General features: G+C 36.7%; 2 long non-coding RNA genes across 2 annotated transcripts; one reads left to right on the top strand and one right to left on the bottom strand.

Annotated features, from left to right (window-relative positions):
- Positions 1-5,312: 5,312 nt before the first annotated feature.
- LOC129058147 (uncharacterized) lies at positions 5,313-94,292 on the bottom strand. The gene is made up of 5 exons (XR_008523038.2): positions 94,192-94,292; positions 65,039-65,090; positions 61,375-61,495; positions 8,479-8,578; positions 5,313-5,690 (listed from the first exon to the last, which is right to left on the bottom strand). It is a non-coding gene; the product is annotated as an uncharacterized LOC129058147 (long non-coding RNA).
- LOC129058146 (uncharacterized) lies at positions 58,745-70,062 on the top strand. Its single transcript, XR_008523037.1, has 4 exons — positions 58,745-58,885; positions 62,890-62,971; positions 63,369-63,472; positions 69,816-70,062. It is a non-coding gene; the product is annotated as an uncharacterized LOC129058146 (long non-coding RNA).
- Positions 94,293-144,179: the final 49,887 nt, after the last annotated feature.

A 144,179-nucleotide genomic window follows, 5' to 3' on the forward strand; every position in this document is an offset into this window, starting at 1 on the left:
AGCTAAAATGGGATGTTCTTTAAGCATTGTTAGTGTCCTAATTCCCCACTCTTGTAACTCCTCTGGCCACCATCATCCTCTTTTCCCTTCTCATTCCCTTTCTTCACAGCAGTCCTTCATCAGTTCCTTCTCCCTAGTGCTTCTGTTTCTCTGCCTTTCCCCAAGTCCAAAGTAAACAAATCAAGTGCTCCTTGTTTGCATTACGAAAAATTCTTTCTAGTACAAGAAAATTTAACATGGTTCTCTTAAAGCTTGTTCACTGCTGATTGTGATTTAATTCATAGACATAGTATCTGTGCTTTAAGTTTTAGATAAGGCCAAGTCTACTTTACGGAATAACCTGAAAAGCAACAGTAAGAAAATAGCATATAGCTGGCAGGAAATTATTCAAGCTGTTCATGCCTTCCTCTTCAAACCAGTTTCAAGAGAATAGTGAAATAGAGTTCCCTGATAGGAAATGCATTTTACTGAAGGACAATAAAATCATGCTAAACTTAATGAGAATGTTTTAAAATTGTTCCTATTTTCTCTTTCAGGTGATGCTTGAAACACATTTATTCTATTCCCCTGATACTATGACAGGAAAGAAATTGTATTATTACTTCTACTACCTAGGGAAAAATAGCTGATTAGCTAGTTTTGACTTTAAGACTATTCTCAAATCATTCTCCTAGAACATTTCTTTGCCTTGTTTTCAATGACAAAGAAATAAGGCCATTGCATGCTTTCCATTATTGTTAATGACTCTTCTAATGATTTGATGCCTGGTGCCTTTAATTTTTATTTTAGAAAACACATCTACTACTAAGACTAAGTCTCTTTGTCATTCACTGTAAATTTCCCTTGAGGCATGTGTTTTTGTTTAAAGAGGCATAAATAAATAATCAATAAATAAAAGTTCATTGTACAGTTAAAGTGGACCGAAGTCAAATTGACTTTTATGCATCCAGCAGAGGAATACAATAAGTGAATATAGAGAGTATTTACTGTATAATGCAATATCAATAATTAAAAACCTATTTAAGAATAAAAATATAAAATGGCTGAGTGAATATCAAAGTTTATATGAAAAGGTAATTGAGAGAGCTAATACTGTATGCAACTGATTTTTGCATTTATGAGTATTTTATAAGCATGACAATTGGCATTTTGATTTCTAGTATACCTATTACTTTAATGTTAGGATACAGAAAGCTGATAATTTAAAAGCATAGTAAATGTACGAGATCATTTTGTTTTTAATAACCTTTTGACAGTAGGACATGGACTTTGAAGGTTTTTCTAGTGGTTTTATGGTTATGAGTCAAACCAATCACTATTTCATGCTGAGTTTATCTACTTTGTGATTAAATTAGCAGATTTGTGAGATAACTAGCCACGGCCATGAGTATAGTCCATAATTATGCAATAAAATTAAACAAGCTGGTGAAGGAAACAATCAACTCCATAGCCCTAATGTTATGGATGCAGTTTACACAGACTATTGGGGGAGGTTGGGATCTTTCTCAGAGGGAGAATTTTAGGCTATGTTTTATGACACTTGTTACGTCTTCATTGGATTTTGGGTTCTCATGAGTTTCTGCTCATGTTTCTGGTGAGCTTGCTAAGGCATAGTAAAAAGGTCACTACAAGAATATCCTACTAAGACATTTCCTCATCCAGTTTTTTTCAAAACTGCAATTAAATCATGTCATTTCATTGCTAGATAAAATGACTTCCTAATTCGCTTTATGAAAAAATCTAAACTCCTTGCTGAATGAGAAGGATGGTCTGCAAATAAGATTGTTAAACTTTTCTCTCATGAAATGGTGGCATTTGTTTTCCTTATGCAGTCATGTTGTGTAAGGAAATGACAGGAATATGTTCTGAGAAATCCATTGCTGGGTGATTTTATTTTTGTGTGAACATGATAGACGGGACTTACACAAACCTAGATGGTATAGCCTACTACATACCTAGACTATTATAATCTATTGCTCCTAGGCTACAAAGCTGTACAGCATGTTACTATACCGAATATTGAGGCAATTGTAACACAATGCTAAGTATTTGTATACCTAAACATACCTTAACGTAGAAAAGGTGCAGTAAAAATACAATATAAACAATAAAAAATGGAATATTTGTATAGAATACATAGAATTAATGGAGCTTGCAGGACTGTAAGTTGCTCTGGATGAGTTAGTAAGCGAGGAGTGAATGAATGTGAAGGCCTAGGACATTACTATACCTATTATAATCTTATGGGACCACTGTCATATATGTGGTCCATTGTTGAACGAAATGTTTTTATGAATTACATGACTATACTTGAATCTGGACTACCCCTGTGGCTTGTTTTTATCTATGAAATGTGACAGAAATGTCATTGTGCCTGTTCCAGGCTCAGGCCTTAAGGGGGCCTTGTGTCATGTAAAGCCAGTCACTAAACAAGTCCAATAACCTTACTGCCAAAAAAGCCCATGTGGAGAGAGAGAGAGGCCTTGGTGGCTGAGGGGCTCTAGAGGGAGAGGGGGAAGAGCCCAGCCGGCCCCTGTGCTCCTGCATCCATCACCTCGCCTCAGGCACCAGACATGCGGGTGAAGCCATTTGGACTTTCCAGGCCCAGTTGAAACACCTGTCAACAGTTCCCCAGGGCAACAGTGGAGCAGACTGGAGCCATCCCCACTAAACTCTGCCAACATTTCAGTATTGTGAGCAAATAAATGATTGTTGTTGATTTAAGGCAGGGGGAGATTATGGACTTCAGAAATCTAGAAAGTGGATCTACCTACAGTAAGGGAGGAAATCATTAATGAATGAATAAGAAGAATGGGGATATTTATTATAAGAAGGTATGTCATTCTGTTGAGTGCCAAGGTAGAAAACCTCAAGGAAGTCATTGCAAGACCATAATTAAATATAATTAAAGAAAGACTTATGTATGGAGCACTATATCTCTGGAGGAGCTTCATCCAATAGAGATACAATATTAGCCACACATATAATTAAAAAATTTCTAGTAGTCATATTGATTAAAAAGCAAAAAGTAACAGATGGAATTATTTTTGTAATATATTTAACTTAACCAAATATATCCAAAAGGTTATCATTTCAATATTATATTAATATGAAAATTATTGAGATATTTTTACATTATTTTTTGTGCAAAGTTTTCGAAACTCAGTGTATATTTTATATTTTACACATATAGCACATCTCAAGTCAAACTAGTCATATTGCAAGTTGCTGTGAGATAGAGAAAAAAACTGAGGATGAGGAGAACTGAGAATTTGGAATCCTAGCACTTTGGGAGGCTGAGGCAGGGGGATTGATTGAGGCTAAGAGTTTAAGACCAGTCTGGGCAACATAGCGTAGCAAGTCTCTCTCTCTCTCTCTTTCTCTCTCTCACTCTCTCTCTCTCTCTATATATATAAATATATAATATATATTATATATTGTATATGTATATAATATATATTATATATTGTATATGTATATAATATATATTATATATTGTATATGTATATAATATATATTATATATTGTATATGTATATAATATAATATTTATATGAAAACACATATAAAAACTAAAAAACATAAAAACATGTATATATAACATTAAATGAGAATTGAGAACACGTAGCAGAGACCGTTAGCACTTATCATACATCCTATCTATACATGCATTTGTCCATTCCTCCATCTCAGACTCGCTTGAAGTTAGAGATCGTGTGATTAATTTGTAGATGATATATGTGGAAGGAAGTTATGTAAACATCTTCCATGCCTAGTCCTTAAAGACATCCCATGCAGTTTTCCAGCTCTCTCTTTTCCTGCCATGGTAATTTGGAAGCTGTGTGGTCCAGATGGCATTGCTAAGATGGACACTGGCCACTTACCCAAACCCTGGCTGTGATGTGAGCAGTCAGGGATCTTTTGTCTTGGTAATTCACTGGGATTCCAGGGCTTGTGTCTTGTAGCAGCTAGCATTGTCTATCCAATATGTGAAGAGAGAACTACTTCGGCATTGGAAAAGGCACACTAAGAACATTAGTAGTGATATTAACTGAATTACCAAAAAAAAAAAAAAAAAGAGTCTTGTTTTGCTGTAAAAGTAGAAACTGAGGGAAAAGAAAGAAAAAGAAATAAGATGACACTCTTATCCAGTAAAAGCTCACCCTTACGAATGGAAGAGAAATGGGATCTAATTGAAGAAGCAGGTTGAACTTTATAAAGCTCAGCTAAGATCTGCTTGAAAGGAGATGGAAATATAAGAAGAGGAAACAGAAATGGTGATCTGGAGGATATACAGACATATCCATCTTCTGCAGAAAAAATACAGTAGAAAGGAGTGTTTCCGCTACTGTTCAATAAGTCTTAATTTATACAAGTCCTGGAAAAAGCCAAATTCTGAGTATAGGTGAAATTTTGGAGGAGTAGCATGTGACCGAGGACATATTGGCTGTGAACTTTGGAGAGTTTCCTGTTATGAACTCAAGATACCCATGTTAAGATGCCATACACTCTAGGTCAAAAGAGAAATGAAATTTAAACACAGGATTGACACCAAGGAAAAGGAAGGAAAGTCCAAGAAAACTTGAGAACTTTAGGTGCAATGACTGCAAATTATTGCAGTTTGCAAGAAAACAAGATTGTTTTAGAGACAGAGGCAAGTAGATTTTTCTTCCTGAATGTGAGAAACAGCATCATAATTTACCTCCTGGCACCACACATACATACAGCTGTGAAAGTGCTAGAATTAGGATGCTATCCTTAATCCCTCTGTTTTTAATGGTAGCAAGGAAACAAAAACAAAAACAAAACAAAACTAGTTTGAGAGTTGGCCACAGAACTCCACTCAAGGAAAAGTGAGGCTTGTTTGTAAAACCACCTTCACTGGCATATTTAGTTTTGAAATTGAAGCTCTCTATTGATAACCTGGATATATTTAGGTGGACAAAGAGAAAGCAAATAGGGCTTTTGGGGAGGATAAGATAATATGGATGGTTGGGAAAAAGATGAGTAAGAGACAATACGTAGAAGACAGGAGATATGGGGAGAAATACTTGACAATGAAAAATTCCTGGTATCTTCAGGACATTTAAAGGAGAGATTATTCCATTTTGAAATGGGTAGCTTTGTTGCATTTTTAAAATAATGCATAGATCTGTTATATACCCTCTTCACATCCCGCTTAGCCTCCAACAGTTAGTTGTACAGATGCCAAGTGGGTTGGTGTTTTGGAGAAAGCAAGAAAATGGGGCTCTGTTTCCTTGAAGGTAAGGGCAAAGTTAAGGACTAAGAAAAACTATAGGAGTTGACATATGAGGGAGAGGAGTTCAGAGTTAAGGGGGAATAGAACATGAGAGGCAGTTCTGACAGCTTCGGGCTCCTAGGATTTGCAGACATCTTGGGAGGAGCACTGGACTTCTACAGGTTGGCATAAAGATGATGTCAATTTTATGTAAATGTCAGGGGAAAAGTGATTCTTACTGATGTCTAGATTGCCTGATCAATTCTCATTGATTTTGTAGTCTAAAATTTTCTGGATGTTATCACTTCTTTCCATTTAATCTGATAGTGCCTTCATCCAAGCTTCCATTGTTTCTTGCTGAGACTTCTGCCATAACTTCCTAAATGGCCTTTCAGATTCCTGTACAGTTAGCCCTTTGTATCTGTGGGTTCCATATCTGTGGCTTCAACCAACTGTGAATAGAAATTATGAAAAAAATAATAAATAACAATATGACAATAAAAATAATATACATTTTTAAAATAGAGTATAACAACTATTTACATTGTATTAGGTATTATAAATAATCTAGAGATGATTTAAAGTACTATATATGGGAAGATGTGCATAGGTTAAATGCAAATACTATGTCGTTTTATGTAAGGACCTTGAGCATTTGAGGACTTTGGTATCCTTGTAGGGTCCTGGAACCAATCCCCCATGGATATGGAGGGATGACTGTATTTCTCACTTCAAATTCCTCTAAGAACAGCAGCCAGAAGATTACTTGTTGGGGAAGTGGTGAGGACATCTATATTAAAAATGGTTTACTGTCTTCTAACCACTCTTATCATAAGGACCAAAATCTGGAACATACTCTGTTAATACCTAAAGACTTATTTAGGGAGGTGGACAGACACAGACACAGTGAGTCTCTGTGATATAATTGGGGTGCTAGAACTTTGCTTTTGTGTGGGGAAATATTGCATGAGGGAATTGAGTGGACTAAAAGCCAACATCATGGCTGCTTTGGGTTCTTGGCATTTGTTTCTATTTTCTAACGTTGTATGTTTGTGTGTGTCTTGGCTGTGTGTGACAATCTTCAAAGATTAGCTTTTTGGAACTTTAAAGACATGAAAGCCATGAGAGCTTTCCCACTGGGTGATGCTCCATCTTTGGAGATGCTGCAGAAGCTAAAGCCCTCCCAGTAAAGGGCAATTGGTGTATGAGGCTTGAAGAAGTAATTGACACAAACACCCTTGAGTGAGGTTCCTCTGGGTGGAATTAGGACAGGGAGCTAGTTTTGACCTCTCTTCTTGCTTAGAAGGGTGGCCACTTCTTATTTTTGCCTGTCCAGTCATGTTCCAATTCAGAAGCTTTCTCTATCTAGTTCTAGTGGGTCTGAGAGCCTCAATACATATCCTGAGCCTGACCAAGCATAGAACTCCATGCGTTATAAGCTGAGATTGGCCCAGAAGGGAGCACAGGAAGCAAGCCAGACTGATCAAGTTGCTGGCTTGCTATAAAGACACTGAAAAAGTGAAAGAGACTGAGAGAGAGATTGACTTTTGTATTGTTAAAGGCCTTGCACCAGGCTTCACTGAAGTTAGATTCACTATTGGATTTCTTCTATCTCTCTCTCTCTCTCTCTATCCAGCCGTCTATCTATTCTTTTATCTATCTATCTAGAATTGTTCATGGTAGAGTGTTTGGTGCTGCTGGCCTCACATCATTTTAGTTATACTGCTAAGCAGTCTGGAGTGTATAAGTGATCTCGTAATCGAGTTTATACAACATATCGGGGCTCAGTGATAAACTAGAAGAGAGTAGTAATTATGTGATGTTCTGATCCATCACAAGTCATAAGCTTTAGTCACTGCCTTCTGACAGGACTCAGTGGATACATAGGTGCAGAGATCTGGAGAAGTGATGATATGAGGGTGAAACAGAATTTGCTGCTATTTCACTAATCCTGCTTATGTCAGTAGAGGAGAGGGGCTGTGATTTGCCTAATGACACTTGTGTGGTGAGGCAATGCTTAATAAGAGAAAAAAAATTATAATATTTTCACCATAGAATGACATTTGAGGCACCTTCAATTTTTTTAAATTCCAGTGGAGACACTGATAAGCATTTTTCATCAAGTCATGTTTATTAGTGAGTACAGTCATTGTGCTATAGAAAAGAATAGATAATCTAGAAATAGATTAAAAAAATAAGCTCAGCTGATTTTTGACAAAGATGAAAAACCAATTTAATGAAAGAAAGATAGCCTTTTCAACAATTATTACTAGAGTAGTTAGACATCCATAGACCAAAATATTAATCTTTACCTAAACCTCACACCTTCTGCAAAAAACAAAATGGACCACAGACTTAAATGTAAAACATTAAACTATAAAACTTTTAGAAAAAAATCGGATAAAATCTTGGAATCTAGGAATAGACAAAGGTCTTTGGATCTTAGGCTTGCTACCAAAAGCATGATTTATAAATAAGAAAAGTGATAATTTGTGCTTCACTAAAATTGAAAACTTTTGTCTTGTGAAAAGCTCTGTTTAAAACAAGAAAAGACCGTCTAAAGACTGAAAGAAAATGTTTGCAAACCACATATCTGAAAAAAGACTAATAAGGATGAAAAGACAAGCTAAAAACTGGAAGAAAATGTTTGCAAGCCACATATCTGAAAAAAACTAATAACTAGATTACACAAAAAAACTCTTACAACTCAACAGTAAAGAGAAATCATCCAATTAGAAAACGGGCAAAAGACATTAACAGACATCACACTAAAGATGATGTACAGATAGAAAATAAGCACATAAAAGGATTTTTCGCAGCCTTAGCCATTTGGAAAATGCAAATTAAAACTATAGTGGAATATCACCATACACCCATCAGAATGGCTAAAATAAAAAATAGTGGCAACATCAAACAGGAGTGAGGATGTTGTGAAACTGGACCACTTATACATTGCTGGTGGAAGTGTAAAATTCTAGAACAACTCTAAAAAGTAGTTTTGGAGTTTCTTAAAAGCTAAACATGCAGCTCTCTGACCCTTTAGGTTTTGGAGTCTTCTGCCACTACCTCTAAATTCACATGGAGATAATAATAAAAAGGCATCATTTGAAAGGTTTTACATATTGGACATAAATGATGTATATGAACTTGACAGCTATTCTGTGCAGAAATCATTTTGTGTGTTTCTTGGAAATAATATAATTTTACACAATCACCACCATCATTACGAGCTATATGTACCTGATTCTCTTGAGGCTGCCAATGTGATTCTTTGGTGAGAACAGTAGAAGGGGGCAGAAACCACTTTTTACAACATGAGTCTGCTGCCTGCTCCTTGGCACTTGGAAGAGAAGGAATTGAGAGAATTAAACAATGTTACTTCTCTCTCCATTGGTCATTCATTGCCACTAACTTAGCCGTAAGAGGTGTTTTTTTTTGTCCTCTGGAACCGGGCCAGCAGCTTTCTGCTTTCTAGCAGCCTTTGCTTGCCTAGCCACCAGGGCATTTTTGCCAGTTCACATTCTTACCATGAAAACCAACTTCCTATTTCTAGGGAGGAAATTGGCAAGGCAAAAGATAAGTTTCAGTTAATCCAGTCTCACAGATTCAGTGGCTCCAAAGCAATGATCTACAAGGTCAAGTTTACTTATGGCCCATGTTTTCACTTGAAAGTACCATTGTAGCCTGCTATCTTGAGAAAAGGGTTGCAATTGGTAAGACTATTGCCAGGGTTATGAGAAGATCATGGCTGGTGGTTGTTGCTCTAACTTCCTGGATCTGATCAACAAAAAAAGAAAGAATAACAAGGAACGACTGCAATGTACACAACCTCCCTTTGATTAGGAAATACCACAGTGAAAGGTATCTAGCACTGGTATCCACAGAGTGGTATCCAGACCTCAGGACATGTCAGTCAAGCCCTGGGATACAATATATTTACATTTCTACTTCCCAGATTTATATTTTCCTAAATTTACCTTTTCCCTTTGCAAATCCTATATTTATCCCCCAAATCAATGATTTGCAGCCCTGGCTGTATGTTAGAATCTCTTATGGTGACATTTAAACACTATCTGTGCTTGGAGCCCGAGGACCTAGATTTAATTGGAAAGAGACCCAGACTTCCACATTTTATAAAAGCTTTCTGGGTAATACTGATGTGCAGATGAAGGTGAAAACCCTGCTCAGCCTCATGAACCCCCCCTCTACTCTGGAAAGCTAGACATTCAGGTACTAACATTTCAAAGGCTAATCAGGGAGCTGGTAATGTACCAAGTTTTGGGGAAGCTGCCGTGGAGCATCCATATTTTTCCTAGAGTCCTATATTTGTAGTAAATACCACATCCTCAAAATGGCCCATTTTCTAGTGGAATGACACTCTCCCATATCCTCTAATTTAATTTTTATTGTAATTTGTGTTTTCAAGATCCTTTGATCCCTCTGTTTTGCTTCCTTATCACATGACCAAACAGTGACATACACCATTGAAGAGCTTATTTCTGAGTAAGGAAGACCATAAGATTTGCCCTAGTTTTTGGAAAAATACCAGTGGTAAAGGTACTCTTTAGGAAATTATTTTACAGAAAACTTAAAGTTTGATTCCCTAAGGGTTGCTAGTGAGGATAGTCCTCTGTCCTTTTGATAAATAAACTGGTTATATTTATTGACGCCATGTGAAGTATTTTTTTCTCTCAATTCACAGAGCTTGAGAAGTGGCATCCCTCAACTCTGCCCAAGGTTTTCAGAGGAACAAAATCTCACAAGGTGGTTCTGTATGCTCATGGGCTGTTGATAATGACATACTTCTCTTTTCCTTTTTGGCCAGAAGAATTGTTAATTGCCTGATTTTTAGATTGTTATTGGGATCTATTAATATGCTGATCAGCAAAGACATTTTCAAAACAGAATTCATAAAGCAAGGTGTGTGCCCTTCTTTTAGAAGGAAGTCCTACAGCTTTTCTGGATCAAATGTCCTTGTCAACAGAATAAAAGAACATCTTTTCTGTCCACTTGAACAAATTGAATTGAATTAGATCTACCCACTTTTGATCTTGGCATTTTCAAAGTTGTGAATAAAGCATTTTGCTGGGGCAGAATGAGATTTTTCCTTTCCAAACATGACTTGTGAAAGGTTAGAAGACAACATGCCAGGATTAACATCATATTTAAGAAGTCTACTTATTATTGTTTGCATTTCCTGTGGTCATGGATTTAGCAGTTGGGTGAAAGGAAGTAAAACTGAATTTATAGAATTTAAGAAAACTTTCTTAGTGGTAGTTTAGCATAGTCAAAACTCAAAACTTCTTAAAAGATATTTTATTTGCTGAACATCAGTATATTTTAAACAGAAATATAGGTATTAAAATACAAACTTCATGTAAAAACCAAGTACAATAACTAGTATTACTATTTGAATTTATAAAATTACCTTACTTCAAGTATAAGAAATTTAACCAAATTATTGGGTTTCTTTCTGATTACAACCTTAGGGGGCAATTTGTTATTTCATGGAGGTACATAATACTTAGGAGGTTTGTTTTAGTTATAAATATAGTACAGGGTTATTACTGGAAGTAATAACCCTATAGGATGGAACAAAGTTATCTTGCTATGAGTCTTGAAATGATTTTTAATTTACAGTTTGAAAGACACATTTTTCCTCTGTAATGGTTCCAAATGTTAGTTGTGCAATGAAAAGCCTTGTCTTTACAAGTAGAGTTATAAAGAAGGAGGAATTATTTTGCTTACTCATAAAAATATGCTAAATATCATCAAATTTAAATTTGATTAAATTTGGATCCAATGGCTAAAGCGTTGTTAATGAAAAGATGAAATGAGAGAAGAAATATCTGAAAGAAGTCAGTGACCCAGAATCACAGAGCAAGACTGTGGAAGTAGCACAGGCTTCTCTCGTTCATCTCTAATTCCCAGTTCACAGTTTTAGGGTCTCCCTCTTTCCAAGGCTGCCAGGAGCAACTCTCTGTCTTTTGCAGTATTTCTTCAAGTAAATCACTGTCGCCTGTAAGAGTTCCCACATAGTTAAGAATGCTTAACTGGAATCAAGCTGGCATAATTCATGATTACAGAGTGATAAAAACCAAGCTTTTGTTTGGGGGATAATTATATAATTCAATAAAAAGTTCACATTATCTTATTAGTGTCTTATCATAAACAGAGGTTTCTTTCCCCCCATTCTGTATAACTCCCCTCTCTCTGCATTCTTTTTTTCGGTGGGAAGGGTACTTAGGAATTAGGGGTTGTTGAGTGTGATTGATCTATGGAGTCTTTGGACAAATCCAAGTGGTCCAAGATTAGAGAACATTTAAGAACACCTATGCCAGAATGTAGTAAGTTAATCTACCCATAAAAAGTACTTATGCAATTACTCGTCATTGTGAAAATGCAGAATTTTATGATGGTTAAATACTAGTTTTCCAGAAGGTTTTAGTTTTACTTCTACTTGCATAATTGCATGCCAGAAATTTGACATGAAGGTGCAAATCTGTATTACAGCTTTCCCATTTTGGGATAGTTGGAGCAATGTAGTTAGTTGAACTCTCCACTTTGCTCTGCAGCCTGATTCCACCATGTTGATATATAAGATTTCACTTTTCATATAGGAAAGGGCATCATTGAATTTCTTGGAATAAAACAATGGCAGAAAAGAAAAGTCAGACATTGCATACTTGCTGTAAAACAAACAATTTAATGTGTTTAATGAATTTGCACAAAGGAAGTAGTATTCAGATATTTTTAGGGTAAAAACATTTTTTCTATTTCATATATAAAAGGAAACATCCAATATTTTATCCGAAAAATTACTTTGAATTATAAAATATTTCTATGAAAAGAAACTAACCTATATTTAGTGTATACTTAACCTCAGACTATTTTAAACTCAAAAGTAGATCCATTAAATCAGTAAATAACAATTATCTGTTATTGTCACAGGATTATGTGTAAATGTATGCTTATACCCCTTATTTTATTCTTTAATAAGTAAAACAGACATTTTGCACTATTTCATGCTAAACATACCCAGTAAATAATTTTCTGAAATGAATAGATACATAATGGTAAATGCAAATTTAGTGTCTTCTTGCCTGAAGTATGGTGACCTCCAGTTTACTCAGCTCCAATTCCCTGGTTTTATTGTATTTGTATTTTTTAAATATAGGGCTATATTGAAAGGAAAAATAAAAGATATCTATTAAAAGTGAATATATTTACACATTCTATATATTTGGGTTTTAAATTGTGTATTAAATAAAATAAATGTCTTTTTAAATTATAAAATCATATAAAATATATAAAATCATATAATACATTAAAAACTCAATCTGGTAGCTCTGTGAATTTTTAGGCTGCCAGTAGAAAAAGTGGGATGAAAGCAACTGAAGATTTGCTGCTTCCAGATCCAGAATTGTAACCTTGGACAAAACACCAAGGGAATCAGCTTAAATTACTCTAACAGAACAGGACAAAAGAAAAAAGTCTTTTGGTTTTTGTGGATAACATTTTGCATATGCAGTTTTGTTAGGAAATGAGACATTCTACATAAATATCCTAGATAACTAAGCCTAAAATAAGTATCTAACCACAGTCTATTAAAAATAACTTTAAGAAATATTATATTTGTTCCCCTATCTTTTTTCAATAGTGAAAATATTCTAACCTGATTACCTTTGATTTGAGAGCTCACTGGTGTTAACTTGATGATCTCTGAGGACTTCCAGTGCTGTCTCCAGTAAGCCACACCACCTGGTCTTGGCATATTCCAAAATTACATTAATTCTTCTCATAGTATGATTTCCCCTTTAATCAATATCAGATTTCTTTGAAACAAAGTGTTGAGGAGTAAACTTTTAAAACTCTAAAATCATGATACTTATACAAATATAAAATGAACCCTTGTTAATTATTTTACAGTCTATTAATTAATGAGGGAACCAGTAAGACATTTCAACCTGCTGGAAAAAGAACAAGAATAGACATATACAGAGATGTTCAGGAATGCTGAAATAAATTTATGCATATTTGTAAAATTAGTTAATATCCACAGGGCAATAGTCAGTTTTCCACCTTACAAGAATACTTGCATTATGATTAGTTTTCATTAATTTACGAAGTTGTAAAATGGTTTAAAGATGAACAATGGTTGAGTGAACCCAAAGGAGTGGACTGGCCAGGACTCACTAATCTTTTCACCCATTTCAAAGTCTTTCACAATTTTTTTTTTGACAAATGAAATAAAAATATTTATTATTAACTATTCCTTGCACTGTTCTGAAAACTTTACATATATTAATTCATTTTGTGTTTCCAAAACTATTGTATTAATAATCATTAGTACTAATAAGAGGAAGCACTGTTGCAATCCCCCCTTTACTGATGTGTTCTCTCAGGTAGCAGGTGGTGGGATTGGACCCTGGGTCATTTGGTTGCATCTCTGGTCTTTATGCTATACTGTAACTACTCTTGTACTTTAACTTTTCACAGGCACATTTCATTGTAGCTGATTATAAAGACAGCTAATAAAATCCTTCATTTTGCTATTTGCAACACACAAAATGAAATGATTTCCACATTACCATGGAAAATCACCTGTATAAAATTCTTAAGCCAATAGTCTTAGTTACAAATGATTCACTCCGCTGGCTTTGGAACCATGCTTCATTGGACAGCTCCAAGCATTCTTCTGAATTAGCAGGCATGAATTTGTGTTAACTGCTGTTTTTAATCACCATTTCATCACTGCCTTCAAGTAGGAGGAAATCTAACTTTTGGATAGATGGTACCGATACTAAATGTGGATTTCACAAAATGTTACTACATTGTAGTAAGTACTGTAGGTTACTATAAAGTTTGTTTCATGGAGTTCAAATTTGATGGTATATCTTAAAATTTTAGATATATTTTTAATGGAGAATAACAATAATTGAGATGAAATAATGTACCAATCTTTACATAAATTCAGTATTTCCAGATCATCTTTATAAAAATAATATTACATAAAATTATCTCTAAACCAATGGTTTTCAAAGTGTAGTCTTTGAAACTCTGTAAGGAGATGCGTAAAGCCAAACTATTGTTTTCGTAATAACAGTAAGATATTATTTGCCTTTTTCATTGGGTTTACATTTGTAATTGGTGCAAAATCAGTGGTGGGTAAAACTCTGGAAACTTAGTAAAAGCAATGTAGTACTAGTAAGATAGGAGAAAAATGCAGTTTCATTTAAGAATGTCCTTAATGAAGTAAAGTAAGTATAAATTTTATTAACTCTTGACTCTTAATTATACATCTTTTTAATGATCTCTGTGATGAAATGAAGAGTAGGCATGAAGCATTTCTGCTGCATACCAAAATTATGATGAAACACCATTTTTACTTAAACAATGACTAACAAATTATTCATATTCACAGTTGAGTGTTCAGCAGATATTTTCTCTGAAATGAAAAAAAAGGAGCTATCTTTTTAAGAAAAACAATTGAGTACATTTTGCTAGTGGTGTAATTCAGGCTTTCATATCAATTAGAATTTTGCATTTTCTTGATGAGTCTTTTAATGATATTATCAAATGTGTTTCTAAAAATAATATTTTATAATGGATGTGCCAAAATTTAGAAGTTCTGCTTAGCTCAGTGGGCCAATATTTTCCAAGTAACTGATGTTTGATTTTACAAAATTCGTGGGTAAAATTTCCATTTATATGCAATATAGACTAGTGGATGTTCATGTGGATATTAGTGTGTGGAATATGAAAATTTATTTATATGGATTTAGATTCTACATTAGTGCCAATCTTTAAAAACCTAGTAGTTGTTGAGTGTTGTTAGAATAGTGAAGAAAAATCACAAATATTTTTAAAGGCTATGGAAAGCACTCTTTTCTTTCCGGTAACATATACCAATTAATTGAGTGCAGAATCAGATATGGCAATCCAGCTGTCCTGTATTAAGCCAGAAATTAAAGAGATTTGCAAAAATGTAAGATGATGCCACTCTTCTCACTGAATTTTTGTCTTAGAAAATATAGGGATTTTTAGAGTAAAATTATTATCTTTATATGATATAAATTTATTACAAGTATTTTTAGGTACATTAATAACTTTTTACATTTTTAATTTCTATTATAGAAATATTAGTACATCTAACTCACATAAGAAAGACCCTGGGGTACTCAATAATTTTTGATACTATAAGGAGATCTAGAAACCAAATACTTTGAAACACACTGCCCTTTACTTTGAGTCATTATTTATTGTTTTTCTCTTCATTAATTAAATAAAAGAGATGATGTTCTTCACTCATGGAACTTCTGTTTTAAGGGAAGAGACCCAGGGAGAGGGGTAGGCTTAGTAGGGTTAGGGGAAATGAAATATGTTTGGGGATACATTAAATTTGAGATGCCTATTAAATATCTGATGGGAGGTATGATTTGATATATAGGTTTGAAATTTAAAGCACTATTATTTTTACTTCCGATTTGGTTTTTATTGTAAACAAAAGAACTAAATTCTTAAATTAGGCATTTGTGCTTAAAATTCTTAATGCTTAAAGTAAATGTTTATCCTTTTCTTTTTTAGTTTTATTATCTTTATTATTATTATTATTATTATTATACTTTAGGTTTTATGGTACATGTGCGCAATGTGCAGGTAAGTTACATATGTATACATGTGCCATGCTGGTGCGCTGCACCCACTAACTCGTCATCTAGCATTAGGTATATCTTCCAATGCTATCCCTCCTCCCTCCCCCCTCCCCCCACCCCACAACAGTCCCCGAAGTGTGATGTTCCCCTTCCTGTGTCCATGTGTTCTCATTGTTCAATTCCCACCTATGAGTGAGAATATGTGCTGTTTGGTTTTTTGTTCTTGCGATAGTTTACTGAGAATGATGATTTCCAATTTCATCCATGTCCCTACAAAGGACATGAACTCATCATTTTTTATGGCTGCATAGTATTCCATGGTGTATATGTGCCACATTTTCTTAATCCAGTCTATCATTGTTGGACATTTGGGTTGGTTCCAAGTCTTTGCTATTGTGAATAATGCTGCAATAAACATACGTGTGCATGTGTCTTTATAGCAGCATGATTTATAGTCCTTTGGGTATATACCCAGTAATGGGATGGCTGGGTCGAATGGAATTTCTAGTTCTAGATCCCTGAGGAATCGCCACACTGACTTCCACAAGGGTTGAACTAGTTTACAGTCCCACGAACAGTGTAAAAGTGTTCCTATTTCTCCACATCCTCTCCAGCACCTGTTATTTCCTGACTTTTTAATGATTGCCATTCTAACTGGTGTGAGATGGTATCTCATTGTGGTTTTGATTTGCATTTCTCTGATGGCCAGTGATGGTGAGCATTTTTTCATGTGTTTTTTGGCTGCATAAATGTCTTCTTTTGAGAAGTGTCTGTTCATGTCATTTGCCCACTTTTTGATGGGGTTGTTTGTTTCTTGTAAATTTGTTGGAGTTCATTGTAGATTCTGGATATTAGCCCTTTGTCAGATGAGTAGGTTGCAAAAATTTTCTCCCATTTTGTAGGTTGCCTATTCACTCTGATGGTAGTTTCTTTTGCTGTGCAGAAGCTCTTTAGTTTAATTAGATCCCATTTGTCAATTTTGGCTTTTGTTGCCATTGCTTTTGGTGTTTTAAACATGAAGTCCTTGCCCATGCCTATGTCCTGAATGGTAATGCCTAGGTTTTCTTCTAGGGTTTTTATGGTTTTAGGTCTAACGTTTAAGTCTTTAATCCATCTTGAATTAATTTTTGTATAAGGTGTAAGGAAGGGATCCAGTTTCAGCTTTCTACATATGGCTAGACAGTTTTCCCAGCACCATTTATTAAATAGGGAATCCTTTCCCCATTGCTTGTTTTTCTCAGGTTTGTCAAAGATCAGATAGTTGTAGATATGCAGCGTTATTTCTGAGGGCTCTGTTCTGTTCCATTGATCTACATCTCTGTTTTGGTACCAGTACCATGCTGTTTTGGTTACTGTATCCTTGTAGTATAGTTTGAAGTCAGGTAGTGTGATACCTCCAGCTTTGTTCTTTGGCTTAGGATTGACTTGGCGATGCGGGCTCTTTTTTGTTTCCATATGAACTTTAAAGTAGTTTTTTCCAATTCTGTGAAGAAAGTCAATGGTAGATTGATGGGGATGGCATTGAATCTATAAATTACCTTGGGCAGTATGGCCATTTTCATGATATTGATTCCTCCTACCCATGAGCATGGAATGTTCTTCCATTTGTTTGTATCCTCTTTTATTTCATTGAGCAATGGTTTGTAGTTCTCCTTGAAGAGGTTCTTCACGTCCCTTGTAAGTTGGATTCCTAGGTATTTTATTCTCTTTGAAGCAATTGTGAATGGGAGTTCACTCATGATTTGGCTCTCTGTTTGTCTGTTATTGGTGTATAAGAATGCTTGTGACTTTTGTACATTGATTTTGTATCCTGAGACTTTGCTGAAGTTGCTTATCAGCTTAAGGAGATTTTGGGCTGAGACAATGGGGTTTTCTAGATATACAGTCATCTGCAAACAGGGACAATTTGACTTCCTCTTTTCCTAATTGAATACTCTTTATTTCCTTCTCCTGCCTCATTGCCCTGGCCAGAACTTCCAACACTATGTTGAATAGGAGTGGTGAGAGAGGGTAACCCTGCCTTGTGCCAGTTTTCAAAGGGAATGCTTCCAGTTTTTGCCCATTCAGTATGATATTGGCTGTGGGTTTGTCATAGATAGCTCTTATTATTTTGAAATATGTCCCATCAATACCTAATTTATTGAGAGTTTTTAGCATGAGGGGTTGTTGAATTTTGTCAAAGGCCTTTTCTGCATCTATTGAGATAATCATGTGATTTTTGTCTTTGGTTCTGTTTATATGCTGGATTACATTTATTGATTTGCGTATATTGAACCAGCCTTGCATCCCAGGGATGAAGCCCACTTGATCATGGTGGATAAGCTTTTTGATGTGCTGCTGGATTCGGTTTGCCAGTATTTTATTGAGGATTTTGCATCAATGTTCATCAAGGATATTGGCCTAAAATTCTCTGTTTTGGTTGTGTCTCTGCCAGGCTTTGGTATCAGGATGATGCTGGCCTCATAAAATGAGTTAGGGAGGATTCCCTCTTTTTCTATTGATTGGAATATTTTCAGAAGAATGGTACCAGTTCCTCCTTGTACCTCTGGTAGAATTTAGCTATGAATCCATCTGGTCCTGGACTCTTTTTCGTTGGTAAGCTATTGATTATTGCCACAATTTCAGCTCCTGTTATTGGTCTATTCAGAGATTCAACTTCTTCCTGGTTTAGTCTTGGGAGGGTGTACATGTCGAGGAATTTATCCATTTCTTCTAGATTTTCTAGTTTATTTGCGTAGAGGTGTTTGTAGTATTCTCTGATGGTAGTTTGTATTTCTGTGGGATCGGTGGTGATATCCCCTTTATCATTTTTTATTGCATCTATTTGATTCTTCTGTCTTTTCTTCTTTATTAGTCTTGCTAGCAGTCTATCAATTTTGTTGATCCTTTCAAAAAACCAGCTCCTGGATTCATTAATTTTTTGAAGGGTTTTTTGTTTCTCTGTTTCCTTCAGTTCTGCTCTGATTTTAGTTATTTCTTGCCTTCTGCTAGCTTTTGAATGTGTTTGCTCTTGCTTTTCTAGTTCTTTTAATTGTGATGTTAGGGTGTCAATTTTGGATCTTTCCTCCTTTCTCTTGTGGGCATTTAGTGCTATAAATTTCCCTCTACACACTGCTTTGAATGCGTCCCAGAGATTTTGGTATGTTGTGTCTTTGTTCTCGTTGGTTTCAAAGAACATCTTTATTTCTGCCTTCGTTTCGTTATGTACCCAGTAGTCATTCAGGAGCAGGTTGTTCAGTTTCCATGTAGTTGAGCAGTTTTGAGTGAGTTTCTTAATCCTGAGTTCTAGTTTGATTGCACTGTGGTCTGAGAGACAGTTTGTTATAATTTCTATTCTTCTACATTTGCTGAGGAGAACTTTACTTCCAACTATGTGATCAATTTTGGAATAGGTGTGGTGTGGTGCTGAAAAAAATGTATATTCTGTTGATTTGGGGTGGAGAGTTCTGTAGATGTCTATTAGTTCCACTTGGTGCAGAGCTGAGTTCAATTCCTGGGTATCCTTGTTAACTTTCTGTCTCGTTGATCTGTCTAATGTTGACAGTGAAGTGTTAAAGTCTCCCATTATTATTGTGTGGGAGTCTAAGTCTCTTTGTAGGTCACTGAGGACTTGCTTTATGAATCTGGGTGCTCCTGTATTAGGTGCATATATATTTAGGATAGTTAGCTCTTCCTGTTGAATTGATGCCTTTACCATTATGTAATGGCCTTCTTTGTCTCTTTTGATCTTTGTTGGTTTATAGTCTGTTTTATCAGAGACTAGGATTGCAACCCCTCCCTTTTTTTGTTTTCCATTTGCCGGTAGATCTTCCTCCATCCTTTTATTTTGAGCCTATGTGTGTCTCTGCACGTGAGATGGGTTTCCTGAATACAGCACACTGATGGGTCTTGACTCTTTACCCAATTTGCCAGTCTGTGTCTTTTCATTGGAGCATTTAGTCCGTTTACATTTAAAGTTAATATTGTTATATGTGAATTTGATCCTGTCATTATGATGTTAGCTGGTTATTTTGCTCATTAGTTGATGCATTGTCTTCCTAGCCTCGATGGTCTTTACAATTTGGCATGATTTTGCAGTGGCTAGTACCAGTTGTTCCTTTCCATGTTTAGTGCTTCCTTCAGGAGCTCTTTTAGGGCAGGCCTGGTGGTGACAAAATCTCTCAGCATTTGCTTGTCTGTAAAGTATTTTATTTCTCCTTCACTTATGAAGCTTAGTTTGTCTGGATATGAAATTCTGGGTTGAAAATTCTTTTCTTTAAGAATGTTGAATATTGGCCCCCACTCTCTTCCGGCTTGTAGAGTTTCTGCTGAGAGATCCGCTCTTAGTCTGATGGGCTTCCCTTTGTGGGTAACCCATCCTTTCTCTTTGGCTTACCTTAACATTTTTTCCTTCATTTCAACTTTGGTGAATCTGACAATTATGTGTCTTGGAGTTGCTCTTCTCGAGGAGTATCTTTGTGGCATTCTCTGTATTTCTTGAATCTGAATGTTTGCCTGCCTTGCTAGATTGGGGAAGTTCTCCTGGATAATACCCTGAAGAGTATTTTCCAACTTGGTTCCATTCTCCCCGTCACTTTCAGGTACACCAATCAGATGTAGATTTGGTCTTTTCACATAGTCCCATATTTCTTGGAGGCTTTGTTCGTTTCTTTTTATTCTTTTTTCTCTAAACTTCCCTTCTCACTTCATTTCATTCATTTGATCTTCCATCACTGATACCCTTTCTTCCATTTGATCGCATCGGCTCCTGAGGCTTCTGCATTCTTCACGTAGTTCTTGAGCCTTGGCTTTCAGCTCCATCAGCTCCTTTAAGCACTTCTCTGTATTGGTTATTCTAGTTATACATTCATCTAAATTTTTTTCAAAGTTTTTAACTTCTTTTCCTTTGGTTTGAATTTCCTCCTGCAGCTTGGAATAGTTTGATCGTCTGAAGCCTTCTTCTCTCAACTCGTCAAAGTCATTCTCCATCCAGCTTTGTTCCGTTGCTGGTGAGGAACTGCGTTCCTTTGGAGGAGGGGAGGCGCTCTGCTTTTTAGAGTTTCCAGTTTTTCTGCTCTGTTTTTTCCCCATCTTTGTGGTTTTATCTACTTTTGGTCTTTGTTGATGGTGATGTACAGATGGGTTTTTGGTGTGGATGTCCTTTCTGTTTGTTAGTTCTCCTTCTAACAGACAGGACCCTCAGCTGCAGGTCTGTTGGAGTTTGCTAGAGGTCCACTCCTGACCCTGTTTGCCTGGGTATCAGCAGCGGTGGCTGCAGAACAGCGGATTTTCGTGAACCACGAATGCTGCTGTCTGATTGTTCCTTTGGAAGTTTTGTCTCAGAGGACTACCCGGCCATGTGAGGTGTCAGTCTGCCCCTATTGGGGGGTGCCTCCCAGTTAGGCTGCTCAGGGTTCAGTGGTCAGGGACCCACCTGAGGAGGCAGTCTGCCCGTTCTCAGATCTCCAGCTGCATGCGGGAGAACCACTGCTCTCTTCAAAGCTGTCAAACAGGGACATTTAAGTCTGCAGAGGTTACTGCTGTCTTTTTGTTTGTCTGTGCCCTGCCCCCAGAGGTGGAGCCTACGGAGGCAGGCAGGGCTCCTTGAGCTGTCGTGGGCTCCACCCAGTTCGAGCTTCCCAGATGCTTTGTTTACCTAAGCAAGCCTGGGCAATGGTGGGCGCCCCTCCCCCAGCCTCGCTGCCGCCTTGCAGTTTGATCTCAGACTGCTGTGCTAGCAATCAGCGAGACTCCATGGGTGTAGGACCCTCCCAGCCAGGTGCAGGATATAATCTCCTGGTGCGCCATTTTTTAAGCTCGTCGGAAAAGCGCAGTATTAGAGTGGGAGTGACCCGATTTTCCAGGTGCTCTCTGTCACCCCTTTCTTTGACTAGGAAAGGGAACTCCCTGACCCCTTGTGCTTCCTGAGTGAGGCAATGCCTCGCCCTGCTTTGCCTTGCTCATGGTGCGCTGCACCCACTGTCCTGCGCCCACTGTCTGGCACTCCCTAGTGAGATGAACCTGGTACCTCAGATGGAAATGCAGAAATCACCCATCTTCTGCATCGCTCATGCTGGGAGCTGTAGACCGGAGCTCTTCCTATTCGGCCATCTTGGCTCTGATTCGGTGTTACTCAAATTCTTGTTTTTGACCTTCCATTAGTAAATTCCTTTATAAATTTTTACTTGTGGTTTACACTTCCCTACTGTCTCCATTACCAACTTTACTTTCCTGTACAGCTGTTGTTATAAATTCCCATCAACCATTGCACGCCAAACACTTCTCCCAATCCACCTCCCAAGTGTTCTACGGTTGTTACCATCAGTTAACAATTCAGTGACTAACAAGCATCATCTCATATTTTAACATTTGAACAAATAGTGGTCCACTGTCATATCATTGCTCTAATAATCTAATGAAGTAGGCATACCACTATAATTGTCCAGTTTTAGTGAAGAAATAGAATGAAAGAGAGCAAACAACTTTCATAAGACAGAAATTTTAGTAAATGCCAAGAATAGGAATTACTTCAGTTTTCCTGATTTGGTATCTATGGGGTTTTAAAATTCATTCTGCTGCCAAACTCTGACAATCTTATTTCCATATGACTTACAATCACAGCAACACAAAGGCATTCTGATACAGTTGTGGTGAATGAAGTGTGTGATAACATTAACAATATTTATGTTGCTTACAAAGCATGATCGTTAAAATTGGGTAACTAACCAATTTTGAAGCAATTATAAAAGAGAATTTCAAAATATATTTTGTGCACGGGGAGCATCCTTGCAATAAATTCCCCCCTAAAGTGATCATGTGCAAGCACAGCAATGCACTTGGAATGGTAGATTCTCTTAATGCTCATGACCAAACAGCTCCCCATAAGCATGTAGATTTAGAACATAGACACGTGAGAAAGATATTTAAACTAAAACTTGATTCGGAGGAAATTAGGAAAGTATTTATATACTTACACTTAAGCAGGGCTTTCATATTTTTGATACATAACCTCTTCAGTTTCACACAATCACATCAATAAGTAGCCACTCTGTTATCAAGGAGAAAATGGTGACTTACAAAGGTTAAAGGATGAGTTTAACTTCAAGCAACTTGTTGCAGGAGAACCAGGCTGGCCTCAGAGTTTCCTGATTAGTAGTAGTTCAGAAAGTGATAACTACTGTACTCTCTAATGTCATGTAGAGAAATTTCAGCAAGGCATTCAATTAGCCGGGATGAGACCTTCATCCCAGTACAATAATCAAACACACTTACCTTTTAAGCTGTGGTTTTCATGTACGCATTTTAGAAATCAGAGCTAGTAGTAATGTTTCCATCACATCCCTACAGAGTAGTAACTCCTGACCTAAGGAGTTTTAATTTTCAAAGAGTATTCCCCTATTGGTAAATCCCCACCAATGTTATTTGTGAATAGTTACAAAAGGCTCAAATACATTGGAAAGAGAGCAGGAACTCCTTTTTATTCATGCGATGATTCTTGTCCTGATTTATGGCCATTGGAACTCATTTCTAGTGTTCTTAGCATAGCAGGTCAAGAATCACATGCACTTTTCATTTTTAGAATTGAGAGTATCTTTCCATTTTGGATGTGTACCAAGTCCTTCACGTAGAAGTATATGATGCAGAATCCCCCCTACTATACCTTGCCAAAGTGATTTTTAAATCATGAATATAGTGCAGCATTTACATTAACAACATTTACACTAACAACATTTCTTGTGCAAAAATTTTTGTTGGGCTAGGAAAAAAAGAGTATTTGTTTTGGCTTTTTTGTTGTTGTTGAAGACATGCTGCTGTGTAACAACTTAAGTATTTCCTGTATTAGTTTTCTTATCTACCTACTACCTACAGTTCTAAGACTCAAGCTATAACATCCCCAAATGTCTATTTTGCTAACATTCTAATAGGACTTCATTAGAAACTTGCACAAATAAATGCCATTTTAATTCTTTAAAAACCTCTAGAAAATGAAATTATATACTTTCATAACAGCACTATATTATAGTCTACTGTCTTCTCACTCAGGGGAAATATATACGTGTGTGTGTATGTGTATGTATGTGTGTGTGTTTACATATGTATATACATATAATGAAAAACTATAATGTGGAATAATTTAAAATATAAATCAAGAATGTGAAGAGTGTAACTTTATTATGGCCTCACAAATAATGGTGAGAAAATTTAGGTGCTTTGGATGAGATGGAAGTGTGTTAGTTCTACTTTTAATCAATATTTATATTATAGATGAAAGTTGAACACATTGAATTAAGTTCCACTTCAAGGGAAGTGAATTAGGTCTCAGAGAAAATTGTACATGGAGTTAAAATTCAGCTTGTTGAGATTCTGCTTTGTTTATGCAATGTAATGCTAGTTTGTGATAATGTATATAAGTTGCATGACAGTTCATCCATTTTTCTGGATTTCACGATAGTTCAGTCTACCTTTTATTTCATGCAATTTTGTCATATCTGTACATATAGTTATGGGGCCAGAAGAATATTATATTTTAATTCAAAAATTTAGGAATTCTGTGAATATAATGCATATAAGTTTAAAGAAATTACACATAGAAAATACTAACTAGTGCTGATCTGTATTTTATCTTCTCTGAAGGTGCTAGATTAGGACCAAGGGTAAGTCTTTTATTAACCCTGGCATCTTGTAAAAGCATTTTTCTTCCCATTTAGCTTCTGCTTATATTTTAGCCATTTTCCCAGTTACTCCCAATAAATGGAGGTGCATTGGATGAAATCACTTGAATACTGTCAAACTCACTGTATTCCTGTATTATATTGGTAATTACAAATAATTATGGCTAACAATACCATGAATAAAATGTTTCAGGATATTGAAGTTAATAATTAAATTTTATTAAACTCATTCTAATTATTGTTTTATTAAGTATTTTCATTTTTCACTATGTTATCATGTACTTTTTTATTATGGTGTTGTGTTTTTCAAATAATATAAACTCCTAGTTAAGTCTAAAATGTGTTATGGTTGAGATTACCAAAGAGAAGAGCACATAAGGATTATGTACTAGCCATGATGGTGGGAAGTCTAATCTCAGTCAAAACTGTGTATATTATTTTAGGGAAGAACACTCTATTTATTTGTCTTGCTTGCTCTGTGCACAAACTAGACACAGTTATTAACCCCCAATGCCATGGGCAGTCTTGAAAGCTATATGTTTGGGTTGCTGGATAATCTATGTCAACAAAAATACAAAATATATCAGACATTATTAGAAATCGAACTATATTCCTTAGTGCCTGAGGATGGGTACCGATAGTTTTCTACTCTCTCTAAGGGAAGTTAGTCCATCTTGCTAATCTACCATATCTGAAACAAAACCACTATATCAGGAAGCATGATGGCAGTAGTCATTAAGGGGAATGTCACAAGTGAGCTTTAATTGTTCCTGCTGACAATTATCAAACTCTTTTCCAAATGATTTTCTCTACCCTCTTCCTATTCAATAAGTTAGAAACAGCTAACAATCATGTTTACAAAATTTCCATTAATTCACTGTGAGTGCTGAAAATTGACTCCTTGAACTTGTAATTGCTTCCACAATGAAATTTCACCTCCTGCCGCCAACCTCCAATCATCATAACTGTACAGACCATTGGCTTTCTACTAGTTTAGAGTTCTTTGATTTCTTTTCCAAAATGTAATATGCTTATTTGTAAATGTTAAACAGTTCAGAGATCTGCCATGTGGATCTAGTAGTATTTTACATTTTTACTAGAGGATCAGGCAAATAGAAATAGGGAATGATAATGACCATAGAATAACATATCCCTTACTTTCCAATCCCAGACTTGGCACACACATATGCATGTGCACACATATACAGATACAAATACACAAACCAATAATCTTGAGGAAAAGAAATGAAGAGCCTAGGAAGCTAAGGCTGATAGGTGGCGAAGATGACAGACTTCACTACCACAGGGACAAAGCAAAGGTAGATATGTTAAATACCCTTAAAACTATCTTCAAGAAAATAGTTTGTTTAGTTAAAGAAGGGTTGCAACTCTGTGAGGACCCCATAGGTCTATGCCAACTCCCAACCTGTGCCCTACAGAAATAAATGCCAGGGATACAACAGGAGAAGTACATCTTTGCATATGTGTGAAGAGAGGAGGGAGAGTGGGGAGAAAACAAGGAAAAAGACATGATGGAGAGCTGGGGAATATCCTGTCATATAACTGGTTGTTCTGTGTCCCCTTCTTTCTTGCTTGATCAGTGAGGAATAAATACTAGTGTATGTGTTAATACAACATATTCTGTGCACCCACCAAGTCAAGAATTGGCTACTTTTCCTGTGAGAAGACATACTTCACGAAGTTTTTTAATAATGCCAACTATAATTTCAAATTTAGATCAAGACTAATACTTAGTAATAAGAGATAATTTTCAAACTATGTTGATGTTTACCAGTAGTATTTGATATTGTACATTTAATGTGCTCAAAAACCCCATGTCAACTCTTTTAAAACTCTAAATAAATTATTTTATCTTACAATAAGAGGAATGGAGGGAGTTTCTAGGGTTGGGTAATTCAGCAATTTAATGATTTTACCTGAAATTGAGTTATGTTTGTGTTTCTGCTCTGCCATCCCTAGCACAGAGATGCAACCCTCAGGCCTATGATTATAGCAGCCCAATTTTATATTCCCATGATAGTATGTGGAGACCAAAAAGGGGCTGTTATTCATGTTGCTTAATTGTTTATTGTTCATATTTCATCTATGGAGAAGAATTTTTTGGAAGTTCTCCAAATTTTCTCATGTTTATTACCTAGAATTGAGCTATATACCTATCCCTAAATTAAACATTAACAGGGGTAATGGGATTCTTGAGAAAATGAACATGTCACATGACCCCCAAAATTTTCTCATGCCCCTTTACTACTCCTTCCTCCTTCCCTGACCATCTACAGACATCATTGATCTGATTTCTGTCACAATAGTTTGTAGTTTCTAAAGTTTTTATAAATGTAATCACATGGTTTGTGTGCTTTTCTACTTGGCTTTTTTTCCAAATGTTTTTGGAGATTCATCCATGTTGTTATGTATAACAAGAATTCATTCCTTTTTATTCCTGAGTAGTTTCCTATTGTGATGATATGCCATATTTGTTTATCTTTTCACAAGTTGACATTTGAGTTGTTTCCAAATTTTTGTTAATACAAAGAAAGCTGACATAAATATTTGTGTACAAAGTTTTGTGTGGACATATGCTTTCATTTCTCTTAGATAAATATGCTGGAGTGGAATGAATGGATCATATCCTCAACATTTTTATCAAATTACCAAAGCGTTTGTATTGTTTTCTGTTTTCATCACCAGCATCTGAGAATTCCACTTACGTTACATCTTTACCAATAGTGGCAGGATCTTTTTTTTTTTTTTTAACTTTTAGCCATTTTCCTGGGTGTTTAGTAATACGCTATGGTGTTAATTTGCACTTTCCTAATGACTAGTGATGTTGATCATGTTTTATGTTTATTTATCATCTGTATCCTATCTTGTGTGATGTGTGTTCAAATTTATTTCCCCATTTTTAAAAACCGGGTTGTTTGACTTTTTATTATTGAGTTGTATGTATTCCACTTATGGTCTTCATATAAATCCTTAGTTAAATGTATGTTTTATAGGTATTTTTCCCTGTCTGTGACCATTCTGTTGTCAAAAAAGTATGTGTTTTGAAAAACGGAAATTCTCCATTTTGTTGAAGTCCAATGTATTAAAATTATTAGCTTCCAGAATTATGAGAAAATAAACTTCTGCTGTTTAAGCTACTTAGTGTCTGGTACTTCGTTATGACATGCCTAGCAAACTAATACAATATCCAATTGTTCCAGCACTTTTTGTTGAAAGGACTACCTTTGCCCCACTGAGTTGCCTTTGCTCCTTTGGGCAAAGTCAGTTGACCTTATATCCATGGGCCTATGTCTCATCCTGTTCTATTGATGTCCTATCCTGTTCTATTGATGTATTTTGATTCTAGTTTTCATGCAGGGCAGGCGAGCCACAAAGTGAGACTGCGAGGGTTCTTGGCTTTTCCCAGGAAAGAATTCATAGGCAATTCTAATTTAAGAGCATAGTTTATCTCTTCTTTATGTAGGTCTTTAATTTCTCTCGACAATATTTTGCCTTTTTCATTAAAGAAGTCTTGCACATCTTTTGTGAGAATTTTCCCAAATAGTATTATATTTAATTGCAATTTCTGTTATAGTAATAAGATTGTTTCTTCTATATAGATCTTATATACAACTTTGATAAATTCATAAATTAGCTTTAGGGCTTTTAATAGATTTTATGGTATCAACTACCTAGACAATCACCTCATCTTTAAATAAAGATAGTTTTACTACTTTCAAATCTGTAGGCCTTTTATTTCTTTCACCTGTCATAATGCAGTAGCTGAGACCTCCTGGTTGTTGAACAGATAGTGACAGAACATCTTAGAGGGAAAGCATTTAGCTTTTCAGTATTAGACGTGATGCTTGCTATAGTTTTTATTTTTGTGTTTTTTTTTTGTAGCTACACTTTATCAAATTGAGAAGATCTTAGTTTGTTATATGTCTTGAGAGAAGTTCAAATTTGTAAAAATTGTTTACTGCACATATTTAAATAGCCATATATTTTTATTCTTTTTTATTCTATTAATATGATGAATTGTACTCAAAAGTTAAGCAAATCTTGCATATCTGGGAGAAAACCTGCTAGGTCAAAAAGTGTATAATCCTTTTAAAATATATTTTTGGATTTAATTCACTAAATCTTTGTTAGAGATTTTTGCATTAGTGTGCATGACAGATTTTTGTCTGTAGTTTGCTTTTCTTTCCAAGTCTTCCTTATTTTGTTTTGTTTAGGTATCATTATAATGCTGGCCTCATCGAGTACATTGAGAAGTATTTCCTCCTCTTTGATTTTCTGCACGATTTTGTGTAAATTCAGTGTTGTTCCCATTTAAATGTTTGGTATAATTCAGTAAAAACATAGAGGCCTAAAGGTTTCTTTGTGGGAAGCATTTTAAATATAATACAATTACAATTTCTTTAGTAGATACAGGGCTACTCAGGGTATCTAATTCTTCTTAGGTGAGGTTTGCGAGTTTGTGTCTTGCAGTGAATCTGGTCATTTCATTCAAATGGACATATTATTCTTTTAATATGTGCAGAAGCTATAATGATAACACCTCTCTCACTCCTGAGATTGTTAACTTGTATGTTATCTTTTTTTGCTGTTTAGTTTGGCTAGAAATTTATTAATTTTATTGATCTCAAGAAAATGCTTTTCTTTCAGTGATTTTTCTCTATTTTCTGTTTTCTAATTTATTGGTGTCCATTTCAATCTTTACTATTTCAGATATTCTCTTTACTCTGAGTTTAATTTGTTCTTCTTTACAAAATTTTGTTAAGTGAAAACTAAGTTCATCATTTGAGATCTTTCTTTTCTTATATAGATATTTGGGGTTGTAAACTTCCTTCTAAATCTACTATAATAGCATCCCATAAACTTTGATATGTTGTTTTATTTTTAGTTAATTCAAAACAATTTGTGATTTCGAGTTTGATTTCTTTTTGACCCTTTAGTTTTTAAGAAGTATGTTACTTAATTCCTACACATTTGGGATTATCTATATATATTTATAATATTGATTTGGATGTTACATCTGTTGTGGTCATAAAAAATACTTTGCATGATTTGAATGCTATTAAACTTTTGAGATTTGCTTTACGGATCAAGATATGACCTATATTGGCAGCTGTATCAGGTGCTCTTAAAAATAATCTGTATCTGGATATGGTTTTATGGAGAGTTCCATAAATGTCAATTAGGTCAAATTATTTATAGTGTTACTCAATTCTTCTACATCCTTATGTCTACTTGTTCTGTTACTTGATAGAGGAATATTGTGATCTCTGAACAAAATTTTGAACGTGACTATTTCTCTTTGAATTTCTATCAGACTTTTCTTTATGAATTTTTTAAGAGTTTTATTAACATTATTATGTTCATATGTATATTATTATAGTCACGTAGATATTCATATACATAACATTTATTTTTAAGTGTATAATTCAGTCATGTTAATATCCATTTAATATTTATATATATTAAATATATATTAAATACTTCACTCAGTACGAAAAGAAAACCTATACCAATTAGCAATCACTACTAATTCCTCCTTTCCTGCAGGTCCTAATTTACTGTCTCTCTGGGATTTGCCCATTCTGGACATGTGATCCGAAGATAATCAAACAATATGTCGTTATTTCAAAGGTGGAAGGGTAAATTCAGCACTGTCAGTCTATCTCGGCTAGAAATGAAAGTATAGAAGTTGGATTGGCAATTTAATATATTTAATAAAACCAGAAGCTTCTAGATTTATAAAACCCATGCTATAATCTGTCTAAGCACACACAACACAATCACACAACATGTTTGGTTGCAAAAATTACAACTTTAAAAATATTTTCAAACTTCCTATAAATTTGACCACAGAACTTCATATTTACCATGAACAATGAATGAAATTCTTTATGTATTGGGCAACAAAACTATTGAATTAAAAAGTAAAAAATTGGTTTATGAAAACTCAACCTTAAACAAACTACAATAGTACATTGAAAGCACACAGTTCCATTGTCCATTTGTTTTCAAATATACTTAAAAGAACACATTAAGCTTGCTTTTAGTTTTTGTTTATCAGCCAGATGTTTTGGCATCATGTAGCCAAAGCTCTAGGCTGACTAAAATTATGGGGGAAGGTTTACTGTTCCATACTGGTGAACATAAGGACTCTTTTGCTTTAAAATCATCTGTCAGAGGAAATTGTGGAAAAGAAAGAATTGGCAAAAATATTTGCCAAAATTACATCAGAAAAAATGTTGGAACTTTGTGGAAGAGAATATATAAATAGGTACATCAATGAGAAAACATTTAACTTCATTATTGAAAATGCAAATTAAGACTACCAATAAAATATTTTTATATTTTTGTTACTTTATATTTAATCTATTATCCATATCTTTCATTTTGTTTTTATTTTGTTTCTCTATTGTAAAAGTTTACACAACTTTTATTTAGTTATTTTAAGTAATAAGAACCAATACTTTTTCCCTGTAAAAATTATGTACAGAATTTAAAACTAAGTTCAGAATTTGTCATTTTAAAATACAGATATGAAGTCTAATTTGACATTCACTATATGTAATAAAAAAGAAAATAAGAATAAAAAACATCAAGAACAAGAACATCCTCTTAAAATCTGGATTAAAAGTATTCTATAGGTGTCTTAGTTGTGTTTATAGATAATTATGCAATACATTAATAAAAAAGCTGTCTTTTTTCTAAATCATTTTCTAGTCAATGTTTCATTTCAAATGCACAAAAATAATGTACAGATCTAAATTCTCCCACAAACATTTTAATTACTTTATCCTTTAAGCAAAATATTTTAAAAATAATTTACAATGGTATCTTTCTGTGGTTCTAACCTGAATTTCCCTAATGACTATGATATTAAACATGTTTTCTTATGCTTATTTGCAATCCATGTATCTTCTTTGTTGAAGTGTCTGTGCACATCTTTTGCTCATATTTATTACTAATTTGTTTGTCTCGAGTTGTAAGAATTCTTTATGTATTTTGTATACAATTTCTTATCAGCTATGCATTTGGTAAATATGTTCTTTCACTCTATCACTGTCTTTTCATTTTCTTAATGATCTCTTTTGAAGGGCAGAAGTTTTTAATTGTTGATGAATTCCAAGCTATCTTTGTTTTTCTTATATATTTCAGTTTTTGTGTCCTATCTAAAATGCCTTTGCTTAATCTGATGGCATAAAGTTTTCTCCTAGAAGTTTTTCAATTTTAGCTTTTATATTTAGAGCTACAATCCATATTAAGTCAATTAATATATGATGTGAGATAAGAATTTTTTAATTTAAGCTTTTATTTTTGATGCAGAGGGTACATGTGCAGGTTTGTTACCTGGGTTTATTGTACCCAATAGGGAGTTTTTCAACCCATGCCACCCTCCTTCCTTCTCCCTTTAATCGTGCATAGTGTCTATTGTTCCCGTGTTTATGTCCCTGTGGGCTCAATGTTTAGCTCCCACTTATAAGTGATAAAATGTGGTATTTGGTTTTCTGTTCCTGTTTTAATTTGCTTAGCGCCAGCCAATGGTGGGTTGGATAAAGAAAATGTGGTACATATATACCATGGAATACTACACAGCAATAAAAAAGGATTTTAAAAAATATTGTTCTAGTACCATATGATGACAAGACTATCTCTTCCTCATTGAATTCCCTTGGTATCTTTGTCAAAGATCAATTGAACATACTTTTGTAGGTCTGTTTCTCAACTTTCTGTTCTGTTCCATTGATCTATATGTTTGTCCTGATGCCCAAACCATACAATAATGATTTCTGTAATCTCAAAATCGGAAATATGAGTCCTCCAACTTTTTCTTCTTTTTCAAAATTGTTTTGGCAATCTTTCTTTCTTTCTTTCTTTCTTTCTCTTTCTTTCTTTCTTTCTTTCTTTCTTTCTTTCTTTCTTTCTTTCTTTCTTTCTTTCTTTCTTTTTTCTTTCCCTCCCTCCCTCCCTCCCTCCCTCCTTCCTTCCTTCCTTCCTTCTCTCTGTCTTTCTTTTCTTTCTTTCCTTCCTTCTTTCTTTCCTTTGACAGAGTCTCGGTCTGTCGCCCAGGCTGGAGTGCAGTGGCGCTATCTTGGCTCACTGCAGCCTCCACTTCCCTGGTTCAAGCAATTCCCCTGCCTCAGCCTCCTGAGTAGCTGGGATTACAGGCACACACCACCATGTCTGGCTAAATATTTTGTATTTTTAGTACAGATGGGATTTCACCATGTTGGCCAGACTGGTCTCGAACTCCTGACCTCAGGCAATCCACCTGCCTCAGCCTCCCAAAGTGCTGGGATTACAGGCGTAAGCCACTGCGCTCAGCCAACTTTCCAAATTCTATTAAACTTTTCAACTTCTATTTTAAAAAGCCTGAAATTTTGATTGAAATTGCACATCTACTAGAATGGCTAAAATTTTAAAATAATGAGAATACCAAGTCCTGATGAGGATGTGAGAATAACCGGAATGCTCATGAATTGCAGATGAGAACCCAAAATGATACAGCCACATTGTAAAACAATTCAGCAGTTTCTCATAATATTATATGTACACTTACCAAATGATGCAGCAATCTTACTCCTAGGTAATTGATATGGTTTGGCTGTGTCCTCATCTAAATCTCATCCTGAATTCCCACATGTTGTGGGAGACGTATTTGAATCAGTGGGAGGTAATTGAATCATGGGGGCAGGTCTTTTCCCCTGCTGTTCTCGTGATAGTGAATAAGTCTCATGAGATCTGATGGTCTTAAAAAGAGAAGTTCCCCTGCACAAATTCTCTCTTTTTGCCTACCAGCATCCATGCAAGATATGACTTTATCCTCCTTGCCTTTCATTATGATTGTGAGGCTTCCCCAGCCACGTGGAACTGTGAGTCCTGTTAAACCTCTTTCAATTGTAAATTGCCCAGTCTTGGGTATGTCTTTATCAGCAGCATGAAAATGGGCTAATACAGTAATTATAATTAAAGACTTGTATGCAAATGTTTATGGAAATTAATCACCCAAAACTAGAAAGAATTCAAATGTCCCTCAGCTGGTGAATAGATAAATAATTGGTGTACCCAATTTGGGGAATAGTACTTACCAATACAAAGGAAGCAACTATGATGCATGCAACAGCATCAATGAATCTCAAAAGCCTATGCTAATAGAAAGAAGCTAGACACAGAGGATTACATATTGAAGGGCTTCATTTATACGACAGCCTAGAAAAGGCAAAACTATAGAGAACACAAATACAAAGCCAAACGGCTGGCATGGGGAGAGAGATTTGATTGCAAAGGGGCAGAAGGGAACTTTCTCAGTTGATGAAAATGATTTATATACTGATTGTTGTAGTGGTTACACAATTATATATATTTGCCAAAGCTTTCCAAATTACATACTTCAAAAGGGTGAATTTTATTGCATAAGAGTTATACCTCCATAAGCCTGACAAAATAAAACAAAATACAACTATTTTTTAGAAAGACAAATCAGTTAGCATTATCTGCACAGTCACTCTAGATTTTGTTAGGCTGATAGTGACATAAATTGTCTAAGTTGCAGCTTCCTCTTCAATATACGAGTGAAGAAGGGGCTGGTATGGGAAGCATAATGAGAAAACACCAACTCTTCTTCTTTCCTTTTTTCTACCAGTAGATACATATTCTTATATTTAAATACTTCTACATGTTTTATGTTATGTATAACATAAAACTATTATCTAGTATTAACTAGTATCTTGTTTCTATATTAGGAATTTTAATAAATCATTAAGCATATATTTACTATATATTTTCTATGAACCCCAGTTAATTTGTTTTAAAGAATATTCTATACAAGTTTTGAGATGGACTTTCAAAGTTCTCTTAAAGTATTCACTGTAGATTTTTTTGGCTTACATTTAATTTTAAAGTTGTTATATAATTTATTCTCAATGAAAAATGTTTTATATTTAGTTAGTAAGCCTTTTGAACATATTCACAAGTATATAAAAAATATGACCTTTGCAAAACAAACGATTGTCCTCAAAAGCTTTTGCCCAAATGGTATACTGCAGCCATAACAGCTGCCATTTAAACATCTTACGGAAAAAGGTCAAGCACTTACTGTAATTCATGTAGATGATGAGGGAAAGGAAACATAAAGTGCTTTTCTCTTCCTGAGTTGCCAACTTTTCCTTTTATAAAAGACTGCACAGAAATGATTTTTGTTCCATTTGTGTTTACGTTACAATTTACTATTATCTTTTTCTTTCTTTTTTTTAAGTCGTAGTCTATAATCATTCACCAAGTAGTTCTCTGGATGCAAAATCCAGATGGCCTGGCAGATGGAGCCTTGGAAGATTGGTTGAAATGTCCCAGACACATCCATCACTTAAACACTCCATAGGAAATTTGAATAAAACTAAAGATCTGAAATTCTATGGGCTGTAGAGGGTAGTCAGCTGTAAAGTTCATGTGCAAACACATGGTTGATTATGACTTCTTAAAGAACTCTTATTATATTGTGCTATTTCTGCATTACTTAATCATTTGACATTTAAAAAAATTCACCAAATCGTGATTGAAAGAAAACTTAAGCCAGATTTCTGACTTATTTCATGCTTTTGTATCTTGTATGTAGAAACTGGATTTAGAAATGAGGAAAATTCTTGCAAATCAACGTAAGGAGTCAGAGGTGCTCTTTTCTTGGACAGAAATGATGAGCTACTTTCTTTTCCACGTGGCCATGGTTAATCAGTACATCAGTTTATAGATTTTTTTTTGTATTGTGTGTGAGGGCAGTTTTTCTCAAACATTCTTAAAAACGATGACCTAATCAGTCTCACCATTTACTAACTAGCGATTATGTACTCACATTAAAAGACAAGCTATTGATACTGTATTTTTACATAATAGATGCTTTAGAGCTATTTGCTCATTCTCTTGCACTTATTATTTACATATGTGTTAAGATCCAGGATGATAGTAGTGAATGTCTAAGGATTGCAGTGGTCCTATGAGATGTACCCAAATAAATTTAGATTTAAATTTGAAACAAATGAACAAAAAAGAAGTTTTTTTTTTAAAAAAAAAAAAAACATTGATGACATTTTAGTGATTTTTCAAAAATACCCAACACTCAAATACCTATATTTTCAAATCCATGTAGTATTTCCTAGAAAAAAATGAATGGTTAAAAAATGTATAATATGAATGGAAAAGGGATTGCTTGAGAATATTTATACACAAACATCTGATGGCTTTATCTTTAAAAGATTTTGAAGGTCATGGACAATTTGGCCCATACTTCACTTTTGAGATTTCTGGTTTTTATTCATGTACCAAACAATCCAGCTCAGTGCTTCTGAAATGTGGACTTGGTGGTGGTAAGAAGATATGTTTAGGCAGCTCACCGAATTGCAGAGGGATTTCAGGAGGGAATGCTTAGTTTTAAGCAGGCAGACTAGCAAGAAACAGTGTTTGACCTGGAATGCAATTTCAAATGCAGTCCTTTAGCTTGCAGAAAACAAAGAAGTGAATTAGAAGAATTAGAGAAGGGCATAACCTTGAGCATCACCGGAGCCCAGGATGAGGAAGCCTTCTTGGAATCATTCCATTCCATCAAGATGAAGGGTCAAAATTTTATTGCATTTATTTATTAAGTGATTTTCTATTCATGTTGAGAGATAACTCAATTCATTTTAGTGACACAATGTCTCCTTTTAAATATTTTTAAAATTAAGTAGCAATATAGAATATATTTCATAAATGTGAGCACAGGTAGTAACAGGTAAGGCAGAAATGTGGAAGTGGCATGATGAAAGTTTTGAGGTCACTGCTCTGATGAGATAAGGCTCCTCTCCCATCTCTGGACTCACACTTTTCCATCTCTGTGTGCCACCTCTTCCTAGTTCCTGTGGACGAAACGGTTGGGCTTCTCTACTTAGTGAACTTCTGGTCCATTTTGAAATGTCCCTAGAGTCCTTTCTAAAGACTTCAATTCAAATATCTCAGGAGTCCTTTCTGAGGTTCCTCCAAGATCCATATAGACTGGCTCAGTAACTTCTCTACTGGCATATACATCATTTTTCCCTTTCTTATCATTTAAGAGAAAGCTGAGCAATAAGAGTATAAAATAAATAAACCCCTCCCTCACAATATTACTAACTTGGTAAAACTATTTTAATTTTTATATCCCTTTCTCCTTGTATCTGAATCTGAATCCGAAAAGGATTATATTCAGTTAGAGACCTGTTTTAAGTCAGTCCTACAATATTGTGGCTTCGCATGGGCCATCGTTTGTTTATCTCTCTTCAGTGTCTACCATGGTACTTAATGCAGAACCACCTAACAAATTAATATTGCCCTGATCTAATTAGTAATGTATAAAACTAAAACTATCTCCATTTTAGAGACTGTTCTCATTTTTCTTGCTATTTCTGTGACTTGCTCTTTTAAGCCTTTCCCTTTTGAAAAGAAAAAACCACCTACACGTACTTTTGGTCTCTGATATCTGGGGTCCGATTGAAGGTTGAGATATTATTAGCCTGAGTGGTTAAAAAAAAGAACTTGAATTTTATGTCACACTTTTTTCCCCCAAGAAATTTAAATAATGCTTGATTGTACTGATGCTTCATTGTTGAGAATTGCCATAAAACCAACTAGCATGATTGTAAGAAGAGAATGCACAGACATTAAAAAAATGACTGAGAAATTACATGATGATTCCATGGAAGAAGCCAGAGGCCAGTTACTCTTGCTTTAAGGCTAACAGTGGTTTGAGAAAATGGAAGTCCTTCTCACTTATTTATCATGTACTTTATTCTGTATTAGAACTTACTCCTACATTTGGAAGTATTTTGTGATAACACAAGTTATGCTTTGTGGCAGATCAATGTAAAATAATTTTTAATCTTGCAATAGTAATAATATAAACATGATTTGGGCAATCATGAATATCTATGAGCTTTTATGAGCTTCTTCATTTGTAAAGAAAAGAAATAGCAGAATTTCATAGCTATTATAATAAGCATAAAGTCTCTAATGTAGATGACTCTATAAATGACAAATTAAATGGCTAAGAATGTTATTTACAAATAGGCATATGAATTGTGTATCTCTGTCATTAAAAATGACACACTAACGTTTTACTATTCTCAGGATGATTTGCTGCATGCAGTAACTTCAATTTTCTATGTCAAGACTTATTGTGGTCATGAAATAGCTGTGATATGAAAATATGTGTTTGAGACGTAAATAATTAGTATGTGTATCTACTAGGTGAAAATGAATATGAAGCCTGAACTCTCTAAATCAGTTTCCTTATTGATATGGCTTGGCTCTATGTCCCCTCCCAAATCTCATCTTGAATTGTAATCCCCATAATCCTCCCCATGTTGAGGGAGGAACCAGGTGGGAAATGATTGGATCATGAGGATATTTTCCCCCATGCTGATCTCCTGATTGTGAGTGGGTTCTCACGAGATCTGATGGTTTTATAAGGCAGTTTTCCTTACTCTTGCTCGCTCGCTGTCACCTGCTGCCATGTAAGACGTGCCTCTTCCCCTTCTGCCATGATTGTGAGTTTCCTGAGGCCTCCCTAGGCATGCAGAACTGTGAGTCAGTTAAACCTCTTTTCTTTATAGATTACCCAGCCTTGGGTATGTATTTATAGTAGTGTGAAAACGGACTAATACACTTATCTTTAAATTTAGACAATAACAATTATCTCCTGAGCTGGTTTACACTTGTCACTCTAAAAGTGTCATCTCACACTTTTAGCCCCTGGGCCACAATATCATAGCACCTGATCCACAACATGATGACCCACAACATCATAGCACCTGGGCACTCGACATCGAAAGTTTGCAAGCCCCATCAAGACCTACTAAATCAGACACTCTGGGTGTGAGACCTTGCAAGCAGTCTGTGTTTAAAGAAACAAAACCCTTCAGGTACCTTTGATGCACATTAAAGTTTGAGGACCACTTGTGGTAACTGGTTTGACACACCATTATATATTGCATTTCTACCTTATAGCTACAATAGATAAAAATAACCTCAAGAGACTGTATAGTATATATAGTATACATATACTAGTAATATAGTATATAGTGTAATGTACTATATACTCTATTATATATAGTATATTACTACATATATATATATACACATACACACACATGCAGGAAATCATCCTGAAAATAGTAAAATAGTGTGTCATTTATATATAGTATATATATACTATAAGCTATATAAATTATAGCTTATAGTATAGTATATATGTAGTACATATATAGTATATATAATATAGTACATATATATGTAGATGTAGTGTATACATATACATCTATGTAGTACATATATAGTATATACTGTATATTTATATATAGTATATATATACTAGTAATATTATATATAGTATTGTACTAGTAATATAGTATATAGTCTCATGCACTATATAGTGTATGTAGTATATAGTATTACTATATACTATATAGATATATGTATAGAATATACTAAATATAGTATGTAGTAGTATATAGTACGGTATATAGGATAATATACCAGTATATAGTATATAGTATAACACACATATAATAGGTATGTGTACATCTCTATTATATGCATATGCATATATACATAAGCATATACTAGGTATGCATATCTGTATATAATATGAATATACATATGTACATACATATTATATACATATATACATATGTATATACATGTATATAATATTGGAGTGTACACCATATACTATAGGTACTACATATACTATATACTATATGTATAAACACATGTATACAGTATTATACATGTAATATGCGTATAGATGTATATATACATGTATATAAAATTGGGTATATACATGTATATAAAATTATAATATACACTATATAGTAATATAGTAATACAGTAAAATATACCATACACACTACATAGTAATATAGTATAATAGTTTATAGTGTACACTATATAGTGTGTATATATTACTGTATAGTGTAATATAGTATAACAGTTTATAGTATACACTACATAGTGTTTATACTATATTACTATATAGTGTATACTCAAATAGAGTCCTTCAGTGTTTATTTTTCCTTGTGAAGTTTTGAAGCATATATAAGAAAGGTCAAATCAAAGTAAATCACTATATCTGATTATCCAGAGATTTTATTCTAAATATCTGGAAGGAGCTAGCATAGACTACATGGAAGTTTTTATTTTCCCACTCCTAAGAAAGCTCACATAGCCTCAAACCAAGCACTGTCCTTTCCATGCCATGAGAATAATCAAACTGTCGACGTCATGGGGTTGCTATGAGAATTAAATAAAAAGATGTAAGTAAAGCATTTAGCCCGGAGCCCTAATGCCTGTCACATAGTGATTGCTCCACAGTGTTAGGCATTTACAGAGGAAGAGCCTGCTTACTCCAGCTTCCACACCACGGGTGGCCTAGGTCACCCAGACCTTCCCAGACTAGTGGCTGCAAGCTTCACAGCCACATGGTAGAGAAGAGGCCCTTCAAAAGAGGCCAGAAGACAAAAAGCTTAGATTACATGAAAGAATTCTAATCCTCTTACCTCTCATGCACGATGGTGAAAAAAGAGCTATTAATAGAAGAAGAAATTAAGAAGATGGGGTAAAAGAGAGAAAGAGACGGAGATGGGGAAGAGAGAGAGGGAGACTCTGAAGGAGCAAACCAGCCTTGCTACATCATCAGTCCCATAGATGGAGGAACACTGTGAGCCACAACACACTAAGCTAATATTTTAGTTTAAAAAAAGTGTTTCACATACAGAAAGTAGACTGAGATCTTCTCTTCAAATCAGGCCCTTCCGGTTCTTCCTCCTTTTCCTAGCTTTGATGTAAGAGGGGCTGGAGTGAGGGGAGGCCAACAGGAGGGGAAGTAAGGAGCACAAAGAAGCCTCTGGCTGCCTGGAAGGCCACAGCACTGATGGTAATGCTCTCTTGAAGAGCTTAATAGGAGAGGCAGTCATTAACATAAGAAGCACAACCCAGTGACTGGGTTATCGTTATGGCAGAACATTAGAACTGCCAGCTTTCCGGGCCGGGTGTGATGGAGTGGTATTAGGAAAATCAGGGCTGGGTGCAGTGGCTCACACCTGTAATCCCAGCACTTTGGGAGGCCAAGGCGGGCAGATCACTTGAGGTCAGGGGTTCCAGACCAACCTGACCAACATAGTGAAACCCTGTCTCTACTAAAAATCCAAAAATTAGCTGGGCGTGGTGGCACGTGCCTGTAATCCCAGCTACTTGGGAGGCTGAGGCAGGAGAATTGCTTGAACCCGAGATCGCGCCATTGCACTCCAGTCTGGGCAACAAGAGTGAAACTCCTTCTCAAAACAACAACAACAACAACAACAAAAAACCAAAAAACAAACAAAAAAACAGAAAATCAGAGTGCCAGAGCTCCCTTGCATGTTAAACAATATTCCAACTCTCTCTGAGACCTGGCTGTGGCTGCTGAGTTGCTTCCTGATCTTTCTCATCTTTCTCCTGTCATCCCCGTCTTTACATTAACCTCTCATTTACTGAGGCATAAGCCAAAGCTGCTGTTCAAAGGTATAATTTGTTCTTATTTGGGGAAGTTTCAGTTTTTCTCCTAAGGCCTTTCAACTGATTAAAGCAGTCCCACCTGTATTATATAGGATAATCTTCCTTACACAAAGTAACAGATTATAGACTTTACTGACAACTGTAAAATGCCTTCATGGCAACACCTGGATTAATGTTTGACTGAATGATCAAAGACTATAGACTAGCAAAGTTGACACATAAAACTGACCATCACACCACCCAATACTTTTAATGTTTCCTAGTTGCCCTGAAAATATACTGGCCAAAGCCTTATTATAGTGTCATGGAAATGATCTTCCCACCACAGCCAGTGCTTCCCTCTTGAGCATTTATCACAACCAAAATTGAACTTCAACTCATGCATCTTGTTTGTGCTTCCTTTTCTTTATAGGAACTCCTTTTTCTTTTCCACTTGGAGTGTCTTTACCCTTCCCTATTCCTATTGTTTATCTCCTAGTGTCCTTTTAGATTTAAATGTCACTTCTCAGGATGCCTTTGGGTGTACTGTGCCTCCAGGACTCCTACAAAACTTTGTGCTAGTCCCTATAATAGTGTTCATCCAATTGTATTTATTTATTTTGAGATGGAGTCTTGCTCTGTAGCCCAGGCTGGAGTGCGGTGATGCCACCTCAGCTCACTGCAATCTCCACCCCTGGGTTCAAGTGATTCTCTTGCCTCAGCCTCCCAAGTAGCTGGGACTCATCCTATTGTATTTTAATACCTTGTTTCCTTACTTGTCTCACAATTCAACAGTAAAACTATATGATTACAGACTACATCTTATCTCTAGATGTATTTGTAGTGCCTAGAGTCTCATATATAGTTAATATTTATTATATATTTATTCTATGATGGAGTAAATAAATCATACAAGTTAATGTCCAGAATTAAAAGCATACAAGTTATATCAAATGATTATATTTCCCAGTTTGAGCTGATATTTTGTACTTGTGTCAGGGTAACTTCCAGTTATAACAAGCCTTGATCATACTCACAGTAGGAGATACAATGTTGATCAGTTAATAAAGAAAATTATAAAAATCATTTTTATAGATCTGAAGAACTAGATCAATCTAGTGCTCCCTTAGAAGGCAATGAATAGTAGATACATAAATGTTAGCATTATTGCAATTCGGATGTATGTCTTAGTTTGTGTTGCTGTGACCAAATACCTGAGATTTGGTAATTTATAAATAACAGAAATTTATCTCTCACAGTTCTATAGGCTGGAAGTCCAAGATCAAAGTGCTGGCAAGTTCCATGTCTGGCAAGGTCTCTGCTTTCAGGATGATGCCTTGTTGCTGCATCCTCCAGAGGGAATGAATACTGTGTCCTCATGGCGAAAGGTTCAGAAGGCTCAGAAGGGCACAAAGGGCCCAGCTAGTTCCCTCCAGCCCTTTAATAAGGCGCTAATCTCATTCGTAAGAGCGGAGCCCTCACGGCCTACTCACCTTCTAAAGGCCCCACTTCTTAACACTGCTGCACTAGGGATTTAAGTTTCAACATGAATTTTGGAAAGGACACAAACATTCAAAGGACAGCAATGATGTTTGCAAATCACTCCAAACATTTACTCGTGTTATTTTTTTTTTTTTTTTTTTGAGACGGAGTCTCGCTGTCGCTCAGGATAGAGTGCAGTGGCGAGATCTCGGCTCACTGCGGGCTCCGCCTCCCGGGATCACGCCATTCTCCTGCCTCAGCCTCCCGAGCAGCTGGGACTACAGACGCCCGCCACCACGCCCGGCTAATTTTTTGTATTTTTAATAGAGACGGGGTTTCACCATGTTAGCCAGGATGGTCTCGATCTCCTGACCTCGTGATCCGCCCGCCTCGGCCTCCCAAAGTGCTGGGATGACAGGCGTGAGCCACCGCGCCCGGCCTACTCGTGCTATTGTTATCTGGCAAAATGAATTGACAATTTTATATATCAGAACTGTATATAAAGCAGACAGAATATATGTTGTCATGTTACTAAGCGGTAATACCAGTATTAGAACAGAAATATCGTATTTCTATTTTAATTATTTGGGGGAAATTTAATTTAAAGACCCCAAAGCAAATTGAAAAAAAAAATCTTACTTTGAAACAATTCAACAAATATTTATTGAACACAACTCATGTACAAAGCACTGTTAGGGGCTTGGACCTAAAAAGACATATAAATTGTGTTTTCTCATAATTACACTATTTTCTTTCTTATTTTTCTCTTGAATTTTGAAAAAATGAGTTAAAATACCCTCATCTGGTTTTTCCTAGAAACCATTATATAAAAAATGTCATGCTTAAGAATTTTGTTTTTTAACTGAAGAAGCAAAGCCTTACTGTTTCCTTGAAAACAGCTGATGTGATAAAGTGCGATTTCACTTTATTTTGTAAAATGATGCCCTTTCTAAACATAAAATATAAAATCTTATCACATGTTTAAAAAGAGCTTATGAAGCTGAAATAAAGTCACCAAATTGTATGTCCAACCCTGTAAATTGATTCTGAAGAAAAAAATCCACATTTAATTAGAACCATCTCTAATTATATCTCAGCCTCCATGTCTCCAAGAAAGGGATGTCAGCTAAGCTAGTGAGGTAAAAAAGGAGAGCTCTGGTGGGATTTATGAGATCTGCCCTTAAGCACTAGGCTGTTTTAGAGCCTGACACTTCCTGATCCTCTCTCTGCCAGGCCTATACCAGGGGAAATTGACTGAGTAATTGATCATATTTTCTGGTTCCTGAAAGATAACTGTAAAAGAATCAGGGGTTAATATAGTAAGGTTTGATATATAATTCTCCTGGGTCAAATATCTGTATATGCTATCTGTTGTCACCTGAGGCATTTAAATTATTTTACCTGTCTCAGTTTTTATTCTATAAAATGATTTATTAATCGTATAAATTATCTGGTTTGTTATTGTGCAAATGAATGTAAAGAATGGTATGTATAGTAGACATTCATTACATCGTAAATATTTTATTTATTAGTATTTAAATAAGAACTCAGCAAACAGTTGTTAAGAGAAGAGAGAAAGGGAAAAGAATACTCTTTGGTTAGCTAAATAGCCAATGCAGGCAATGCATTGTATGGTTTATACATGTTTCATTTAATCTTCATAGAAACAGCATAATAGGTACATTATTATTCTAAATACATGGATGAAGAAATGAAATACAAATTAAGTGACTTTCTCAAGGTCATAGGTAGTAAATGGTGGAGTCAAGATTCAAATTCAAATGTTTCACTGTGAATCCTGTTACTTCTTTTATACCTTTACAAGTCTTTCTGACTTTTTTTCTATTTGTCTTCATTAATTACCTTTTCAGCCTGTCTAATCAACCTGTAATTTTTAATTTTTTAAAAAAATTTTCACAACTTTTAAAATATTTCAAAGATTCATCCTTGTTTCATTCCTAAATCTAGTTGTTTCTGTATCATGATCTTATTTTGTGTTTGGCTTAAGTTTATCTCTCTGAACAATTTACATATACTTCTAAAGGTTCTGTCTGATTTCTCTTTTGAGTTTCTCAGTTCAATTATCTTCTATTTGGGTCTCTAATCAATCTTTCTTGGTGTTAGACTTGCTCCAATTTTTATGGCATTTGTTTATGACCTGGGTTTCTATGAAAAATATCCTGTGAAAATGACAAGTTCTTCACACTGTGGAGATCTCTGGTTGGGGGCAGTTTTAGAGGGTTGTTTCTTGGGGTTTCTATCCAACCTGGGTTTTGTAAATGTGGTTCAAATACATGTATTCTAAAAAATGCTGTGTTCAGATTTCTATTCAGTCATTCAGTTTCCACAGATGGCCTTCATGCCAAAGATCTGTACCAGCTGGTAAAAAATTTCCCATGACTATTTGTGGGCAAGTTAACATTTTTCCAGGTTTTATTTTAATGAAAGGATCCCCATCCTGGCTTTCTGATACCAAATTTTATCCCATTGCTGGCATCAAAACTCCAGTTCTTGGATTTATATGTGGTTCAAAGACCTTGGCAGCTAGCCACAGGGTTTCAAATATTACCTTTAAGGCTGTGGGTTTTCTTTTTCTCCTTTTGGCACTTAGATATTTTGCTTTCTTGCCTTTGAGCTCAGAAAGGATTTTAGTTCTTTAGATTCATTTTACTGAGCATTTGTTTTGCATACAGAGTGAAGAGTGGTTATATTTCCAAATGTATTGTTTTGTCTAACTTCCTCCCCAAATACTTGTAAGGGTCATTTATATGCAGGATGAGCATATCATTTCTCATCCAAATTTTTGAGGGAAGCTGGGCACTATTAATAATTATACTGGGACAATAGAACTGTTGGTCAGGGTAAATGGTCATTCTCATTCTATGGAAATGAATATATTAAAACATTCAAAGAGAATAGGTTTGAGAGGAAGTCTTAATTGGTCTACTCATTGGAATTGCAGGAAAAACGGGGAAACTGGGAAATTTGAAGGAAAGGTTACTGTGTGGGCATTTAGGGATTGAGGCTTCCTGGTAATTCTAACAGTTCATATGCAGTCTGTGTACTCCCTGAAAACTAATGCTATAATATAGTAGCTTCTGTTCATTAAATTCCTTAATACAAATCTGTACTAAGGAAATTGGGAAAAAATGGTCTACAGGGTAAGATGAGTACTATTTGCTTCAATGTAGTTACTATTCCCCAGTTTCCCATTTAGCAAATAAAGTGTGAACTTCATAAAAAAATTTAATGGGTCCTTTATCACAACTGCAGGCTGCTTGGAAGACACCAATTCACACAAAAATTGAAAGGATATTAAAACAGCATGATTTTAGAATTTTTATACTGGTACTCTACATCGATTGCTCTGAATAACAATTTCCCTTGTCTTTCAATGAGATGCAAATTATATAGAATATTTTTTAAAACCCCGTCTGCTGATAGGCTTATCTATCTATTCATTTATTTATATGTAACAAACCTCATTTCTTCAAAGAATTTGCAGTAGAAGTAATTATACTGGCCAGGTATCCAGCAGAATTATAGTGAGGGAAACCATTAAATGTTGTTTTTGCCACATGGAATTTTAGAATTGGTGAGACCTTACAGATTATATTATTTTTTGTGACCTTAATTAGGCAATCTGACTATTCATCATTATTTGAGGCCCTGAGAAAATTTTGCCTTCTATAATCAGCAGGACTTTTATGTTTTCCACTTACCACAGCTGGTCTTATAGGTCATTTTCAGTAGCTTGGCCTACTAATAAGTTTCAGTAATTACAATGTTAGCGTCTCTACAAGATGAGGAAGTTCTCAGCATTTGTAATATGATTTTATACACCTGAACAGCATGGAACAACTTGAGACACTGGAGGAGGGTTCATTATGAGACCTTAAATCAAAGAGTGAGCTGTACATCAGCCCAGTCAAGCTTGTTTGGCAGCTACAGACCTGAATCTTCATGAATTGGGGATGTTTGTTCCTCTGCCTGGGAAGTGTGTATTCTTCTTCACATCCCTGCACCCAAATCCACTGACAAGTCTATGTATCCTGCAAAAGCCAGTTTCTCTGTAGCTCAGTGTATTAGTCCATTTTCATGCTGCTATGAAGAAATACCCAAGACTGGGTAACTTATAAAGAAAAGGAGATTTAATGGACTCACAGTTCCACATGGCTGGGGAAGCCTTAAATCATGGCTGAAGGCAAAGAAGGAGCAAAGGCATGTCTCACATGACTGCAGACAAGAGAGTGTTCAGGGGAACTGCCCTTTATCAAACCATCAGGTCTTGTGAGACTTATTCACTATCATGGAACAGCATGGGAAAAGCCCACCCCAGTGATTCAATTAACTCCCACTGGGTCCCTCCCACGATATGTGAGATTATGGGAGCTACAATTCAAGATGAGATTTGAGTGGGGACACAGCCAAACCATATCACTCAGCAATTCTATATTTCTTAACATATTTTTGAGAAATAATCCCAAATGTGAAAAAAAATTCTGAACAAAGATGTTCCTCTCTGAATTATTTAAAATAGCCAAATATTAAAAATCAACAAATTATGGGAGGATGTTTATGTAAATTATGTCCCAACATGCCAAATTAAATGTAGAAACAAAAACAAGGAAAAACATGTCATGGGAACACTGGAAAGACTTCAGATGATTTAAATTTTTCTAATATGCTTTTAGAATTTTCTGTGACATGTATGGATTGCTCTTTGATTAAAAAGAAGTTTCTGAAAAAAATGATGCTTACAATACTATATGATAAGATAAACACTTATGGCATAGTGTTATTTTGAAACATTTTATATACACCTTGAATTTTGCTGCATAAAATATAAGCCCCCTTTGCACTAAAAACATGGAACAAAAATGTTAATAAAGATTGTATTTTCTTATTTCTTCTTACATTGATGTATTTTCCAACTTTGTAATGAGTTTTGATTATTTTTGTGATTTGAAAAACTCACAAAATTTACATTTTTTTAAGTTTTAAATTTTTATTTTAAGTAATGGGATACCTGTGCAGAATGTGCAGGTTTGTTACGTAGATAAACATGTGGCATGGTGGTTTGCTGCACCTATCAACCCATCACCTAGGTAATAAACCCAGCATGCATTAGCTATTTTTCCTAATGCTCTCCCTCCCTCCACCCCACTCCCCGACAGACCCCAGTGTGTGTTGTTCCCCTCTCTGTGACCATGTGTTCTGATTGTTCAGCTCCCACTTTTAAGTCAGAACATGCTGTGTTTGGTTTTCTGTTCCTGCATTAGTTTGCTGAGGATAATTGTTTCCAGCTGCATCCATGTCCCTGCAAAGGACATGATCTTGTTCCTTTTTATAACTGTATAGTATTCCATGGTGCATATGTACCACATTTTCTTTATCCAGTTTATCATTAATGGGCATATGAGTTGATGCTATGTCTTTGCTATAGTGAATAGTGTTGTAATGAACATAGGTGTGCATATATCTTTGTAATGGAATGATTTATATTCCTTTTGGTATATACCCAGTAATGGGATTGCTGGGTTTACAGAGTGGGAGAAAATTTTTACAAAATTTATTTAAAAAAAAAAAGATTCAGCCCAAGTGCTTCTTCCTCTGTGAAACCTTTCCCTAGAATTATGTATGGCTCCATCCACTCTGATCTATCTCACGCCTGTTTAAACATCATTCATCACATTGTATTTTGATGCTTTTAAGCCCCCAGATTTGATATCAGGATGGGCTTTCTGTCTTGTTCACTATTGAATCTTCAGCATCTAGATATGGCTTGGTATGGTAGATGCTTCCGTATAAAATGGATGAACACTGAATAACATTGAAACAAAAAGCCCTGTTATTCAGCCCTTCCATTTTTCAATGGTTGGCCTTGTGGACAAGTCTTACACAAATAACTTCTTTTTGTTTCGTGGTTGTATCTTATTTATTCACAGAGTTATGGGTTATGGTTGACAATGAAAAACTGAGAATTGAAAGCTCAAAAGGCACAGTTATCCTGGCTCCTGACATTAATCCTTAGTCAAAAGTGATAATATTTAAAATATGTTAAAATATTTAAAACAAATATAAGTATGTATTTATTTTTATGTGAAAATCACTAGCAGCTTAAAAACTATCATTTTAATGGCTTAGAAAATAATCAATAACTATAAAATAGCTTTTTAGACATTTTTCTGTAAAAAGATTTAAAATTAGACATTAATTTTTTGATACTGCCTTACTGCCCTTTTAAGATACCCTACAATGCTTTTAAAATAGCTCACATTTATCTTTGTCTTTATGAATAATAAATTTGAATTCCTACTTTGAAATAAAGACAATTTATAGGTATATAGAACTTATTGTTAAGGCCTATAGTGGTCCTAATTTGTGTTTGAGACGGAGTCTCACTCTGTCTCCCAGGCTGGAGTTCAGTGGCATGATCTCAGCTCGCTGCAACCTCCACCTCCCAGGTTCAAGCAATTCTTGTGCCTCAGCCTCTCAAGTAGCTGGGATTAGCGACGTGTGCCACCACACCAGGCTAATTTTTGTATTTTTAGTAGAGATGGGGTTTCGCCATGCTGGCCAGGCTGGTCTTAAACTCCTGACCTCAGGTAATCTGCCCACCTCAGCTTTCCAAAGTGCTGGGATTACAGGTGTGAGCCACCATGCCTAATGGTTCTAATTTTTAATTTGAAAATAATTTATTATTTTTGTGAACATAATTTACATGAAGACACTAATTCATGGACTTATCTATGTTTTTATTGCTTTTTTATGCTTGAAAACATGTTCCCTACTTGAAATCAGGGACATGTAGTCCTTCATCTCCTTTGCCTATCCACTCATCGTGGATGCCGAATATTGGACACCAGATAGACTATAACAAAACAAACAGTACTTCCATCTTCTACGCAGAAACCAGTGTGATTTAAGCCTCTCCTTTGGAGGAAAGTATATATTACTTAGATGTATAGGGGGTTCTTCCGTGAAAAAGTGTCTTGAGAAAGAGGTCCATAAGATGAAAGAGAAAGAAGAGAAATCTAGGTATCATAATTCAAAGTCTTAAAAACATTTAAAAATGTAACTAGGACTGTTCCTGGATCAATGTCTAGGTTTCTACTAAGGAGGGTCCTTGACATCCAATAAATCATTTGTATATGGTTGTGAAGAGAGGCTATCCAAGAACTTTAGTAAAAGAACCTTATATTTTTCAGTTAGCTAGCACTAGGAACTGCTTATTCAATAGGACTTAATTACCAGCTAACTGTTATCTTTTAGTAAATAATTGCCACTAGGAATCATGCTAACCATCTTAGATCAATGAATGAGTGTCTGAAATGGAATAAAACCATAAGTAGTAATTTTGTGAAAAATTTAAAACAGCTAAAATACCATAATAACACTGCAGTTTCCTGAAGATTTATAGAAATGGAGAAACCAATATGAAATATACCTCTAAAATATTTGACTGCATTTGAATAACAGGCAATATTCATACTGATGTAAATCACCTCAAACCACCAAGCAATATCAATAAACAAACAGGTGTTTTCTAAACAGGATAATTTGGTTTCTCTGTATAAATCTTCTTTGTAATTTTAAACCAAGTGATCCAAATAGGTCTATAAAGTATGTAGATTAATTTGATCATGGAATGACAGAGAATGAATCAGATCAATTTCAGACATTATCACAGGCAAATATGAGGGAGTAAGACCCAAAGTCACCCGACAGCCAGACTGAGTCTCGTTACTGTGAATATGGAGACATTTTCTTGTTGTTATAATATTTATTACATTTCTCTTTAGGAGATCGATGAAATTTACTCTTATTGTGAGAGTGCGATTAGCCTAAATGAAGAGATCATCACATAAGAAAGTTGATATAATAATATCAAAGTCTTGATAAAAATAGCCTATTTAAACCATCTTTGAGATGGAAATATTAAATTTCTTCATCTTTTATAATTGTTCATTTTAAAATGACATTTCTTATAAGACAAACTTATTTGGACATTTATAATGAAAATATGCCAGAGACATATCTTACCTTTCTGAATAATTTAAAACAAAAAGATAAGCTATTTCAAAGCAAATATAATGTTTCATTTGGTGAAGCAAGAATAATTAAATTGATTTTATAGCCAAAACACTTTAAAAAATGTTAGTGTACTGTGTACAGATTTTAGTGTAATTGACAATTTCACCTTTTTAATTATAGTGTCAATCATTATTTGCAAAATGTACTTTTAATCTTTTTCTGAGTTTTGATTAGGCTTTGAAAGTCTTTGCTTAGACTATAGCTTGGAAGTTTTACCTATATTCATCTAATTGATTCAATGTTTTATGAAATATAAGGAATCCAGAAATGAATCATTTTATCTTGATATTTCATTATACATCTTAGAATATGGGACACAAGGCAGTTAAGTGGTAAGATTTTCACATAGGGATAATTTTGTTTGTCTTTCTATTAAACATTATTTATCATTCTTACTCAAGCTTTTATTTGTTCACTCAGTAAATACCTATAAACTATTTTTAGCATAGCAATGTGATAAAGATCACTGAAGGAACACTAAAAAATGAGAAAAGGTGCTTTATGAGAAGGGTCTTTGCCTCCTACAAGCAAGGAAAGGAAAATCAGATGTACTGAATACCCGTTATATGATGGCTATAATGCCCAGCATCTTACATAGACTATCAATTCTCAGCCCTTATTTCTGTAGAAGAGATCTAAATGGGGATGGAGCTGAGACTCAGATAGATCTAGTTTGTGGAGACACTTGCTAAATTCCTGCTTGTATCTGTTAATTTACATGGATGGATGCGAGACTGAAGGTAAAACAATACAAAATAAAAACTAAAAAACTGTGTCCTTAATCTGAGTTGAGGCACCCCAGCTACGTCTGAAAAAGATTTGTGGTTGTAGTGGTAGATATAGGAGAGCACACATAGAATCCTGCCATTTTCTGGCTTGAGGCCTTGCTTTAAATTAATAAGGAATTGTTTCATGGCCAGTAGCTTCAGCAATAAGGACTCATGGCTGTAAGGAAATAGTGGTTGTGGTCATAGGGAAGCCAGTGATATCTCAATTCATCTCATCATCCTATTCACGATGACATGAATATATGTAGGGAAAACCCAATAGCTCAGCACTGAGACCCTCACAGATGTATGTTCATATAGGGTCAGACATATTCAACTTATTACTTGAATGGCTTAGTCAGAAAACAGCCAAGCTATGACAGCACCATTAGAATCCATTAGAATTAATATCAAACTCTGGGGTAGCAGAGAACCATGGCAATGGACAAACACAGAGCTGAAGAGTCTAAATGGACTGCATGGCAGATCTTGGAATCGCAGAGGCCACATTGATCCATGAGTGCAGGTAAGACTGCCTTGAAGAATTCATGGAGCTGTTGGAGACAGCCAGGAAATCCTGAGAAATGGAGAATGAGGAGGTGGAAATAGGCCTACACTTCATGAAATTTGCTTTTAATTCTGCATATTAAATGTTATACCCAGAAGCTTGTGAGGTAGAGGAAAATTCAGGCTACATATGTATGCATGTAGATGTATATTTTAAAATTCTCTATCTTGTTTCAAAATGGTGGAACATTTTGTATGTTTGAAATTACCAGTGACAGAGTTTATTATTACCAATGATAGAGTTACAATGATAAATTACCAATGATAGAGTTTATTAATATTTTAAGTAATAAAGATAAGGAAAGAGAAAATAAGTTTAGGCAGAAAATAAGATTCAAAAAGATAAAGCACATGACTAAAAAACAAAAGCACAAAGTAAAGGCAGAGCTGGGATTTAAATTCATGATGTCTACCTCCCAAAGTCGATTCTATAATATCAATGGAGACTACAGACATAATTTGTTTGAAGTTATTTCTGGATGAGAGATTATGAGGTGGGGTGGAAGAAATGAAGGACCTTCTGTGTGAATTCCTAAGGTGCACTGATGTAAAAGTGCAAAGGTTTTCTGCCTTTTTTTTTCTGAATGTAAAATAATTTTTTCTGAATTTTTGTTCTTTATAAAAATCATGTTTAATTTTATGATTCAATGTTAATTTTATACAAACTGTCTATAAAACAACTTCTGGATTTCATAAGTATCTATGAGTTTTCTTTATATGATTTAAACATAGTACTTCACAATCCAAATCAACATGTTATGTTATTGAAATGCTGGAACATTAGACCATTTTGGTATATGCATGCAATATCCTAATACGTTTCATTCTTATGCTTATATAATTAAAATAGATGCAAAACAAATAAGTAAAGATTTTGTGCCAGTTTTCCCAAAAAGTAGATCTATTAATAATAGCAAGAATATTTTAAAACGGAAACATAAAAATTTGGACCATCTAGTATAGTGAAACAAGATAGTATAGAACAGAATAAAAATGTTTTTATAACCAGCCAGGTTTTACAATAGATACAGTAGAAGAAAAGCCATTTCTATGTGATTATCACAGATGGAAGATATACTGTTTGGCTTTACACATGAAAGTTTATATATAGTAGCATTAAAAAAGTTACTTTAGATTATATTTTAAGCCAAAGTTAAGGTTGAAGCAATAGTGTAATTGAAAATGCATAGACTTTGAATGTAGACATCTCCAACTAAGAGTTGTACATCACTTATTTACCAACTGTGATACCAGATAAGTTACTGAAATCTTCTGACCCTCAATTTTATTATCTGTAAATGGATGTCATAATACTGTCGTTGTTGGATTGTACTAAGGATGGAATGGGATGATGTATGGAAAGCAGCAAGTCCATGGTGTGACACCTGGATAGGAACTCAATAAACCATGGGAATTATGTGTTAAATGAAATAAATTTACCAAATTAATCTTTCTGCAACAGATATGATTTTCTCCTATCTCTAGCTGTTCACATATATGAATCTCATTATACTAAGTGAAAGAGCCCAGATATGAAGGTTACATATCATATGCTTCCATTGATATACTATCCTGGAAAAGGCAAAACTACAGAGATGGAGAAAGGTAAATGTTTATTAGAAGCTGATGGTGGGGGTAGGAGCTAACAACAGAGATCCACAGGGAAATTTTGGGAGGTGATGAAACTATTCTACACCTTGATTGTGCTGGTGTTTACATGACTTGATTTGTGTGCCAGAATGACAGAGTATACTTTAAATAGCTTGATTCATTGCATGTAAGGTATACCTTAATAAAAATAATTTTTAAAATTGAAAAGAAGAAAGCACCCAATTGCTATTAATTAGATAGTTGATGAAATCATGTTCCAGAAGAGAATCAAAGGCATATTCAGAAAAAGCAAATAATTGGTGGAATTTTCATTTGCAAATTTGGTGCTTGGACCTAGTGTTTGTTGCTTAGAAGCTCAGAGGGAACACAAAGCATATTCGTAAAACTTCTCAATGAGATCAAGTTGAAAAGCAAGTAATAAAAGTAACAATCAACAAAATACAAGATGAGAAATTGAAGTAGCACTGGAAAAGGATAAAAGGAAAATACATTTAAAGATGTAGGAGGCATGTATCCACAGGAGGCAAATGCTGGTTGTGTTCAAGACTTTCAGAAATAAGATAAATCTACAACAAGAATATATAAGCAATATGAGTATAATACATATTGAGAGGTCTTCATGAACATATAGCTACCGGAAAGCAGCGATTATGAAAATGCTGGATCACAAATTCTGTACAAACCTATTAAGGGAATTTGTGCTGTTCATCAAAGTACACTTTTTAAGCATTTGAAGGGTTAGACTGATCTACTCTTTCTCTTTTTATCACAATGAAAACCACACACAAATAGCTCTAAATCATAGCCTAAATTATGACTTCTGGATATTTTTAAGGGGCAATCAGGGTGGTATGGCATAGAGGGAGGTGGAATAGTCTTGTAGGAGGCAGAGAGTGGAGGTTAAGAGCAAAAGCTTTTGAGTCAAAGAGATGGAATATTCGACAGTTTTGTAAAAATTCAACACATCTCAGAGTATTAGACATAGTGGCACAAAATTAGGACATAAGTAACTGTGGCTTTGGTGGACATGGGAAAGTGCCTTTCAGATCACTGAAGAAAGTGAAACTGATTTAGGGTATAAGCTGGTGATTCTGAAATTTATTGCCGTGTAAGTGCTAATGACTGTGGCAAAGACACTGAGACAGACAGTTCCTGGGAGATCAGGTGATGGGTAGATTCTGACAGGTGACTTTGGGTCAAGGACTCCTCAGCACTCAGGCTGAATTTCCTTTAAAACTGCTCTGCAGTCTAAGATGTTTATACCCAAGCTTCCTTTCTCCCTTCTCTCCTTCACTTGAGATCAGAAATGCATGGAGATCTGATGGCACTCCCAGCCTCTTTCAATATTGTTCCCCTTTTCAGTCACAGGTGTTTTCCTTAAGATTTTCTTTCACATTGGATTCAGTCTTGACCTCTGTTTCTCAGAGAACGTTGACAAATACAGAAGCTACTTGTCACTGTTGTTGATATTAATTTGCTATTTCTGAGGGCAATAATTGTTAAACTTAGGGATATATTCAGTGGGACTTCTTTTGAGATATTTAATGGGAGATAGATTTTTATTTTTATGACAATGAGTGGATTAAACCAGGATGTCCTTGAGTAAAGGGAAAGGGTTACAATGGAAGTAATAGTCTAGACCCATGCATTCTGACCCCAAAAGCGAAAATCATTTCTAACAAATCATTTTCTATTCTGTTCTTAATTATTTATGAACATCTGTCCACCACTTATAAGACACTCTATTTCACTATTGTGTCATTTTGATGATAGAGGAGTTATTCTTAAAATCTCTTGAAAAGATCCCCTTTTAAATATCGCTTTTAAAATCTCTACAGATGCAGAGAACAACCCCATTAAATCCTTCAAGATTGTAATCAGGTCACCATTTCGTATATTTTTTTTTTGTTCTAGTATAAAGAGCCAATTTCATTCATTAGTTTGTATATTCATTTTTAGCAAGTAATTTGGGTGCCTTATTATACTATTTTTTGCCAATTTCATTATTTCTGTTTGTATTTCTTGAACTCTCTCCAATCATTCTAGAATTTTTCAAAGGCTGATGATCAATATTAGGCATTATTATAATAAGGATCTGACTTGCTGAAAGGATTACTCTTTCGCTTTAATGTTATATTATTATATCACTTCTGTTCTTCAAATCCTATTGCCAACATCACTTCTGTGCCAACCACTAGAAAGGTATGTACTAATATTTCACTTGTGATCAAACACTGCTTCAGATATTTTTTTCTTAATTTCATTAGTAATCTTCTTTAGTGGTGTGTTGCATATCTATTCTGTTTTGCAATTTTAGTACCAGCATCTGGTTAATTCATTTACAGTGTTTTTTTCTTTAAGTTCTTCTTTTTGTTTCATTGAACAACTTGATATAAAATGAAGGTAGAAATTCAGTCTCACTCATTTATGAGTTGTGTGCCTAGGACAAATTACTTAACTCCTTCATTTCCTAATGTAAAAATGAGGATAATTATACCCAGATGATAAGTAAAATGTGGAAAAGAAATGACATAGTAACATAAAGTAAGCACTTACATAAAGTAAGTCCTCAAATGCTAGTGTTCTTCGCATAGATGTGGCCATTTACTTTATGTACACTAAATTGTAATAAAAGAAAGCTTAATTTGAGAAACAATGTATCTGAAGAAAATCTTCAAAAAAGCTCAGAAAGGGAATATAGTCTCAGTGCCTTTAGAAACAGCACATTTGACTGACTTAAAAGAGTGAAACCAGGTATCATATTCTTTTCATTTATTTTTGCTTTAATTTACAGCAGAGACGTGAAGAAAATGCTCCCCTCCCCAACTAAGACACTGAGAAAATATTGCAATACCAAAGAAACATGCATTTATTTTCTCAAAAAGGGAGAGAGATGTTTTTCATTAGACCAAAGGAGAAAAGACCAATGGAGAAAAGCTAGGAATAAAAAATAAAGAAACCTTAGACATGTAGCTACCTACAAATATTGGAAACATTGTCATATAGAAAAGGGATTAAGTTTTGTTCTGAGTGGGCCAAGAACTGTGGTTAGTGCAATGACAAATGAAAGAGAACTAAGAGAAAAACTTTCTAAACCTGAAAGGCACTCAAAAGTGGAATGGACCAACTCAGGATGCATTAGTTTCAAACGACAGAGGCTAGAGAATCACTTTGTTACATAAAGAACATGTTGGCTGCATTAGACCTGTATGTATCAAGCTAACCTGTGGTACAGTGCAGGAAACTCCCTGAATGACCCTATGGGGACCATTGGAGTAAGGGGCCAGGGAGAAATGGAGGGAGAGAGAAGTCCCCTTGCAACTACTGAGCTATTATAGAGGTGGAGGTAGAAAGGAACTGGAGGGAGACCACATGTATTTGCCTAGCCCGTCATTGCACGAATGGTTGGCAAACAGGCATCTAAGCGTATCCATTCTTTCAGGTGGCCCTACTCTGCTAAGGCAGTGGGGTGGAAATAGGGCAGTGGACAAGGTATTTGTATTTCCTGACTTTTGAAGCATCAAGGTAAACTCAAATGACTGTTACTGACAAATAAGGAAACAGGTGATGAAACTGAATAACATCAGTTTTGAAAGTGCTATGAAGGAAATAGGTGAAAGATTGATAGAGAAAACTGGGAATAAGAGTGGATAAAGCAGAGAAGACTTCTCTAAGGAGCTGTCCTTTATTAATTTGGGTGCTTTATAAAATAAAGAAAAGAAAAGACGAGATAGATAGATAGATAGATAGATAGACAGACAGACAGACAGACAGATAGATAGAAAGCCAAATATGCGAATAGGGAAAGGAAAGCATCAGCAAGTAGTGAAAGCTCATGGCGTTGTCTTGGAAATGAAAGAAACCCATGAAATCATTAGATTTGATCTGTGTGAGGCTGTGGTGATGGTTGGGACATTTTAGGAGTTTAATTTTACTATAACAGAAATGGGAAACTATTGAAGAGATTTAAGACAAGCAATCAGAAAAAATATATATTTAAGAATTGGTTTTGAAATGTTCCACTATTTTGAAACAAAACTAATAGAAAATTTGCAAAAATAGTATAATGAATTTCTTTACACTCTAAATTTGTGACTTATCATGTATCCTCTCTTTATATAGAAAAGAATTATTATTATTATTATTGTTATTACTACTGAGCCATTCGAATGTGGGTTATAGACATCATGGTCCTTTACCCAAAAGTATTGCAGTGTCTCCAAAGAAAAAGGACTTCCTCTTATGCAACTCCAATGCAATCACCAAATTTATTAATTATAAAATTATTGTACTATCTAATATATAAAGAATATTTAGGCTGGACATGGTGGCTCACACCTGTAATCCCAGCACTTTGGGAAGCTGAGGCGGGTGGATCACCTGAGGTCTGGCATTTGAGATCAGCTTGGCTAACATGGTGAAACCCTGTGTCTACTAAAAATACAAAAATTAGCCAGGCATGGTGGCTGGCACCCATACTCCCAGCTAAGCAGGAGAATCACTCAAACCTGGCAGGTGGAGGTTGCAGTGAGCCGAGATTGCACCACTGCACTCCAGCCTGGGTGACAAAGTGAGACGCTGTCTTAAAAAAAAAAAAAATTAAATTTTCCAACGGTCTCTGTAAGTTCTTTACAAGCAATTAGCTCCATTGTCTGGGTCCAGGATTCATTCCAGGATCCTACACTGCATTTGGTTGCCATGATTTCTTTGTCTTCTTGGTCTGGAAGAGGTCTCAGCCTTTGTCTTTCCTGACATTGACATTTTTAAGAGTATAGGCCAATTGAGGTACAAACTCACAGCCCTTTAATTGAAGTTGAAGCCCTTTAATTTGAATTGTACAATAGGAAAACCAGATCCTATTTATTCACAAACTAGCATTTTCTTTCATCTGATTTCAAACTTTTAATCACTATTCCTCTGCGGAAGAAGCCCTGAGAATATTCCCTCTGTTAGTTCCCTGTTTCTAAAGGCAGGAATGAGGCACCCGATACTATTTGGAACCAGCTGAGTCACCTCCAAGTACCTTCAGGCAGTTGATTCCAGAGGCTTCTATTCATGAAAACCACTGAGGCCACCATGCAACTGTAGCCTGGGAGGTTGCCATGGCAACATGTGAACATGACCCCACAAATGCAGATGCAAGTGTGGTCACAACCAGTACAGTCGACAAAAAGACACCACACAACACCCAGCTGCACCCGGGGTATAAAATCATCAATATGTGAGCTTGGACAAGACATCGAAGTAGAGCAATGATTACATTCGGGTGATGCATTTTTGGCAGGAATACCCCTGAAGCAATGTCCTTTTACAGGAATAATACAGAAATTATGACTCTCTTATTTCATTACATTAGAAAATAAACTATTCACTTTGTCCCATTAATTAGTGGTATTAACTTTGACTAATTGTTTAGGGTGGAAAAATCTGCTAGGTTTCTACACTAGAAAGTTTATTATTTTTCCCTTTCTCGGGGGATACTTTGAGAATCTGTAAACATGCAGTTTTTTATTAAACTTTACTTAGTGGTATTTAGCACTACTGGTAACTCTTACCTGAATCAATTATTATTATGATGGTTGAATTTTATAACTGTTCCATTCTTTTTACATTGGTTGTCATTCTTATTTACTTATTTCTTACTTAAAATTGTTTACTTGCTTAGGTATTTACTCATTTGTTCTCAGTATGAACTCATAGATTCTGGTTTTATCTATGGTTTAAAATCTATCCCTGCATTATTCATCTTGCAGCACAAATTATCTTTACTTGGCCAGTGGCTGCTCATTTAACCTGGGTCATTTGTTCTTTCAACGTATTCCCATCAGTTTTGGGGTACTTCCTTATTTGTTTGTCATAATGATTCCAGGTACATCTTGTTTCCCCCTTCCAAACCTGGCTCCATTACTGGAGTGTGGTGTTTAGAAAGTAATATCTAGGTGAAGTTCATCCTTGGAGTGGCGTGAGGAGCATGGAATATTGCAGGAGAGAAGATAATTCACCAGAGACTGTTGCAGTCATTTGAGTGAAAGATTGCGATGATCTAGTCCAAGGTGATGGTAATGGAGAGATGGAGATAAGAGGACACATTTTCCATATGAAAATTGATAATAAAGATTGGATATTGAAGGCGAGAAAGAAAAGGGGGATTCAAATGTAATCCCAAGCTACCGGAACCAAAACTCAAGCGGGTGTATATATAATATTGCTCTACTTCGATGTCTTGTCCAAGCTCACATATTGATGATTTTATACCCCGGGTGCAGCCGGGTGTTGTGTGGTGTCTTTTTGTCGACTGTGCTGGATGTGACCACACTTGCATCTGCATTTGTGGGGTCATGTTCACATGTTGCCATGGCAACCTCCCAGGCTACAGTTGCATGGTGGCCTCAGTGGTTTTCATGAATAGAAGCCTCTGGAATCAACTGCCTGAAGGTACTTGGAGGTGACTCAGCTGGTTCCAAATAGTATCGGGTGCCTCATTCCTGCCTTTAGAAACAGGGAACTAACAGAGGGAATATTCTCAGGGCTTCTTCCGCAGAGGAATAGTGATTAAAAGTTTGAAATCAGATGAAAGAAAATGCTAGTTTGTGAATAAATAGGATCTGGTTTTCCTATTGTACAATTTGAAATGGGAATATAGGGATGAAGGAAAGCAGCAAGGAGGGATTTATATGATTTATATTTTGCTATATGTGATAATAAGCTGATATCCCATCACTTAATATCCAAAAACACAATTTGATTGTCATTTATTAAGACAATTTCAAACTATAAACCTTCATTTTGTCTCCTATTTTATTTAATTTTCAGATAAATAAATAACAAAATTTTAAATCTATAATTAAAATATTGTAATATGCCAAAACTTCTCCGGAAGTTTTGGTATTTTATTTAGAAATGCACTATATAGTCTTTTGATTTTTATAAGACAATAAAGTATTCAAATTCGATAATGTATAAATTCAAAAAGAATTTTCTTGAGGAGAGAGATCAGTTCATGTGTTTGGGAAAGTGAAATATGATTTATTGCAAATGGTCTGGTGGCTTTATTAATGCTTACTGGATCTATAAAGCTTCTTTGTTTTGGGGATACTGAGTCCTTGTGTTGTTCTCCCCAACATCTAGTTTCTAGATTTTGTAGCTCAAAGCAAAGCAGTTTTCTGCCCCATCCTCAAGCTCTGCAAAGCCCTGGAGTGCCAGATATGAGTTCTAAGGTCTTAACTGAGAAGCCCTCACTCTGGATTACTGACCCCTCACTTAGTATGGGGCCTTGGGTGTCCTAAAGAGTTCACTAATGAGTGCTCAGGGGCAGACAGTGTATCCTATTAAAGTTTATTAAATGCTTTATATAATGTTAGATGTTTAAGAGGCTGTTCTGGTGCTAGACTGTGTGGGTTTGAGCTCTAGCTACATCCTCTACTTACTAACTCTGGAACTTTGTAGCAGTCACTAGAGTTGTGCTTTCTCAACTGTGAAGTGAAGACAATGGCAGTATTTAACTCATCAATTGTCCCCAGACTTCAAGGAAATAATCTGCAGAAGGACTTGTTATAGGGTCTGGTGCTTAGTAGAATCAGAGTAAATGACGGTATTATTTTAATAATAATGTAGCTATCATTTTGCAATTGTTTATTATGTGCAAAGTCTAGGTCAAGTACTTTACTTACCTTGTCTTTTTTGATATTCAAAGCCATCCTATGAAGTAGATGCCATTAGTAATCCAATTTTAGATATGAGGATGCTAATACTTACAAAAAGTTAAGAGAAGAGTCCAAGGCAGTTCTAGTGGAGTTGAGATTCATATCAACTCTGCCTGATTCTAGGTCCTGTGATTTCATTTTGAATGTCATGCATCTTCTGCCCATACTGATGCCTGATGTGGTACAAAAATGAGAACAGATACTTTATGTCTGTTAATATGATAGCTGATACTCATGGAAATCTTGCTTTGCTAAATATTACCGATAACTAGTGTTCAGAATGTTTGCAACCCATTAAGCTACGTTGTTTATCTGAATTGTTTCCTTTAATTCCCTTAACCAATATATGAATTAAGAATATACTATTCCTGTTTCCCAGATAAGCGGACTGGGGGCCCCAGAGTTCAAGTGCACTGCTCAATGCTCCAGAAGGAGTAAGTGGAGGCAGCCCTTGGAGGCAGATCTATCTGATCCATGCCCAGAATCTCTCACCAAAACTGTGAGAGAATAAATTTATTTTGTTTTAAGCCACCAAATCTGTAGTAATTTGTCACAGCAGCCCTAAAGAAACCCTGAATACACACACTGTCCGCCATTCTGATCTTTTCCTGTCGCTTTGGAAGTCTTGAAAGAAGAAAAGAGGAGGACTGTCTATGTATACTTTGAAATCTAATTTTAGGGAAGTGGCGGATAACCTTTGTATTTTGTTATGCTGAAAGAGGCCTAGAGTTCTAGACTACAAAGCATTATTTTACTAGCTTAGCTTTGATATATAATAAGCTCAATCATTTCCCGGCTCCTGGGGAAAGGACAGTCTGATCATATATGATTTCAAGGAAAAATATGCTTGCAATGGGGATTGAAAGAGACTAAAGACAGGGAAGATATTGCAATTCTAGGCTAGTGATAATGAATCCCTAAACTCTGAAACATAAGCTGGAGGAGGACAGACAGTGAATGTAGACAGTAATAAACCCTAAAGATTTCGTAGTAAAATTTATAGAAAATGGTGCCTGATTAATTTTAGGAAATGCTGAGAGAAAGCAAATTGAAAAATAACTCAGCAGTTTCTAGTCTGTTCAAAGTGAAAACTAGGTATAGATCAGAGTGTGTTAGTTTACCAAGGATGCTGAACCACATTACTAAAAACTGAGTAGCTTAGAACAGCAGAAATTTATTCTCTGGCAATCCAGAGGCCACAAGCTTGAAATCAAGGTGTTGGCAGGGCCATTCTCATTCTGAAGACCCAGGAGAGAATCCTTCTTTCCTTCTTCCAGTTTCACTTAGCTTGTGGAAACATAACTCACTTCCTCTGTCTTCAATGGCCTTCTTTTTCAATCTTTCCTTGTCCTCTTCTCTTCTTATAGAGATACCAGTAATTGAGTTGAAAACCCATCCTAAACCCAGAATGGTTTCATATGGAGATCATTAACTGCAAATACCCTATTTACAAATAAGGACACATTCTGAGGTTCTGAGTGGACATGATCTTTCTAAGGCCACTATGTGACCCACTACAGGAGGGATATCAGCGGCTTATAACCCACATTTCTCCCTTCATCACCAGGCCATCACCACCCAATTTTGCAAATGGAAGATCTCCTAGAAATGTTCAAGGTAGAAATTGTGGAGACAAAAGGAGGAAGCAGGTGAGATCTTCTGCCCATAGAAATTTCTGACCATCCCTACATGCCCAGAGGAGATGCCCATGGTGGACTAAACTTCAAGGAGAGCTGGGGACTTGAGTTACACAGCCCTGGTGATATTGCTTTCCTTAAGAGATAGAGTGTCTTTTCAGTGAATAAGAATTGCTCTTATATATTTCTAAAAATCTGTGATGCATATAACAAAAAAATTTCTCACTTATGACACCCTCCCAAGTACATGTTCAACCATTTACCAAACATTTGATACTTCATGGAAAATGAAAGGAAACAGGAAGTAACAGTTGATCCAATGCAGAAAATGCTTCAAGTGGCTAAGCATGTAATGGTGGATGATAATCTTCTCCACATTCTTTTTCTTGTTTTCCGGATAAATTTACAGGGCTCAGAGAACTCATCGGGGGTTAGAACCACAACATAGAGGAAGGCTGGATCCCCAAATCACTGTATGGAATGCTTTTTAATACACACGCTATTAGGCTTTATGTGAGTAAGAAATAAACTTCCCTGGGTTAAGTCATTAAAATACTAGTGTTATTTATTACAGAAGCAAGCTTTTACTAACTAATACAATGAAAGTAGGTTAAGTCACTCTCTTAGTCTTGTTATAAGTTTTTGTTCTTAAAATGAAACACAGGCGTATTTATCTCTCAGAAATTTTTTAATAATTCAGTCAGATAATACATGATACTGCTTGTCATGATGCCAGAAACATTGCAAAGGCTCCATAAACACCAACTATTGCTATCACAGGATACTGCTCTCATACTGATAGGTATATTAGTAGGACATACAAGGTCCTTCTTAATTAGACACCACCTTTCTCTTCCAACCTAATTTCCAGCCTTACTCTCTATGTCACCTAATATTTCTCTTATTTCTCCATCATACCCTAGTCTCCATGGACTCTTCCACATGCATATCTTGTCTTTCACACCTTGGAACTTTGCTTATGCTATTTTTCTTACTTGAAATGTTTTCCCTTCCACCCCTATTTATCTCTCTAGTGAAATAATACTAATCCTTCAAGGTGTGTCAAAAATTTTGTGAAAATTTCCCTAACCCACTTAGGGAAAACTGATTGTTCTCGTCTCTGTGGTAAAAAAAGCACATTTAACAAAATTTATGATACCAATTAATAATCTCTCAGTTTCTGCAACATTCACTCCTATCTTAATCATAACTCCTTCTCAGTTTCTTGCTATCTCATAATCTTCTACCCAAGTTCCAATTCTTAGAGCTCCTAATAGCTTGGTTGTAGGACTTCTTTCTAACCATATATTTTTTTTTTTGTTTAGTGATCTCATCGATTCCATTGACTTTAATTCCATGTAGATGCTCATAAGAGCCAAATTTATATCTCTTTCTAAGACACTGAATCTAAGTCCAAATTCTTTCATCTCTAAGAGTGGTCAAATTTAATATGTCTGAAATAGAACTCTTACCTCCCCGCCTTGCAAAACTGTTCCTCTACCAGCCTTAGGAATTTCAGTAAGTGACAATGCATTTTACCTAGCTGTTCATACCAAGATTTAAGTCAATAAAGGGATTGTAACATAAAATTGAGTAAATTCTCAGAAAGTGAAAGGAACTAAGGCAGTTGGTTGAAAAATATGGGTTAAAGTAGAGAATTAGTGCAGAAAATCAATGATCCCACTAACAGGAGTTGCAGAAGGAAAAAAAATAGAAAAAAAAGGAAAACAGGAAACTAGCAAAGAAGTAATACAAGAAAAATTTCTAGAATGGAAGAGAGTCAAACCATGAAAGTGCATCTAAAACTTCCGCTTGGACCTTGTATAATGTCTGCTTATATCCCATTGGCCAAAAGGATCCCAAAGTCACTGGAGTGAAGAAATATACTTTTCCTGCATCAAGTATGGTGAGAATGGGGAGAGAAAAAGTAGCTGTTAACTATAAAAGCTACCACAGTATAGCTGGGGATTCAGAAAATAGAGACTGAAAATAAAAATATGTGTCATATCTAATATAGGAAAGCAAAAAGTTGGTTTCTAAGCCAGTAGTGAAAAGACATTCCAAGGCTAATAATTTTACCTTTGATGTGGAGGCGAATATTATTCAGATTGGAGCTGGAGGATGAAGAACTCTGGGAAGAAGGAAAACAGGAAAAGAAAAGTTGTCAATTGATAATCATAGATTTGTGTAGAAAATTGAACTGGAAACTCTTGAAATAACATTTTTTAAATAAAATCATGTCATTCCCCTCTTTAAAACTATTCAAAGCCTTCCCACTTCTTTTAGAATAAAATTAAAATTCCAGCAGGTCTTGCACATTCCAGCTTCTACATGTGCCCCAGACTTATCTAATACCACGTTCCCACTTGGTCATTGAGCTGCAGTTACCAGAATGCTTTTGAATTCTCAGCCATGCCAATCCATTTTTACCTGAAAGTTTTTGTGCCATTCTCAGTTGTCAGCTCTTAGTCCAGCTTTTCAAATGTCTGGCTGGACCTCATCCTTCACATCTCTTAGTTCAAATTTGTTCTTGAGAAGTACTCAATTTATAACCTGACTAGCCTCCAGATAACATCATTTGTGTAATTTTTCATCCACTTGTATTCTATCATATATTCCATGCCATTGCCCTGTTCATTTCCCTTTTAATAACGATTATAATTTTAATAATATTACTCATTAATTATTTTTATTCTTTATTCAGTGTCTTTTTCCACTTAGAATGTAAGTTTTCTGGGGATAATAATCTTCTTTGTTCTGCTGTATTGTATTTTCTGTGTTTAGGACAGTGCTTGGCATGGAGAAGACATTTAAGTAAATATTGAATAAGAGGATGTGTAAACAAATGAATGAAGCTCATGATGAATAAGGAAGTAGAGGTTGCATAGGAACATTCAAGGGCAGTGACAACCCAGGTCACAATGGTGAGGGTTTAGTCTGAGAAATAAATAAACCCCTTAGTCAGAAAACATTGTACTAGTCACATGTTGTTCATGCCTGAACCAAAGGTTTAAGGATAAGGAGTTCATCAACAGCAATGGAGGGAAGAATATGGAGAGAGATGAGGTAGCTTGTGCAAAGGCTCAAAGCTTTGAGGTAACATGGTGTATTCAATGAAATCTAGGGAACTAATATAACTTTGCTGATGATAAATCATAAGGGCATGTTAAAGGCGTCATAGAGACCAAAGAGCACTGTGAATAATGCTTTTAAATATTGGTTATAATCAAGGTCTATACATAGATACTTACTATTTATGGTGAGGGAAGGATATTTGCAACATGTGACTAGTACAACGTTTTCTGACTAAGGGGTTTATTAAGTGAAACATCTTCAGTTAGGAATTTCTAACATCTTGAGTTAGAGAATTTTTTGGTTAGAAGTCAACACAAGATTAGCTTGAGGAAAAACTTGGGGAGTTGTGAAACAGTTGTATCTCAATATTTAATATTTGTGCCATTATAATCTGTGTTTATCAAAACATACTCTGGGTATTTTGTTGTTGTATTTTTTTGTTAAGAAGTTACATTCTTAATATGTCAATAAATGTAGTCCTTTAGTTTCCTGCCCAGTAATCATGACTAGAATCCTAACAATTGGCATTATGTCTTGATTTGTGAGCATGAGCAAATCTGGTGACTTCCTAGAGTAATCTTCATCTTATCTGGAAATGGGATAATATGATAATACCCACCCCACACAGTTAATGTGTGGGTCAAATGAATTAATATAGGCAGAAGTGTATCGTTAATTCTAAATTCATAAACAGAGCATGCCATATTATTACAAATTTAGAGAGCACTGCAAAATAAAAATTTCTAATCTGTCTACCTAGACTATGTACTACCAGCTCCAGTAGAAAATTTCATGTGAAAAATGTATTGTGCTCCATCTGTTCAGGTTCAGAGAATTGAGCCTGTGTACCTAAAGCTAATCTACTAAAGTGGGAGTTGAAGTGATGTTGTAAAAGAGAAGTTTTCTAAGTAAGCTGTCACTCACTGGCTTTCAACACAATTGCTCCAGCCATAGATCATATTTCATATAGAGTGTCCTAATTCTTGAAAGAGTGTTGGACAGTATAATAGCACACATACAAATCATATGACGTGCAATATCTGTGAAGAATAATGTCTTGACAAGAAGTTACATCTAGTGTCATGGAATTCATTTAGTATTGGATAGATTACCAGGCTAGTCTAGTTTGTTCACATTCTCAGAGCCACCTCCTTTCCCTGGAAAGCAACCCGGTACCTACTTCTTCTTCTTCTTCTTCTTCTTCTTCTTTTTTTTTTTTTTTTGACAGTGTCTTTCTCTGTCGCCCAGACTGGAGTACAGTGGCATGATCACAGCTCACTGCAACCTCCACTTCCCAGGTTCAAAAGATTCTCCCGCCTCAGCCTCCTGAGTAGCTGGGACTACAGGCACGTGCCACCATGCCTGGTTAATATTTTTTTTTTTTTTTTTAGTAGAGATGGGGTTTTGCCATGTTGGCCAGGCTGGTCTTGAACTCCTGACCTCCAGCAATCCACCTGCCTTGGCCTCCCAAAGTACTGGGATTACAGGCGTGAACAGCCGCGCCCGGCCAACTCTGTACCTACTTCTTATTGATAGTTTTGTTGTTAAATCCTTGAATCTGAATTTCCCAAACAGATTACAGGGTTCATGGAAACGGAAGCTGGTTGTCCATCTCTTTGAATTCCCTACAGAGTCTGAAACAGTGCCTTGCAGGATGATATGGATTGAGAAAATTAATCTTTATATCTAGTCCAACAGTTTATATATGTTTGTTAAATTCAGGTTCATTTGGTTTCTTGGGTGCTCCAACATGTTTGGCAGAGATGATACCTTGGTTATGAACTCATCTTGGCTTGGCATGTACTTCAGAGGTGAACTGAAGATGCTATCAGCTATGCTTTTTCATTTTGGTTTATTACAGTTATTCTTGGAATATTTGTAGTTGCTGAGATATTAATCTTGCAAGCAGGAAATAATAGATCTTTCTTTATCTTTGCATTACTTGAGGGGAAATGAGTTGTAACAAAGAGCATGTATTTATTTTCAAAATTAATTTCAGAAGGAAAACGTTTACTTTGGAAATACATATAATTTCATTTTGCAATATACCTGATAATGTAAAAATACCATTTCACATATTATTTTTCAAGCACTTAGGGGAATAGTTGACTTGAAAAACTTGTTATAACACTTCTTGTATTTAGAATATTCTTTAAAAGCAACTTTATTTAATTCCAGATCAAGAAATAAAGAAAATTATTGCCAACTTCAGTTTCTTCTCTTACAAGTTTTCATTTTTAATTAGTAAAAGAGTTCATGTTAATTTTATAAAATTGACATACATACATATTTGTACTTTACATATATTCAATAAAATTTACATATAAGATTTACTTTATTTACAAATTTAGAACACACAAAAAAATCTCCAGTTCTACATCTGCATGGCTTTTTGTTAAAAGGATATAGTAAATAATAGTAAATAAATTATGCCATCAGGGAAATGCAAATCAAAACCACAATGAGATACCATCTCACACCAGTTAGAATGGCAATCATTAAAAAGTCAGGAAACAACAGGTGCTGGAGGGGATGTGGAGAAATAGGAACACTTTTACACTGTTGGTGGGACTGTAAACTAGTTCAACCCTTGTGGAAGTCAGTGTGGCGATTCCTCAGGGATCTAGAACTAGAAATTCCATTCGACCCAGCCATCCCATTACTGGGTATATACCCAAAGGACTATAAATCATGCTGCTATAAAGACACATGCACAAGTATGTTTATTGCGGCATTATTCACAATAGCAAAGACTTGGAACCAATCCAAATGTCCAACAATGATAGACTGGATTAAGAAAATGTGGCACATATACACCATGGAATACTATGCAGCCATAAAAAATGATGAGTTCATGTCCTTTGTAGGGACATGGATGAAATTGGAAATCATCATTCTCAGTAAACTATCGCAAGAACAAAAAACCAAACACCACATATTCTCACTCGTAGGTGGGAATTGAACAATGAGAACACATGCACACAGGAAGAGGAACATCACACTCTGGGGACTGTTGTGGGGTGGGGGGAAGGGGGGAGGGATAGCATTGGGAGATATACCTAATGCTAGATGACGAGTTAGTGGGTGCAGCGCACCAGCATGGCACATGTATACATATGTAACTAACCTGCACATTGTGCACATGTACTCTAAAACCTAAGTATAATACTAATAAATAAATAAATAAATTATGTTCATATTTTGAACAAGATTCTAACACCTGTTCACTTTATACGATATCATCACAACATTTAAACCCTAACTTGATGCCTAACTATATGCTGGACACTGTTCCAAAACTTCTCTTATATTTGTTTATGTAATCATTATAACAGCCCTAGGAGTTAGTTTGACACTGTAATTATTCCTACTTCACAGATGAGCAAACTGAGGCACAGACAGGATCACACAGAACTCAGTTCTCTCATTAGCAAAATGCAGTTAATCTTAGTATCTCCTTCTTTGGTATTTGCATGGTTTTGAGAGGCAAGAAGAGAATATGGCGAAGTACTTGACAATTATGAGTTAAACATATGACATTGCATTATTATTGTGGTGATGGTGGTGGATGTTTATTCATAAATTTATCTCTGGTGTTTCATACAATTCCTTGTGTATACTAGTTGCTAGAAAATATCTATTACATGAATGATCTATAGTGAGTGATTTCAAGCTCCTGAAAATACAAATCGATGATTAGAAGTTGTTTAATAAGCCAGCACAGTTACATATCACTTCATTTGTTTAAATGGAATGTTTCTTGTTCTCCTGTGTTTCACAGATTCCATCTTACTAACCTCCAAGCTTATAGAAACTAACAGGTGAGATGTTTCCCAGGTCACCCCTACTCCATCCTGTGATTGTTGCAGGGGAGACTTAAGTCTTGAACAACAGATGAAGATGCCTTCAGTGTATCCCATTGTTTACTTTTCTTTGATTTTTGGCTTCATCTCTTCAATCACATTCTGGTAACAGGCTCAAGTTTATTTCAAGCAATTGATTAGATACTATTAAAGCATTGTCCTTTGAGAATGGGCCACTGCTTTGTATATCAGGTAATGGCTTCTTAATATTTCAGTTGATTTCTTTACAAGTAAAAATTGTGTCATATTGAGAGGTGACCAATAAGAGAGTGAGTTAAGGTACATGACTATAATATAAATTCCTAGGTGTGTGAGCAGAAGAGTGGCAGCAATCCTCATTAATAAGTGCATTTATAAAGACTTGAAAATGTATTTGCATTTGCCTGCCAAAGTAATCATGCATAATAGAAAGACTCTACAGCAAAATAGGCAGAATAAAGCCATCAAGAGATATCATTCAGAGAAACTAAATTTGATCATCAAGTAGAAAATATGCTGCTAAGCTTATTGCTTGTATAAATACCAACTTTAGCCAATAGGCTGCTTCATAATGAAGTATTAGTGGCTGAATAGGATCTTAAAATGGAAATGCTGAATCCCAGAAAAGAAGAACATGAATGATGATGATGATGCCTTGACATAAATATAACAGAAGCACCATGTTGTAATCAAGAAGTACATATTTCTTTCAATTGATAGTTATTCCCACTGCTTATTAGCTTGATCAATTGGACAAGTGCACAGAAAAACAAAGTTTCCCATAAATACCATGATTTTTTTTGCCCAATGTAAAAATCTTTAGTGTTAGGTCAGATATTCCCACTGAGTGTCCTTGAATAAAATGATTTGTTGCCCAGATGTAAGTGGAAGGTATAAAGAACAGCATAATACTCTTCAGTCATACAATTATGTATTTTTAATTTTACTACATTATTTATTATATGTTTTGCTGCCTCCACTATTTCTAGTAACTTAAGCTTTAATCCAATTCTCTGTATAGCCATTTTGTAAATAAAAGTTGGATTCAATTTGAATAAGACTAGCAAATTGACATAAATATCAGAAATCATTTTGAAAACATGAACCAAGTTAATTACCCAGTTTGCAAATGAGTTATTATAACTTGATGGCTTTGCTTTGGAAAGCATATACGGGATTTCAAAATAAAAGAAAGTAGACGAACTACAACCCATAAAGGAAAATAAATTATTTTAATTAAGGGAAAATGGAGTTAAAATGGGAAATGAGAGAAATTATGTTTCTGATGTATGAAATATTTTTAATTAGGATGAAGGGACCAGAACTAATATTTACTAAGGACACATTAAGTGTCAAGCAATGTATTATATATTTACACATACTATAAGACTTATAGACTTCATATACAACATCTTATATTTTAAAAACGTTTCTTTTCTATTATTTATTATATGGAAAGCATATTTAGTGATACTTGTCTTATCCTCAAAAATACGAAATCAAGTAAACCATTAAAAAACATAATGTGGGCCGGGTGCAGTGGCTCACGCCTGTAATCCCAGCACTTTGACAGGCAGAGGCAGGCGGATCACGAGGTCAAGAGATTGAGACCGTCCTGGCTAACATGGTGAAACCCCATCTCTACTAAAAATACAAAAATTAGCTGGGCGTGGTGGCTTGTGCCTGTAGTCCCAGCCACTCAGGAGGCTGAAGCAGGAGAATCACTTGAACCCGGGAGGTGGAGGTTGCAGCGAGATGAGATCGCATCACTGCACTCCAGCCTGGCGATAGAGCAAGATTCCGTCTCAAAAACAAATAAACAAACAAAAAAAAACATAATGTGACCTTATATATTACTCAGTTTAACCAGTTTATTAAGTGCCTGTACTATGCTAGTTGTCCTACTAAGCACTCAGGTGCATTGGTAGTAATTTACAGTGTGCAATTGTACATCATATTTCACATATAAAATTATGATCTCAAACTTTTGAGGTGACCTATACCTGAAGGAATAATCCAAAATAAGCAAATGAAAAACAAAATAATTCAGATTTTCCTGGCCAAGTGATTGATCTCGAAAACTGCTCTACTTTTAACTTACCAACAGCCTTTAAAGATAATTGTCAAAATGTAGCTTTCCTTTTATTGAAAGAGCAGGCCAATCTTAGTGAGAAAATTATTACCTTAATTTAATTTAAAAACAATGACAGTACAGACAATGCTATTTAGGTAACACAAAGCTACAGTTGCAGTCTTAAGAAACTGGAATTAATATAAGGTCTCTATTTATTGAGCCTCTAATCTGTGGCAAGCAACAAAGGAATACCAAATAATTATTCACTGAATCTCAGGTCATGTTTAGCTCAGACATCAGGATGCTCAGAGCACGTGTTACAGGAAGATTAAATCTGAAGACCCAGGCCATTTTTCATGGCCAAGAAAAAAGAGATTAAAAAGCAGCCTGCTGAAAAATGCTTTAGTAATCCAGTACTCCCATTATGCAACAATCATTTTGTGAATGTCTGCTCACTGCCCTTAGAATTAACTGTTTAATGCCAGCATTCTCCACAAACCTCTAGGCTCTGAGATGGTGGGGGCCCCTGTATACTTACTCACTATTGTATTCTTCACCACGTAGTACATAATGAACATTCCACTTATTTGTGGCATTAGTGTAAGATATGGTCCCTGGGTTCAAAGAGCTTATAACATATGAAAAGAGATAGATGAGCAGACTTTTTTTTTTTAGTAAAAACGAGTGCAATGATAATGAAGACAACTATACTTTACCCACCACCCAACACATCTACCCTATTCCCTACTCCTATTTTTGGTCCATAACCATATAATACTACCTAACATGCTATGTTTATCATGTATTTTACTCATCTGCTCTGTTTCTCTCTCTCTCTCTGGGTATGTGTGCATGTATACAGTGTGCATATATATGTTTGTGTGTATTCATATGTGTGCATATATGTATACACATGTATATATATATATTTGTATGTATGTGTGTAGAGATGTATCCACACACACACAAACATATATATACGTACACATATATATGGAAGTATCGTCCAGTCCTAGAAGAATGTTTGGCAGATAGCAGGGAATGAGAACTACAGCTTGAATAAATTAAAAGTAACGGTGGGTACTGAGGGACACTAGACTCTTAGAGGAGCTTTCCCAGAGCCACGGTAAGGAGATGAAGCTTTCAAGAGAGTAAAGATTCTGGCAGCACCTGAGAGAAGTGATACTAGAGAGGCGACAACAAATTCAGAAGGAAGCTGGATGAGATCTATCCAAAAGACAATAGCATCAACCTTGACCTATTCAGATCAGTAATTGGGGAGGAATTCATTTTAATGGCGGTCAGTGAAAGGGTATAAATGAAAGGTTTGCTGGAAAGGCATTCACTCAAGGACAGAAAAATCAGGACCCAAAATCACTGCACTTCCTACGTGTTGCCCCTCCGGAGTTAGCGTGGCAGATTCCTTCCAGAAGTTGTGATCATGAAGAAGAATGAGAAGAAGGTGAGGGATCAGCGACTAATGGATCTAGCAGCTGATAAGAGCTCTGGGCACTGTACCAGAATGTGTAATAGAGAAACTGTGTTCGGCAATATGTATTTTATTTTTACTTTTATTTTAGGTTCAAGAGTACAAGTGCAGGTTTGTTATAGAGGTAAATTGTGTGTCACAGGGGTTTGGTATGCAGGCTAGTTTGTCACTTGGTGATAAGCGTAGTACCAGATAGGTAGTTTTTTTATATTCACCCTCCTCCCACCCTTCATCCTGAAGAAGGCCCTGGTATCTATTGTTCCCTTCTTTGTGTCCATGCCTACTCAATGTTTAGTTCCCACCTATCCGTGAGAACATGTGGAATTTGGCTTTCTGTTCCTGCATTAGTTTGTTAAGGATAATGGCCTCCAGCTCCATCCATGTTGCTGCAAAGGACATGATCTTATTCTTTTATGCCATGTAGTATTCCATGGTGGATATGTGCCACAATTTCTTTATCCAATCTACCATTGATGGGCATTTAGGTTAATTCCACATCTTTGCTATTGTGAATATTGCTGCAATAAACATTCACGTGCATGTGTTTTTATGGTGGAACAATTTATATTCCTTTGGGTATATACCCAGTAATAGGATTGTGTTCGGCAATATTTAAATACCAAATGCACTGAGAGAGAGAGAGAAAAAAGAATCTTCATTTATAAAATTTACGTGAATAGTATATCATCATCTATACCATCTTGAATTTCCTTTTTCCAATTATTTTTAAGTGATTTATCCACATGGATCAATATAGAACTTCTTTGTTTATTTCAACAGCAATGTAGTATGCTATTGCATGTTTGCAGTATATTAATTAAGAAATTGGCTGGGCGTAGCGCCTCACACCTATTATCCCAACACTTTGCGAGGCTGAGGTGGGAGGATTTCTTGAGCCCTGGAGTTAAGAGACTGGCCTGGGCAACATAGTGAGACACCATCTCTACAAAAAGATAACAAAATTAGCAGGTGTGGTAGTGTGTACCTATAGCTCTAGCTACTCATGAGGCTGAAACAGGAGGATTGCTTAAGCCAAGGGAGTCAAGGCTGCAGTGAGTCATGTTCACACCTTTGCACTCCAGCCTGGGTGACAGAGTAGAACTTTATATTAAAAAAAAGGAAAGAAGTTGCTGGAGTGGTGTGGTAGGCAGAATTCTAAAATAATCCCTAAGATTCCTGGCCCCTATATGCATGTCATGCATAATCCCAGATAATGAATATAATTAATTTTATGTCTGAAATTAGATTAATTTATATGGCACAGATTAACTTTTAAAAAAGGGTTGGCTTGGCACTGTGGCTCACACCTGTAATCCCAGCACTTTGAGAGGCCTAGGCCAGCAGATCATTTGAGGTCAGGAGTTTGAGACTAGCATGGCCAACATGGTAAAACCCCGTCTCTACTAAAAGTACAAAAATTAGCTGGGCGTGGTGGTGTGCACCTGTAGTCCCAGCTACTCAGGAGGCTGAGGCAGGAGAACAGCTTGAATCTGGGAAGCAGAGGTTGCCGTGAGCTGAGATCGAGCCACTGCACTGGGTGACAGAACAAGACACTGTCTCAAAAAAAAAAAAAAAAAAAAAAAAAGGTGGACCAGACTTAATCACATGAGCCCTTTAAATCTGGGCCTAGAGGTCAGGGATAGAAGAAGTCAGAGATTTAAAGTACAAGAAGGATCTGATATGCCACTGCTGGCTTGAAAATGGAGGGGCCACATGGCAAGGAATGCAGCTGAGAGTAGCCCCTGACTCACAGTCAGAGAGCAAACGGGGACTTCAGTCCTGGTACTGCAAGGATCTGAAAGTTTTTTTTTTTAACAAGAATGAGCGTGGAAGCAGATTGTTTCTACCCATAGCCTCCGGATGAAAATACAGCCCAGCCCTCACCTTTGTGTCGGCCTTGGGCTACTCCAAACAGAAGGCAAGTCGTAGGGTAACAGACTTCCACAGAAATGGTGAGATAATAAATTTCTGTTGTTTTAAGCTGCAAGGCTTGTGGTAGTTTGTTACACAGCAATGGAAAATGAATGGAAGCAGTCATGGCAAAATGTTAAAATTTAATTTACTGAGAAATGGAATCATTCTTTTGCTTTTCATCTTTCTGCTTGCCTTCTTCCTTTCTTTCTTTCCTTTTTTTTTTTTTTTTTTTTTTTTTTCAGAGTTTTGCTCTTGTTGCCCAGGCTGGAGTGCAGTGGCATGATCTCGGCTCACTGCAACCTCTGCCTCCCAGGTTCAAGCAATTCTCCTGCCTCAGCCTCCAGAGTAGCTGGGACTACAGGTGCGCGCCACCACACCAGGCTAATTTTTGTATTTTTAGTAGAGATGGGGTTTCACCATGTTGGCCAAGATGTTCTCCATCTCCTGACCTTGTGATCCGCCCACCTTGGCCTCCCAAAGTGCTGGGATTACAGGCGTGAGCCACTGCACCAGCCAAATCATTCTTTTTCTATACTTTTCTATGTGCTGAAAATATTTTAAGATTTTAAGGAAAAGGAAGTTGTAATATTGAGGGAAAATGTCTGATAACTACTTTAGTAGAGGACTCAAGGGGTCCATGACATTTGGGGTGAAGAGGTGCATATACTATGAAAGGTGAGGGTAGATTCCACTCTCCCGGTCACCCTTCATTCTGCCTCCATTTCCATTAGCACTTTGACCAGGATTGTTTTCCTTGATAATTCCCCCAAGTCTAGGTCACAGTTTAGATTTTCAAGGACACAGCATACATTTTATGTGGAAAAAATGCAAATCTTTCTTTGGAAAAGCTAGAAAAGCAATAGGTAATTCAACTCAGATATTAATATGTGGTAAATGTCTCACTGGGGGGAAGAATCAGGAAGTATGAACATGAACAGTGAGGCTCCAGGAGAAGGAGAATGAACTGGGAGAAACAGCTTCAAAATGGTAATAACAAAGGCTGACTTTGGAAGAAATGGGACGACTGGGAAATAACTTGCCATTCAAAAATAATTTTAGAGGTCTACAAATGAGGAGCTCTGAAAGGATAAGCATGGAATGGTTTAAAATGAACAAAAAACAACTATAAAAGTTAATGATGTGAAAATGGTCATAAACCAATTGTGGGAATAATTTCAACAGAAAAACCAGGTCAACAAGAAGCTATAGTTCTTGAATTTACCCTAAATTTAATTTTAAAAGGGAGTACTATGCACTTTCTCTCTCTCTCTCTCTTTCTCTCTGTCTCTTTCCTTCCTGCATGCACTATAAACTCAATTAAAGTTAATGGGAGTTATGGGCAGCATTTCTAAATCACAACCTCTTTGAGGCTAATTATTTTGAACTAAATTGTTAAACAGCAACATTTTTCCTGGTTTGGCAATAAGCAAGATAACACCCTTGCACACATTATATTAGATTTCAAGAAAACATTTATGGAGATATTTCTTCTGTAACAAAGTTTTTGCAACTAGTCTAAATTGAGAAAAGATGTGCGTTACCCTGGATGCCTATCAAATGTTTTCATTACGACAGAATTGGCAACTTAACCTTCTTAAATTTATAAAATACCTGTTCTGGGGTATCTTGCCTTTAATGGGTAGTTACCACTTGTAAAGCCAGGAGATTTGGGTGAATAATCTCCATGTGCCCAGCTACTTTTCTTGTAGAATTATGTGACTCTAATTGCTTACCCGTTGGGTTCTTGAGAGATCTGTATAGCACAGTCCAGGGTAACATCTACGTGGAACCTAACATCACTTATAGAAAGTCATTCATTCATTATTTATTGGGAGTATTGGTGTCCCTGGCACCTAGGCCAGTGCCGTCTAGAGGAGAACGTCTGTGAGCATTTGCTGAATCAATGAATCAATGGGCATCTATAAAGTGCTGGGCGCTTGACTGGATCTGATGATACAAGGAAGAACATTTGATATAATACTAAACTGATGCACAGATACGGATACATGAACTACCTGTGTATGTGCCCTTGTTCAGGAGTCAAGAAAGAGGTACATGCAGATTATCTTTGCTGGTGGCATTCTGTTCCATGGACATATCAGGAAATGAGGGAGCAGGGAAGGTTGTCTCAGCAGTCAAGAACTTACTCTAGTCTCAGTTTTTCTAGGACTGGACTATGCAAGAAGGCTATTAAGGAACACAAAAGAACCCACCAGCAATTTTTAGTATAAAATCCAAGCTCTAGAGCTCCACCTTTTCTAGGGTCACTTATTTACATTTTCCAAGGGAAAAGTTCTAGCGGGATTGGTTAATCACCATCCAACAGAGAACACAAAGTATTGAGCATATTTTGTGCTAAGAAACTGCATAGAGATTTGGGTTCATTGTGTTCTGCTTTTAAGGTGTCATCTGGTATATTAAGCCACAGCAATACCTATCCAGGCCCCGCATAATCCAACAATCACACATTCAATGACAAACATACACATTTCACTCTGGCAGGATGGTACATGTACCACATCAACTTCTGCAATTGGAGGAGACATTGCCACAGTAGACGGATCCATCTCAGTACCCACACCCTGTGGGTTCTACTATGTTTGAAATAAACAGCACATGTAAACCTACCAATAATTAAACAACAACAACAACAACAACAACACACAGATCATTTTAAGCAACAACTACTGGATCAACTCCTATTGTAATGTGAGAAGAAAAAAATAACAGAAAAAGGCATGAAAATATCTCTCCAAGGAAGTGGTGGTAAATTCAATTTCCTGTAGAGGTCATGGAGGTAATACAAATATGTAAATCTGGACAGTTGTAAGACAGTGTGACAAATACAGCTGGTTTGAATGGGAGAGTGTGTTTCCTAGTGAAGGAGATTCAAATTCAAATTAAAAAGTGACACCAAACACTGTGTGGGCCACCTTCTGCTGGATTCAGCCCACTGGCTGTCATTCTGAATTCATTGTACTGAATGTCCTGAGGAAATCCAGAAAAGAAAGCTAAGATACAAGGAAGTCTAGCTCACCATTCTCCAAGTGATTACATATCCAGAGGACATTTCCTCTGCAGTTTTCTTCCTTTGTTCATTCCCTATTCTTGCCTTGGTCAGGTTTCTAAAACCAGGAATTACCTACACTTTCATTTCCAAGAGGTCTATTCATTGAGTAGGCTGTCCTGCTTGTTTAGGACTATTGTAGTTTTCTTTTATCTTTCATCCCTGCTCTGAAGAGTCCCAAGGGCTCTACTCTAGGATAGCAACCCTATGCCCATGATGAAGGCTCAGTCTTTGAGCCAACGTCACTCTACATTTTTAGTTGATTCCCAGGAGCACTGGGTAGTAGTCTCAACTTTCAGTGTCATGCGAATATTATTATGGCTCCTAGAGAAGTAAGTACCCTTCTATGACTATTAAAGTCTCCAAGTGAGAACATTCAGTGTCATAGGGCAGTTAAAAAATTAAAGCGAATCATAATTAGGTGCTGGAGACACTGCCTCATGGCTGCTTTTATGGAGGTAAGGGACATACCACATCCTGTTGTTCAGGATTTCAGGTTTCTTAGAATAGTATTCACAGATGATAGCACAATTGGTTGTATTTCCACAATTTCTTTAAGAATTTTATCATAATAATTTCAAGTATGTCAGTAGCAAAGTTGAAAAAATGTTTACGGTGCACCTTTATCTACCCAACTACTGGATTCTACATTTTATCTATACTAGTTTTGTCACGTATCTATTCATCTATCAATCCGTCAATCTTATTTTGTATGCCTTTCATAAATTACAGATATCAGTATACTTTTCCCTAAGTACTTCAGTGTGCCTATAGTAACTAGAGTTCAATATTTATTGTTTTAAACAATTTTGATATAAAATTTAGATACAATGAAATACACAAATCTTCAGTGTACATTTGCTGAGTTTTGAAAAATGCATGTGTCTGTGTAACTTATACTCCATCACCACCTTAAAAAGTTCCCTCATGCCTCTTTCCTGACAATCCCCAACTCACCCCCTAGCAAAAACAAAAACAAAGACAAAAACAAAAAAACAAAACCCACTGTTTTGATTATTATTTACTACAGTTTAGTTCTGAACCTTTGCATGAATGGAATCATACAGTATGTATTCTCTTTTTTGTAAGGTTTCTTTCACTCAGCCTGATGTTTTTGAGACTCACCCCTGTTACTGCATGTATCAGTAGCCAGCTTTTAAAATTATTGAGTAGTATTCCATTGCATAAATACTATGTTTTATACATTCTTCTATTGATGACATTTGGGGTGTTTCCAGTTTCAGAATGTCTGTCTCATGATGATTCTACACTTTGGCATCCCTCCCAACAATGTATGAGAGTTCCAGTTGCTTCACATTCTCACCAATATTTAGTGCTATCAGTAGTTTTAAAATTTTAGCCATTTAAATGAGTATGTAGTGTTATTTCATGTTTTCCTTAGTCATATTTTCATGTCCCCGATGACTAATTATATTGAATACCTTTCCTTGTGTTTACTTTCATTTTGTATATCTTCTTTGGCGAAAAATCTGTTGGAAACTTTTGTCCATTTTTTAGATTTGATGTGTATCTTATTATTGAGTTCTAAGGGTTTCTTACTTTTCCTGGAGATTGGTATTTTGTCTGATACCTGTGCTTTTAGCTGGATTGCTTTAATGGGCCTTTCCGTCATATCATCAGCCTAGCTTTATGAATTTTAGGACTGTTGCTAGGATGAGTGAGCTCCTTGTCATTAGTCTATGATCGCCTTTCTTTTCCTTTGTCCTCAGAAGCACACATGAAGAGCCTTGTAAATTCCTTCAATTATAGCATATGATACTTAAGAGAGGGGTTTGTCCTTTCTAAGCTGCTAAATTTTGTTTTACCTGAACCACCAATTTGAAAGAAAAAATTAAATGAAAGTTAAAATAATTTATGAAATAACAATCAACCTCTATGTTTTCTACTTTGATTATGATAATGGCTTCATGACTGTATGCATATGTCCAAACATATGCATCAAATTATATGCATTAAATACATGTGAGGTTTTATAGATCAATTATAGCCAATAATCCTGTTAAAGAAAACTGAAATGAAATCAGAACAAATTAAAAAGTACATGCTAATAAAACCTCATATATTTTATAGTTTGTAAGTTCTTTCAAATGTATTATTTCATTCAATAATCATTGATAGCCCTTTAAGTGAGGCTACTAGCTCCACTCTACAGATACATAAACTGGGACTTAGTAAGGATAAAGCTCTTGCTCAAGACCATCCAGCTGGTATAAGAAAGAGCCAAATTCAGTTCTTCTGACTCTGCCCTTCACCAGTACCTGGCACCATAGTTAAAATGCATCCTGGAGGTCAGTATCAGAATTAAGGCTGAAAGGCGTGAGCATTTTACTATCTTCCTTATAATGGAGACATTGAAGCTGAGCCTTGTTGGTGACTTATTAATCCTGCATTTCCTGATAGTTGCATCTACCCTATGCCCTATTTTTGTAAGTATCAGGCTTGTTTTGGGAAACTATTTGTGAAATTAATGGCAATTTGACCTGTAAAAAAACATAGTGAAAGTAAACCAACTCTGGTCAAATTTACTTTTAAATTGTAGTATTTTGAAGATTTCTACATACTGCAAAAAAAGCAGTTTGGTTTAGTTACTCAAGGGTTTATTTTTAGAAAAAGCTTTGCAGATGATATGCAGAAGACATTTACTAACATAAAATTATCCTCATGACATGAATCAGCTTATTGCTGTTCATCTCCTTTAAAATAATGGGTTCTTTACATTTGTTGGATTTATTTTAACATGTTAAACCATTTTCAAAAGTGAATGTCAATTTGAAAAATTACTCTCTCCATGTGTTCAGTAACGGAAGGGAAGCTCACAAGTGTGCCATCAGCAAATATCCAAAGGTTTCTCTCATTAAGCCTTCCCATTGCCTCTGAGTAGGTGAAAGGATTAGGTGACTTAATTCTTGCTTCTAATTGTGTTTCCATCTGAACTTTAAATATTTACTGCCGCTTAGGAATCTTGCAGTTTGGTAATCTTTGATGAATCAGTTAAGTGTTTTGACTTATCACAAAAATGCCCTACAGAACAATCTTATTTTTTTGCATCTTTTCCTTCCAAGACCAGGCCCACTGAAAGTAGGTTAGTTAAACTAGATCAAATGTACATCTCAGTAATTGAAACTCAGCTCCCTCTGGGAGCAGTAGAAATCCTGTTGTAAAGTCAGCACAATGACTGCAGAGAACATTCTTTTGTAATTTAGTTTTGTTTATGTTTTTTCAAATAAAGTGTTTTTGTTTCCTTTGTCACTTTTCTTGACAAACACCCTGCACATGGTAGATATTCAGGAATAATCTACAAATCGAATTTAAATCTGTTCTTTCTTGGGGAATCAGAACTGCTTTTTCTCTTTGTTTTTCCTTCCCAATTCCTCTAAATATTCAGAATGTTGAATGATGGTTTTTCACTGGAATTCTAAACTGGAGTTAATGGCTAGAATTAAAGGAGTCTGAGAACTTGGGAGGAAAAATGGATCTTTCCCATGAGGAATATTTAATTAGAAGTCAGCATTTCCTTCTATTGTGAATATAAGCAATGCACCCACCCCCACCTCAGCATTGTAATGCTAGCAGTATTTCTGAATTTTTACTGACAACAAAAAATCAGGTATATTTTCAAGTCACATTACATTTTTGCAGATATTTTGAAATATCATTCATGTTTACCACTGTTTCAAAATTACTGGGCTCATGCCTGGATATTTTTATTTTCTGCATTCATAAGCTCATGTATTAGGGTATCACATATTTGATTTTAATTACTTTAATAATCATATTTCAGTATATTCAATTTCCTTAGTAGTCTCATGCATCTTATTTTATGATTTGAACAGAGCTGGAACTAGGGTCTTGCAAGGCACAAACTGGAGGGTGAATGTTTCCTTCAGGATCAGGTGCCAAGGGTGCAACATGAAAGAGAGAACTGGCTCTCAGGTCCCTGGAAATGCAGGATCAGTGAGGGTAGGACTAGCATTTCAACAGATCCAAGAGTGATTTCTTAAGTTTTGCAAATTCAATATCTTCTTTTCCTCACCCTAGTCCACGCTCTGTCTTTCAAAACACTATCCTGAGTGTGATTCCCTTTTCAATTGTAATTCTTGAACATGTCCTTATCCCTCAGGGAAGTCTAGCATTCCCATGAAGTGTGCTTGGGAGGCATGAAGGAAAGGAATCCAGAGAAGGGTGTTTTTTCTCAGATTCCAGTTTCTCTTCTTTCCTTGGAAGACAGAGCAACAGCAGCCCATTGAAAGCACTGTGGCCAAGAGTTCTGGGACATGGCATGAGCGACTGCAAAGGAAAAGGAGATACTAAGTACTGATATAGGTGGGGTGGTCACTGAGATAATGACACAAGCTTGAAAAAAAAAAAACCTCTCATAAGGGATGCAAGATGGACCAAACACTTTCTGAATATCCATTGGAAGTAGCTGTGTCCTACCCTAATGCTCAGAGTCTGACTATGTCCCTGGGAGATTTCTTAGATGGGCTTAATCCTTAAGGAGCTATGAGAATCCTATAAAAAAGGCAACTTTCTCAGGCTAGTAGCATAAAAGGAAGTCAGTGTAATTTAAAGCATAATAGGTTTTTGAAGAACTTTTGTTGGCTTGGAGATGGAGGATAGACACAGAATATGGGTGTCTCTATGTAAGAGAAAACCCCAATTGGTAGCCTTCAAGGAAACACAGCCTCAGCTCTGCAATGGCAAGGAACTAAATTCTCCCACATGGGAATGGGCTTTGAAGTAGATTTTTCCTCACAACATCCAAATGAGGACTCAGCTCTGCAGACACCTTCATTTCAACCTTGTGATACCATAAGCAGAAAACCCAGGCACACCACGTCAGACTTCTGACCTACAGAACTGTGAGCTGATAAAAGGGTGCTGGTTTAAGCTGCTAGATTTGCGGTAACTTGTTACACAGTAATATAAACTAACATAGGAACTGACCACTGGAAAATGGGGTGGGATAAGATACATTTGGTTACTCAATGGTACAATGAAGTAAAACTCTTTGCCAGGCCAAGGTGCTGTGCCCAGACTTTCTTAAAACCTGTGTTCCCATCTCCGTCCTTTTTCAAACTTCTCCTTACATAATTGCTGTTGAATATCTGTGAATTGAGTAGTATGCAAATAGAAAGCTAATTCCAAAACCACCAATCTTTCACTAGTGTGTTAGGCCATTCTTGCATTGCTATAGAGTAAACCCAAGACTGGGTAATTTATAAAGAAATGAAGTTAATTTGGCTCACAGTTCTGCAGACTGTACAGGAAGCATAGCACTGGAATCTGCTTCTGAGGAGGCCTCTGGAAGTGTAGAATCATGGTGGAAGGTGAAGTGAGAGCTTGCACATCACATGACAAAAGCAGGAACAAGATAGAATTGTGGGGTGGAGGGTGTGCCACACACTTTTAAATGATCAGATCTCAGGAGAACTCACTCACTATTGCAAGGACAGCACCAAGGGGGAGGGGGATCGTGCCAAACCATTCATGAGAGATCCACCCCCATGATCCAATCACCTCCCACCAGGCCCCACCTCCAACATTGGGGATTACATTACAACATGAGTTTTGGTGATAACACAAATCTGAACCATATCAACTAAGGAATGATATTTACAGGTCTAAAAAACTAGAAATAGAGTACAGGAGCAAGAAGGTGAAATAGAATGCTCCAGCAATCATCCCTCCTACAAGGACACCAGTTTAACCACTATCTACACATAAAAAAAACACCTTCGTAAGAACCAGAAATCAGGTGAGCCCTCATAATATTGGTTTTATCTTTGTATCCTTGAAAGAGGTACTAAAGAGTTAGAAAAAAAAAGAGAGCTGAAGTGCTGACGCCACCACTCTCCCACCCCACTTACAGAGGCGTATGGTGCATAGAGCTTCTCTAGGTGCTAGGGGAGGGAGACAATGGTGAGGCATTGAACTCAGTGCTGTCCTGTTACAGAAGAAAGGAAAATCGGACCAAACCCAGCTGTTGCCTCCCCATGGAGGAAGCATTTAAAGCAGCCCTAGCCAGAGAGAAATTGCACTTCCCAATGGACAGAACTTGAATTCCAGCAAATCTTACCATCAAGGGCTACAGTGCTGTGTGTCTTCAAGTAAATTTCAAAAGCAGTTTAGGCCACAAGAACTGCAGCTCTTAGGTGAGTCCTAGTGCTGACTGGGCCCAGAGATAGTGGACTTGGGGGTGGGGGTGAGGCACATGGCCTACTGGGACACCAGCCAAGGGCAGCTAAGGGAGCACTGGCATCACCCCTTCCCCAACCCCAGGCTGCACAGCTCATAGCTTCAAAAGAGATTCCTTCCTTCCACCTGAGGAGAGGAGAGGGAAGAGTGGGGAGCACTTTGTCTTGCATCTTGGATACCAGCTCAGCCACAGCAGGAGAGGGCACCAGTCAGAGTTGTGAAGCTCTTGTTTTAGGCCCTACCTCCCAGAAGGACATTTATAGACACACTCTGGGCCAGAAGGGGACCAGCTGCCTTGAGGGGAGGGATCGAATCCTGGCAGCATTCATCACCTGCCAACTGAAGAGCCCTTGGACCCTGAATAACCAGCAGTGATATTCAGGTACTACATTGAGGGCCTTGGTGAGCCTTTGAGATGTGCTGGCTTCAGGTGAGACTCAGCAAATAAATGGCTGTGGTGGCCATAGGGCAAAACTTCTGCTTCAGAAAAGCAGAGGGAAATGTAAAAGAGATTTTGTCTTTCACCTGAGATACCAGCACAGCCACAGGAGGGTAGAACATCAAGTGGGCTCTTGGGGTCCCCGATTCCAGGACTTGACTCTTGGACACATTTCTGGACCTGCCCTGGGCCACTGGCCTGAGACTTACTCTTCAGGTCATTGGGCTCCCCTCTGGCCCAGGTCAGGTCCCGTGGGCTGTAAGGGAACATCACCACTAGTCTGGCAGTACTCTCCATGGCTTATGGTGGTGGTGGCTACATGATGAGGCTCCACTGCCTTTGGAAAGGGGACAGAAGAATGGGAGGGACTTCATCTTGTAGTTTGAGTGCCAGCTTAGCTGTAGTATAATAGAACACCAGGTAGACTTCTAATGTTTTTGACTTTAGTCCCTGAGTCACTTCTGGACCCACTTGGGCCTGGGAGAACTCCCTGAAGGGAAGAAAATATGCCTGGATTGTTGTGCCAGCCATGAAGGGAAGACAGACCTGTCTGGTTTTGCCACCTGCTGACTGTAGAGGCCCAGGGCCTTGAGTGAACATAGGTAGTGGCCAGGGAGTGGTCACAGCAGGCCTTGGGCAAGACCAAGTACTGTGCTGGTTTCAGGTCTGACCCAGTGCAGTCAGAACAGTGGTGGCCACAGGGGTGCTTGTGTCACTCTACCTCCAGCTTTAGGTGGCCCAGAACACACTCAGAGAGAGACTCTGTTTGGGAGAAAGTAAGGGAAGACAACAAAGAGTCTCTGACTGGTAAAACAGAGAATTCTCCTGGATCTTGTTCAAGACCATCAAGGCAGTACCTCTAGAAGTCTGCAAAAACCACATCATTATTGGTTTGGGGTGACCCCTAAAGCAGATACAGCTTAAATCACAACACTCAAGTCCTTTCAAATATCTGCAAAGCCTTCCCAAGACGGACAGGTACAACAGAAAGGGAAGACTACAAAAAATACTTAACTCTTCAATGCATGGACACTGAAGAACATCTGATAGCATCAGCACCACCCAGGAAAACATGACCTCATCAGATGAGCTAAATTAGGCACTAGGGACCAATCCTGGAGAAACAGAGATATGTGACCTTTCAGACAGAGAACTCAAAATAGCTGCTTGAGGAAACTCAAAGAAATTCAGGATGACACAGGGAATGAATTCAGAATTCTATCAGATAAATTTTGGATAAATTCTCTCAGACAAAGAGATTGAAAAAATTAAAAAGAATCAAACAGAAAGCCTGGAGCTGAAAAATGCAATTACCATACTGAAGAATGCATTGAAGTTTTTAAATAGTAGAGTTGATTAAGCAGAAGAAATAATTAGTGAGCTAGAAGACAGCTATTTGAAAATACACAGTCAGAGGAGACAAGAGAAAAGAGAATAAAAAAAATGAAGCATGCCTATAGGATCTAAAAAATAGCCTCAGAAGGTCAAATCTAAGAGTTATTGGCCTTAAAGAGGAGGTAGAGAAAGAGATATGGGGTAGAAAGTTTACTTAAAGGAATAGTAAGAGAGAACTTCCCAAACCTAGAGAAAGATAGCAATACAAAAGGATTATAAAACATCAAGCAGACTTAACCCAAAGAAGACTACCTTAAGGCAATTAATAATCAAACCTCACAAAGGTCAAGGATAAACAAGGATCCTAAACACAGCAAGAGAAAAGAAACAACATACAATGGAGCTCCAGTATGTCTGGCTGCAGACTTTTCAGTGGAAACTTTACAGGCCAGAAAAGAATGGCACAACATATTTAAAGTGCTGAAAGAAAAAATAAAACTTTTACCCTAGGATAGTATATCCAGCAAAAATATCCTTCAAATATGAAGGAGAAAGAAAGATTTTCCCAGATAAGCAAAAGCTGAGGGATTTCATCGCCAGACCTGTTACTACCAGAAATTCTAAAGGGAGTACTTCAATCAGAAAAAAAAGGACATTAATGAGCAATAAATAATCACCTGAAGTTACAAAACTCACTGTCAATAGTAAGTAAACACAGAAAAACATACAATGTTATGACACTGTAATTGTGGTTTATAAACTACTCTTATCCTAAGTAGAAAGACTAACTTATGAACCAATAAAAAACAATGACAGCAACTTTTCAAGATAGACATGGTACAGTAAGACATAAACAGAAACAACCAAAGTTAAACAGTGAGGGGATGAAGTTAAGGCATAGAGTTTTTACTAGTTTTCTTTTTGTTTGTTTATGCAAACAATGTTAAGTTGTTATCAGGTTAAAATAATAGGTGATAAGATACTATTTGCCAGCTTCGTGGTAACCTCAAACCAAAAATCATACAATGGACACACAAAAAATAAAAAGCAAGAAACTAAATAATATCACCAGAGAAAATGTCCCTCACTAAACAAAGACAGGAACGAAAGAAAGATGGGAGAGAAGACTGCAGAACAACCAGAAAACAAATAATAGCGTGGCAAGAGTAAGTCCTTACCTATCAACAATAACACTGAATGTAAATGGATGAAGCTCTCCAATCAAAAGACAGAGAGTGGCGCGCGTGTGTGCGTGCACGCGCACACACACACACACACACACACACACACACACACACACACACACACACAAAGACCCAATGATCTGTTGCCTAAAAGAAACACACTTCACCTAGGAAGACACAAATAAATTGAAAACAAAGGGATGGAAAAAGATATCACCTGCCAATGGAAACCAAAAAAGAGCAGGAGAATCTATGCTTATATCAGACAAAATAGAGTTTAAGACAAAGACTGTAAGAAGAGACAAAGAAGGCCACTATATAGTGATAAATATGTCAATTCCGCAATAGAATATAACAATTCTAAACATATATGCGTTCAACACTGGAGCACCCAGATATATAATGCAAATATTGTTAAAACTAAATAGAGAGAGATGGGCCCTAGTACAATAATAGCTGGAGACTTCAACACCCCAATTTCAGCATTGGACAGATCTTCCAGAAAGAAAATCAACAAAGAAACACTGGACTTCATCTGCGCTATAGATCAAATGAATCTAATAGATATTTACAGACTTTTCATCCAATGGCTTTAGAATACACATTATTTTCCTCAGCACATGGATTATTCTCAAGGATATATCATATGTTAGGTCACAGAACAAGTCTTAAAACATTCAAAAAATCGAAATAATATGAAGTATCTTCTCTGACCACAATGGAATAAAGCTATAAATTAATAACGAGAAGAATTTTGGAAACTAAACAAATACATAAATATTAAACAATATGCTCCTGAATGACCAGTAGGTCAATGAATAAGAAGGAAATTGAAAAATTTCTTAAAACAAATGATAATGGAAACACAACATACCAAAATCTATGGGATACAGCAAAAGCAGTACTAAGAGGGAAGCTTATAGCTATAAGTGCCTACATCAAAAAAGAGGAAAAACTTCAAATAAACAATCTAATGATGCATCTTGAAGAACTAGAAAAGCAAGAGCAAATCAAACCCAAAATTAGGAGAAGAAAAGAAATAATAAATATCAGAGCAGAAATAAATGAAATTTAAAAAATACAAAAGATCAAAGAAACACAGAGTTGGTTTCTTGAAAAGTTAAATAAAATTGATGAACATTTAGCAAGACTAAGAAAAAAAGGAGAGAAGATAAAAATAAATAAAATCAGAAATGAAAAAGGAGACATTACAACTGATTCATACATCACAGTATTTCAAAGGATCATTAGTGGCTAATGTGAGCTACTATATGGCAATAAACTGGAAAATCCAGAAGAAATGGCAAAATTCCTACACACATACAACCTACCAAGATTGAATCAGGAAGAAATCCAAAATCTGAACAAACCAATAACAAGTAATGAGATGGAAGCCATAATAAAAAAATTCCCAGCAAAAAAAAGCCCAGGATCTGATGATTTCATTGTTAAATTCTACCGAACATTTAAAGAACTAATACCAATCCTACTCAAACTATTCTGAAAAATAGAGGAGTAGGGGATATCTCTAAACTCATTTTATGAGGCCAATATTACCCTGATATCAAAACCAGGCAAAGACGCATCATAAAAAGAAAACTACAGACCAATATCTCTGGTGGATATTGATGCAAAAATCATCAACAAAATATTAGCAAACTGAATTCAGTAATACGTTAGAAGGATCATTCATCATGACCAAGTAGAATTTATCCCTGGGATGCAAGGATGGTTCATTATGTGCCAATCAATCAATGTGATACATCATATCAACAAAATGAAGAAGAAAAAACATATGATCATTTCAGTTAATGCTGAAAAGGCATTCGATAAAATTTCACATCCCTTGATGATAAAAACTCTAAAAAAACTGGGTATAGAAGGAACATAGTTCAACATAAGAAAAGCCATATATGACAGACCCATAGCTAGTATCATACTGAATGGGGAAAAACTGAAAACCTTTCCTCTAAGATCTGAGACACAATAAGGATGCCCACTTCCACCACTGTTATTCAACATAGTGTCAGAAATCCTCACTAGAACAATCAGACAAGAGAAATAAATAAGGGTCATCCAAATTGGAATGGAAGAAGTCAAATTGTCCTTGTTTACAGATGATATAATCTTATATTTGGAAAAGCCTAAAGACTCTCCAAAAAAACAACCTACTCGAACTGATAAATTCAGTAAAGTTGCAAGATACAAAATCAACACACAAAAATTAGTAACATTTCTATATGCCAAAAGTGAAAATTCTGAAAAGGAAATTAAAAGGTAATTCCATTTATAATAGCCACAAATAAAGTTAAATACCTAGGAATTAACCAAAGAAGTGAAAGACTTCTATAATGAAAACTATGAAACCCTGATGAGAGAAGTTGAAGAAGACACCAAAAAATTGAAGAATATTCCATGTTTATGGATTGTAAGAATCAATATTGTTAAAATGTTTATACTACCTAAAGCAATCTACAGATTCAATGCAGTCCTTACCAAAATATCAATGACATTCATCAAAGAAATAAGACAATCTTAAAATTTGTATGGAACCTCCAAATACCCAAGGTAGGCAAAACTATCCTAAGCAAAAAGAACAAAACTAGAGGAATCACATTGCCTGACTTCAAATTATACTACCGAGATATAGAACCAAAATAGCATGGTACTGGCATAAAAAACAGACATATAGACCAATGGAACAGGAAAAGAGAACCCAGAAACACATCCACACACCAACAATGAACTCATTTTTGACCAAGCTGCAAAGAATATACACTGGGGAAAAGATGTTTTCTTCAATAAATGGTGCTGGGAAAACTGAACATCCATATGCAGAAGAATGAGTGAAACTAGACCCCTACCTCTCACCATATACAAAAATCAAACCAAAATAGATTAAAGACTTAAATCTAAGACCTCACGCTATGAAACTACTACAAGAAAACATTGGAGAAACTCTCCAGGATATTGATCTGGACAAAAGTTTCTTGAGCAATACCCCACAAACACAGGCAACCAAAGCAAAAATGGACAAATGGGATCATATGAAGTGAAAAAGCTTCTGCACAGCAAAGGATACAATCAATAAAGTGAAGACACAATCCATAGAATGGGAGGGAATATTTGCAAACTACCCATCTGACAAAGGATTAATAACCAGAATATATAAGGAGCTCAAACAACTCTATAGGAAAAAATCTAATAACTCCACCAAAAAATGGCAAAAGAAATAAATAGACATTTCTTAAAAGAAGATATACAAATGGCAAACAGGCATATGAAAACGTAGTCAACTTCATCGATCATCAATCAGATAAATGTAAATCAATACTACGCTGAGATGTCATCACCCCTCAGTTAAAATAGCTTATATTTAAAAGACAGGCAATTAACAAATGCTGGCGAGAATGTGGAGAAAAGGGAACCCTTGTGCACTCTTGGTGGGAATGTAAGTTAGTACAACCACTATGGAGAACAGTTTGGCCGTTGCTCAAAAAACTAAAAATAGAACTACCATATGATCCAAAAACGAAAAACTGAGCAATCCCACTGGCTGGCATATACCCATAAGAAAGGAAATTAGTAGGCCCGGCGCGGTGGCTCATGCCTGTAATCCCAGGACTTTGGGAGGCCGAGGCGGGCGGATCACGAGGTCAGGAGATCGAGACCATCCTGGCTAACACGGCGAAACCCCGTCTCTACTAAAAATACAAAAAAAAAAAAAAAAAAAAAAAAAAAAAAAATAGCCAGGCGTGGTGGCAGGTGCCTGTAGTCCCAGCTACTCGAGATGCTGAGGCAGGAGAATGGTGTGAACCCGGGAGGCGGAGCTTGCAGTGAGCCGAGGTCGTGCCACTGGACTCCAGCCTGGGCGACAGAGCGAGACTCCATCTCACAAAAAAAAAAAAAAAAAAAGAAAGGAAATTAGTATATCAAAGAAATAATCTGCACTCCCTATGTTTGTTGCAGCGCACTGTTCACAACAGCTAAGATTTGGAAGCAACCTAAGTATCCATCAACAGATAAATGGATGAAAAATGTGGTACAGATACACAACGGAATACTAGTCAACCTTAAAAAAGAATGAGATCCTGTCATTTGCACCAATCTGAGTGGAACTGGAGATCATTAAGTGAAATAAGCCAGGCACAGAAAGACAAATGTTGCATATTCTCACTTATTTGTGGGATTGAAAAATCAAAACAATTGAACTCATGGACATAAAGAGTAGAAGGATGATTACCAGAGCATGGGAAGGGTAGTGGGGGGTGGAGCGGGAAGAGGAGATAGTTAATGGGTACAAAAAATAGAAAGAATAAGACCTACTATTTGACTGCACACCAGAGTGCCTATGGCCAGTAATAACTTAACTGTACATTTAAAAATAACTATAATAATGAAATTGGATTTTTTGTAACACAAGGAATAAATGCCCAAGGGGATGGATACCCTATTCTCCATGATGTGATTATTTCACATTACATGCCTGTATCAAAATGTCTCGTCTACCCCATAAATATATACATCTACTGTGTACCCACAAAAATAAAAAATTTAAAAAATGTAAAAAACAACCAGAAATGTTAGAAATTTATTTTTTTCTCTTTTTAATATGCCTTCCTTTGCTAGAGTTATGACTTTTCAAGATACATTAAGGCACTTTGAGAAATCTTAAAGAGTATGAACTGTATTATATTCATCTTTAGGTTTAAAAAATTCAATCTAGTCTTTGGAGCACAGTAGGTTCTCAAACATATTGAATTAAAGTAGGAACAGTACAAAGAGCAGAATTTATGGTGATCAGTTTTATTTTTGACAAGATTATTTACCATGTAAATGTCATGGTATCTGAAATGTGTTCATTGCACATACCCAAGAGATGCCAAATGCCAGTATGGAAAACAGCAGACCAAAGAAACATGAAATAATTCAGGAGCAAAAAAATTGACAGGCAGGAATGCTGTATAGTGTAGCATTAAGAATATGATATTTAAATTCAAAACTGACCTGGGTTTAATCTCATCTCAGCTATGTAAAAGTCTGAGACCTTGGAGAAATTATTTAACCACTCTGAATCCTCGTTTCCCCATCTATAAATGAGGGGTCATTAAAACAATTCTCCCAAATGGTTGATGTGAATATCAAATGAGATCATTTCTATAAAACCCTTAAAATAGTATTTGACTCATTGTAATCATAAAATTAACAGAAGTTATTATAAACTATAAAAATTGAGCACTCTTTTTCAGAAACTGATATTTTCCGAGAAAAATGAAACTGAATCCAAGGTAGATGTTATTAGAATATTGATTTTTTTCTCACCGATGGCATTACATTTTTTTGGAAAGCAAAATATACTGGATTTTAACAGTCCCAAATTATATATGATATACATATCTCATGTTATCTGTTGAATTAATGATTTTGAGTCTATGATTTAGTTTTATTTTGCTTTTCTCCATTGCTGGATTTCAACTGTTACCTTTGTTATCAGATTCATAAGAGACATGTTAGTTTAGTTGATAAAAATGTTTTGCTTTACAGAAACATTCTTGAAATCAATAGGCCTATGCCATTCTCATTTCAGTGGAACTTAGTCTGATACAAAATATAAAGAGATGAAAAACATTCTCTGTTGTAATTGTTTAGAAAACAAGAAAATAATAAGTAAAACATACCAGTGATGGCGTTTATTTTACTTCTGAACTCATCTGTGAAATTGGTGGAAGAGTAATGTTGTTGGTCACAATAATTAGAAGTCTGACACTAACATTGTATACTAGAACTAGACTTTTTCTGTAGCCTTATAATCTGAGTGTTTCTGAAACAATTCAGAAAATGCAAATGAATAATTTTTAAAGTATACACATTTGCATTAACACACTAAGATTTCACATATAAAATGTACTTAATTTAAACAGACTCCTCAAAGCACCAAGTGGATGGAACTTTGATCATAAATGTTTTTCATCTGTTCGTTATTCAATTCATTCAATTCTTAGTTGATTATATTTTTTCTCTGTTAAACTTTAAGCAATCTTTATTAAAAAGTCATGAAACTTCTTATAGTATAAAAAAAAAAAATCCCAGGGACAAGTGTCAGTATACTTAATTGCTGTATATCAACATTCTCCAAATAGAGAATAATTTCCTATCATATCAAAAAATAGTAAATTGATGATTAAGCTACAGATATTTTGAGAATAAAGATTTAAATCAACAGGGATAATGTAATATTCAGAAACTTTTGTTGTCCACAAGGAATTAACATTTTCAAATAAAAATACTCAAAGAAAAAAGAGAAAAGCCAGAGGCCTGGTTTAGCATTTTTCTTTTTTAACCAGTAGTTCTGCAAACAGAACTACTCAATGGGCCTCAGTTTCTCTTTTTGTAAAATGAATCAGTTTGACTGAATATCTGTATGGTTTATTAAAACACAATAATTATTAAAGTTGAGAGTATCATCTTATTTACCAAGGTCTATTATATGTAGACAGATCTTTGCGAGGAAAATGTATTACTCCATTTTCATACCATGATAAAGAACTGCCAAGACTGGGTAATTTATAAAGGAAAGAAGTTTAGTTGACTCACAGTTCAGCATGGCTGGGGAGGCCTCAGGAAGCTTACAAGCATGGCAGAAGGCGAAGAGGAAGCAAGGCATCTTTTTCACAAGGTGACAGCAAGAAGTGCCTAGCAAAGGGAGAAGAGGCCCTTATAAAACCATCAGATCTTGTGAGAACTCACTCACTCATTATCACAAGAGCAGCATGGGGGAACCGCCCCCATGCTTCAATTACCTCTACCTTGTCTCTCCATTGACACATGGGGATTATGGAGATTACAATTCAAGATGAGATTTGGGTGGGGACACAAAGCCTGACCATATCAGAAAATAAATACTTTGGAGTTGTACACAGACAAGAACAAATGTTGCTAGGATTTTCTATAGAAAACTAAGGGCATTCACATTTAACATCAGGTAATTATTTTCTTTTATTATCATAAATAATGTATGTGTTCTTGGGTTATAAACATCTTTAACTCTAATAATTTTCCTTTCCATCTAAAAATGAATCAAATATGATCTTAACAAAAAGTACATATATTTAATTAAATCAGGACTGTATCTTGTAAGTAAATGAAGTGAAACAAAAACTACTCTAAACTATGAAGTGGAATTATTGGATGATGACATTGAAAAAACCTAACAGCCTCAATCTAGTTAGGACTCCACATCCATTCATCTGCCATTCTGGCATTCTTCTCTGTGTTGGCTTAGTTCTCAGGCTGCTTTACCAGTAACTGTCAGACAGGTGCAAGCAGCAACTATAGCTATGGCTTCCTCATTTTCACCCATGTGGAGAGGGCATTGTTTCACCAGAAAATCAAACAAATGCCTGTGATTCCCCTTGATTGAGGGACTCCCGGTTCAGACCCCGTGAGCACAGAAAATGCCATATAGCAATTTGGAAAGGCCCATTATCTGGTCCAGTATCCATGGCAGTATTCATGGTAAAGATTGTACAATTAGGGTTCATCCAATGCTGCACAATGATGGATGAAAAATTCTCCAAAGAAAATTCTAGTTTCTGTTAGGAAGAGAGAAGACAGAGTACTTTTAGATTATGCAACCAACAAATGTCGAATGTATGAGTATATATTCAAATGTATTCAATGTTTACAGTGTGAATATTACAGACACCAGTTGTTTTATGTTCTCTTATAGTATTTGGAACTCTAAATATGAAAAATAAGATCTAAGTTAAAATATTGGTGAATATTTAGTGGATCTCCTAGTGGGAAATAGATTTAAGAATAAGAACAATGGACAAAATGTAAGTGAAAAGGGTGACATTTTAAAATTGTACATGAAAATATCCATAAAAATTAAAAGAAAAATATAAGTTAGGAAAAATAGTTGCTAGAAAAATGATGAAGAATTAGTATCCTTCAAGATTAAAAGATTTCTTCACAACAACGAAGGCAACAATCCACCTTGTAGCAGACACCGTAGATGACTCACCTACTCTTCTTGGCTCATAATATTGGCAGGAAGCCAGTACTCACTTCTCCTCACCCCTGGTGGCCTGTGGCAGGCTGAAAGTGCTAGAGAGTTAATGCCCAATCCCCTAACAGTTCCTAGCTATAGACGGACAGGAGCTGTTGTGGAAATACTCCAGCTTTCTAGTCCATGGGTGGGATGATTTTGCATGGAAACCCACTAAAACACAGAGCCTTTATCAGCCCCTTCTCTTCTCTGATTTCACTTCTCTGTGATCAGGGTTTTCCAGTATTACCAACTCAACCCACTACTTTCACTCTAATACCACTTTCAGGGAAAGTTCCTATAAGAACTCAGACACTTCCACATCAATTTTTTAAGTTTTCAAAATTGCTAAAATTTTGAGATGTTTTTATCACAAAAAAGATGAGCATAATTAAAGGTCATGGATTTATTAATTCACCTGATGAAACCATTCCATATAGTAAACATATACCAAAACATCACATTGTACCCTATAAATACATACAATTTTGTCAATTAAAAATAAAATTTATAAAAAGTGAGTAAACAAACCACTACAGAATAAACATGAATATTTATTCACAGAAAACCCACAGAATAAAAGTGAAAAAAACTTTTAGTTTGTAGTTATTAAACAAATAGGGAGATCCTATTTTTATTTTGTCAAGATTGTCCAAAATTAAGAGACAAAACTCAGTGTTATAAAGGGTATATTCAGGAAATCTTCCCATAATGTGAAGGTGATTTAGCAAAAATACTTACAAATATATTTTAAAAACATTTGTTTTTCAACTCAGTATGTCTACTTTTAATAGTTATTTATAGATCTGTTAGAAATTGTATCTAATTAATTAGAAAATACTGGCTGGGCATGGTGGTTCATGCTTGTAATCCCAGCACTTTGGGAGGCCGAGGTGGGCGGATCACCTGAGGTCAGGAGTTCAAGACTAGCCTGACCAACATGGAGAAACCCCGTCACTACTAAAAATACAAAATTAGCTGGGCATGTTGGCGCATGCTTGTAATCTCAGCTATTTGGGAGGCTGAGGCAGGAGAATCGCTTGAACCCAGGAGGTGGAGGTTGCAGTGAGCCGAGATTACGCCATTGCATTCCAGCCTGGGCTGGAAAAATGAATGAGAAAAACCTACATTCAAGCTCTCAGAATATTAGTTACTATAAGGGAAACTGGGAAGAGTGGAGGAGGCAAGGTTTACGAGAGAATAGACAAAAGTTTTGTGAATTCCTTTACCTTTCTCCTTCATGTATTCATCTTGGCTCTGATGTTACACTGCCCTCAAGACTCTGGCTCTGATGCTCACCATTGTTTAAGTCTTGGAAGCACCTTCTCTTGGCCTGTTTCCAGATCTTTACTTGTCCTGAGCTATATATTGCATGTCTAGCATTAGTCTGGCATTGGCCTACCTGTTCTTTCCCTGGTGCCTGACTTGGATCTCATCCAGTTTTCAATGTCATTCCTCCCACGATTCAATAGTGACTCATTCAATTTTTTAGCACATTATCACCTGGACTATTGTGCCATTTGATAGAATGCACTATTATGCTCCATGTTTGAATAGCATGAACTGATTTTGCTATTTTACAATTAATGCCATAAGTGATGGTAGGAAGGGATGTGCAGTGATGACAGTAAATTAAAAGGACTTTATGCACTTATTTTCCAGAATGTAAGAAGTAGATTTTCTTAAGAACACTGGATACTGGCTTCACATTTCTGCAGAAATTCATTCTAAACCATGAAAATCACCCATAAATGGTAGGGGCCCAAATTGACCGTACCAGGGCAGATTGATCCTTTCCATTCATGAGCTACTATTCATCGTTGTCTGGATTCAATGACATCATATGTACAAAAGTGTTTGCAAACTTTGGATCAAACATCAATGGATGTTTTATTATTATGTTTTGTATGTTATAGACTCCAGCATTGCGATTCCATTTTCCAGCTAGAGACTGAACAACTTTTCAAAATGCTGAACAAAGTGCAGAATTTTCACTTCTTTTTATTCAAATTATTATGAATGTATTTGATATTATTATTGGTCTTTTGCACGAAATAAACTAATATCATTTGGTAAATATTTTTGTTTTATCTGGTAAATTAAAATATAGAAAAAAACACAATTTTTCATTTTTAAAACTGGGGAATCATTAGAAATCACCAGTGATATATATAGTTAATTGAAATGCTGGGCTAAAACAATATTACTAATAAATAACTCAATGACACATGGTTAAAATGAACTCATATGCAGACTGTAATTATAAGGCATAATTAATCACATGCAGAGGTTATCTCCACTGTAAAATAAATAAGTGTCTCACTCAGAGCTGATTTGTTAAAATACTATCTGGAAAGCCAATAAATATTCATTATACATATTAAACACAAAATTCTGCCAGTGGAAGATTACCCCTTTCAAGGTCACTTGTTTTGAAGAGCACAAAGATGAGGCAGCAAAGATACACTTATTCAGGTCTTTGTTAGCCAAGGTTTTTGACCTCTGGCAAATTCCTGACTTTGCTCTGTACCATTTGGAAAATAGAATTTTGTATTCACTGACTCCTTTTGCTTTATAAGCATACTGTAAGCATAAAGTGCAAATAGCTCAATGAAAATACCGGGGAAACATAAAATCTCTGTAAATATTAGGTATTCATGTTTTATTATTTCTAGCAGTTTTCAAATATTTTATTTGATGTGTAACATTAAATACTTCTCAAGTATTTTCACCCTATGAAGGCCATGAAAATAAGAAGGTCCTTGATATGGCCAGGCTTTGTGTCCCCACCCAAATCTCATCTTAAATTATAGTCCCCATAATCCTGATGGATCAAGGGAGAGACCAGGTGGAGGTAATTGAATCATGAGGGCAGTTTCTCCCACACTGTTCTCACGATAGTGAGTGAGTTCTCTTAAGATGTGATGGTTTTATAAGGGGCTCTTCCCTCTTTGCTAGGCACTTCTCCTTCCTGCCACCTTGTGAATAAGGTGCCTTGCTTCCTTTCAGCTTTTGCTGTGATTGTAAGTTTCCTGAGGCCTCCTCAGCCATGCTGAGCTATGAGTCAATTAAACCTCTTTCCTTTATAAATTACCCAGTGTCAGGTAGTATCTTTATAGCAGTGTGAAAATGGACTAATACAGTCCTATCACAGGTTAATGGAAGATACCTAAGTCTGCATACACTTAACTTCATATATATGTGTATATATATATATATGAATATATACATATTTGTGAATATATACACATATATATTTTAGAGTTGTGCTCTGTCACCCAGGCTAGAATGTAGTGGCATAATCATAGCTCAGTGTAACCTTGAACTACTGTACTGAAGGGATTCTCCCATCTCAGCCTTTCGAGTAGCTGGTACCATAGGCACGTGCCACTATGCTGGTTGATGTTTTATTTATTAATTTTTTTTTATGTAGAGATGGGGTCTTGCTAGCTTTTCCAGGCTGGTCTTGAACTCCTAGACTCAAGTAATCCTTCCACCTGGCATCCCAAAGCACTGATATTACAAGTCTGAGTTTCGTATATTGAGACATGTAGTTATTAGGCACATTGAGATTGTTGTAGGTCAGCACGACCCATTGTATAGTGGAAATCACCTAAAGTTTTGTTCACAAATCCATCACTAAGCCAAAGAGATCATTTAAATATATTTGAACCAGGAAGTTCAATACACTTCACCATATAATTTATGTAGTGTTAAATATGACAGACGATTTTATATAGAATGAAAAATAAATTTCATTTTTAAATGCTGGCAGTAAATTCAAGTACCTATTTAATTTCACAATGCATTTATTTCATCTTTTACCTTCCTAGAAATAGGTAGGTAATGCTCTTTGAGATTGATATGTAGATTTCTGTCACCAAGATGCAAGTCTAAGGTTGGTGCCCAACTCCCTGGCATTTATTTGAACAGAACTTCAGCAGCAGCTCTGACCTGATCATCAGCTGTGGTTACTTCTGTAAATCATGGTTTGGCAACAGCTCTGCACCTTCTTGCCTATGCCAGAACATCTTGGCCAGTGGCCAATTGATTAAGCACTAGTGAATCCCTGGGGTGTGGGGCTATCATGGAAGAACCCATAATTTCAAAACCTAGAACTGTGAAAAATTTTATCTTCCTATGTTAAGAGTTTAGGAAAAATTTGAGGTATTTTTAAAAGTTCCCATAGTTAATATCCTGAGGATCATAGTCCTCAGATCTTTATTTGTTAATATCATTCATTGTATGTAAAATATTCCAACAGAAAAGATTCCCTTGTGAAAAAAAATGTTCTGAGATAAACACACACATACACAGAAACACACACACACACACACACACACACAGTGTGACTATAATTTGTTGGTGATTTTCATGGTTAAAATTTTTTTTTTAACCGAATCTTTTTTTTTTAAAGAGAATTCCTAGACTCTGGGATGTATATGTTAAAGTCTGTTAGTCTTATCTTTTTTTCCAATCACTGTTGACATGGATTGTAAAACATGGACCCTGGTAGTGCATGCTAGCAAATGGAGCAATAGTTTGGGTGATAATATGTTACAAGATGGAAGTGGTTAACATTGAGTTATGGGAGAAGAGATATTAAAAACTGAAAGAGATCCAAGTCAGGCACCCAGGAAAAAATAGGTAGGCCAACGCCAGTAATACAATTTCATAACTTAGGAAGGGTCAAGGTCCAGAATCAGGCCAGCAGAAGACACCAACACTTAAGCAAGGGCATGTATCAGAGCCAGGACCTTGAGGGCAGTGCAAAATCAGACCAAGAGGAATGGTGACAAATAAGGGAATCCAAGGAAATTTTATCTATTCCTTCATTAACCCTGCCTCCTCCATATTTGCTAGTTTCCTCTAACATAACTAACACTCTGAGAGTTTGCACTTAGGGTTCCTTAGTCTCCGATTTTATACTTAGCATAAAGTATGCCTTGCGTCAAAGCACATTTAATTTAATGTAATTTAGTGAATAAATGAATAAAGAAGTAATAAAAGTGGACCCAATGAGCAGAAGAACGTAAACATTTTGGAAAGATAGATTTTGCTAAATTCCGTTTTTACATGGTTTTTATAGATTTGTATTCTCATCAGTAGAGTATAAAAGGATTCCCTGAATAGTGCTTCTATAACATTGAGGATTAGTTTTAAATCTCAGACAATCTGATAAATTAAAAAATTAGTTATTCCTTTAATGTTCATTTCCTTGAAACCTATGAGGCAAAATAAATTTACCTTTGACAATTTTTCTTCTTTTATGATTTGTCTCTGCAGAGCCCACCTTTTTTGTGAATGTCTGTCTTGGGTTCACCTGAAGCTGTTATGAGGCTAGGATATGAAAATAAGCAGTTAATTTGGTTGCTAATCCTGAGAAACACTGGTAGGAGAATGGTGAAATGAAACGAGGACAGAAGAAATCCCCTAAGTGTGCATTTTGAGCAGATTGTCAGAACAGACAGGTGAACTTTAATCCCATTACAGAACTGAGAAACTCAGAGTTATCCCATCTGCAGGACTAGAGAGCTGGGCTCATTACTTACTCTTGTTATTCCTTGGCTGGGGGTTGCAAGAAGAGGTGACTTTTACCAGATGAAACGGAGGAAGCCCTTGGGCAAAGAGATGCAGGTGCTGGCCTTTGGAATTGTTCAAATTTCACTGAAATGGTTTTGGCTGAGAGGATAAGGTAAAATGCCGAGGTTTCTCTTACAAGATAATTTAGTTTTTCCCTCATCAATGAGTGAAATCATTTTAACTTCAAGTTTATTTACTGTCATTATTTTTCCTACCAATGAACTTTTTAGTTTGCACATGGTTATTTCTTTTTTTTAAACATATACATATATATAGATGAGGTCTCACTATGTTGCCTAGGCTGGTTTTGAACTCCTGAGCTCAAGTGATCCTCCTGCCTCGGCCTCCCAAAATGCTAGGATTACAGGCATGAGCCACCAGGCCTGGCCTGTTAATTTCTTTCTAAATTTTAATGTAACATTTTGAAATAATGCATTCCTTTTCTGTCATATTTTGTTCATTACATTTTCTTTTAACAACTTCCATCTTGAAAAGACCTGTTGAATATTTATGTTTTAAGTTACTTTTTTTAATATTTAGTTTTATAATTTACCTATAACTGATATGGTGGAGGTATGGTTAGCTTTTATTTTCAAAATAGTCAGACAACTAAGACAAAACATTTTATAATAATATATTTCTTGCTCAAACCAGAACTTTGCTACCATCCAACCTAAGAGCCCTTGGACAACTCAACATTTTTTAGCCTCATCTCTAAAAAGAGGAAATAAAATCAATTTCACAATTTTGCTTTAAGAATTAAATAATTATGTTAATCATTTAGTACATTATTAAGATTCAATAATGTCAATAAAGTTTATTATTTCTTATTAAAAAATAATATATTTCTTCTATATTGTTTTGAGATAATTTTTAACCTATATATTTTTTAAATGTTTATATAAATGATAGAATGCCTTCTTCCATAATAACTTTTTTTCCAATTGTTTTCTATCATTGCCTACATTTTTCTTCATGCCTCAAGTTCTAGGTAAAATTTAGAATGATTTTGTTAATATAAAGTATCATTGAGATTTTGCTAGACATTGCTCACCCCAATATTAGACTCACACAATAATTTAGCGGGAACTCCCATCTTTTCAGTATTTCTTCTTTTCATCTCCATAGAATCATATCTTTCTTTATGACATCAGTAAAGATTTTCTTCTGTAGTGTCTTTCTAGGCTTTTTCATATCATATTTTCATGAACAGAATCTTTTGGGGCTTAGGGCGAGAGGTAAAATATTTTGTGAGATGCCGTGGAAAAAGATAGGGTGAAGGAGAGCCTGGTGTTTCTCTTGGATAATGGTCCATGGTGTTGTGAAGAGGAGTGGTGAAAACAGAAATGGAAGGAGCTGTTGCCTTGGGTAATTCTGAGACAAAGACCCACAGCCAGGTATGTTTTTGTTCTAGTGACAGCATGCAACTGAGAGAGAATGGGGAGGGTCTGTGCAACCCCAATCCTGGCTGACCTCTCTGCAACGCGGGCTCCTGGGAGTTAACATCTAGAAGGTCTGTTGCTCTGAGGGACAGAGTTTGTTGCCCGGAAATAAGTCATGATGTGGAGTAGTGCCTTCAAGGGGCTGCAAGAGGGGTGGCAGTAGTGTTGGATGCAGAAGTTAAGAGAAAGTACTAAAGCAACAAGGTTGGAAGGTTAAGAGCAGTTATTATTAGCTGGGGAGGTTCTGTACTATAACATGAACAATTATTTTTTACTAGGTGTTGGACAAACAGTATTTATCATGTCCTTAAAGGGTGCTTATTCCAAAACAGCTTATGAACCTTTAATCTAAGGGCAGTTTTCTGGGTAGACATAATAAGATAATGGCCTTCATGCTGTTATTTGAGGGGTATTTTAATTTTTTATTTTTTAGAGATTGGAGTCTCACTGTGCTGCCCAGGCTGGCCTCCAACTCCTGGGTTCAAGCAATCCTCCCTCCTGAGCCTCCCAAGTGGCTGAGATTACAGGCATGTGTCATGCACCTGGCTTGAGGGGTATTTTAAAATTTTCTGCCAGTGCCAATAGAAGTTGTCTACTTTCCCCTTCCCTACTTAGGAATTTCCTGTCATTCTACTTATAGAAAAGAAACAGGAGAAGAATAATCACAATCAAGTGAGCAGAATCACAATCAAATAAAAATTAAAGCCAGTTAATAAAAATTAATATAAGCTAATGAATGAATATCTTCCAAAGAGAAGGACATTCAGTGAGATGCTGTACAGTGCAGCAAATGTTTCTTGCATGCCTGTTGGGTATTAAGCACTCATCTAGGAATGGTCTGATTTTTTTTAACTCTCTTTGAAAAAAGAAATAAGCATTTTTCCTTTCATCGTGGGTCATCACAGGTAATGCAAAACAAATTTCTCTGTAAAATATCCCTTAGCAACTCCCTAGCAACATTCAAATGAGCAAGCTTTTACCGACGGGGTTCACAGGACAAAATTTTAAGAAAAAGTAGCCTTTTTTTGCCACTAAATCTTTAATTTTAAATGTTTTACAAGAGAAATAATGTTTCATATGAAGGTTTAAATTATTCATTATCAAGTGCTCCTTTCCGTATTAACATCTAGCATAATATTGTGAACAATAAAATTCTGTTGAATAGAATCTTATTAAATATAGTAAGCCTGGGAAAATCTGGAAGAAACATTACTCTTCTTCTCTTGAGGTTCATGATGTCATTTTCTCTCCTTTTCTGCATAGATGACACTTATCTAATTTCTAATTATTCCATCTAATTAATTGGAGATTTGACTGCCTGAATAGATTCTTGCCCTCTACCTAGGAAAATGTAATATTCATGTTTATAAGTCATCCACTACAATAGCTTGGAACTCCATTTACATGGTTTTCTCTCTGTGCTTCAGCTTCAGGCTTTAAAAACTAACTGATTAACTAACTAATTAACTAACTAATCTAATGAAACAAAAACATCCTGAAACTTTTCCTCATTTTCTATGTCACTAATATTAAATGTCCACATTTTAGACTCTGACGATGGCCTCCTCTTCTTCTAAAATTACTAATGCTCATGCTGTGGATTGAATGTCTATATCCCTCCGCAAATTCATGTTAAAATCCTAACCCTCACTGTGACTATATTAAGAGATGAGGCCTCCTAACTAAGGTGGGCCCTCATAGATGAGATTTGTGCCCTTATATAAAAGAGACCCCAAGAGCTCTTTTGTTCTCTTTCCACCATGCAAAGATACAACGAGAAGGTGGCAACGCAGAAGAGGGCCCACACCAGAACCTGACCATACTGGCACCCTGATCTTGGACTTTCTAGGTGGCAGAGCCATGAGAAGTATATTTCTGTTGTTTATAAGGCCTTCAGTCTTGCATCCTCACTGACTAAGACAGCTCATATTCTATCTTTTAATCCAGTGGTGTGGCAGTAGACTGGCTCTCTGAAAAAAATAAGGCCCCAGTTTGTGGTGCTTGCTGATTTCTAAGGCATAAACATTCCCAACAACGCTTTTTTCAAGCTACCCATGTGAGGTCATTTAAACAGTTGAAAAGAGAGGTGCACAATCAACTCTTGCTAGTTTCCTAGGCTGCGGCCTGCCTCTCTACTCCTCTCTCCATTTGCTCTGTCTGAAAGTGCCTGTTTATGGCTTTCCTCTTCTATCTTCCAGTCTGGAACTCTGGTGTGAGGACATGAGTTTACTCCCTTAGAATCTCTAACACCAACTTTCGATCCTTTCCATCTAATAATACCTCATTCTGGTATCAATACAACAATCTACCATTTGACTCAAATTGGATTTCTGGGAGCACTGTGAACCAGGACACACCTGGGTGGATTGGAAATTGATAGATTCTACTTGCCATTGGGCCCTCAACACTACTGATCCAGGCAGGGTTTACTCCATTGATTCTTCATTTATTGAGCACTGAAAACCTCAATTTCTCTCCTCAGACCACTATCCTGTCCCTCTACCACCACGAATGCTGAAAACCTTGGCATTAGTATTGGCAAGAAAATGGAGATCTTTGGGAAGTAAATCAACCAATCTCGTGACCTGACCTCCCTCAAATTTCTTCTTCACACACCTTTGTCTACTTTGTAATCTCCAACTGCAGAAGGTGTTTTTCATCCTGAATGAAGCCAGTTCCTTCACCTCTGCTCATTTCCCTGGCACTCGCATCTCTCGGGAACCTCCTTCACCAGTGGACTCCTCTCCATAGCCATAACTACTCCCTCCAGATTAAATCTCTTCCTTCAGTCCTTAAACATTCTCTGGCCACTTCAGCTCCAAAAAATTGCGACCTCTTTTAAGGTGACATCTTCTTTTGCTGTTGTCACATCTTTCTCTTATTTAAGATCCCAGATAGAGTCACCTACTCATGGCAGATCCTTTTCCTTTCTGGCCTTTTCCTTTCTGGTTTATTTGGCTTTCTTCCTTTCTTAATTTTTCATTTTCTTCTCACATTTACTCATAACCCCTCATACACGCACACTCACACACACACCCCTCACTCATACCCATTGACCTACTGCCCACACTCACGTTAATTATACTCACTTAACCACCAACAATGTCCCATGTTCAACATTTATAGTGCTTATCTAATCTGTATCTCTCTGCCAAATATGATCATTAATTCCTGGCTTCATGAAGTGCCCAACTTCTATGATGTCTGTGAAATGTTACATCTTTTTACCTCCTTTCTCCCTTCTGTGGTCCTTTTCCTCTATATATTTATCTAGTTTTAAATAAGTGATCACATTGGCAAATGCCTGTGGCTTTATTATAATACGTTTCTGAGCAACATGATTCATTTATATGGTTTTAACTAGATGTTTTTAATCAGAATGAACCCCAAATATATATTTCCACCACTTATCTTTTCTGCTTTTTACCTAAATTCTACATGAGAATCTCTACCATAAAGGAAAAACACAACACTGAATTCATCTTTGGTCTTCCCAGAGTTTCTTGCCTTTCTATATTTGCTGTCTCACTGGAGGGAACTACTGTTTGACGAGGGAAAGAGATTTGAAGTTGCCTTTGAGTCCTTTCTCTCCCCTTAATATTCCCATGCCCAGTCAATCACCAACCTCTAGATACTTGTGGAATCTAAACACTTCTCCCCCTTATTTAGACCTGCATCATTTTTGCTAGAGTTATTGCAAAGATTCCTCAGTCTTTCTGTTTCCTCCTCAAATCCTGCCTCCACACTATCTCCAGGGTGTTCTAGCTGACTCTGCATGGCCTACATGGTGAAGTTCAAGCTTTGATCAGATCAAAAGGGCTCCCCCTAGGAGCAGTAGCTCACACCTGTAATCCCAGCACTTTGGGAGGCTGGGGTGGGCAGATCACCTGAGGTCAGGAGTTCGAGATCCGCCTGGCCAACATGGTGAAAACTCATCTCTACTAAAAATACAAAATTTAGCTGGGCATCGTGGCTGGCATCTGTAACCCGCTACTCAGGAGGGTGAGGCAGGAGAATCGCTTGAACCTGGGAAGCAAAAGTTGCAGTGAGCCGTGACCGCGTCACTGCACTCCAGCCTGGACAGCAAGAAGAAGACTCTGTATCAAAAAAAAAAAAAACAACAAAAAAAAAACAAAAAAACACGAAAAGAAAAATACAAAAATAGAGGGGCTCCCACCTACCTGGTTTCTTTTCCCCTGCCACCCCTTATGCAGTGTGCCAATGACCCTAAACTTCATACCAATCCTGGTTCACATCATGCTTATTCTCATCTCTTTATATTTGTGCAAACTGTTCTCTCTGCCTGGACTCTCTTACCCTTTGTTCATTTCGTTAGCTTTTCCATACCAAAATTTAGACAAAAATCTCTCCAGAAAGCTCACCTGGATACTCCCATTCCCTGTGGGTATGCTGGGCTTCCTCTGTCCTGGGAGCATGTGTCTATTACACCACTCATTGGTCAGCTTTAAATTCCTTTATCTATCTGCCTTATAGAATCAAGCTCTTCTACAACAATCAGGGTGTTGTATTAATAATGAAGTGCGGGCTGGGCACAGTGGCTTAAGCCTGTAATTCCAGCAATATGGAAGCCTGAGGCAGGTGGATCACCTGAGGTCAGGAGTTCGAGACCAGCCTGGCCAACATGGTAAAACCCCATCTCTACTAAAAATACAAAAAAAATCAGCTGGGTGTGGTGGAGCGCACCTGTAATCCCAGCTACTCAGGAGGCTGAGGCAGGAGAATCACTTGAACCTGGAAGGCAGAAGTTGCAGTGAGCCAAGATCAGGCCATTGCACTCCAGCCTGGGCAACAAGAGTGAAACTCCATCTCAGAAAAAATAAAATAATGAAGTGTCTCTGACACAGATCTTGGCACACAGTTGGCCCTCACTAAATGTTGGTTGTACTTGACATCAGACAATTGAAATGTGATAAATGTCACTAAACTCTCTCCAGGATCAGCACAGAATGCTTGAGGAATGTTGCACAATTAATAACGGTTAGATGAATAAAAGCATCATTCCTGTGGCTTCTAATATATCAAAGAGGGAGGAAGGAAGGAAGGAAGGAAGGAAGGAAGAAAGGAAAGAAAGAAGGAACGATGGAAGGAAGAGCAGTAAGCAATGAGCTTTCTAATTGATTTTCTCTTTAAACTAGAAATAAGTGTAGAGCGAGGGTCAAGATCAGGGTGAACGTGAAGGAGAAGAGAAGATGCTGAGGACTAATTCTGACACCATTTTGCTCAAGGCTGGTCTTAGACTTGACCCATTAGGTGCCAAATGCTCTAAGCAATGATGTGCTGCCAATAATCACAGTGAGGCCTAGACAAGGAACTGATGCTGTTTCTTCCATCAGCCAGCAGAGGGGACAATAGAGCAAAGGCATTGATAACCTTACACAAATTTAGGAAATGTTGCTTCCTTTCCCACCACCTTCTGTTTCTTCAAGCTGAGGCTACCTCTGGGGGAATTTCTGTTATTGATTGCATGCTGTTTACTACCTTACCATCATTTATCCATGGCAGCCCATGGCAATATAGCTGCTTTTTGTCAAAAAGGAAAGAAAAATGGATAGATTTTCATTGATGAGGCTAAGAACTCATTGTTTAATCATGCATTAAGCTCAGTATAAAGTCAACAATGAGTGGAATGCATAAAAGTTTATTTTGAAAACATTTTTTACCTAATTTTCAATGGCAATGAAAATATGCAGATACTGCAAGCTCTTGCAGTTCCCTCACCCATCAACTCTGCCTTTGCTGGTGCATGAGTCAACTAGCTTCTTAAATCACTGCGTGCTTTTAGTGTCATTTCCAGTAGGCAGCACTGCAAACAACTGAGTTGTCAGAGGAGATAGATCCATGCGTGATATCATTTGCAAATGATTTATTTCTTAAAGTGCATAAAAATGCATATTGAGCTCCTATGGTTATTATTCCCACAGTAAACAATGGAGTAAAGAGAACTCTTAATTTGTTCACAGTGTGAGGGGTGTCAAGGGGAAGGCAGGTTATGTTTAACATCTTTTGCATTATCAATTGACTAATAGGGTCACTGGGGAAAAAAAGCCACTTGAATTAAGTGCCTGGAAATAACCTTACTGTGAAGATATGGTGCCGAAGATGAGAAGCCAAAATCCAGATGAAACTAATCTCTCTCCATTTCCCATGTTTTCCCTAAATGCTCTTTTGTTTTGTTTTGCTTTGTTAAAGTGGCATTATCCCAGGCAACTTAACCAGAGCTAGATACAGGTCTTTTAAGGCAGTTCATACAGAAAAGGGGTGAGGTCATTCAAGAAGAATGAAGAAAGGATTTCCTACTAATGATTTCCAATCAGACCCTGTTGGCATTTTGGGTAAGACCATTCTTAACTGAGAGAAGCTGTGTCTTACATTCCAGGGCAGTTAGCACCATAGCTTCCCTCCCTAAGATACTAGGAGCATGCAACAGTTATCATGAAAATCAACTGCATGATTTTCGTAGATGGCCTCCATCTAAGTGATGCCAATTGGAAATGTCTCACTGTGTGGTTTCACCATGGAAGTTTGTTATCTCAGAATGTTCATTTAATACCATCGACAAACATGGGGATAATAGACTTAACAGAGATGTAAGGACTTGAAATAACATATGCAAAGAGATGAGACATCACACAATAGGGATTTTATAAATAGTACTTATTAATATTATTGCAAGGAAATGTGGAAGTTATAAGAATGAATGAGAATGGACTCCTTACTCCTATAGAACTATTTAGTGGAGAAAACATACATGCAGACATGCCCCAAATAATAATACAAGTCAGCACAGTTGTTAGGCATATTAGAGTCTGAACAGAGCTGAGTACAAATTGCTTTTGGGCTGCCTAGCTTCTGATCTTAAATGAGTACCCGTTCTCTGGTGGACTAAAGGTATGGTTTTAATCTTCTCTGTGAATCAGCGTATGGTTTCCACCCAGATTTTGAGGTGGGAGGAGCAAATGTATAGATGAGTTTATTTTATTTTATTTTATATATATTTGAGACAGGGTCTCCCTCTGTCTCCTAGGCTGGAGTGCAGTGATGCAATCTTGGCTCACTGCAGCCTTCACCTCCTGGGCTTAGGCGATCCCCTTCAGTCCCCAGAGTAGCTCAGACTACAGGCAAATGCCACCACGCATGGCTAATTTTTGTATTTTTTCTACAGACGGTGTTTTGCCATGTTGCCTATGCTAGTCTGGAACTCCTGAGCTCAAGTGATCTGCCTGCCTTGGCCTCCCAAAGTGCTCGGATTAGAAGTGTGAGCCACCATGCCAGCCTCATGAGTCTATTTTAAATTCCAGCCTGGGATATGGCCCCTAGGTAAATGCAGCCAGGAGAGAAACTTCAAAACTTCAAAACAGTTTCAGGAAATTGATGTTAAATTTTTGTTTTACTCTCCATTATGAGGAATTTTTTAACTTCAATTGAAACAGAATTTGACTTTGTTGCACTTCAAATCCTTACGGATATTCCCCTTCAATTTCTAGCTAGTCCCAAATAACTGAATTTGATTTCCAGACTCATGTGTTCCCTTAGATTATCTAATAGCCATTTCACACCCTTTCTGTTTTTTTCTGCATGGATTTATGTATGATTATGACTCCTATTTCTATTGCTATTTGTAATGTATTTTAGTTTTTGAAAATTCCTATACATTAATCCATTCATTCAGTGCTTCACATATTTACATTTGGCTGAATGCATGTCACCAGAAGCTAGGATATTTACTTATAGCTTGGAAGAACTGGAATGTCTGGTAATAAGGTCATGTGGATAAAAGTTATACATTAAATGTATAAAAAAAGAAATAAGAAAGTGCATGTTGGCGAAATTTTCAATTGAGTATAAATATGTCTTTTTCTAGGGTCAATTGAGTTTCTGAGCATTTTTAAAACTGAGATTACTTTTTAATTACTTTCAAATTAAGGAACATTCAATACTGTAGCACATTTTGTGAAGTAAATTAAAACCATTTTCTGAGATACATAGTCTGGATTTCCTCCTATCTTGTTGCTAGGAGGAAGAAAAAGAGAACAAGAAAGATAATAAATAATTCAACCTTAAATTCTATGTAATATACCACCCTTCTGCCTTATCTTAGGCTAAATTAGCATATATCAAATATTCTAAACAATAAAATGAAAAAATAAAGGACAGGATTTCAGAGAACTCCAACTTAATGATGCAGCAGTCAACCAGCTGTTACCAACAGTTTCTTTCCAGAATGAAGTACTGATTTGACAGTGGTTGGTTACCCCACAGAGACTATCTTAGTATCAAGAAATCCAAATAAGCTGATCACAGTGAAATCTGATCTCTCAGGGACCACTTCTCTCTGCAAATGAAGGGGAGCCATTTGACCAGCTATTAGGATCTGGGGCTCTGGACTCTGACAGCACTGGGTTCAAATCCCTATTACCAATGAGTAATTGTCTGAAAGCAGACTTCTTAACCTTCTTCACCTGTGGGTTTTGCTGTCTAAGAATGGTGCCCTTTTCACTGGATCCCTCAGATTCTTCTCAACAGAGAATTCTGGGCAAAAACTTGGAGGCCCGACTTTAAAGTTGAATAATAACTGCAACAGTGAGGTATCCCTTATTTGTGACTTGTGGAACTTTTACTCGATCCCGCCTTCTGTTCCTATGATAACAACCACAACCATAGCAACAATAACACTGATATGGACGGGAGACAGGGAGACATTGGGTAGGAGAGGGCAGTTCCTTGGCAAAGGCCCCACTCTCAAGCGTGGAAATCCACAGCCTGGAAACCCACAGCCCTCAGTGAGGAAAGGCATTTCTGTTTTTGTACCCAAAAAGTTGCCTTTTGGTCCACTACACTCCCCTATCCTGTACCCATATAAACCCTGAACCCCCGGCTCCAAAAGGAGGTGAGTAAGCAGAACAACAGCAGAATGGCAGAGCAGAAAAGAAGAAAAGAAGCATCTGAACGTCAAGAGGAGCACAGCTGGGGACAATCAGAGAGATCAGCTGCTGGACTGCCAAACTCCAGGGGAAGATCATTTTCCCATTCCGTCCCCCTTCCAGCTCCCCATTCATCCTGCTGAGAGCTACCTCCACCACTCAATAAAATCCTGTATTCATTCTTCAAGTCCCTGTGTGACCTGGTTCTTCCTGGTTGCTGGACAAGGAACTGGGTCCCAAGGGGGTCCACTGAGCTGTCTAACACTTAAACCACCTGCAGGTGGCAAGGCTAAAAGAACACACTCTAACATGTGCCCACTTGGGCTTTGGGAGTTGCAGACACCCAACCCAAGATGCTACCATGGGGCCAGAGCCCCCAAGACACTAGCCCCGACTCCTGCACCTGCCTGTCTGTGTGCCCCTACTCTCATAAGGGGTTTGAGCATGGCGGCTGAACAAACGAGCTACATGTCACATGTCCTGCAAGGGGGTGTCAGGGAACTCTCCCGTTTCAACACTGTGCACCAGACATGGTGTAAGTTTTTCGGATATACCAACTCATTCATTTCTTACTATAACCCCAGGAAGTCAATAACTTTATATTATACCAAACTTATTAGAAGTTGCTAAACATATTTCTACATTTTTTCAGAGAGGAATAAAGGGGACTGAATGCTTGATTTTGAAATCTGATTGCAATAAAAAAACTAAATTCTGCAAAAATAATGTTTAGTTGAAAAGAATGAATCGGAAACTCCAAAATGACCAACAAAAGCATAACAGTTTCTTTTTTTTCATAGTGGGGATAAAAAAGGAAAACAAAGATGGTATAAAAATGGCAGGTATCTCTCACAACCTGGCATATATGGCTGGTGTAGACAACCCTACCTGCTCCACCTCACAGACATGTTGCTAAAATACAGTAATAGCAACAATAAATCTACATCTATATGTAATATCAACTTAAATAAACTATATGTAATATCATCTTATATATCTCATATCTCAAATCTTACACCATCTTGTATAATTTTTAATCTATATCTACTATCTATTTCTATATCTATATTGCATATTTAGATATTCATTACGTTGTTCTTCACAATGATTGGGTGTTTTAAATGTTTTGTAATAAATTAAAACAAAGGAAAAATATATTGGTAACTTTTCTGAACACTTAATCAAATGATATATTAAAATTTAAGAAATGAACAGAGAGATCTGGTGGTGACCTGGCAACTAATATTGTTTGGTTATGTATCCCCACCCAAATCTCATCTTGTAGCTCCTATAATTCCCATATGTTGTTGGAGGGACCTGTTGGGAGATGGTTGAATCGTGGGGGCAGGCCTTTCCCATGATGTTCTTGTGATAGTGAATAAGTCTCATGAGATCTGATGGTTTTAAAAACAGGAGTTTCCGGCTGGGCGTGGTGGCTCACGCCTGTAATCCCAACATTTGGGAGACTGAGGTGGGTGGATCACCTGAGGTCAGAAGTTCAAAACCAGCCTGGCTGACATGGTGAAACCCCATCTGTACTGAAAATATAAAAATTAGCCAGGTGTGGTGGTGTGTGCCTGTAATCCCAGGTACTCAGGATGCTGAGGCGGGAGAATCGCTTGAAACCAGGAGGCGGAGGTTGCAGTGAGCCAAGATCATGCCACTGCACTCCAACCTGGGTGACAGAATGAAACACCATCTCAAAAAAATAAATTAATTAAAAAAAAAGAAAAGAAAAACAGGAGTTTCCCTGTAGAAGCTCTCTCTTTGCCTGCTGCCATCCATGTAAGATGTGACTTCTCTTTGCCTTCTGGCATGATTGTCAGCCCTCCCCAGTGATGTGGAACTGTGAGTTCATTAAACCTCTTTCTTTTGTAAATTGCCCAGTTTGGGGTATTTATCAGCAGCATGCAAACGGACTAATACAGCAACCCAATGGGGCTTTAGTCCTAGATATGGCCTGGTAGCGGGGATGTGATTCTAATGCTCTCTGAGAGCAGAAGGCATGTCCAAAGGACAGAGGAAGATGATGAAGCTGAAACTGAGCTTGAAACCTTGAATTTCTGCCCCATGTAATCATATACAGTCCTCTAGCCTAAAGAGGCCAAGAGGAAGCTTCCTTCCTCTTGAATGGCCAATCTAATGTGCTGTGTGGGTATGAATTTATCTGTTTTTTGGATCATGAACTGAAAAATATAAGGAAAACCTCTAGGCTCTCAAGCAAATACACAAACAGTGTAGGTGGGTACATTTATGCTGAAGGCACACAGCATTCTAAGTCTTGGTCTGAGTTACTCCAGAAGCAAACCTTGAGACTAATATTTAAGTGCAGATTGTTTATTTGAAAGGTGATTCAAGAAACATCCATAGGGCAGAGGTGAATAGAGGTAAGAAAGTGTGCGAACCCAACAAAAGCTGCGTTATTATTAAAATAGTCACCACTGTGGGCAACTGGAGTGCAACGTCACTGATGAACTCATAGAAACTATGTGAAATTTACTTCAGAGTTATGTCAACTGAAGGCAAGGGAACAGAGGTTTTATATACCAGCTCCTTGTCTTCCATTGGTTAAAGTTTGCTTCTAGGTGCATCACCTCTTTGGCATTTGTGAATTGCCCTCTACACTAATTGATGCACTCTCTTGGTCAGAAAAAAATGTTCTCAGGCAGAGAGTTCATGATGTTTGCACTAAACAGTGTTCAGCCTAGCAGATGTGAATGCCTGAGGGTATGGAGAGGTCATTAACACTTCTACAATAACAGTGCTCCAAAATCAAGTGAGGAAAAGTCGTGCTTGTCAGTTTCAAAGATTATATTGATTTTTCAATTATTTGAACATTATACCTGTTAATCTAGTTGTGCTCATCAATTGCCAAATGCAATGATGAAAAAAGATGAAAAATGATGAAAAGCAATGATGAAAAAAGAAAAAGAAAATCACAATGCACCTACTAATGGCTAATCCAGAATCCTTTCAACAGTGTATTCACACTACTCATATAAAAAAAGAAACGTGTGTAATTCCAAATGGATTGGCCAAATGCAATTCTGCCAGTTTTCAGGATTTGTAGAGTCATGTACATGAGTAGGCATTTTTAATTTTTTTGTTTTGAAATGTTTTCTCAACAAAAAGCCATGGCAGACTACTAAGCCTATGCACTATCCTCATCATCTGCCCGGGACTGACAGTATCACTCAGCCTTCATGCATTTCTACTGTCTGCCTTTGTACGGTTTCAGAGTCCGAGAGCCCCATTTCTGACAGTGATTTGGAAGCAGAGGTATCATAAAACCAACTGAAACAATCTCATGATTAATCATGGTCCGTTGACTAATTGTGGTGACAACTGGAACACAGCTTCTGGGCCAGATATCACAAAGATCTGAAGTCATCGAAAGAGCCACCTATGATCCTGAAAATCTCTCAAGTGATATGCCTAAGGCCCTTCTCCTAATCTAGAACTGAGAGTGATGAAGTTTGACTTGTAGTTACTATGATTTACCGCTGGGAAAACCATCATTCATTTTTCTTTTTTTTCTACTGGGGGGAAAGTTAAAACTGTGAATTTAACATACTTATAGCCACATAGGTTGAATTATCCTCTAATGGTCATTTATAAAACATAATTTTACTTTTGTCTGCAAGGATTTTTTAACACTTAATACAAGAAAACATTTAAAATATTATTTTTGTTGTCTGTATTAAATACATTCTCTTTGAACATGGAGAAAGAATGATCAGCGTCTGACAATTTTTGCTGAAATATTTGTCAAGGAGGAGGGATGCAGGAGTCGGTTAGTGAAAGCATCTAAAAGCATAATTTGTATTGGCTTTCACTTGCTCACAGGAAAAAGCAATGCACCATTCTTTCTTTGCATATCAGGACTTTCACAATCTGGACCCAAATTCTCTCAACTTCTTGGCTCACACCACTCCCTGTTACTCCTTCTGTTATATTCCTAATTGGATGAACTAATTTCCTTTCAGTTTTATGAGTTTGAAACTTTCCTACGTGTGCCCAGGTGAATTCCTCTGTCTGAAATTCCCTTGTTGTCAGTCTCCATTGAGTAACAAATTCTTCCCCACAGCGAAGCTCAAATGTCACTTCCTCTACTGAGTCTGATATCTTTCATCCTTCATTGTCACTTCCTTTCCTGAACTCCCTAAAGACTCTTATGATCTCCCTAATATGTTTTTCAAGCAATTTGTCAACCTGATGGCCTGTTTTACTTAATGATGATCTCTTTGAAGGATGAGGTGATAGTACGTATCTTACTATTTCCTGTCAACACGTGCAGTGTCTGACGTACAAGTCAATTCTTAGTAGGTGATCAAATGTGTGTAGAAGATGGAAGGAACCAAAAGGATGGAGAAAAAGCTTTTACCAGACCCATATCGGGCAGAAACAGACATAAGAGGAATAGGACCAAGTGTCTATTAAATTTTTAACATGCGGCTGACATTGCATTAAGTGCTTCACATATGAAGCAAGAAAATCCTTGAAATATTAATCCCGGCACTTCCCTTTACAGCATGTCTTATACTTGACTCGTCCTCTAGTTGGGTCAGTTGCATCCCCTTTGCCTTGAGGAGACTTACAATCATTACAAAACAGAAGAATGGAGGAAGAAACTATATCTGGTTATTAAAACACCCAAAATAGGCTTTTTTGTTGTTGGTGGTGGTGCTATTATTATTATTATTTTTTTTTATTATACTCTAAGTTCTGGGGTACATGTGCAGAACGTGCAGTTCTGTTACATAGGTATACATGTGCCTTGGTGGCTTGCTATATCCATCAACCCATCACCTACATTAGGTATTTCTCTTGATGTTATCCCTCCCCAGCCCCCCACCCCGCAACAGGCCCTGGTGTGTGATGTTCCCCTCCCTGTGTTCATGTGTTATCATTGTTGAACTCCCACTTATGAGTGAGAACATGTGGTGTTTGGCTTTCTGTTCTTGTGATAGTTTGCTGAGAATGATGGTATCTAGCTTCATCTATGTCCGCTCAAAGATATGAACCAATCCTTTTTTATGGCTGCATAGTATTCCATGTATATATGTGCCACATTTTCTTTATCCAGTCTATTTTTGATGGACATTTGGATTGGTTCCAAGTCTTTGCTATTGTGAATAGTGCTGCAATAAACACACGTGTGCATGTGTCTTTATAGTAGAACAATTTATAATCTTTTAAGTCTCGTAACAGGAATAACACCCTGAAAGCCAAAGTTTTTCACTTGAAATAAAATGAAACTTTTGGAGGGGGGGAAAAAGCAGTTGGGATAGCTCCAAAGGAAGCCGGGCATTGAGTTTATGCCACAATAGAGTAGAAAGAGAGTAAAAGAAGGCCCAGCCTAGCTCACTGTCAGAGTAACAAGATGGAAATTAACTAGGCAGGAGATGATGGGGAAATCTGGAAGGGGTTTGGCCTTAAGTGGAAGTCCCTGAGGGGACCCACAGAGGAAAGTTCAGGACAGCGTTGACATCCTGGTGAACTCCATGCTGCCCCAGCAGGACCACACCTGTTCTGCAGTCCAAGCATCTCATTAGGGCTTGGGTGAGCTCTTCACTTTGCCTATGCTCATGTTCAACACCTTTTTGTGATCTGATGAAGACCTTCCATCAGCAGCTTTCTCTATATCTACTCTAGATCCTCCAGCATAGGTGATTCCTGGTTATGACCTGGGCCTTTCCAAATTTCCCATCCAAACTTTCAGTAAGGACATGCCCACTTTAAAGTCTTGGACATGGCCCCAAAACAGACAGTGGAGTTTTTAAAGCCCAGAAAGGCGGTGGCAGTATGGTCAGGAAAGTACTGAACACATGTACTTGGATGGGACTGGACAGTGGCAAAACTGACATCCTTTACATATTAAGAATTTTATTTAATGTGTACAACAATTCTGTGATGTAGGAATTACCACCTAGCTTTCACACATATGTAAACTGAGACCCAAAGAGTTTGAATAATTTGTCCACAATCACACCATTGGTACTGTCAGAATAAGATGACAAACCTAAGCAGAAATATCTATGATGCCGTGTTGCCTTTTTTTAATAGTATGTGTGTGTGTGTGCGTGTGTGTGTGTGTGTGTTTGCATTTATGATGCTTATGGTTCATGCTATTTATGGGCATTACCGAATAGGTACATGCTTGTCTTTTCTACAGTGAACACATACAAAAATAAACTGGGTCCATAACCATCTTCATCTCTCCTTCCTTCTTCCTTCTCTCCTGTCTTTATTCTTTCCTTTCTCTTTTCTCTCCCTGTTTTTCAGGGTCACAGTTCACTGTCAAGCCAAGGAGAAGAGTGTATTTAGAGCAACACTAATGATTCTGGCCACTAACTGGGAATTTGATCTTCTGGGCTCTTCTCCCAGCTCTCCCATGATGTGATTTTAAACTAGATTGAGCTCCTGTTTATCCAACTGTAAAATACAGGTAATACAGTCCTACCTCACAAGGACTGAGAAAGAATACTGTTATGTACAGTGTTTTATGACCTACAGATGGAAGGTATAATCAGTGACAACTTCATTATTTTGAAAGTGTTTTCAGACTCATCTTGTCCTCCTCTTTCTCTTGACATCAGTGCTGTCCTAGAGGTGATGGTGTAAGAATATGCCATCCTTGAACATGCATGGAATTTCAAAAAGCTTATAATTCTTATGTAAAATGATGAAAGGTATAGTTTTTCTCCAATACAAGGAAAGCGTATATTTTGATACAATTTTGTTGTCTGAATTTAAGAAATTTGAAAGTCTTAATTACTTTTGAGTATGTGAAAATTAATTTTTAGAAATTCTCCATAGCCACAGAAAACACAAATCCCACACTCTAATCCCAACCAAGTTATTAATTTCTCAGAAATTCTAGACTGTGTCATTTAATTTCTCAAAACCAAAATCATATCTTGAGCAAGTTAATGTACCTATTGATTTTAGGTAGACTTGAGCTTTTTTCTTGATTTAAATAATAAACTAGAAAAAAATGAATCAAGAGAAAAATCTGGGTACAGAAACCACACATGATACTTTTCTAGAAGGCGAATGAATGGATGGTGGCTTTGCCAATGTGCTGACTTCTGTCATTTTTATGTTCAGTGACAAGCACCATATGAATGATTCTACTCTGCTGATTCTGGAGAGGACCAAAATGAACAGATTGTCAGAGAGGCAATTCGGCTGGCATGCCGTTGCAGCTCACCAGAGTGCCAGCAAAGACTATGAAGAGCAGTGCACTTGTTTATTCCTGAAAATGCACTCGCTTGCCAGAAACTTAATTTTAGCAATTTTATAGCCAGCAAATTTAAACATTAATCAGTATAATCATTTTTCATTCTATCTTGGTCAAAGAAGGCCATATGTTAGAAACATGCATATTTAAAATCTGATTTGGGGCAGAGATTTAAAAAAAAACATGATAGGAGAGTTTCTCATTCATAAAAAAAAAAAAGCAGAAAGTAAGTATAACTACTACAGTATTCCTCAGACTACAGCAGTGCATTTTTTTAACAACAGGGATACATTCTGAGAAATGTGTCATTAGGTGATTTCAGCATTGTGCAAGCATTGTAGAGCATGCCTACACAAACCTGGATGGGAGTAGCCTGTGACACACCAAGGCTAGACAGTGTAGCCAGTTGCTCCTAGGCTACAAACTTGTGCAGCATGTTACTGTATTGAATACTGTAGGCAAATTTTAACACAATGTTAAGTATTTGCGTATCTTAACATATTAAAACATAGAAAAGGTACAGTAAAAATACAATATAAAAGACAAAATATGGGACACCTGTGTAGGGAACTTAGCATGAATGAAGCCTACAGGACTGGAAGTTGCTCTGGGTGAGTGAGTGAGCGAGTGGTGAGTGAATATGAAGGCCTCGGTTACTATTATACATGACTGTAGTCTTTATAAACACTGTACACTTAGGCTATACTACATTTATTAGACATATTTTTTCAATAATAAACTTTAGCTTACTGTAAACTTTTACTTTATAAACTTTACTTTTAAACTTTCTGACTCTTTTGTAATGTCATTTAGCTTAAAACACAAAAACATTGTATGGCCATACAAAACTATTTTTTCTTTATATCCTTATTTTATAAGCTCTTTTCTATTTAAATTTTCTTCTTTACTTTTCAAAACATTTTTGTTAAAAACTGAGACACAAACACACACATTATCCTAGGCTTATATGGGGTCAGGATGATTAATATCACTGTCTTCCATCCCTATGTCTTGTCCAGGTCTTCAGGGGCAATATCATACATGGAGCTGTCATCTCCTGTGATAATGCCTTCTTCTGGATATTTCCTGACGGATCCACCTAAGGCTGTTTTACAGTCAACTTTTCTCTTGTATAAGTAATGGGTGTATGCTCTAAAATAATGATAAAAAATATAGTATAGTAAATACATAAGCCAGTAACATAGTTGTTTACTATCATCATCAATTCTTATGTATTATACATATTAGCATGTGCTATAGTTTTATAAGACTGGAAGCTCAATAGTTTTGTTTATACAAGCATCATCCTAAATGCATGCGAAATGCATTGTGTGGTGTGACTTAGGATGGCTATGACGTCGCTAGGTGATATTCAGCTTCATTATAATCTTATGAGGCCATGATGTAATAGGTGGACTGTCAATAAGCAAAATGTTGTTATACAACACATGAATATTTATGTGTCTAAATTAGATAATCGTCACCACACTGGACTCACAGCTCCTGGTGATAAAGATTTGAAACCTGGTACTTATTATTAGGCCATTCTCCTTTCACAAACAAATACCAGTTTTTGTGTACCATGAATTCTACACTTTTAGCATTAGTCAAATCCATCTCTTCTCCATGCCCACTACCTTACTAGAAGGCTTCTGTTATCATAGCCTCTTATTTGGTCTCCAGATTCTATCCTTCTTCCTTGCTGAATCTTTCTATACTTACTGCCAGACTAATCTTTATTAAAACTTCTCTCATCCATAGCAGTGAAGAGTTTCCAATTTCCTACCAAATAAAGACCAATATCCTAAGTGTGGAACTGAAATCTCTCTTCAATGTAATGTCAACTATTATTAAATAACTTCTAATTTTATTATTTTTGTTCATGCACATTATAGTGCCATAAAACTAAATTAATGTCAATCCTTCATATAATTCCATGCTTTAGTAGTCTTTTTCTCACATTCAAACTGTTCCTGCTCTTGGAATGTTAACTTCTCCAGCTCTGTATGTCTGGATCCTGCATCTGTCTCTAAAAGCCCAAGCCACACAGCATCTCCATTCAACGATGGAGATGTTGATCACCTCCTGTGTTCTAGGTTCTCTTCCAACTGCTCCAACATAGTACTTTAATTATGTCTACAAATTTAAATAATCTCTTTCTTCTTTAAATTCCCATGCTATATTCTCAACATTTTTATATACCTTGTGATATAGTCATGGGTACAGGTTCCATTGAGACAATCCTTTATTTTGTTATACAGATACCATATAATTAGTTGTAATGGCACAATAAGTGATTTTACTCTTTGGTTTTTGCAACTTTTTATAGTACAATTTTGAAAAGATTTTTTTCATCAGCAGCGATAGAACATCCCATCAGAATTTATCTTCCTCAGGGAAGCAGAGGCTTATCTTTAAACATTCACTATTGAATTCAAATAAATATGCTCTGAATTTAGTCTTTAATTATCAGGTGAGAATGTTTACTGCCTTCATGCCAGGTAGGTCTTGGTAAAGATGCTTGCCATTGACCAGCCTCAGTATATCAAACCTTTAAAAATGAACTTTTAAACTAACACTTTCATTTCAACACAGGAGACCAAGAGCAGATAGAGAAAATACAGGAATCCAAAAATTATTTTATTACATGTGACAAATATGAACATTTTAACAAAATCTCTGTAGGATTATATCAATATAGGAGGTGAAAGATTGCACAGCATTTTCAATGCATTGGTTGATAACTTTGCATTGCTTTCATTTGAATACATGTAGGTGCAGTGTTGCCAAAATCAATTAATTAAAAAGGGATGTAATGTGAGAATTGAAAGTGGCACTCTCAAAACCTTTCCAAATTCTCAGCTTCCATTTGGAAGGGCATAATTAAATGTATAAATTAAATGTCCATAAAGGAGTTAGATATCGTGTAAAGAAAACTGTGGTTGGAAGAGATACCAGTGTTCTAATTCTGGTTCTGCCACTGAGTTGTAATGCCACCTTGATTGTGACAGTTTTTAAATGTGCACAAATTCTTGACATGCCTCTCACTGGAAAGTGGACTTTATGTTTTTGTACCTTGAATGTGGGCTGACATTAAGTGACTTCCTTTTAACCATAGAAATGCGGTGGATGTGACATGGTATAACATTTGAGGCTAGATCAGGAGAGTTCAAGCTTTACCTGAATCAAGTTCGACCTGATTCTCTAGTAGTTGGGGAAGATGTCTGACCCCTGAGACTGCTATACTCGAGTGGCTAGCGATGGGTGCCCCAGATGATAGCTCCAGCTGAGCCCACAGACAGAGCCAACACCATCTGCCAGCCATGTGAGAGCACCATCTTGGTTACCCACCAGTCAAGACCCCAAGGATTGTCCAGTCAAGCCCTCCCAAGGTTATGACCCACAAAAATCAAGAGAAAAATAAAATGATAATTTTATGACCCAAAAAATCAAGAGAAAAATAAAATAATTTTAAGCTTCTACATTCTGAGATTTTTTTAAATGAAGCAGTGGTAACAAGGCCATTGACAAATCACTTAACTTATTTATGCCTCAGCTTTTTATTGATAAAATCAATATGATTACTGACCTGTCTGTTTCACAAAGTGTTTGGGAAGATGAAGTAAAATAATGCACATGAAACATCTGTGGAAATTCTAGCCCATTTCTTACGAGGGCAAGGGGCATGTCTTATTTACTTTTGAACTTGTGATATCCAGACTCATGCCTTCCATTAGGCAGGTAATCAGTGCATACTTTAAAAAGTTTATTTCTATTTGTATTGATTATTCATAATCATTTTGACAAGTAATGAATTTTGTTTAAGAAATTTTGGAAAGTGCCAAGTATTAAAAAATTAATCTATAGCTCCACTACAAAGACACACCTATTATCATTTCTGCATATTTTATTCCTGTCTTTAAAAAAAAATAGGTTATTTTTACTTTGCGTATTACTGGGTCCTTACTGGAAAGATTGAGGAGGCATGAGAGAAATCCCCCTTGGTAGTACAGACATGTGTGTGGTGATTGGCTGCCACTTGAGAGAGGCGTAACTTCCCTAGACCTTTCTCACATGTGTAGCTTTCTCACACATGTAGGTACAGGGAAGAGATAGAACCCTGCACCTTGTGGGAAGATATAAACAGAAAACAACTGCTCTCAAGGAGAAGGTCAGGAAACACCAACGGACCCAAGTTCTTCCACTGATACAAAGCCAGCATCTTCTGTCACTGTAGAAGAGGTGGGAGAGTTTCCTAACCAAGATCCCCTCAGTTACAAGGCAGAGTTTTGCTGCCATGGAGGGCAAGTGGAGGGTGAACTGAGAAATGTTCTCAGACCAAAACTGGGGCTGGACAAGAAAAAAACACGATCTTTTTCCCCCATCCCCATTCCCACCCCTTCCCTGCCATGAGATTAGGTGGCAGTAAGAACCAAAAAAAGTGTATTGCTGGTAGAGGAATAATAGGATAGAGAGAGACATACTCCCACACTTCTGACACAAGTGTGTAGGATCTGCTGAAACCTGAGGATGAGGCAAGACACTGGGAAAACCTGTTTCCCACACTTCACAGGAAATGCCAGGGAACAGCAGCCCACAGCTCAAGGAATTTGACATTTCTGATGTGCTGATGACCAAAGCAGTAAAAACAACGAGTATAAATTGACTCAACTCACTTCTAGCCACTTCACAGAAGTGTATCTATTTCTGGCCATGAGTAGTATTTACCTCAAGCTCTACAAATCATCTGCACATGTTCCACCGCTTACTTCCACATAGAATGGACAAAGGATTTGAATAGATATTGCCAAGGAAGAGGAATGGATGGTGACTAAGCATATGGAGAGTGCTCAACATTAGGTATGTCAGAGCCACCTCTGATACTAAATACTAATATACACAGTGAGTACAGTGACTAAAATTTAAACGAACAAGTGCTGGTAAGGATGCAGAGCAATGGAGACTCATGTATTGCTGGTAGGAATGCAAAACATATAGCCACCTTAGAAAATGATTTGGCAGCTCCTTTTGAAGTTAAAAAAATACACTTACCATCATAAACCAGAAATTTTTACCTAAGAGAAATGGAAACATATGTTTTTACTAAGACCCAAAAGTGAATGATTTTGTCAACTTTATTTATTTTAGCCCTACACTGGAAAAAACTCAAATGTTCATCAACTGGTGAGTGGATAATCGAATACTACTCACCAATAAAAAGATGATATGGTTTGGCTCTGTGTCTCTACCCAAATCTTATCTTGTAGCTCCCATAATTCCTGCATGTCATGGGAGGAACCCAGTGGGAGGTGACTGAATTATGGAGGTTGGTCTTTCCCGTGCTGTTCTTGTGATAGTGAATAAGTCTCATGAGATCTGATGGTTTTTAAAAAGGGATTTTCCCTGCACAAGCTCTCTCTTTGCCTGCTGCCATCCATGTAAGATATGACTTGCTCCTCCGTGCCTTCTGCAATGATTGTGAGCCTCCCCAGCCACATGGAACTATAAGTCCATTAAACTCTTTCTTTTGTAAATTGCCCAGTCTTGGGTATGTCTTTATCAGCAGTGTAAAAACGGACTAATACAGTAAATTGGTACCAGTAGAGTGGGGTGCTGCTGAAAAGATATCTGAAAATGTGAACATAACTTTGGAACTGGGTAACAGGCAGAGGTTGGAACAGTGTGGAGGGGTCAGAAGAAGACGGAAAAAATGTGGGAAAATTTGGAACTAGAGACTTGTTGAATGGCTTTATGCAAAATGGTGATAGCGATATGGACAATAAAGTACAGGCTGAGGTGGTCTCAGATGGAGATGAGGAACTTTTTGGGAACTGGAGTAAAGGTGACTCTTGCTATTTTAGCGAAGAGACTGGTGGCATTTTGCTGCTGTTCTAGAGATTTGTGGAACTTTGAACTTGAGAGAGATAATTTAGGGTATCTGGTCAAAGAAATTTCTAAGCGGCAAAGCATTCAAGAGGTGACTAGGTGACTTGGGTGCTGTTAAAGACATTCAGTTTTATAAGGGAAGCAGAGCATAAAACAGAAAATTTGCAGCCTGACAATGTGATAGAAAAGAAAATTTCATTTTCTGAGGATAAATCCAAGCCGGCTGCAGAAATTTGCATAAGTAACAAGGAGCCAAATGTTAATCCCCAAGGACAATGAGAAATATGTCTCCAGGGCACGTCAGAAGTCTTCAGGGAAGCCCCTCCTATCACAGGCCTGGAGGCCTAGGAGGAAAAAGTGGTTTTGGGGGCTGGACCCCAGGGTCTCTATGCTATGTGCAGCCTAGGGACTTGGTGCCCTGCATCCTAGCCACTTCAGCCATGGCTGAAAGGGGCCAATGTAGAGGTTGGGCCATGGCTTCAGAGGCTGCAAGGGGCAAGCCTTGGCAGCTTCCACGTGGTGGTGTTCCTGCCAGTGCACAGAAGTCAAGAATTGAGTTTGTGAACCTCTGCCTAGATTTCAGAAGATGTATGGAAACCCCTGATGCCTAGGCAGAATTTTGCTGCAGGGGCGGGGCCCTCATGGAGAACCTCTGCTAGGACAGTGTGAAAGGGAAATGTGGGGTCAGAACCCCTATAGAGTCCTTACTTGGGAACCACCACCTAGTGGAGCTGTGAGAAGAAGGCCACTGTCCTCCAGACCTCAGAATGGTAGATCCACTGACAGCTTGCACTGTGCACCTAGAAAAACTGCAGACACTCAATGTCAGCTTGTGAAAGCAGCCGGGAGGGGGTTATAACCCACAAAGCCACACGGGTGGAGCTACCCAAGATTATGGGAACCCACTTCTTGCATCAGCATGACCCAGATATGAGACATGGAGTTAAAGGAGATCATTTTGGAGCTTTGAGATTTGACTGCCCTGCTGGATTTTGGGCTTGCATGGGACCTGTAGCCCCTTTGTTTTGACCAATTTTTCCCATTTGGAATGGCTGTATTTATCCAATGCCTGTACCCCCATTTTATCTAGGAAGTAACTAACCTGGTGTTTTTTTTTTTTTTTTTGAGATGGAATCTTGCTCTGTCACCTAAGCTGGAGTGCACTGGCATGATCTCAGCTCACTGCAACCTCTGCCTCCCAGGTTCAAGCGATTCTCTTGCCTCAGCCTCCCAAGTAGCTGGGATTACAGGTTCCCACCACCATGCCTGGCTAACTTTTACATTTTTAGTAGAGATGGGGTTTCATCATGTTGGCCAGGCTGGTCTCAAACCCCTAACCTCAGGCAATCTGCCTGCCTCGGCCTCTCAAAGTGCTGGGATTCAGGCGTGAACCACCATGCCTGGCCACAAGTAACTAACTTGCTTTTGATTTTACAGGCTCATAGGTGGAAGGGACTTGCCTTATTCCGATAAGACTTTGGACTGTGGACTTTTAAGTTAATGCTGAAATGAATTAAGACTTTGGAGGGCTTTTGGGAAGGTATGATTGGTTTTGAAATGTGAGAACATGAAATTTGGGAGGTGCCAGGGTGGAATGATATGGTTTGGCTCTGTGTCCCCACCCAAATCTCATCTTGAATTGTAACTCCCATAATTCCCACATGTCACGGGAGGAACTCAGTGGGTGGTAATTGAATTATGGGGGTGTGTCTTTTCCATGCTGTTCTTCTCATGATGGTGAATGGGTCTAAGGAGATTTGATGGTTTAAAAACAGGAGTTTCCTGCACAAGCTCTCTTTGCTGGCCACTATCCATGGAAGATGTGACTTGCTCCTCCTTGCTTTCCACTTTGATTGTGAGGCCTCCTTAGCCATGTGGAACTCTAAGTCCACTAAATGTCTTTCTTTTGTAAATGGTCCAGTGTTGGTTGTGTCTTTATCAGCAGAGTGAAAACAGACTAATACACTGCTGTACCAAACAATATGAATAAATCTCAAAATCATAAGGCTAGGTAAAAGAAACCAGACACAAAAGGCTCACACTGTATGATTTCATTTATATGACATTCTAGAAAAATTATGAAACAGAATTCGAATAACCTGTTGCCCATGTTGGCATTGGGGGTCAGGGATTGGCTACCAAGGAACATGAGAAAATTCTTTCAGGTAATTGGAATTTTTGTTTTGATTGTGCTAGTGATAATTACCTGACTGTATATATCTGTCAAAATACTTGTCACTTGAAAAATGGTACACTTTACGGCATGTACATTTTTACCACAATAAACCTAAGTTAAAAAAAATCACATAAAACATGGTTTAGAGCCTTAGGAGAATAGTATGGAGAACTAAAGTGGCAAATCCTATTGTTCGAGTTTTATTTAATGTTGAGATTTTTAAGATGCATTATTTACAGTTCTTTCCCTTGTGATTTGTAGTCTCTATTTTTCCATAATTACTAAAATATCAAATTTTATTGCAGCACATTATTGTTCAGTTTTCTTGAATATTTTCTCCTTTTAGAGAGCCTAATTAATGTCACCATATTCCATTTAAGAAGCTGTGTTGATAAGAAATGTTTTCACTTCTCTACTTCCCTGAAGGAAACCTGCTCACATAAGTGCTTTTCTCCCTAAGTCTGAAGTTTTGTGAGTCACCTAGTTTACAGGCTTGATGAAATCAGTAGGGAGATATTGAAAGGAATGACATATTGAATCCTTTTGTAAGTTGTGTATCAATATATTGTAATATACAGAATTACCCTTAGCTTATATACTTTTTATTTTTTGCATATTATGATTTCCTTAATGGCAGGTACATCTAAATATCCTTATGATTCATCAACATACCCAGCATTCAACTTAGAGAGACCCTTAAAGCCACTGGTCACTGGCCTTTTAAACACACTCAACTTTCCTATTTCATATAATGGAGACTTCAAGACAAACAATTTCGTGATACTGTCTTTTCCCAAAATTCACTCAGGTGTCTCTCTTGCTGGCGTCCTAACCATTATTTTTCTCTTTAAATGGTCCTCTGATTCCTAAACTTAATACTGGGTTTGTGATCTTTGTGATCTCTTCTTTTGGCCTCCATCTTTGATTTGGCAACCACCTTCTGTGGAGGACTCCCCTTGTCTCTTGATTCTTGTGTGCTTTTGATTCCCTTGTCTTCCAAAACTGGAGTACAGATGTTTCTTTTTTCCCTTTGACAGAACTTCAGACTCGTGGAAGTGCTTTACTGGATCCTCTCCCACCCCACCAAACACCCAGGAGCAGAGGTTCTCCAAGTGTAGTCTGTGATCACCTGGTGGTTGACCAGACCTAAGAGGCCAAAACTATTTTCACAATAGTAACATGTTATTTGCCTCTTTCCTTCACTGTGTTAATATTTGCACAGAGCAATAGTGGGCAACATTGCTGGCACCTCTATGAATCAAGACAATGTGCTTGATTACTACTGAACTGTAGTAATTCTCAAATTCTTTATCACCACATACTAGCAGAAAAAAAAAGAGGCCAATTTCATTTTTTAAAAAATTGTCCTTACTAAAACAGTATGTTATTAATCGTGTTAACTGTTGACCTTGAATGCATGTTATTTTAATGTTCCACTCTATGTGATGACATGGGAAGCATATAAAGCACTTTGCTGCATATTGAAGTTTGATGTTGTCCTGAGGAAAGAGGTTAGTGTGATTGTATTAGTTGTGAGCTGAGCTAGCACTGACTTTTCTTTTTTTTTTTTTAAATTCTACCTGTAAAAACTACTGACAGGCAAACTAGTTATCGGATTTGGGCATTTGGTAGACATTTTCTCAAAAAGGAATGAATTAAGCCAGTCAATTTATAGCAAATAGCTGACAATGTTCATCGTCAGCATCAAATAACCGATGTTTCATAGAATCATGGACAGTAACTGACAATGTTCATTGTCAGTGATAAAATTTGAGCTCTTTAGCATTATCCAGAAATTTTGGAAAATTTCTAGGTACCATTGTGAACTAGCCTATCTCCTAAATCATAAATATTTTTGTGATCAGGGTGGTTGTGATATTTTTGCTATTTTATATGAAAATATTACAGCATATGGAAGATGTGCATGACTCAGTGTATCAGTATTTTCTAATTGATCTGTATATATTGCTACAAAATAATATATGGGTAAAACATCCATTCAAAGTACAAGTTAGACCAAAGGGATTTTAATGTAACAGAGTAACAACAACAACAACAAAAATCATTAATATGGTTTCAGATTCACATTGCAAAAAATTCTTTAAGAACTACCTCAGGCAGGCATGGTGGCTCACGCCTGTAATGCCAGCACTTTGGGAGGCAGAGGCAGGTGGATCACTTGAGGTCAGGAGTTCGAGACCAGCCTGGTCAACATGGCGAAACCCCATCTCTACTAAAAATACAAAAATTAGCTAGGTGTGGTGGTGCATGCCTGTAATCCCAGCTACTGGGGAGGCTGAGGTAGGAGAACCACTTGAACCCCGGAGGCAGAAATTGCACTGAGCAGGAATTGTGCCATTGCACTCCAGCTTGGGTGACAGAGTGCAACCCTATCTCAAACAAACAAACAAACAAAAAAAAGAAATACCTCTTAAAACTGTTAAGTTTTAGTGTAGTACCAAATATGAATATCCATAGTTATCTGAAAAGTTATTGAAACACTTCTGCCTTTCTCAACTATAGATTTAATGTAAAACACATATGAGAATTCAGCTGACTTCTACAAAGCAAGACGTTAAATAGATTTGAAGAAATGTAAAACCATGTTTCTTTTTTCATTATTATGTTGTTTTAGAAATATACTTTTTCCTAAAAATATATTATCTATGTTTGCATAAAATGTATTTGTTACTATTTTAATTGAATTAAATAAATATTTTTTATAATTTCTCAATTTTCATTTTTACTATAGTAAAATGGGATACCTATAATCCAAATTAAAATAAGGACTGGGGTCCTCAATAATTTTTGAGAGTATAGAAGTTTCCTGAGACCATGTTTAATAACTGCTGCTCTACAGCTTTGTATACTAAAAGTCTTCAGGCATGATTTAGTTGGTCTCAGTGCACTTCTTGAAATTAAACTATAGGTTTCATAGAATTAGGAAACCAAAACTTAGAATTCATCATTTTGCTGATGGAAGTACTGCTCAAGTGTCAGGAGCACAGGCCTTTGCAATGCCTGAGCCTAATGCCTTATGTGTGCTTGTTCCTTCTCTCTCGAGAGTTTCTACCAAATTGCACAGCTTCCTAATGGGGCCTAACTTACACAGCTTGCCTTAAGGCCCCTGGTTCAGAATGGAACCTAATAATAGGACAATTCCATCTCCTTTTGTTAGATGAGACTGAGCAGTAGGAGTTTCTTCTATTCAACTGGTAAGCCCATTGTTCAGTGTTTACCTTGTGTATCATGTTTATGAGCGTTCCTTAACATGACATAGCCTAAATCATGATTTTTCTCATAATGGTAAATACACTACCAGTGGGGCACAATTTATAGCTGAGTACCCCAATTACTTGAAATAATATTGTATCTAGTTGCAAAAAGAAGGAGCATACTATAGGATAAATGGTTCAAAGTGAAAAGACACCCAGGAAGAAGACCACCTAGAATTTCATATAAAACTAGAAGAAGCTTCTCTGGAGACTGAGACAGGAGAATCGCTTGAACCGGGGAGGCAGATGTTGCAGTGAGCCACCGCGCTGCACTCCAGCCTGGGTGACAGAGCAAGACTGTGTCTCAAAACAAACAGACAAACAAACAAAATGAAACAAAAAACCCAAAAAACTAGAAGATCTTTGGACTCATTCAAATCATCTTTCAGAGGTCGGATTGGGGGAGGAATGATGGGGCATACTATATAGGATAAATGGTTCAAAGTGAAAAGACACCCAGGAAAACGACCACCTGGAATTTCATTTAAAACTAGAAGAAGATCTTTGGTCTCATTCAAATCATCTTTCAGAGTTTGGATTGGGAGAGGAACAGTGGGGCATACTGTAGGATAAATGGTTCAAAGTGAAAAGACACCCAGGACAAAGACTGCCTAGCATTTCATATAAAACTAGAAGATTCTTGGATTCATTTAAATTATCTTTCAGAGGTTGGATTGGGAGAGGAATCCACTCATACACGTCTTTGCCTACAGCTACTTCTCTTAAACCAACTTTTCTAGAAAGCAGTGTGAGGCAAAGGCTTATGTATGGATACTTTATACAGAAGAACAATCCCAGGAAATCAGGAGTGAAGGACAAGGGAGCTGAGGCAGGAAATGTGGAAGGGCCAATACAGGGAAGTGTTTTAACCCTCTGGCCACTGCTTGTTACTAGCACACCTGATTGCTTGATCTCATGAGACCATCTTTAGGGAGACCATATGGAGACCTGCGTCAGGATAGTCTGTCTGTGGAAGAGAAAGAATTACCTGCTGGCTTCTTGATTTCACAGGGGTCAACAGTTCATGCTGCAGTATGTTAAATCCCACTGAGCCCGTCCGACATGTTTCATACCTCAACTGCACCAGGGAAGCCTCAGATCAACGAAGTGTGCAGGGTAGGATTGGGAGTAGAGAATTCTTCTGGTGGTGCACATGAAAATCTGGTTTCTACAGGGACTGAGGAGAAGGGCCTTGGTGATAGTTGCAGCTGAGAAGATCTCACATGTTGCATAGGACATGTTGGACACCCTGGCATCCACAGGGTTGCCAAAATTCCATAAAGGACAATTATACCTACATTGTATTTGGCATGACATGTCAGAGATGTAGATGCCTGAAGGCTATGAGTATATAAAATAGATACTGTTGATGTTGCACTTAATTTATGTGTAATGATGACTTGCTTAACGCAGAAAGTCATATTTTTGCAACTGGATCCAATATTATTTCAAGTAATGGGCTGTTTGTACTCTACCTTCATCCTCCATTTATGTATGGATTCTAGGCTCCACTGAAAAATCACGCATGTCAAAGAAAGGGGCTATGCCTCTATGGGAAAGAACCCTGGCTTGCAGATGTCAGGCATTTCAGGTATTAAATCCATCCAGGTTAGCTTCTATAAATAATCAAGACTCTAGAGATGAGTTGGTTTTTTAAAATCTCCTATTTTGTTTTGTTTTTTTCATCTTATTGAGTTTGTTACAACAAGGGCATTATGTTAAACTTCAGTCCTTCCTAAATAAGATTTACATTTTCACTTCTTTTCATCCACACGAAAATTATTTTACCAATGAAATTAGTATATGGAATGAATCACTGAGTATGCAGCTTCCAACTGTGTTGGCCTGGTGTCCCCTTGAAGCATATCACAAACTGATAACTAATCTGCTCTCCCCATCTGGTCTCTGCCTCACTCACAGCATCTCCTGCTTTCCAAGTTATTCACACTGAATGTATATCCTTCCAGGGAAAACTAAAAAAATCAACAAATGTGATCCAATATGGTAAGATACCTGTGAAAAAATGGAATAATAGGATGAAACATGTGAACACTCTCTCACTTTGGTCTTATAAAGCATGGAAATTGGATACCCTATTTTGAGCTCACATTACGGGAACAATTATCTCACATTTCGGAGAGTCAGTTATCCTTGCCTGCCTACTTGATTCTGGTCTATCCACACCTGAAACATTCTATTTAATTTAAGATAATTAAGTTAAATAAATGATATAGCCAATTGGCAAAATAAAAGTAGAAAAGAAATAGCCAATGAGTAGAACAGCAGAATTAGCTTTTGAGAGAAGACGGAAGACTTAGGATAGAAATGCAATGAATTCAAACATACGATTTTTCTTACATTTTCTGCCTAATACTAAACGTGTTATTTAATCAACTATTCTGTCTTTCTCAAAAATTTTAAGAATCTATTTGAGACCTAGGACAATTTTATACTACCCTAGCACTCTCCATTACTCCCAGTATCTTATTTCTTCCTCTTTCTATATCATCTTAATTAGAAGAAACTCTTAAAATAATTTTGTCTCCACCATCTATACCTGTACTGCTTTGTAGCTTTTATTCTGAGACCAAGAGCCAGAATTTTTTCCTTTCCACCAGTTTTCCCTCCAACTAGTCCTCTGCATTCCACCAGATAGTAATTGGTCCATGAAAAATAAATAAACATCCTGGAGGCCTGTGGCAAGTGAAAGAATTTAGTACATATAGACAAAGAAATAATAGCTCAATATTAAAGTTATGTTTGGCATTTCAGATTCCCAATACTCTTTTATACCACATGTATTGAATGGCCTTGTTAATAACAAGCATAATGATAAATGATGGCTTTAAGTAACACATAATTTTTATCTTTTATCATAAGAGATGTAAATGCCTGAAGGCTATGGATATATAAAATAGATACGCTGTGGATGTTGCACTTAAATTATGTGTAATGACGACTCATGGGGCACAGCAACTCATCTTCTTTTGATGTAAACTGATGTTCTCAATGATGTCGTTCAAAGGCTAAAAGTAAAATCCTTTAGTTAATCAGTCAAGCCAGCCTGATCCAAGGGTAGCAGTGTAGGGCAGGTTTGCGTGCTGGAGTAAATTAGGTTTGGAAGAGGGCCCAGACATGAGTGGAATGGTGGAGCCTGGGTCTGGCACTAGAGAATCAGTCCTGTGTGGGGGTGTATAAAAGGGAGGCTCATAGTGGAATAGGAGTCCAGACATTTGGGTAAGACTCAGATGTAAAGCAGGTTTGTAATATTCAGGTAATGTTATAATGTAACTAAGACACTGTGCAGAATGTATTGGAAACCCAGAAAAAGTCAAAACAATTCCTAGTACTAATTCCATGTTTTGTTGTTATCCTCTCTCTGCCCCTTGAAAGCATTTTATTATGAAGTTATCATTCCACTGTAGGACACTGTGTCTGAAATATTACCTGTATATAATAATTTTTATATAAATGAATACATTGAAATAATGAGAAAATGTGCATTATGAAATAAGACTAGGAATTCAGTGGTCAGCTGAATAATGGCTCTCAAGGACATCAGTGTCAAAATTCCTGGAATCTGTGAATGTTAACTTGACTGAAAAAAGAGACTTTGCAGATATGGTAAAGTTAAAGATCTTGGGATGAGAAGATCACTTTAGATTACTCTGTGGCTCCAGGTAGGTCCTAAATGTAACCACAAGTGTTCTTATAAGTGGGAGGCAGAGGGAGATAGAAGAGGAGCTAGAATATGTGACCGTGAAAGCAAGAGGTTGAAGTCATTTGCAGAAGGAATGCAGGTGGCATCCAGAATCTAGAAAAGGCAAGAAACCAATTTTTCCCTGAATTCTGTAGAAGAAATCAGCCCTGATGACATATTGACTTTAATCTACTAAAATTGATTTGGGGTTTCTGGCTTCCGGCTTCCAGAACCGTTAAGAGAATAAATTTCTATTGTTTTAAGCCAACACATTGTAGTAAGTTGTTACAGCAGCAATGGGCAACTAATATAACTAGTAAAATAAGATATTCATAACTATAGAACTTACGTGGCCTTTCTAAATACAGCCTGTGGCACCTTCTGTTAAGGTTTTTCACTTGTATTATTTTTTATTGGTGCATTATTATTTAAAATTTTTTCAAATATTTTCAGCCCACACTTGATTCAATCTGTGGATATGAAACCCAAGGATATAGAGAGTGCCAACTGTATGTGTGTGTACATATATAATAATATAAAATATTGACTTATACATTTATATATACTTATCCAATATAACACTTTTTTTTTTTTTTTTTTTTTTTTTTTTTTTTTTTTTTTTTTAAGATGGACTCTCCCTCTGTCGCCCAGGCTGGAGTGCGGTGGCGCTATCTCCGCTCACTGCAAGCTCCGCCTCCCGGGTTCACACCATTCTCCTGCCTCAGCCTCCCGAGTAGCTGGGACTACAGACGCCTGCCACCATGCCTGGCTATTTTTTTTTTGTATTTTTAGTAGAGACAGGGTTTCACCGTGTTAGCCAGGATGATCTCGATCTCCTGACCTCGTGATCCACCCGTCTCGGCCTCCCAACTGGGATTACAGGCGTCAGCCACTGCGCCCAGCCCAATATAACACTTTTATACCATGAAATGTAATATATGCTATATAATATTAATGCAACATAACCTATAATAATATTTTTATGGTGCCTAGTAGAGACAATGCAACTGTCCCTTAGAAAGAGGAAGAAGTAAATGAAAATATGGCAGATAAAGTAAGGAATATGATGTCATTTGGTGTAGGCTGAATAACGGCCTCCCAAAGATGCCTATGTCCTACTCCCTGTGAATATGTTGGGTTACATGGCAAGGAAAAATAAAGTTTTCAGATGGAATTCAAATTGCTAATCACCTGAACTTAGAATGATGACACTATTCTGAATTATCTAGGTGGACCCAGGATAATCACAAGCATCCTTAAGTGGAGAGCAGAGGGGCAGAAGTGTCAGGGTGATGCAATGTGAGAAAGGCTCAACCAACAATTGCTGCTGGCTTTGAGGATGAAAAGCGGCCATAAGTCAAGGAATGTGGGCAGCCTTTGGAAGCTGGAAAAGGCAAGTAAACAAATTCTTCCCTAGAGCTTCCAGAAAAAAAAAGTAATGCTGGCAACATCTTGATTTTAGCCCAGTGAGACCCATTTTGGGTTTCCGACCTCCAAAACTTAAGGGAATACATTTGTGTTGTTTTAAACCATTAAATTTCTGGTAACTTGTTACAGCAGCAATAGGAAAAGAGTACAAAGTTACTAGATCAATAGAGCAACATGAGTAGATGTTAAAAACAGCATTGAATGGGAAAAAACCAGAAAGAAACAGAATAAAATATATATAACAGTGCAATTTATATAAATTAAAAATACATGCGAACAATGCAATATTATAAAATAGGATGCATATCAAACAAATGGGTGCACCTTGAAGACAGGTGGGAATGGAAATGGGAGGAGTTTACAAAAAGAGTAAGAACTAAAATAAAATATGGAATCAGAACAGTGCTCTTTTCATCATAAAAAGTGCAATAAAGTTAAAGCACTCTTTTCAGCATAAAAATGCAATAAAGTTAACATGAATAAAGACGAGCCTTTTTGCATGTTCATAGCTAATTTTTGAATGTCTAAGAAAGCTCAATAAAAATTACATCTACAGAAACATTTGTGTTCATTTATCTTTGCAGTGATTGATTAGCTAATTAATTAACATATGTCCCACATTGTCTTCCAAAGTATTTACCCATAAATTCAAGAAGAAAAGAATTGTATAAAGTAAGTAAGGGAAATTATGGCAAAGGGATCATGAAGTGCAAATTTAACCAATATTATTTTTAGAAAACCCAAGTGCAATTCTGTATTCTACATTGTCCACCTGGCTGGTTTCCAACGACTTCTGTGTTTTCTGAACCTTAGTCTGTCTGATTACACCAAGCCACCAAGCACCTTCTGGGAAAAAGTACTGAGAGAGAGATCTGGGATTCTATAATTAGAGTCTCTAAAAATAAACCTAGGGATTTCCAAACAACCTAATTTTCTGCTTTCCTGAAATTCCAGGACAATCAAGAAATGAAGAACCTGTCTTGGTGATAATTTTGAAAATCTCTTTAGCCCCTTGGTGTCATTAAGGTGAGAAGTAATCTCCTTTGATAGATTTAAGAAAGCATTGAACTTGAGCTTGTTCCAAAGAAGCAAATTATACTGGGGACATTTGCTGCTGTCTGGGTCCACAGCACGGTATGGTGTCTACATTGCATTTTGCTAATATTCTTGGTGTTTTCTGACATATGCACAACTGTGGAGGCTGATATCCTTGGAATGTCTTCAAACACAAACCTTTTAATCTGGAGACACTTTTAAACTAGTCATAATAGCATCTCCATTAACTGTTCTGTTATTTTCTCCTCCCTGCATGTGCCACTTTAACCAGTGCCAGGAGCTTATGAGATTTCAGTGTCTTTTTAAACAAAATTTCAATTCACAGATAATTTTTTTATATTTAGGTAAGCATGGTGGCTCATACCTGTAATCCCAACACTTTGGGAGGCTGAGGTGGGCAGATCACTTGAGATCAGAAGTTTGAGAGCAGCCTAGCCAGAATGGTAAAACTCTGTCTCTACTAAAAATACAAAAAAATTAGCTGGGCATGGTGGTGCATGCCTGTAGTTGCAGCCACTCTGGAAGCTGAGGTGAGAGGATTGCTTGAACCTGGGAGGCGGAGGTTGCAGTGAGCTGAAATTGTGTCACTACACTCCAGTCTGGGTGGCGGAGTGAGACTCAATCTTAAATAATAATAATAATAATAATAATAATAATAATAATAATAATAATAGGCCAGGCGCAGTGGCTCACGCCTGTAATACCAGCACTTTTGGAGGCCAGGGTGGGTGGATCACCTGAGGTCAGGAGTTCAAAACCAGACTGGACAAAATGGTGAAATCCCATCTCTACTAAAAATACAAAAATTAGCTGGGTATGGTTGTGGACGCCTGTAATCCCAGCTACTCAGGAGGCTGAGGCAGGGGAATCACTTAAACCCAGGAGGTGGAGGTTGCAGTGAGTCAATATTGCACCACTGCATTCCAGCCTGGGCAACAGAGTAAGATTCTGTCTTTTAAATAAATAAATAAATAATTTCTTATATTTAAGTAGTAAAATGTGGTGTTTTGTTCTATGTATACATTGTAGAAAGATTCAATCAAGGTAATTAATGTATCCTTCACCTTACCAACTTAACAGTTTTTTGAGGGGAGAATATTAAAAATCTATTCTTAAGCAATTTTGAAATATACAATATATTATTATTAACTGTGGTCACAAAGTCTTATTAGTTGCTTGTTCTTGCCTTGGGAGATAGAGAAATAAAAAGAGGAATATATTCAGGAATGAGGAAAACAGGGAAATATAACATTTTATAAAGTTTTGAATAAATATTTTGCATGAGAATCATGAGGAATTTTCCCTTTTTATCTTCTTTGCCTTGAGCCATTATTATTTTAAAATAATTTAAAATGTCACTAAAGAAAGAAATCAAAATGATAGAAGAGAAAAATATCAAAAGAGAAAAACTCTCAGAAAAATATTAAAAGGAGAATGGCAGAAAGAACTAATATGGAATATGACGTTGGAATTAGAAATAAGACCACAATATAAGGTAAGAATTAAAAATAGATAAAATACTAGCAAAATCAAATGAGCTAAAGACATATTAAAAAACAAAAAGGTGAATAATTAAAATTAAACAAAAACAAGTATGAGGAAGGTGCGCCCTGTTTATTGAGTTATAAAGCATACAAATGGAGGATGATGGCTACAGCCATGGGTACAAAAGTTGGGGTGGGCAGAGTGAAAGTAAGAGGACTGAGAAGATTTATGAGGGATATGGGAGAAAGTGGGGTGAGAGGCAGTGGTCAAAGTATGAGTGGTAGGCGCTTTGGGTGAGTACAGACTTTCCCGCTTTGAGGAAGGTTGGGACACAGTCAGAACATGCTGTCACCTCTTTGTTTCTTCTGTCTTGTTGTCTGGATCATTAGTGGAAGAGTCTGCTTCCTAAAAGGTTGGCAGTGGAGGGGTTTCAAAGTTCACTCACAGAAAAAGTAGAATAGCAATGCATAGACTCAAGGTATGGGAAAGTGAAAGAATACAAGAAGTTTTGGGTCAGCTCTGGGGAAGACAGAAATTATATGGTCAGTTTAGAGAAGAGATAATATCCATTTATTCTGCTCTGGGCAAGAATAGGTTAGAAGTAATCATCATCCTATTGACACCTTACTTGAGGGTCAATTTTATGTACCTACCATTTGCCTTGAAATAGGTTCTAAATAGCCAAAGTAAATATTTACTAAGAAAATAAGCATTCTTGCTTTTATTAACCCAATTTCCAAAATTCAAATTAAGGTGTAAGTTTATTTGTTACTGCCTTGCTGGAATTATATACCCCATGTTTTATTTATCAATTGCCTTCTTTACACAATATAGCACTTTATATTGTTAGAATGATAAGCAGGAGTATGTGATAGCTCTGTCACAAAGAGCTGGTGATGAATAAGTGAATTACAGAGGCCATCTCTTCTATTCTGCTTTGTTTAATTCTACCCTCCCTGATTTCTTCCATTTTCCAATAACATGACTTTCTTTTTGGAGATCGCTTTGCATGAGATTTAGGTGGGACTGAGGCTGCCCTGTAGCCACAGGTATAAGAATAAAATAATGTGACTTCAGGATTAATTATGCACTATGCCACTCCTAGGAATATAAGCAGTTTTAAGAGATTCTGTTCTTCAGGGATGTGCAATTCTGTTTAATATCTTAATTATTTCCACAGAAAAATAAATGAAAATGCTTTGATGCACAAACTGAGTGATGGACAAATGGGGAAGATAATTACTCTTGTAGGAATTTGAAATCAAAGGAGGTATAACCAAAAAGACTCAAGTGTTCTAGGAGGTCACAATGAAGGAGCTGAGATTTTAATTAGGGATAGACCTCTGTTTGTTCTGTCTTGAAGAGGGGAAAAGACAGAAAAAAAAAGTGGTGAAGAGTAAGAAACACATTCTTGAGTTAGGGTTTGGGAAGGGGTGGAGGAGGGAGGGATCAGCATGAGCAAAGCTATCAGAATGGAACTAAGTACTCTGATAAGGAAAACAGAAATGTGAAGCTAGGAGAAGTAGACGAAGGAAGAGGAGAAAACATATTTGTGTCATATTTATGTCAAGAACCATAGCTTTTACAGGCATACCTTGGAGATATTGTGAGTTCAGTCTGTTAAGTGGTAATAGCATTGATATGGCTTGGATCTTGGATTTTTTTGGGTGTTCTCACCCAAATTTCATGTTCAATTATAATTCCCAGTGTTGCAGGTGGGAAGTGATTGGATCATGGGGGCAGTTAAAAGAAAACTTTAGACAAATTAAATTTAACAGAGTTTAATTGAGCAAGAGAAAAACATTTGCAAATTGGGCAGACTCCTGAATCACAGCAGATTCAGATAGACTCCAGGGGTGTCTCACGGTCACAGCAAATTTATAGACAAAAAAAGGAAAGTGCTGTACAGAAAACAGACGTGAGTTACAGGAACAGCTGGATTGGTTACAGCTTGGTGTTTGCTTTATTTGAACACAGTTTGAACAGTCAGCAGCACATGAGTGGTTCAAGTATGGCTGCTGGATTTGGTTGAGACTCAGCAATTGTTACAGAAGCATACTCCTAAATTAGGTTTTCAGTCTTGTCTACCTGCTAGTTAAGTTATGGTTTGTTCTCAAGGACTCAAATATGGAAGTACAGAGGCTTTCTCGGGCCATATTTAGTTTGATTTAACAGGGTGAAGTTCTCATGAATGGCTTAGTACCATCCCCTCCTTGGTACTGTATAGTGAGTGAGTTCTCACAAGATCTGGTTGTTTTAAAGTATGTAGCACTTTTCCCCTCTCTCTCTTCCTCCTACTCTGGCCATATAAAATGTGCCTGCCTCCATTTTACCTTCTGCCATTATTGTAAGCTTCCTGAGGCCTCCCTAGAAGCAGGAGCTACTATGATTCCTGTACAGACTGCAGAACCATGTGTTAATTAAACCTCTTTTCTTTATAAATTACTCAGTCTCAGGTATTTCTTTATAGTAGTGCAAGAACTGACTAATACAGAAAATTGGTACTGAGGAGTGACGCATTGCTATAAAGATACTTGAAAATGTGGAAGCAGCTTTGGAACTGGGTAACAGACAAAGGTTGGTATAGTGTGGGGGCTCAGAAGAAGATGGGAAAATGGAAAATAACTTTGGAACTTTATAGAGAATTGTAAAGTTCTTGTGACCAAAATGCTGATAGTGATATGGACAATGAAGTCCAGGCTGAGGAGGTCTCAAATGGAAATGAGGAACTAATTAGGAACTGGAGCAAAGGTCACTGTTGTTATGCATTAGCAAAGAGGTTGGCTGCATTGTGCCCCTGCCCTGGGGACTTGTGGAAGTTTGAAGTTGAGAATGATTATTGAAGTTATCTGGTGGAAGAAATTTCCAAGCAGTAAAGTGTTCAAGATTTGGCCTGGCTGATTCCAACCGTCTATTCCCATGTGTGTGATCAAAGAGATGATCTAAAACTGGAACTTATATTTAAAGGGGAAGCAGAGCATAATCGTTTGGAAAATTTGCAGTCTGGTCATATGGTAGAAAAAGGAAAGCCCATTTTCAGGGGAAGAATTCAAGCAGGTTGCATAAATTTGCATAACTAAAAGGAAGGCAAGTGCTGATATCCAAGACAATGGAGAGAAAATCTCGAAGGCATTTCAGAAACCTTTGTGGCAGCCCTTCCCATCACAGGCTTGGAGGCCTGGGAGGATAGAATGGTATCATTGGCCACACTCAGGGCCCAACTGCCCTGTGCAGCTTTGGGACACTGCTCCCTGAATCCCACCAGTTCCAGCTCCAGTTCCAGCCATGGCTAAAAGGGGCCCAAATACAGCTTGCCTGTATAGGCATGAGCCACTGTGCCCAGCCCACCCTCATCCCCCTTTTAACTATACAGCATCTCCTGCTTGGCACTAAGTGATTGGCAACTTTATTTTGTCCATTTGTCTTCTGATTGATTATCTTTTCTCAACTTGCTTGTAAGGTCTTTGAGGACAGAAACTACATCTCTTTTGGCTCTCCACTGTACTTATAGAATCCAGGAGAGGGCATATAGTGAGAATCAGAAGAGAGTATTAATGAATGAACGTAATGAATTAAATAATTAGAAAAAAAGGAAGGCAGCAGATAGAACAGATTGGACTCTTGCAATCCTTCAGATGTAAGGTGGTTGCAGATAATACACAGGTGTGGAACACAGAATGTGTTTTACAGCACCTTCTGTAATGTGCTATAGATGTTGAACTGGAAAATAAACCTTTAATGATATATTGATGAAAAATTTTGATTCCATATAATTTATAGCAATTTTAAGATCAGTGACCTTTTCAAATATTTTTAAGATAGCTTAAACTAAAAACCTTTAGATAAAGAAGAATGCAATATTATAAAAACATGAAAGAATTATTTTCATATACTTATATATGGCATCACTTGTAAGAGAAGAAAATTGATGCATATTAACCTCAAAGATCAGGAAAAGGAGATTTATTTAGGCTTTGATTATCAGAATGAAATCCATTCTGACTGACCCTTAGTGGCTGTAGATAACTTATCTATCTGGCTGAGGTGCAAGAAAAAAGCCTCTCATCTCAGGCAATTTAATCAGGCCTTAGGATCATTATCAGATATAATACTTCAAGGATCTCTGGAATGACAAAAATAATCAGCACTGACAAGCAATTCCCTAGAGGTCCATGGTGTGAACTGATAATAAATGCAAAGACAGGCTACCATGATAAGTAAAAATTAAGTCCTAAGCTTTATTGGTGAACAATTTGTTGAGGGAGAGGTCAGCTAATCTTTGACACAATCCAGACTTCTTTCTGACTTAAAATAAAACGCCAAATTAATTTTAAACAACCCAAATCAATCTGTCTCTACGATTTTAGATTTTCATTATCAAAACCTCTAAAATTAGTTGTCCTGAACTAGACATTAACCTTAGTGCCCCAGCTACACATAGAATACTTGAAAACCAACATTAGGTAATGAAAAATACAGACTGAAATGTGACAATTACAGTCACCAACTTGTAATTTGCTTATTATTTTCAGAAAAAGCTGAGATGAAGAAGATATAATTATCCATATAGGGAGAAAAATATGCCCTGGAGAAATTGTAATACTATTATCCTGTTATCTGATCTATGCTAAAGCCATCTGGTGAGCTTATAGGTTAAAGACTACTCATTTCTCATTTATAACACCAGCTACAACAAATTTAAAGAGCACGATTTTTGGTCACGTGATGCAGAATGAATAGGTAGATGCTACTAGGCATGGCTGGTGGAGGAAGACCCTTCCATCTTCATTTAAAAAGTGCATGTTTAATTAGGGCTTCAATTTGGCACAGACTCAGATTAATCATGTGACGTTAGGCATGATAGAATATGCTTCCAAATCCAAAAATGTACTTTGATATACCATTTCATCAGTGACTGTCATAATATCATTATCTTACAAATATAGAAAATGGTACTGTGGGAATTTAAGTACATTTGGAAAGTACTGTTAGTAAAAACAACTTCAGTTTTGCTCAAGAGAAATTAATTTTTTCTAAAATTCATGGGCTCCCCCATCATCTTTTCTGGTTAATGCTATCTTGTTATGATATAAGTCATATTAATCTCCATCTATCTTTATTTAAGTTTTACTTGGCCAGGCTGATGAGATGACAGGTCATCTTGTTGATGTGTCAGTGTTACAACACACTGAAAACTATGAAATAAGATGAGCATTAACACTGAGCTAATTCTCTACTCAACAAGTAGAAAATGTCCATTTCCATGCAATCTGATTTTGCTAAAATGAGAATAGTCAGTTAAGGATCTAGACATAGCTAATGAACAGAATCCATAATTCACTCTTGACTCAGTCTCAGTTTTATTTTCCCTGCATGAATAGGATCTGTATTTGGGAATGATAACAAACATTTTGTACAAACCTGAGAAATTATATATATATTTATATGTGTAGGTATATATACATGTATGTATATGTGCATATACATACATATATGTATATACATGTATATGTGCATGTGTGTATATGCATGTATATACATTTTTGAAAATTAAATTTAGATGTTTCATAATTACTCTCAATTTTTTTTCTGTAAGTCTCTTTTATTCCTATTTGATTTGAAAGATGAAAATTTTAGACCCATGTCCGAGTCTCTATCTTCTCATTATTTGTCATTTAAAGTACACTTCTTAATATTTAGGTCTGCCTTCATTATTATGACAGTGAGTATAACCATATTGTACTAGGTCCTTTAAATATACTGTGGCATTTAATTTTTTTTTTTTTTTTTTGGAGACAGAGTTTTGCTCTTGTTGCCCAGGCTGGAGTACAATGGTGTGATCTCAGCTCACTGCAACCTCTGCCTCCCGGGTTCAAGTGATTCTTTGTGCCTCAGCCTCCCAAGTAGCTGGGATTACAGGCACCTGCCACCATGCTCAGCTAATTTTTTATATTTTTGGTAGAGACGGGGTTTCACCCATGTTGGCTAGGCTGGTCTTGAACTCCTAACCTCAGGTGATAGCATTTAATTTTTATAAGAGCTTGCCCAAGGTGTAACAGCTAGGAAATGCTAGAGACAGGGTTGGAATCCAGGTGTCTCTCCACAGCCCATATTCTTAATCTTTATTTTGCTTCCAGGTGGTTGAGTACTGTAGCCATGCTTCTCTAACTTTAGTGGGATTATGAATCATTGGGCATCTTGTTAAAATGCAGATTCTGATTCAGCAAGTCTGGAGAGGGGTCTGAGAGTCTGCCTTTTTAACCAATGCTCAAGTGATACTGATGGTGCTGATTTGTGGAACACACATTGAGTAGCA

This window comes from Pongo abelii, chromosome 11 (assembly GCF_028885655.2).
Source record: "Pongo abelii isolate AG06213 chromosome 11, NHGRI_mPonAbe1-v2.0_pri, whole genome shotgun sequence".
Classification (NCBI taxonomy): Eukaryota; Metazoa; Chordata; class Mammalia; order Primates; family Hominidae; genus Pongo; species Pongo abelii.